Source organism: Trichomycterus rosablanca, chromosome 14 (assembly GCF_030014385.1).
Source record: "Trichomycterus rosablanca isolate fTriRos1 chromosome 14, fTriRos1.hap1, whole genome shotgun sequence".
In the NCBI taxonomy this organism is placed as follows: domain Eukaryota; kingdom Metazoa; phylum Chordata; class Actinopteri; order Siluriformes; family Trichomycteridae; genus Trichomycterus; species Trichomycterus rosablanca.
Window position 1 is genome coordinate 10,343,537 of NC_086001.1, and position 144,179 is coordinate 10,487,715.

Below are 144,179 nucleotides of genomic sequence, written 5' to 3' on the forward strand. Positions count from 1 at the left end.
TAACAGAGCAGTGCCTACAGTGTGAATAAAATTAGCATAATGATGAATACTATACAGCACACAATATCAATCACAGACTACAACATAACGTCTCATATTAATAGTCGTTACATATTTTTTAATATAATTTAAGGAAACTAAAGATTTTTTTCATATTTGCTTGTACAGTTTGTGTATTACTATTTTTTTTATTATTATTAATTTTTATATTTTTTTCCCTTGTTTTTCCCCCCAATTTTTTATCCCCCAGTCTTACTGAGGACGCCTCTCAACTGACTGTCAGTACAGACTGCATTTTTCACCTGCACAAGTCGAGTTCATACACTTGATGGGCACTGTGTATGGAGGGTCACACCCCCATCAGCATTATCAGTCAATCAGCCAGCAGGGGCCGCAGTCGCGAGGATCCGACTTTCTTACCCTCTAACCCTGAACAACAGCCAATTGTTGTTCATACAGCCGCCCAGCCTAGTCGGAAGGCAGAGCTGTGATTTGATACGATGTATTCTAAACTCCAACTCTGGTGAGCTGGCGTACTTTACCGCTGCGCCACCTGAGCGGCCCGGTTTGTGTATTATTTCATTATTCTTACCATATTATTTCATTATTCTAAACCAGCTGTACACATTTAGCAGTAACATTTAAATTCTTAATGTAAGTAAACACTTTGTTCAACCCTGCTTGCCACTATAACCTTATGTTTTTTCCTCAGAACATATTGTTCATCTGGTCAGTGCTGCCAAGAAACACAAAGCTTTTTTAGAGGGCTTTTTATGTTATCAGCACCAGCTTTAGTAAAGCTTTGTGGTGCCAGTTTTGTAGCTGCGGCTTCTAACAAGCCCATGGAGATGAAAAAGACTATGACAATCCAGACAAATGTCCCATTAGCACAAGGTGACAGTCTTCGTAAAGTCACTGTTTCATGTCTTTGTACCTAGGGTATGCAAAGATGTTTTAAAATTATACTCAACAGTATCACATGGTTTAATTCCAGTTTTAAAATATAGATTAGGGATATTCCGCTAGCACACCAGCACCGAGATTCTGAACTCCTCGGTTCGAAACTCGGCGTTGCCCTCGGTTGGCTGGGCGCCATCTAGCGGGCATAATTATCAGTGCATGCAGGGAGGGATGACCGGAATATGTGGGCGGGCTTCAAACTCTGTGTTTGGACCCTGATTGATGGATAGAGGCGCCTGTGCAGAATGCATGGGTGGAAAAGAATTCCGTTAAGGGCTGCTCGTGGGTCGGAGGAGGTGTGAGCAGCAATATACCCCACTCAACTGCGAAAAATCGGGGATCCCAAGCAGCGGAAGACAAATTGACTACACTAAATTGGGAGAAAAAATGCATAAAATATATATTAATAAAATATAAATATATAGATTTAGAAGAAATGTATAATTTATTTATTAGGATTTTAACGTACACACTGTGGTTACATTCATGACAGAAATGGTAGTTACTCATTACAATTTAGTGTCTCCAATTCACCTCACTTGCACGTCTTTGGACTGTGGGAGGAAACCGGAGCTCCTGGAGGAAGCAGACATGGGGGGAACATGCAAACTCCACACAGAATGGACCCGGTCCACCCCATCTTTGGATCAAACCCAGGACCTTCTTGCTCTGAGGCGACAGTGCTACCCACTGAGCCACCGTGCCGCTCCTGATTATTATACAATTAGACTATTAGATGCCTAATTCTACAAGGTTTAATAGACCGTCATAACCCTGACTAAGAAAAATGCTTTTTTTTTTCTTTCAGCTGCTCCTATATTTAGTGGTCACTTCAGCTGATCCGGTCCAGCGGTCTGTATTGTAATTCCATGCATTAGATATTTTTTTTAGATACACTGCCACCTTCATCACCAGATAAGAGGATCATCAGGTCTTGTTTCAGCTTCTTTATATTCTCCTGGTTTAAATGAATGATACATCGCACCTCGAATGGCCTCTTTCATTTCACCTCACAGCTGTGCAATCACGAGACACTGATCAGGTGTCAGGTTCATCAGGATGCTTTGTGGAGTGGATGCTCAAGAACAACTCTCTGAAGACTGAGACGAGCGAATGAACAAAAAAACAGACATATGACAATGCACGTGAGGTCAAGTGCAGCAGAATAACTAGTACGATGCTGTGACTCCCTGATGCCTTCTGATGGGTTTTTTTGAGGTTGATGAGTGGAGTGCAGCAGAAGCGTGAAGTGTGTACTAGGCTGGCTTTCTGAGAAGTAGGATCATGATTAGTGTTGCCTCATGTTCACACCACACAAGAGCAAAACCCTGCAGGGTTAGTGAAATTGGTTCTGGTAGGGCCATGATCTCTGAGATTAGACGTCTAGAGAGTATTTGGCTATAAACAGCACTAAAACAAGTGCAGCTGATGTAAATAATTTTACATAGATGTAAATGATGATAGAAAATTACAAGGCTTATGCTGTCACCCATCGTAACCCATTTCTCCGGAGTCATTTGAATTGTGACAGCAAGTCCACAATATTGTTTAAAGCTCTGAATCATCATGCTTGACTGTTCCTCTCCTCACTACCAAAGTAACTGATCTCTGAGATTAGACGTCTAGAGAGTATTTGGCTATAAACAGCACTAAAACAAGTGCAGCTGATGTAAATAATTTTACATAGATGTAAATGATGATAGAAAATTACAAGTTCTTAATAGGTTTTCTATTTAAACAAAGACAAAACATAAAACTTAGTATAAATATAAAGCAGGGGCACTTGAGTGGTGCAGTGGTAAATTACACTAGCCCACTACAGCTGGAATTCAGGGTTTGAATCTTAAACGGCGCTATCGGCTGGTCAGTCATTTACATACAGACATGATTGCTTATGTCTGAGTGGGTGTCCATTGATTTGGTGGTGTGCAAAGTTCCATAATGTCGTCTAACTTTGTGGCATGGCTTCCTAATTTCTCCTGAGTGATCATGGTGACTTCTTAGTGCCCAAAAAAATGAGGCTAGTTTGACTGCACTTGTTATAGCTCTACAAAACAGAACATAGATTTGAAGTCATTTCTAAGCAACCCAAAATTGTGTATATAAATAATAGTTTGTATGGATTAAGTACATGGAAAAATGGCATCTTTGCCTAGGTCTGAAACCAAACCAAACTGACATTTTATGCCGCGATAAAATTAGTAGCCTTGGGCTCCCATTGGCAAAGCAGGATATTTCACTAGCACACCAGCACTGGGATTCTGAACTCTTTGGTCTGCTGGTCACCACCCCAGCAGGTACAATTGGCAGTGCCTGCAGAAGACAAAAAGGGAAAAGACCAAACTAAAAAGTGGGTGGGGACTTTGATGCTGTGTAAGGACCCTGGTTAGTAGCCCGAGGCACCTGTACAGAAGTGGAGGAATGCGGAGATCAGTGCATGACTCTCCATGCGCAAGACTGGCCTCATGTCCAAATTCACCAAAGTATGGGCGAATAGGAAGGGGTCGAATATACCCTCCTAGGACGTGAACGCGGTCCCCAGCAGCAGAAGACTAATTGGCTAATAGTAAAAATTGTAGCCTTGAATATAACATGTTATTAATTAATATTTAATTACAATAGTTGTTTGATAGGTTGAATTTTGTACAATATCATGTGGTGGTATAGGCCTTGAGTTACCATGCTACACATCTAAAACCAGAGAGCCAGATAACATTAAATATATATTGGCAGAGTGATCAGAGAATCCAGGCAGCCCCCGGTCAAAAAGACAGTTGTGACCTTTTCCCTTTCAGTCTGGCTAAATGATAAATGAGCAGAATTGGTAAGGAGAACACGGGGAGTAAGAAACATACACACACATAGATGTGGTCATGTAATAATACATGGTTTGTTATTTATTTCATCATCAAGCATTTCATCCTAATTAATGAGTTTTTTTTTATTGATTGTTCATAGCATCCTTACATCGAAGTTAAATGAATCTAAATTGTGACACCATGCTCCTAATACAGTCTTGTGAAGCCTAGTTAGCATGCTCAAAACTTATCTTTGTCTCATTTGGTTTTATTCGGATTAACAATGGACTGACCTGCATTAACCTCTTAAATTCACAATGCCTATGGCAGGTCCAATATTACAAATATTGTAGGGTTGAGATGTAGTATTTCAGCTACTAAAACATATCAGTGTTTTCATATTTTATTATATTAAACATACAAATGAATTATTAAGTATTTATAGATGATTATACAAAGTGGATTTCGTTTGAATGGATATAGTTAATATTTTTACCCTTTAATCTTCACTTTTACTCATAATGATGAAAATAAAACATGTATTATTATTTTTTTTAATGTTCCATGTGAGTTAGGACTGGGATTGGGCTGGGCCAATTAAGGACATTCAGAGACTTGCTCTAAATAAATAATAAATAAGAGCAGTGTTGTTTTGGGTGTATGCTTCAGGTCATTGTTGCATTGCTTGTGCTCCTAACAATGTTTTTGTCAAGTGTTTATCTGTATTTCTCTGCATTAATCTCTACCTCAATTCATACCAGTCTTTCTGTTTCTTCCACTGAGAAGCACCTCCATAGCATAAAGCTGCCAATACCATGCTTCATCATAGGGATGGTATTAGCTAGGTAGTATAAACAGGTTCTCAGGTCACTGCACAGGCCATTTGTAGAGCATCCTTTGTGTTCTCTTGTACCTCCCGAGACCCTTCTTATCTGGATGCCCACTTTGGCCAGATGACCAACTCTAGGAAGATTCAAGGTTTCTTCCTATTTAAAATAACTGACGCCACTGTGGTCATGGTAAAACTCAACCATGTAATATGCAATTTGCTGTGAAATTCAAATTGTAAGGTTTGTGTTAAGTGATTTAACATTTTTCATTTACGTACCGTATGCAATATGAGGCGGTCCTAGCAATCATACAGCAATTAAGTTAGTGTAACAGACTTTTCTGTGGTGTAGTGAGCTGACAATGTCTGATTTATATGTTTACATATTGAGTGCTTTTTGTCGCAATGGGGATTCCATAATCAATGGAAAAGTGCGCTTCTCTACACACATGATCATCTCTGTGTAGTCTGTGCTGTGCCTCAAAAGAACAAGCCAGTAAAGTATTATGCTCCTGATAGTTTGTCTATGTACAGTTTATTTCTTCTTTATAAACTAAGCAAACTCTAAAGACGCTTGATTACATTAGCTATCGGTTAGACAAAATGTCCAAGATGTCGAAGTCTAAAGCACCTAAAACACGACTCGAGTTACCCATTATGTGGATACAGAAGGGGGGGGAGACCCTTTGTCCCTACAAAAAATCAGCACAGACAATCCCTTGGACTTCATGACTTGTTTTTTGTCCTGACATTGCTGTGTAAATCTTATATTACTGTTAAAACAATTAACTAGAAAATGTTTAATTTATTTTCATTAACCATTTAATCCTAGTCAGGGTTCCAGCAGGTCGGGTCCCAGTCCATCACAGGGCTTTGTCCATCTCCACCCCCTGACATAACAAATCATGTCTTTGTTAACCTCACGGACAATAGCACTGCAGAGATTAGACCTGGATCTCAGTGGCGGGCTAGCGTAATAGACCTGTATTAAGGGATTTTACAGGAGATTTTCAGGAAAGCGTTCTATCACCTGCAGCTTAAATGAAGTTGAATGATGAAACAAGACAGTAAATCCAATTACATGAGAAAATCAACAACATAATATTTTCAATAAAATGTACTTGAATCATATTTTTGTAAGCATTAAAGCTATTCTGCTCCAGACTTGATTTCCCCAGTCATGCTGTTAATTTCTGACTGCTAATGTCTCTATCTCTGCTCAGAGAACCCACGCAGTGTACCAAATGAATCCAGTAATGGACCTAAATCAAAGAAATTAAGTTCTCAAAAGCCAGACTGTGATGTCGGAGCAGAAGGGACTTAACGGAGGAACGACGAAGCCCTCTTTTACGCTTCCCTTACATTTAATCAATAAACCATTAAAGCTTTTGCGTCCAGGCCTAATAGAAAATCTGACAGAACTCCGGTCTCGTATGGTATGAGTCACTCCTTCAGACAAAAACAGTCTGTTCTGACATGGACCCAAGAAATATATTCAGGTAATTTTTACAACCAGAGGGCTTTAATTAAAGGGAATGGAATTATTCATGTTTCATTCATATTTCCAGTCATGCACTAAGCTGCAGTGTGCACTGCATTGATTAGCTCAGACTTAAAGTAGCACTTTTATTAGCACTGTTCGAACACTTACAAATGAGTTGTAGTTAAACATAAAACATAGACACCTGCTGAACCGAAAGTCACCTGGCAAAGACAAATGAATATTACATATTTGGGGGGGAGGGGGGTTGTACTTAACTATGTATTATTTGCAAGCAGTGACCCAAAGACATCACAGAAAACGTAGATCCTTCCGATTAATAATGTAAGTCCCAGAAACCAGACACCCATACCCCTTTTCCACCGACGCGGATCCGGCTCCGTTCCAGTTCGGCGTGTTTTCACCGAAAAAAAGAGGTTCCAGACAGCGAACTAGCGTTCTAATCTGGCACCGCAGAATACTCGGTTTTTCAGTGCGAACCGTGACGTCATTGGTGGGCATGTCAAAGTGTACTACAGTACAGCACATTATCTGAGCACAGTATCCGACCCTAAATTAAGAAACATCTTGAGGAGGTACAGACTGAGCGCACACGACCTGGCCATGGAGACGGGGCGACACACCCGGTCCTGGCTGCCCCGGGAGAAGAGGCTGTGCCAGCACTGCACTCTCAGTACAGTAGAGACGGAGCTGCACTTCCTCACCCAGTGTACCAAGTACCACCACATCCGGGCCCAATTCTTCCCTAAATTTAATAACATCATCCCCAACTTTACCTCCCTCCCAGACCCCGACAAACTGCCCCACCTACTGGGGGAGCACAGAGAGAGCTGAACACTAGCAGCACTCTATACACACACCTGCCACCAGGTGAGAGACCGCAGGTGATCATGTCTCATACACACGCACACGCACACACACACACACACAAACTGATCGTTATTACTACCTCATTACAGTAAATATTATAATTTTTATTGTTATTATTTTTATTAATATTTTATTATATTTTATATTTTTTGCACATGTAACTGTTCTGTATATATTTGTTCTTATTGATATTTTTTAAAATTTCTCTGTAACTTGCTTTGGCAATACGAATGTCCTTATTTGTCATGCCAATAAAGCTTCTTTTGAGTTTGAGTTTGAGTGTAGAGGTTTGGGTGCTTTCACGTGAGAATCTGCTAAACAGCTTTTTCGCCGCACTTTCATTTTTTAAAGTTCACCTGATTACATTTTGAGCCAGTGTGCCGCCGATATTCACTGATATTTTCAGAGATGAACTGTGTGATATGACGTGCTAAAAGTGACCCAGAGAGTACGAACAACGTTTCACGTGAAAAATAAAGCTTAACGTGGTTTGTTGTACTTAAACAATGAGCGATGAATTTGGGCAGTACAGAGCACTTATAACCAGTAATAACAGAGAGAAATTTAGTGTTTCTGTGTCATACGTTTAGTACATTTAACTATGTTATGCTTTTTTACGTTAAGCTTTGTTCGACTCTCCTGAGAAGCGGACTCAGAGCCCCGAGCTGCAGAACCACCACACGTGAAGTAAATATGACTAAACACAGATACATGTGGAGCTTTTAGAGTGGATTTGATGGTTATTTCACACTAATGGATGTTCGTGTCGTGGAATTTTAGTGATGTTTCATCGCTCAAGCCGAGCGCTAAGCAAATCGGCTATTTGCGTCAATTATCACTTGCAACTAGTCATGCAACTAGCAGAGGTGACTAGAGTCTACAAGGTAATTAAGTATATCCGAACTGGGACAATGCAAAAAGAATGTTAGCATTAACTTAAGAACTCTTAGATTTGGTTTAGACTGTGAACAAATTATTTCCTTATAATAAAACAGTTCAAAAGATAAATTTTTTAATTATTATTATTATTTTAAATCTATTTTTCCCCACTTTTTTCCCCCCACTTTTTCTCCCCTATTCTTGTCGTGTCCAATTACCCTGATTGCGTCCTCTATACTGGTTCGACCCTTCACCGCTGATTGAGGACGCCTCTCAACTGACTTGCGCTCCCTTCGGTACGCAATCAGTACAGACTGCATTTTTCACCTGCACGAGTCGAATTCATACACTAATGGACGCTGTGTACGGAGGGTCACACCCCCATCAGCATTATTCCTCAGCGCTGTGCAGGCGCCATCAGTCAGCCAGCAGGGGCCGCAGTCGTACCAGTTATGAGGACCCATGATCCGACTCTCCACCCTCTAACCCTGAACAACAGTCAATCGTTGTTCATGCTGCCACCCAACCCAGTCGGAGAGGTAGAGTCGAGATTCGATGCGATGCATTCAGAACCCCAACTCTGGTGCACTAGCGTACTTTACTGCTGCGCCACCTGAGCGGCTTATTATTATTATTATTATTATCTGGACAGTTTATAGTCTGAACAGCTCTGATCTTTGCTTGGAGAGACAAATCTTTACATCTGAAAATCTTCACAGTTCATTCATGTTTGTTCTGGCAAGTACTAGTCAGTGTTATATTGCCTGACTGTTGGATGCTTGGCTATTAATAATTGATTCAAGTAGCCAAAAGCTATCGCTTCTCCATTAATGGTAAAGTTATTGATCTTTCCTGTTGTCCAATTAATGTAATTAATAGAAATTCTAGTTGTGGTGGGTCCAGTGCCATCCGAGAACACTGCAGGGCAAAACACACACAAAAATACATACATTGCTAGGGGCAATTTAAATTCTCTATAACCTACATAGCTGAAGATAAGATTTAAAGCCAGGTCACCGGTTCTCTGCTGTTGTTTGGCAACCACATCTTTAAAAAATCATAGAAATTTGTATTAGAAGAAACATATGTGTTTATGAGAGGGACATGCCAACACACACAAAGTAACAACCACATGGATGGCAGGACCCAAGGTTTCCCAGCAGAACATTCTTCTTCCCATAGTGCATCCTGGTGCCATGTGTTTCCCAGGTAAGTGACATCCACGTGATGTTAAAGAAAACATGATTCATCAGATCAGGCCACCTCCTTCTTCCATTGCTCCGTGGTCCAGTTCTGATACTCACGTGACCATTGTTGGTGCTTTTAGCAGTGGACGGGGTCAGCATGGCACCCTGACTGGTCTGCGGCTATGCAGCCTCATACGCAACAAACTGTGATGCTTTGTGTATTCTGACACCTTTCTATCAGAACCAGCATTAACTTCTTCAGCAAACTGAGCTACAGTAGTTCGTCTGTTGGATCGGACCACACGGGCCAGCCTTCACTACCCAACGTGCATTAATGACCCTGTCGCCGGTTTACCACTGTTCCTTCCTTGGACCACTTTAGATAGATACTGACCACTGCAGACCGGGAACACCGCACAAGAGCTGCAGTTTTGGAGACGCTCTGACCATCTTTGCAGATAAAATGCCTAATACACCGATCAGGCATAACATTTCTACACTCACTGTCCATTTTATCAGCTCCACTTACCATATAGAAGCCCTTTGTAATTCTACTATTACTGATTGTAGTCCATCTATTTCTCTACATACTTTTTTAGCCTGCTTTCACCCTGTTTTTCAATGGTCAGGACCCCACAGAGCAGGTATTATTTAGGTGGTGGATCATTCTCAGCACTGCAGTAACACTGACATGGTGGTGGTGTGTTAGTGTGTGTTGTGCTGGTATGAGTGGATCAGACACAGCAGCGCTGCTGGAGTTTTTAAATACCGTGTCCAATACCGGTCCAGGACCTTAGTGGACCTTGAAAGACTTTAGTGGACCTTGGTAGACCTTGGTAGACCTTAGTGGACCATGGTAGACCTTAGTGGACCTTGGTAGACTTTAGTGGACCTTAGTGGACCTTGGTAGACCTTAGTGGACCTTGGTAGAATTTAGTGGACCTTGGTAGACCTTAGTGAACCTTGGTAGACCTTAGTGGACCTTGGAAGACCTTAGTGGACCTTGGTAGACCTTAGTGGACCTTGGTAGACTTAACTGGACCTTGGTAGACCTTAGTGGACCTTGGTAGACTTTAGTGGACCTTGGTAGACCTAAGTGGACCTTGGAAGACTTAACTGGACCTTGGTAGACCTTAGTAAACCTTAGTGGACCTTGGTAGACCTTAGTGGACCTTGGTAGACCTTAGTGGACCTTGGTAGACCTTGATAGACCTTAGTGGACCTTGGTAGACTTTAGTGGACCTTGGTAGACCTTGGTAGACCTTAGTGGACCTTGTTAGTGTGTGTTGTGCTGGTATGAGTGGATCAGACACAGCAGCGCTGCTGGAGTTTTTAAATACTGTGTCCACTACCGGTCCAGGACCTTAGTGGACCTTGGTAGGCTTTAGTGGACCTTGGTAGACCTTGGTAGACCTAAGTGGACCGTGGTAGACCTTAGTGGACCTTGGTAGACTTTAGTGGACCTTGGTAGACCTTGGTAGACCTTAGTGGACCTTGGTAGACCTTAGTGGACCTTGGTAGACGTTAGTGGACCTTGGTAGACCTTAGTGGACCTTGGAAGACCTTAGTGGACCTTGGTAGACTTTAGTGGACCTTGGTATACCTTAGTGAACCTTGGTAGACTTAACTGGACCTTGGTAGACCTTAGTGGACCTTGGAGGACTTAATTGGACCTTGGTAGACCTTAGAGTACCTTGGTAGACGTTAGTGGACCTTGGTAGACCTTAGTGGACCTTGGTAGACCTTGATAGACCTTAGTGGACCTTGGTAGACTTTAGTGGACCTTGGTAGACCTTGGTAGACCTTAGTGAACCTTGGTAGACCTTAGTGGACCTTGATAGACTTTAGTGGACCTTGGAAGACCTTAGTAGACCTTAGTGGACCTTGGTAGACTTTAGTTGACCTTGGTAGACCTTAGTGGACCTTGGTAGACTTAACTGGACCTTGGTAGACCTTAGTAGACCTTAGTGGACCTTGGTAGACCTTAGTGGACCTTGGTAGACCCTAGTGGACCTAAGTAGACCTTGGTAGACCTTAGTGGACCTTGGTAGACTTTAGTGGACCTTGGTAAACCTTAGTGGACCTTGGTAGACTTTAGTGGACCTTGGTAGACTTAACTTGACCTTGCTAGACCTTAGTGGACCTTAGTAGACTTTAGTGGACCTTGGTAGACATTAGTGGACCTTGGTAGACTTTAGTGGACCTTGGTAGACCTTAATAGACCTTAGTGGACCTTGGTAGACTTTAGTGGACCATGGTAGACCTTAGTGGACCTTGGTAGACCGTAGTGTACCCTGGTAGACCTTAATGGACCTTGGTAGACCTTAGTGGACCTTGGTAGACTTAACTGGACCTTGGTAAACCTTAGTGGACCTTGGTAGACTTTAGTGGACCTTGGTAGACCTTAGTGGACCTTGGTAGACTTAACTGGACCTTGGAAGACATTAGTAGACCTTAGTGGACCTTGGTAGACCTTAGTGTACCTTGGTAGACTTAACTGGACCTTGGTAGACCTTAGTAGACCTTTGTGGACCTTGGTAGACCTTGGTGGACCTTGGTACACCTTAGTGGACCTTGGTAGACCTTGATAGACCTTAGTGGACCTTGGTAGACTTCAGTGGACCTTGGTAGACCTTAGTGGACCTTGGTAGACCTTAGTGGACCTTGGTAGACTTAACTTGACCTTGGTAGACCTTAGTGGACCTTGGTAGACTTAAATGAATTTTGGTAGACCTTAGTGGACCTTGGTAGACCTTAGTGGACCTTGATAGACTTTAGTGGACCTTGGTAGACTTAACTTGACCTTGCTAGACCTTAGTGGACCTTAGTAGACTTTAATGGACCTTGGTAGACATTAGGGGACCTTGGTAGACTTTAGTGGACCTTGGTAGACCTTGTAAGACCTTAGTGGACCTTGGTAGACTTTAGTGGACCTTGGTAGACCTTGGTAGACCTTAGTGGACCTTGGTAGACCTTAGTGGACCTTGGTAGACTTAACTGGACCTTGGTAAACCTTAGTGGACCTTGGTAGACTTTAGTGGACCTTGGTAGACCTTAGTGGACCTTGGTAGACTTAACTGGACCTTGGTAGACATTAGTAGACCTTAGTGGACCTTGGTAGACCTTAGTGTACCTTAGTAGACTTAACTGGACCTTGGTAGACCTTAGTAGACCTTTGTGGACCTTGGTAGACCTTAGTGGACCTTGGTACACCTTAGTAGACCTTGGTAGACCTTGATAGACCTTAGTGGACCTTGGTAGACTTTAGTGGACCTTGGTAGACCTTGGTAGACCTTCGTGGACCTTGGTAGACTTTAGTGGACCTTGGTAGACTTAACTTGACCTTGGTAGACCTTAGTGGACCTTGTTAGACTTAACTGAATTTTGGTAGACCTTAGTGGACCTTGGTGGACTTTAGTGGACCTTGGTAGACCTTAGTGGACCTTGGTAGACCTTGATAGACCTTAGTGGACCTTGGTAGACTTTAGTGGACCTTGGTAGACCTTGGTAGACCTTAGTGGACCTTGTTAGTGTGTGTTGTGCTGGTATGAGTGGATCAGACACAGCAGCGCTGCTGGAGTTTTTAAATACCGTGTCCACTACCGGTCCAGGACTTTAGTGGACCTTGGTAGGCTTTAGTGGACCTTGGTAGACCTTGGTAGACCTAAGTGGACCGTGGTAGACCTTAGTGGACCTTGGTAGACTTTAGTGGACCTTGGTAGACCTTGGTAGACCTTAGTGGACCTTGGTAGACCTTAGTGGACCTTGGTAGACTTTAGTGGACCTTGGTAGACCTTAGTGGACCTTGGAAGACCTTAGTGGACCTTGGTAGACTTTAGTGGACCTTGGTATACCTTAGTGAACCTTGGTAGACTTAACTGGACCTTGGTAGACCTTAGTGGACCTTGGAGGACTTAATTGGACCTTGGTAGACCTTAGAGGACCTTGGTAGACGTTAGTGGACCTTGGTAGACCTTAGTGGACCTTGGTAGACCTTGATAGACCTTAGTGGACCTTGGTAGACTTTAGTGGACCTTGGTAGACCTTGGTAGACCTTAGTGAACCTTGGTAGACCTTAGTGGACCTTGATAGACTTTAGTGGACCTTGGAAGACCTTAGTAGACCTTAGTGGACCTTGGTAGACTTTAGTTGACCTTGGTAGACCTTAGTGGACCTTGGTAGACTTAACTGGACCTTGGTAGACCTTAGTAGACCTTAGTGGACCTTGGTAGACCTTAGTGGACCTTGGTAGACCCTAGTGGACCTAAGTAGACCTTGGTAGACCTTAGTGGACCTTGGTAGACCTTAGTGGACCTTGGTAGACTTTAGTGGACCTTGGTAGACCTTAGTGGACCTTGGTAGACTTTAGTGGACCTTGGTAGACTTAACTTGACCTTGCTAGACCTTAGTGGACCTTAGTAGACTTTAGTGGACCTTGGTAGACATTAGTGGACCTTGGTAGACTTTAGTGGACCTTGGTAGACCTTAATAGACCTTAGTGGACCTTGGTAGACTTTAGTGGACCATGGTAGACCTTAGTGGACCTTGGTAGACCGTAGTGTACCCTGGTAGACCTTAATGGACCTTGGTAGACCTTAGTGGACCTTGGTAGACTTAACTGGACCTTGGTAAACCTTAGTGGACCTTGGTAGACTTTAGTGGACCTTGGTAGACCTTACTGGACCTTGGTAGACTTAACTGGACCTTGGAAGACATTAGTAGACCTTAGTGGACCTTGGTAGACCTTAGTGTACCTTGGTAGACTTAACTGGACCTTGGTAGACCTTAGTAGACCTTTGTGGACCTTGGAAGACCTTAGTGGACCTTGGTACACCTTAGTGGACCTTGGTAGACCTTGATAGACCTTAGTGGACCTTGGTAGACTTCAGTGGACCTTGGTAGACCTTGGTAGACCTTAGTGGACCTTGGTAGACCTTAGTGGACCTTGGTAGACTTAACTTGACCTTGGTAGACCTTAGTGGACCTTGGTAGACTTAAATGAATTTTGGTAGACCTTAGTGGACCTTGGTAGACCTTAGTGGACCTTGGTAGACTTTAGTGGACCTTGGTAGACTTAACTTGACCTTGCTAGACCTTAGTGGACCTTAGTAGACTTTAGTGGACCTTGGTAGACATTAGTGGACCTTGGTAGACTTTAGTGGACCTTGGTAGACCTTGTAAGACCTTAGTGGACCTTGGTAGACTTTAGTGGACCTTGGTAGACCTTGGTAGACCTTAGTGGACCTTGGTAGACCTTAGTGGACCTTGGTAGACTTAACTGGACCTTGGTAAACCTTAGTGGACCTTGGTAGACTTTAGTGGACCTTGGTAGACCTTAGTGGACCTTGGTAGACTTAACTGGACCTTGGTAGACATTAGTAGACCTTAGTGGACCTTGGTAAACCTTAGTGTACCTTAGTAGACTTAACTGGACCTTGGTAGAACTTAGTAGACCTTTGTGGACCTTGGTAGACCTTAGTGGACCTTGGTACACCTTAGTAGACCTTGGTAGACCTTGATAGACCTTAGTGGACCTTGGTAGACTTTAGTGGACCTTGGTAGACTTAACTTGACCTTGGTAGACCTTAGTGGACCTTGGTAGACTTAACTGAATTTTGGTAGACCTTAGTGGACCTTGGTGGACTTTAGTGGACCTTGGTAGACCTTAGTGGACCTTGGTAGACTTTAGTGGACCTTGGTAGACTTAACTTGACCTTGCTAGACCTTAGTTAAGTCTACCAAGGTCCACTAAAGTCTACCAAGGTCCACTAAGGTCTACCAAGGTCTACCAAGGTCCGCTAAAGTCTACAAAGGTCCACAAAGGTCTAGCAAGGTCCACTAAGGTCTACTAAGGTCTACCAAGGTCCAGTTAAGTCTACCAAGGTCCACTAAGGTCTACCAAGGTCCACTAATGTCCACTAAGGTCTACCAAGGTCAACTAAAGTTTACCAAGGTCCACTAAAGTTTACCAAGGTCCACTAAGGTCTACTAAGGTCTACCAAGGTCCAGTTAAGTCTACCAAGGTCCACTAAGGTCTACCAAGGTCCAAAAAGGTCTACTAAGGTCTACAAAAATCCACTAAAGTTTACCAAGGTCCACTAAGGTCTACCAAGGTCCACTAAAGTCTACCAAGGTCCACTAAGGTCTACCAAGGTCCACTAAAGCTTACCAAGGTCCACTAAGGTCAACCAAGGTTCACTAAGGTCTACCAAGGTCTACCAAGCTCTACTAAGGTCTACCAGGGTCCAGTTAAGTCTACCAAGGTCCACTAAGGTCTAACAAGGTCCACTAAAGTCTACCAAGGTCCACTAAGGTATACCAAGGTCCACTAAGGTCCACTAAGGTCTACCAAGGTTTACTAAGGTCTACCAAGGTCTACCAATTCCCACTAAAGTATACCAAGGTCCACTAAGGTCTACCAAAGTCTACCAAGGTCCACTAAGGTCTACCAAGGTCCAGTTCAGTCTACCAAGGTCCACCAAGGTCTACCAAGGTCTGCCAAGGTCCACTAAGGTCTACTAAGGTCTACCAAGGTCCAGTTAAGTCTACCAAGGTCCACTAAGGTCTACCAACGTCCACTAAGGTCCACTAAGGTCTACCAAGGTCCACTAAAGTCTACCAAGGTCCACTAAGGTCTACCAAGGTCCAGTTAAGTCTACCAAGGTCCACTAAGGTCTACCAAGGTCCACTAAGGTCTACCAACATCCACTAAAGTCTACCAAGGTCCACCAAGGTCCACCAAGGTCTACCAAGGTCCACTAAGGTCTACCAAGGTCCACTAAAGTCTACCAAGGTCCACTAAAGTCTACCAAGGTCCACTAAGGTCTACCAAGGTTCAATATGGTCTACCAAGGTCTACCAAATTCCACTAAAGTCTACCAAGGTCCACTAAAGTCTACCAATGTCCAATAAGGTCTACAAAGGTCCACCAAAGTCTACCAATGTCCACTAAGGTCTACAAAGGTCCACTAAGGTCTACCAAGGTCCACTTAAGTCTACCAAGGTCCACTAAGGTCTACCAAGGTCCACTAAGGTCTATCAAGGTCCACTAAGGTTTATTAAGGTCTTCCAAGGTCCAGTTAAGTCTACCAAGGTCCACTAAGGTCTACCAAGGTCCACGAAGGTCTACTAAAGTCTACCAAGGTCCAGTTAAGTCTACCAAGGTCCAGTTAAGTCTACCAAGGTCCACTAAGGTCTACCAAGGTCTACTAAAGTCTACTAAGGTCTTCCAAGGTCCAGTTAAGTCTACCAAGGTCCACTAAGGTCTACCAAGGTCCACTAAGGTCTACTAAAGTCTACCAAGGTCCAGTTAAGTCTACCAAGGTCCAGTTAAGTCTACCACGGTCCACTACGGTCTACCAAGGTCTACTAAAGTCTACTAAGGTCTTCCAAGGTCCAGTTAAGTCTACCAAGGTCCACTAAGGTCTACCAAGGTCCACTAAGGTCTACCAAGGTCCACTAAGGTCTACCAAGGTCTACTAAGGTCTACCAAGATCCAGTTAAGTCTACCAAGGTCCACTAAGGTCTACCAAGGTCCAGTTAAGTCTACCAAGGTCCACTAAGGTCTACCAAGGTCCACTAAAGTTTACCAAGGTCCACTAAGGTCTACCAAGGTCCACTAAAGTCTACCAAGGTCCACTAAAGTCTACCAAGGTCCACTAAGGTCTACCAAGGTCCACTAAAGTCTACCAAGGTCCACTAAGGTCTACCAAGGTCTACCAAGCTCTACTAAGGTCTACCAGGGTCCAGTAAAGTCTACCAAGGTCCACTAAGGTCTAACAAGGTCCACTAAAGTCTACCAAGGTCCGCTAAGGTCTTCCAAGGTCCACTAAGGTCTACCAAGGTTTACTAAGGTCTACCAAGGTCCACTAAAGTCTACCAAGGTCCACTAAGGTCTACCAAAGTCTACCAAGGTCCACTAAGGTCTACCAAGGTCCACTAAGGTCTAAAGAGGTCTACCAAGGTCCACTAAAGTCTACCAAGGTCCACTAAGGTCTACCAAGGTCTACTAAGGTCCACTAAGGTCTACCAAGGTCCTCTAAGGTCTACTAAGGTCTACCAAGGTCCAGTTAAGTCTACCAAGGTCCACCAAGGTCTACCAAGGTCTGCCAAGGTCCACTAAGGTCTACCAAGGTCCACTAAGGTCTACCATGGTCCACTAAGGTCTACTTAGGTCTACCAAGGTCCAGTTAAATCTACCAAGGTCCACTAAGGTCTACCAACGTCCACTAAGGTCCACTAAGGTCTACCAAGGTCCACAAAGGTCTACCAAGGTTCAGTTAAGTCTACCAAGGTCAACTAAGGTCTACCAAGGTCCACTAAAGTCTACCAAGGTCCACTAAGGTCTACCAAGGTCCACTAAAGTCTACCAAGGTCCACTAAGGTCTACCAAGGTCTACTAAAGTCTACTAAGGTCTTCCAAGGTCCAGTTAAGTCTACCAAGGTCCACTAAGGTCTACCAAGGTCCACTAAGGTCAACCAAGGTCTACCAAGGTCCACTAAGGTCTTCCAAGGTCCAGTTAAGTCTACCAAGGTCCACTAAGGTCTACCAAGGTCCACTAAGGTCTACCAAGGTCCACTAAGGTCTACCAAGGTCCACTAATGTCTACCAAGGTCTACCAAGGTCCACCAAGGTCCACTAAGGTCTACCAAGGTCCACTAAAGTCTACTAAGGTCTACCAAGGTCCAGTTAAGTCTACCAAGGTCCACTAAGGTCTTCCAAGGTCCACTAAGGTCTACAAAGGTCCACTAAGGTCTATTAAGGTCTACCAAGGTCCAGTTAAGTTTAACAAGGTCCACTAAGGTCTACCAAGGTCCACTAAAGTCTACCAAGGTCCACTAAGGTCTACCAAGGTCCACTAAGGTCTACCAACGTCTACTAAGGTCTACCAAGGTCCACTAAGGTCTACCAAGGTCCACTAAGGTCTACTAAAGTCCACCAAGGTCCACTAAGGTCCACTAAGGTCTACCAAGGTCCAGTTAAGTCTACCAAGGTCCACTAAGGTCGACCAAGGTCCACTAAAGTCTACCAAGGTCCACTAAGGTCTACCAAGGTCCACTAAGGTCTCCCAAGGTCCCCTAAGGTCTCCCAAGGTCCACTAAGGTCTACCAAGGTCCACTAAGGTCTACCAAGGTCCAAAAATGTCTACCAAGGTCTACCAAGGTCCACTAAAGTCTACCAAGGTCTACCAAGGTCCACTAAGGTCTACCAAGGTCTACCAAGGTCCACTAAAGTCTACCAAGGTCCACTAAGGTCTACCAAGGTCCACGAAGGTCTACTAAAGTCTACCAAGGTCCAGTTAAGTCTACCAAGGTCCAGTTAAGTCTACCAAGGTCCACTAAGGTCTACCAAGGTCTACTAAAGTCTACTAAGGTCTTCCAAGGTCCAGTTAAGTCTACCAAGGTCCACTAAGGTCTACCAAGGTCCACTAAGGTCTACTAAAGTCTACCAAGGTCCAGTTAAGTCTACCAAGGTCCAGTTAAGTCTACCACGGTCCACTACGGTCTACCAAGGTCTACTAAAGTCTACTAAGGTCTTCCAAGGTCCAGTTAAGTCTACCAAGGTCCACTAAGGTCTACCAAGGTCCACTAAGGTCTACCAAGGTCCACTAAGGTCTACCAAGGTCTACTAAGGTCTACCAAGATCCAGTTAAGTCTACCAAGGTCCACTAAGGTCTACCAAGGTCCAGTTAAGTCTACCAAGGTCCACTAAGGTCTACCAAGGTCCACTAAAGTTTACCAAGGTCCACTAAGGTCTACCAAGGTCCACTAAAGTCTACCAAGGTCCACTAAAGTCTACCAAGGTCCACTAAAGTCTACCAAGGTCCACTAAGGTCTACCAAGGTCCACTAAAGTCTACCAAGGTCCACTAAGGTCTACCAAGGTCTACCAAGCTCTACTAAGGTCTATCAGGGTCCAGTAAAGTCTACCAAGGTCCACTAAGGTCTAACAAGGTCCACTAAAGTCTACCAAGGTCCGCTAAGGTCTTCCAAGGTCCACTAAGGTCTACCAAGGTTTACTAAGGTCTACCAAGGTCCACTAAAGTCTACCAAGGTCCACTAAGGTCTACCAAAGTCTACCAAGGTCCACTAAGGTCTACCAAGGTCCACTAAGGTCTAAAGAGGTCTACCAAGGTCCACTAAAGTCTACCAAGGTCCACTAAGGTCTACCAAGGTCTACTAAGGTCCACTAAGGTCTACCAAGGTCCTCTAAGGTCTACTAAGGTCTACCAAGGTCCAGTTAAGTCTACCAAGGTCCACCAAGGTTTACCAAGGTCTGCCAAGGTCCACTAAGGTCTACCAAGGTCCACTAAGGTCTACCATGGTCCACTAAGGTCTACTTAGGTCTACCAAGGTCCAGTTAAATCTACCAAGGTCCACTAAGGTCTACCAACGTCCACTAAGGTCCACTAAGGTCTACCAAGGTCCACAAAGGTCTACCAAGGTCCAGTTAAGTCTACCAAGGTCAACTAAGGTCTACCAAGGTCCACTAAAGTCTACCAAGGTCCACTAAGGTCTACCAAGGTCCACTAAAGTCTACCAAGGTCCACTAAGGTCTACCAAGGTCTACTAAAGTCTACTAAGGTCTTCCAAGGTCCAGTTAAGTCTACCAAGGTCCACTAAGGTCTACCAAGGTCCACTAAGGTCAACCAAGGTCTACCAAGGTCCACTAAGGTCTTCCAAGGTCCAGTTAAGTCTACCAAGGTCCACTAAGGTCTACCAAGGTCCACTAAGGTCTACCAAGGTCCACTAAGGTCTACCAAGGTCCACTAATGTCTACCAAGGTCTACCAAGGTCCACCAAGGTCCACTAAGGTCTACCAAGGTCCACTAAAGTCTACTAAGGTCTACCAAGGTCCAGTTAAGTCTACCAAGGTCCACTAAGGTCTTCCAAGGTCCACTAAGGTCTACCAAGGTCCACTAAGGTCTACAAAGGTCCACTAAGGTCTATTAAGGTCTACCAAGGTCCAGTTAAGTTTACCAAGGTCCACTAAGGTCTACCAAGGTCCACTAAAGTCTACCAAGGTCCACTAAGGTCTACCAAGGTCCACTAAGGTCTACCAACGTCTACTAAGGTCTACCAAGGTCCACTAAGGTCTACCAAGGTCCACTAAGGTCTACTAAAGTCCACCAAGGTCCACTAAGGTCCACTAAGGTCTACCAAGGTCCAGTTAAGTCTACCAAGGTCCACTAAGGTCGACCAAGGTCCACTAAAGTCTACCAAGGTCCACTAAGGTCTACCAAGGTCCACTAAGGTCTCCCAAGGTCCCCTAAGGTCTCCCAAGGTCCACTAAGGTCTACCAAGGTCCACTAAGGTCTACCAAGGTCCAAAAATGTCTACCAAGGTCTACCAAGGTCCACTAAAGTCTACCAAGGTCTACCAAGGTCCACTAAGGTCTACCAAGGTCTACCAAGGTCCACTAAAGTCTACCAAGGTCCACTAAGGTCTACCAAGGTCCACTAAGGTCTACTAAGGTCCACAAAGGTCTACCAAGGTCCACTAAAGTCTACCAAGGTCCACTAAGGTCTACCAAGGTCCACTAAGGTCTACCAAGGTCTACTAAGGTCTACCAAGGTCCAGTTAAGTCTACCAAGGTCCACTAAGGTCTACCAAGGTCCAATAAGGTCTACTAATGTCTAACAAGGTCCACTTAGGTCTACCAAGGTCCACTAAAGTCCACCAAGATCCACTAAGGTCTACCAAGGTCCACTAAGGTCTACCAAGGTCTACCAAGGTCCACTAAAGTCTACCAAGGTCCACTAAGGTCTTCCAAGGTCTAATAAGGTCCAGTAAGGTCTACCAATGTCCACTAAGGTCTACCAAGGTCCACTAAGGTCTACTAAGTTCTACCAAGGTCTACCAAGGTCTACCAAGGCCCACTAAGGTCTACCAAGGTCCACTAAAGTCTACCAAGGTCCACTAAGGTCTACCAAGGTCCACTAAGGTCTACCAAGGTCCACTAAGGTCTACCAAGGTCTACCAAGGTCCACTAAGGTCTACCAAGGTCCAGTTAAGTCTACCAAGGTCCACTAAGGTCTACCAAGGTCCACTAATGTCTACCAAGGTCCACTAATGTCTACCAAGGTCTACCAAGGTCCACTAAGGTCTACCAAGGTCCACTAAGGTCTACCAAGGTACAATAAGGTCTACCAAGGTCCACTAAAGTCTACCAAGGTCCACTAAGGTCTACCAAGGTCCACTAAGTTCTACTAAGGTCCACTAAGGTCTACCAAGGTCCACTAAAGTCTACCAAGGTCCACTAAGGTCTACCAAGGTCCACTAAGGTCTACCAAGGTCTAACAAGGTCTACTAAGGTCTACCAAGGTCCAGTTAAGTCTACCAAGGTCCACTTAGGTCTACTAAGGTCTTCCAATGTCCACTAAGGTCTACCAAGGTCCACTAAGGTCTACCAAGGTCTACCAAGGTCCACTAAAGTCTACCAATGTCTACTAAGGTCTACCAAGATCCACTAAGGTCTACCAAGGTCCACTCTATTAGACACTCCTACCTAGTTGGTCCACCTTGTAGATGTAAAGTCAGAGACGATCGCTCATCTATTGCTGCTGTTTGAGTTGGTCATCTTCTGGACCTTTATCAGTGGTCACAGGACGCTGTCCACAGGGCACTGTTGGCTGGATATTTTTGGTTGGTGGACTATTCTTAGTCCAGCAGTGACAGTGAGGTGTTTAAAAACTCCATGAGCATTGCTGTCTGATCCACTCATACCAGCAGAACACACACCAACACACCACCACCATGTCAGTGTCACTGCAGTGCTGAAAATAATCCACCTCCCAAATAATACCTGCTCTGTAGTGGTCCTGTGGGCGTCCTGACCATTGAAGAACAAGATGAAAGCAGGCTAACAAAGCATGCGGAGAAACAGATGGACTACAGTCAGTAATTGTAGAACTACAGAGTGCTTGTATTTATGTACTTATTTGTTTATTTTTACTGCAATGCCAAATGTATAACAATGCTGGTGAAAGGACTTTTATTTTGACAAGTAGACGAGCTTTGTGTTGAGTCTTCACGGTTGTGACAGTCTGGAGGTAAGTTGCACAGAAGTGTTTGTACTTGTATTTTAATATGTATTTTTATAGTAATTATGTATTTTTTAGTACTATCAAACTTTTAAATGTTCTTTTCTATATTGCTTAATTTTGTGGAGCTAAACGAATAGAGAGATTGTGTATTGAAATTGTGGATAAACTAAAATTGTAATTTTTGTAATATAAGTTTAAAGTCCTTACGCAGTGAATGTTTGTTTTAGTACATGTACATTATTATACAGATACAATCCTACACTGAATGAGTCACGTGACTAACCTTTAGCATGTAGCTGCCACCTGAACAAATCACACTAACGGACCCTTCCACCAAATTAAACTCGATTAAATTAAATTTATTAATCTAGTAACACATACTTCACTACTCACAATGTGAATTTGTTAATCTCAGGCAACTTTGTTACACTTTTTACAAGGTTTAAAAGTGGAATGGTTGTATATGAGTAACATGACTGAGTTTTTAACATGGAATTAGTAAATACATTAAATATAGCAGCATGCTAAAAATAGTTCATGCTAAAAACACGAGAACACTGGGCACAGTCTAGTCATTTATAAAAAAAATATTTTCAAAATTAACAAATAAAGACTAAAAACATGTAAATAAATCACAACTAGGAAAAATTGAGGTAACAGGAATGAAAAGCTTCTCGGTCAGAGTTACAATATTATCAAACATACAGAGGGAATAAAGAGAGAACTTACTTTTGATCTTCCCGTGACCTTCAGTAGATACACAATGACATTTCTGTTGAAAATGTGACTTATAAAATATTTAAAAATGTTAGTTATGTTAGGGTAACAGGGCTGAGTGAAAACCTGGGGACATGATTAAAACATGTATTTCTTATGAAAAATAATATTAAAAACAAGGAAATAAAAGGAAAAAGGATTTCTACAAGAATTTACTAATTAAATTCATTGTGAAGTGTAGTGTTAGAGAGTGAGGACATGAAAAAAATACTATTGTTTCAGTGTTATAGGGAGTTTTTATTTAAACGCTTTAAATTATATATCCTATTTTGTAATTAGATCAATGTGCAAAACACTTTGCTCAAGTACAAAATGCATTCTAAAGTTAATTTTCATATACATTTATACATATAATGTCCAGGGCACGGAAATGGCAATGATTCCACAGAATTGCCCTAATGCCAAAGGTATTCAGCTTAAGAGCTTGCCATGGGCCATGGGCAATTAATATAGAGTTTCTCATGAAAAAGGCTTTCCATTAGATTTTGGATTGTGCCTCTGGGAATTTCTACCCATTCAGTCAAAAGAGCTTTTGTGAGGTCAGAAATGATGATGAAATGAAGAGATGAATTAATGCCGGACGAGAACACCTAACTTTGTGCACGGGGGCACAGTGATATTTTGTTTTTTGCTCCTGTTAGCAATATGTGTGGATAAAACACTTAAACTTGAAGGTGTCCACATATTTTGACATGTAATGTAGGTACTGCCACTGTGCTCGCAGTGTCCTGGGCAGTTTAAAATTATAGTCTTATTTAATATTAAATTAAAATGCCTCAATTATGCACAGGAGTAAAATAAAAATATAATAATATAAACAACAACAATGATATAAATTACATGGGCTCAAGTCTAGTGCAGCCAGTCTGATTTAAAATTCCTGTTTGAATGATACCTAACTGCCACTTGTGACTTGTGGGAAATGTGAAGCAGAAATGCTTTCGCAACACATCTGGTGTTAATAATTAAAATGACCTCAATCACATTTTAAAATATTGACTGTGCAGCCGACATGTCCATTCAAATTACAGTGTACAATATTTAACTTGCCCTCTGTGAGCTTACTCAAAACCTATAATCATAAAGGCAGATTAAATAAGATATTTTTTTAAATCTGAACCACATTTGAATTTTAGACTTTGACTCAGTCTAAATGCACAAACCAGATTTGATTCATACTTTGTGCTTTGCTTTTTGATATTTATGGCGACAACAACAGCAATAAAGCAGCATATATTGCAAAGCATATCTGTATTTTTTGCAACTATATATGCTAGTAATGCTTTGGTTTATAACCAAAGCTATGGTTGATTGTGAAATAACTGTGTTGATAGCATGCTAACTGGCTCTTTTTTACTTCTCTGCACTCTTTAGCTCTGTTACCCCAGCAATGCTGGCAGGGCAAAACAAAGGCAAAAGTGCAGGGCAAAAGTGACTGTACAAATTAAAAAATGGGTCACTTGTAATTTAAAAATACACATAACCTTGCTTGACATTATGGTGGGCATGCAGATGTGTAGTTTCCTGCCCTCAGAAAACCCAGACTGGTGCATTTTTGAGTATATTCTGTATATTTAAGTAGACATGTTAAATCTGGTTGTTGCCCCTGTATTACTGAAAATAACCTGTGGATTATTGTATAATATCCAGTAATCTCAGACTTCCTGTTTACTTTGCAGGCCTGTATTGTAAAATCATGGGCAGATTGGATGGCAAAGTTGTAGTCTTGTCTGCGGCTGCCCAGGGAATCGGCAGAGCTGCTGCTTTGGTATGTATTTCACTTTTAATACACATGACCAACACTTTTTGAAAAACAGGGATGTTAATTTAAATAGTCTTCATGTACACAAAATAAATATATGAAAAGATTTCAATGTTTTTATACATAAAACTCAACCTATCATGTCTGTTTGTTTAAAATGTTTTAAAATATCCTCTGGCAGATGGAAATTGTTATTCCCTGTGTTAGCATGGCACAAAACTAGGTGTGAAACTGCTCAGAGCCCTGATGTCATCCCAATCTAACACCACACAGACTGTGAGGCTCAGGCTGCCAAGGCAGCAAAGGGGAGTGGACAAAGTTGTATTTTAGCATGGTTCAATAATCCTCCCACAGAAGCCTCCAACCATCACAGGGATAGTGGTAGCCTAGTGGGTAGAGCTTTGGGCGGTCAATCGGAAGATTTGACGGTTCGAATTCTGGCTCTGCTGTGCAGCCACTGTTGGATCCTTGAGCAAGACCCTTAACCCTGTCTGCTTTAGAGAAGGGAAGGGAGATACACAGTTTTGATGGACAGGTCTAGCAGCCAATGGAGATACTTGTTAAAGAGACTGCATGATTTTTCATCTTTTCATTGGTCTTTTTGATATTTGACCCACAATCAACACGTAAAAAAGTGAAAACCGCTAAAAGTGGAGATACGTGTTTTTCATCGGACAGCGCCGATATGTATATATGACCCATAAAGGCATTCTGTTCCATAAACCTTCAAAAATATGCATGTCCTGACCAGGTATCCACATACTTTTGGTCATCTCTTTTATGTAATGCAGTTTATAATGTAATGCAATTATACAACATGGCAATTATATAATAGGGCAAGGGTAGCTCATGGTTGCCACAGTTCGGCCGCTGCCATGCTTTGGATAAATGCTGCAAATGTAAATATTTCAAACCGTGATTTAAAGAATTACCATGTTATATAGCCAAGTAGGCACTAGCCATGGTTGGGCCCCTGAGAAAGACCCTTACCCTTCAATTGCTTGAATTGTGTTCAGTGATAATCGTAAGTCGCTTTGGATAAAAGCATCTGCTAAATGCTGCAAATGTAAATATTGCACACTGTGATTTTTAAACCAAGACAATTACAGTGTTATATACCTAAGTAGACACTAGCCAAAAGAATTAAGACACCCATCATGATCAGTCAGTTTCCATTACAGCTGTGTTAATGTGTTCAATAATAGAAGTGACAGAGCAGTGTTGCCACCGCCTCGGGCTCACCAGCAAACTGCATGAATCAGAAACCGTGTTAAAAGCACAAGCAACCCAAAAAATATAAAAAAATGCTTTTATTTCTGTGATACATGAATTAGTTTAGTGAAGAAAGCGTTCTGTGTCCCTCATTGGCTGGTGCATTCAGCAGCTACAATAGCTGGTGACATGCATTCCTCGAGGCAGTGTGTTTTTGTAGCATCACGGCTAACGCATAGCGGCATTGCCTTTGATTTATGTCTGTGATTTGTGTAACACGCGCTCAGAGGAAACAACACAAGAAAAATACACTGAATGGGCAAAAGCATTGGGACACCCCTTCTAACAGTTGAATTTATATGTTTCAGCCACAAATTGCTAACAGGTGTAATTCAGTTGCAGTGTAGGGCAGTTGTAGCCTACCGGTTAGGGCACTGGACTAGTAAGCAGAAGGTTGCTGGTTCAAACCCCACCACTGCCAGATTGCCACTGTTGGGCCCTTGAGCAAGGCCCTTAACCCTTCGTTACTTAGACTGTAAGTCGCTTTGGATAAAAGCATCTGCTAAATGCCGTAAATGTAATGAATCAGTTATATGAAGGAAATGATGCGCTTTGATCAGCTGATCAACTTTGCAGCAACGGTTTAGGGAAGGCCCTTTCCTCTTCCAGCATGACTGTGCTCCTGTGCACAAAGCAAGGACTAAGCTGGAAGCATATCATTTCCTTTATGTAACTAATTTATTTTACCTGCTATATTTATTTTCCCAGCACACTGGGTTAGCTTCGTTCTCCTCAGTCAGAGCGGGGATCGGCATTGGTGGAGAGGAAGCATGACGCAGTCAAGCAATTGGACGCGCAAAAAATGTAAATATAAATGTTATCGAGCCGCAAATGGGCCGTAGTTTGGACATTTCTGCACTACATGATCAAAAGTTTATAGACACTACTACTCATTCTACAGTTTTTGCCTTGTCAGAGGAGTAGTGGTGGTTATACAACTAATTTATTACAGCTGTTAGCAGTCTTGCTGAAACACATGAACTCAAAAACGAAAAGGGGTGTTTTAATACTTTTGTCCAAATAGTGTATCTTGTGAGGAGTATTTTGTGAGGAATATTAACATCTATAAACTAAAACAACTGGTTTCATCTTCCTTGCTTCGTTCCTGTTACTTCTTTTATTTTGACTCATTACTGGCCTCTCGTTACTCTTCAATACTTATGTGTAAGGCCATACCTAATTCACGGCTGTGAAAATAGCATCATGGACCATAAACTGAACCTTTTCTCGTGCAGTATGTAATTTGCTGTCAAATTCAAAATTTAAGGTTTGTGTTTAGCGATTTAATGTTTGTCATTCAAATAGCCTCACGTTTACTGGTTAATTTGCACAATCCTACGGCAATTTAGTTAGCAATCGGTTCATCAAAATGTCCAAGATGTCTAATGCAAGAAGTCTAATGTAGTTCAAAATACGACTCGGGTGAGTTTGGAACACTCCCAACCAATTCTGTGGAGGCAAAGGGGGGCTTGTCAAAACACGGACGAGAATTTTCGTATGAGACCACAGCTGGATTTAAATTGAACTATTAAGGTAGGCTGTGCTGTGTATTGCAGCTTCCATTTATTCTATCATTCAATTTATGAGTGTAATTTAATGACTGCCGTGAAATGTGGCACTTTTCTTTAGGGCCCTACTTATGTCCAATCTCCTCTCCTCTCATTTTCATTCACTGTTTCTTCATTTCTTCCCTCTGACTCTAGCTCACTGTGCTTTCTTATTAAAAATATGCACATAAGGATAATTGTGCCAGTTGTACATGAACTATAAACTCTCACTCCTTTTTCAAAATCATTTGGTGTCCACTGGACAAAATGATAACAACAAAAGGAAAAAAATATCACTTAACTAATAAACACTGGTGATTTTTAGGCCTTTGCTAAGGAAGGAGCTCAAGTCATTGCTACAGACGTCAATGGAGGGAAACTGAAAGAACTGGACGGCACTCCAGGTAATAACAATGCCATCTAGTGATTCCTTTGCAGGTAGTGATGTGGCTACAGAGCCAATCAGAATGTTCAAAGACCAGGGGTAAACAAATAGTCCACACAGTACTATAATTAAGCAATAGAACACGAGAGGGAGTGTGTTATCGCGAATAACATCATCGCCTTCGGCTCGTGCCTGCGACTGAATCACAGCCGTGAAGTTATTCGCGATAACACACGACCTCAAGTGTTCTATTGCTTTTATACAACAGTTTTTACAAAATAATGAAAGAAAATAAATCAAAGAAGCCCTGAATTTCATAATAAATATGCTTTAATATTGACAATACCTTCCACCAAAAAGTAGTTCCACAACGAATATAAAGTGTAACACTACAAAGCAGACATCCCAAGTTGCAAAAACTCATTTTAGGGAGGTAAGAACAAGAAGAAGAAGAAGGCAAGAACCTCCGAAGGGAAAAAAGAAATAAAAAACCTCTTGCACACACCAAAGGATATGGGTGATAACAGAACTCTTAGGAGCTGCTAACTGGGCTATTAAGCTAACTGTTCGCGTTACAAACACATTAAAGTTCCCTACATAGTGCACTAGATTGTGTATCAGATCGCGGATTTATGTTCCCTACATGGTGAACTAGATTGTGTATCAGATCGCGGATTTATGTTCCCTACACACTGCGCTAGATTGTATATCAGATAACGGATTTAAAACGCGATCGGGAAAAAGAGGCTGTGTCGCCTGCGTGCGCGTTTGTGTGCATGAAGCTTGTCGTTACTGGCAACGCGTCAGCGGAGTAATACAGTTGTGGTGTAAAAAGGCCGTGCTGTTATCTCAAATATCAGCACCTTTAGAACGCTTCTCAGCCAATCAGATTGTAAGGTCGGAATTAACTGTTGTATAACTCACTATATATTTCTTTTTTTAATTAATTTTTTTCCCCCAATTCCCCCTAATCTAGTTGCGTCGAATTACCCTGATTGCGTCCTCTATACTAATTCGACCCTTCACCGCTGACTGAGGACGCCTCCTAACTGACATACGCCCCCTCCATGTTCATACACCGACGGGCACTGTGTACGGAGGGCCACAGCATTATTCCTCAGCCCTGTGCAGGCGCCATCAGTCAGCCAGCAGGGGCCGCATTTGCACCAGTTATGAGGACCTATGATCCGACTTTTTACCCCTAACCCTGAACAACAGCCAATCGTTGTTCATGCAACCGCCCAGCCCAGTCGGAAGGCAGAGCTGAGATTCGATACGATGTATTCGAAACCCCAACTCTGATGCTCTAGCGTACTTCACCGCTGCGTCACCTGAGCAGCTATAATTCACTATATGACCAAAATTACAGCATCCGGACACTGAATTATAGAGTTCAGCTCTTTTAGCCACACCCATTGATAACAGGTGTATTAAGTTAATAATTTTTCGATTTTATTTTCATGTTTTTATCATAGCTTTAAACTTTTCAGGGTTGCAGTGGGTTTGTCACAACGCACTAGCTCACCCTTTTGACGTGGCACCAATCCATCGCAGGGCCTTAGCCTCTCTTCCCAACCCACACACAGCCAGTAATGTCTGTATGTAGATGCCTAAATGGCTGATAGCACCACTGGGGATTCGAACTCTGGATCCCAGCGATAGTCGGTTAGTGTAATTGATCACTGAGACAACTGAGTGCTTTTTTAATCAATGATATGCTGTCATTTTCATGACAAAAGTTTAATGAAGGTGCTTTCCTGTTCCAGGATGAGGTCTAAATAGACATGATTTGACATAAATAATAGAATAAGAAAAACATCATATTGACACTGTCCATCTTGTGGAAAATGTTGATATCAGATGTCATACAAGCTTGTGCTCAGCTTCCCACATATTTCTGGACATGTAGTTTACATTAAAACATTAATTGATTGATTGAATTGCTGAATAATCAAATGTTCCAAACTTGTTCTTTACTTCTACCCAGGGATCAAGACTAAAGTGGTGGATGTAACCAAAAAAGACCAAGTAGAAGCGCTGGCTAAGGAGTTTGACCACGTTGATGTCCTGTTCAATGTGGCGGGGTACTGACCTTTACTCATTTAATTTATACAACTGTCATGACAGCACTGGGATTTTAAAAAAGTCAGCGAATGTTCTTTTTCTGTTGTAACTGTATAATTAAAACTCACACTCCAAAAAGCTCAAATAATGTGGACACCCGACCATAACAGAACCATGCACTCTACTGAGGAGGCTGCTCAGAAGGAGTGTCCATTCAGCTAAAAGAGCATTTGCGAGGTCAGGCACTGATTTTGGACGAGAGGCATGGGCGGCTCGTTCCTTAGGGTGATCGGGCGATGCACCACCAAAGGGCGAAAGGGAAGAAATTTTTTTATCACATTCAACCAGTGTTAAACTAGCTGTGACTGTTCTGGACAGTCTGTCTTGCCTCTGAATATCGTAGTCTAATCAGCGCCAAGCTGTGTTCCGTACAGTACCGCCCCTTTTCAGTCTGATACCGCGATTTCAGTCTGATTGAAAATCGCCCGGATTGCTTTGAACTGAATTTTTTTCGAACTGCAGGCGCTACAATACAATCTGAATGGGTTCCAGGAGGGCACGCACTTACGTGCTTGCGTCACACGTAACCTGGTGTTTGGAGCAACTCCATCGTGTCATTAAGGAAATTGCCATTCAGTCTTTGTAGTAATCAGGGTAAATTAGCAACTAAAGAATTAGGGCCACCCAGACCAAATTTAAACATCAAGCAAGTATCTACAAAGGGGGGAAATCATATGGTGACTGGTGAGCAAGTTTCCAATTAATTTCAGCAGTATTTAATAGAGTTGAGTTCATTGCTCCCTGCTGGTCAGTGGTCACTGTGTCCATATAAAAAGGACTAGCATGATATCACCTGTTAAAATCAGCCCCAATACCTGGATAAAAGCATCTGCTAAATGCCACAAAATCTAAACGCAGTTGGCTGTGCCTGATGAAAGGAGGACCTCTATTGTCAGGTTGAGGCAATAGCAGTGAGGTATTTGCAGAGACCTTAGCATCTCTGTACATGAGACTGACACCAACAAGTAATAAAAAATATGGCAGGCAACTGCATACAACGTTTTACATGGCTTTGCACCGACAGATCCGACCCTTTATTTTTAGGTTTGTGCATCATGGGACGATTCTGGATTGTGAGGAGGCTGACTGGGACTTCACCATGAACCTGAATGTGCGCAGCATGTACCTCATGATCAAAGCCTTCCTACCCAAGGTGACACACAAACAGTTTAAACAGTCTCGTGTTTTTTATACTGATGAGCCAAACCTTTAGGACCACTCCCCAAAATGTGCATGACAATGTCTTGTAATGCCAGGGATGTATACAATTTTGGGCCAGTGGTAGTTATTTGTAGTCTGTGTTAAATGCAGCAGATATGATCATGAAGCAATAAGGGCCAAATCTTGTTGGTCAGACGACTGGGTTGAAAGGGCGCTGAGGTGGCGCCACGGTCTGTTATACTAGTCCACCGCCTGTGCGATCTGAGTTCGGATCTAAGTAGTGCTATCGGCCGACCAGACGTCTACATGATTGGCTATGTTTACAGGTGGGTGACCGAAGCCCTGCGATGAATTGGCACCCTGTCCAGGGTATTCCTACCTTGATCTCAGTGTTTCCCAGGTGAGCTGGACCTGCCGCCACCCTGACCAGGATAAAGCGGTTGATGTAAACGACTTGTCCGTCGTGTGGTCTGTGGTGCATGTGTGGATCGTTTACCCGGTGAAGAGATGGCGCTCTAGGACGATCCACCTTGTACTGTACACAAGTTGAAGGACCTGCTGGTAATGCCCTGGTACCAGACACCACAGGACTCCTTCAAATGCTTTGTGGAGTCCAAGTGTTGGCAGATCAGAGCTTCTCTGGCAGTATATTAGGCAGGTGTTCCTAATGTTTTGGCTCATCTGTGTATGGATTTCCCACATACACTACAGACGTGCATAGAAATTTGGAAAATGTCAGTGTGTTCCTTCACCTATTTAGGAATAACTCATGTATTATATTACCGTGTTATTGTTAGGACCTACAAATGAATGAAAACATCTTTTGTATTTATATTTGTTATTTTTTTCTTTATTCACACAGATGCTGGCTCGCAAATCTGGAAATATCATTAATATGTCATCTGTGGCATCAAGCATCAAAGGTATGAATGATCACATGATCTCATGTTTGTACACATTGACTGTTTAATAGCTAATGAATAGAGAATATTCATGGCTATTTGAAAAAAAAAAAAAAATCACAGGCAATTACATTAAAATCCTAACATTATTACCGATTAACCACCTCTTGGGTAGTTGAGGCATGTGATCTTTATTGATGGTTCGATCATCGTTCCAGGTGTCGTGAACAGATGTGTTTACAGCACATCTAAAGCTGCCGTGATTGGACTGACCAAGTCGGTGGCTGCAGATTTCCTTGAACAAGGCATCCGCTGCAACTGCATCTGTCCAGGTACAAGGCTGAATTTCATTTGTACATAGGAAAATTGATTATATCAAAAAACAATATGTGGGTCATTCCTACAATTCGGTGCCTTTTGTGTCCCCAGTACTGATCATTGTATTTATTAATTAAATTTTAAACAATACAATTTCTAAACATCTTACTGAAATAATTAACACTTTCAAATACTAAACACGATGTTTTCTACTCCCCCAAAATAAAATGACTGTATACATACTGTTTTTATCTCTTAGATACCAGAGGTTTTCCCATGTCCCCAGTGGTGTACATTCTGATTTAGTGATGGATACGTGAGGTTTAATCATGAAAATATCTCAGTTTTTCAATACTGTTTACAAGGTTTGCTTAAGTCCCTTTAAACCTCTTTACGAGTTTTATTTTATTGCTGATTATAAGGTTTTTTCACATGTCCCTCAGGTTGCCGTCCACCCTGTTATTTCTTACTACTGTCTCTTATAATGAAGAGCTGTTTTACATACTGACATTATTTCCTGGAGCTCACATGATCCTTTTGGAGGGAAAACTACTGTGGAAGATGAGCGGCTTATTAAACTCCTCATTTTAATGTTGTTTTTTCATTAAATCCTAAAAGTCTTATATGGTAAACCATAACATGTCCACCCTGTTATGGGATATATGAGAAAAAGCAAAACGATTTGGGGTCCAAAAGGCACCCAATCCCAGGAATGACCCATGTATAAGAAGGGCGGTTAAAGCTCAATAAACTTCCCCATTTTTTTCCTCACAGGAACTGTTGATACCCCATCACTAAGAGAAAGAATACAAGCCAGACCTGATCCTGAACAGGTACTTTCAGTAGAGTAATTATATGGGATTAGGATAGTATTTAGACCCCTTGAATTTGACACTTGATTGTGTTGTGGGCTTGATAGAATGGCCAGTTTTCCTCAGGACACTTTACAGACGTTCAACAGGTTTTAAATCTGAGCTTCGGCGGGGCCACTTCAGAACATTTAAAGACTTTTCCTGAAGCTACTCTAGTGTTGTTTTGACTGTATGGTTCCAGTCTAGGTTTCTGAGCACTCTGAACGTTTTTAGGGATGTTCCCACCAGTGTCCCTGTCCCTGCCACTGAGAATCACCCTGAGCATGATGCCTCCAACACCATGTTTACTGTAGGAACTGTGTTTGACAGGAGATGTGCCTGTCTTTGTCAGCCATGGTACTGTTTGTATTTGTCCTGTACAAGGCACTCAGCAGCCTTTTTCTTAACTTAAGAGTGCTGCAGAGATGTTTGCTTGTTTGGTTCTCCCATGACCAAACGGGGCTCTTTTAGGGGTCTTTTAGAGTCACCTTTACTTCCCTGACCAAGGACCTTTTCTCTAAAAACTTCTAGTAATGTTCAAGGTGTGCCCAGGCTGTGGTCTTGGGAAAACTGAAAGCCTTAGATATTGTTTTATCTTCATATTATTATCACACATTTGTTTATGAAGATCCAGAACTCTCTGGATCTAACAGTACATTGTCATTGTGTACATTTAAAAATATAGGTGTGCCTTTCCTGACTATGTCCAATCAATACAAATCGCATCAGGTGGACTTTAATTGAGCTCTAGAAATTAAAGCAAACAAGGTACACCTGGTCACAACTGAAAGTGCCACAGCAAAAGGACTCAGACTCATCTTTATTGTCCTTCAACCACGTACGTGATAGAACGAAATACAGTTACCCAGGCCTTGGTGTGTATGACATGAATAAAAAGTAATACAAAGGGTCTAAATACTGTGAATCTTTTTTTTTTTTTTTTAAACAGATTAATGCGCATTGCTAGTGTGTTTGTGGGCATTATTATGTAATTAATTTGTAATAGTTTAGTACAGTATGATGTTTTGTTTGTTTATTAGGATTTTAACGTCATGTTTTACACTTTGGTTACATTCATGACAGGAACGGTAGTTACTCATTACACAAGATTCATCAGTTCTCAAGGTTATATCGAACACAGTCATGGACAATTTAGTATCTCCAATTCACCTCACTTGCATGTCTTTGTACTGTGGGAGGAAACCCACGTGGACACGGGGAGAACATGCAAACTCCACACAGAAAGGACCCGGACCACCCCACCTTCTGGCTGTGAGGCGACAGTCCTACCTACTTAGCCACCGTGCCGCCCACAGTATGATGTAGACTGGGACACAGTCATTGATACTTGAAAGCTGACAATTTTATGTATACTTGGTTAAAAAAAACACATCATGCCAATTTGTTTTTGATGTATGCCAAGAACATCCATGCAAATGCAGCTCAAGGCTAAGATTTGTTTTTCCACAACATTCAGGGTGCAAGGTCAGCCATCTATTTTGATTTGAGAATCATATCATGTGATGTCCTCTGTTATCAGGCTTTTAAGGACTTCATGGCGAGGCAGAAGATAGGCAGGATGTGCACAGCGGATGAAGTGGCTCAACTGTGTGTCTATCTGGCCTCAGATGAGGTGAGCTTATTCCTGAACAATGAATCATGCGACAACTTTATGGCTAAAAAATGTTTGACACCCCTCCTAATTATTGAATTTCGGTGTTTAGCCACCCTGCTAAGGTGTATTATCTCAAAGGTGTTTTGAGGTCAGGGCTCTGTGCAGGCCATTAAAGTCATAGAACCATGCCTTTAGCACAGGCATGTTGGATTAAATAAGGACATTCCATAATGTGTTGCCCACCTCAATAATTAAATCAACACTCTGTCTGAAGCTACAAAGAGAAAGAAATAGGTGGACCAGTGACTGAGGTACCTTTGTTTTTGAAATGGAATGTTCAACAAGCTGATGGTCGCGTGTCCAAATACTGTTAACCATAAAGTTAGTTAGTGTTGCACTTTTACCTTTTTGTCTAATAATCTAAATAATATACTAAAGTGAGTGTTTTCTTTTTGCAGTCTTCATATGTAACAGGGGCTGAACACATTATTGATGGAGGATGGAGCCTCTAAATGTCGAGCACCGCAATGGACCGACACTGTCAAATTTTGAAAAGATATGGGTATCATTTCTGTAATTACACTGATTGTGCATTCGATTTCACACTGCACATAAATATGGTTCACAATCCATTGACAACATTTGATTTATTTTGTTTATATAAACTGATTGACCTTCAGTCTGAACAACAAAAATCACAATAAACGTTCCTTCATTTACTTCCAATTGAGATCCTGGTAAAGGATCTGTGTGTGTGGCAGAAAACAATCCACACAGGGCACCTATCTATTTCTATGTTTACTTACTTAAACCAACTGTTAAAAAAAACATTTGCCAGCCTACATTTTACATGTTTTTGTGAGGTGGGAGAAAACCAGAATACCCAGAGATATCCCTGCAGATGTGGAAAGATGAAGCTTGAACCTAAGTCCTTGAAACCCATTTTGCTGTGTTGCACTCTCTTTACCAACTGCACGAGTGGGTTACTACACATGGAGTTTTATTCTACAGCCTACTGGGTAGAGCTTTGGGCTATCAGTTGGAAGATTGGCAGTTCAAATCCAGGCTCTGCTATGCAGCCACTGTTGGGTCATTGAGCAAGGCCTTAACCCTGTCTGCTCCAGGGGCGCCGTACGATGGCTGACCCTGTGCTCTGACATAAATGTTATGTCTGTCTATGAATTTAATAATTCAACTTAGCAATTTAAAAATATATACTATAATTACGGATAAATAATCTGTCCATAGTCAGTTGAGCTTTACATTGCCATAGGTTTGGAGTCTGTCATGTATAAAAAAAGCACATGCTTTTTCTTTGTCCATGTGACCACCAAACTTCAGTTAAGCCTTAAGGTGCAGTGTTTTCAATCAGGGGGTTCAGTCTGGTGCAGCAACCTCTAAGACCATGGTACCGTAAAGCTTGCTTGACTCCGGACATTAAATTCATGCCAGACCTGTTTTTTTTTTATTGATTTGTACATTACCTCTGGCCATCTGGACAAACTTGCTTTTGGGTTTTCTTTCTAGCCTTGTTACTTATATATCTGTCATAGATATCTGTTGTTTGCCCCAGTCATGAGTGTTGTTTGAAGTATTAGGCTTTTCTTTTAAAAAGGAAAAAAAAGCCCAGGCCCCATAAACCACACATTAAATGCTTATCAGTAATCCAAACCAATGTCACTAGAAAATCATTCATCTAATTGAGTAGTTCACTAATTACTTCACTAATTATGTTTAACTAAGATTAAAGCATTAATATTGTTTTTGTTTGTAGTGTTAACTTTAAATGCATTACATACTGTATGTGATTTATATGACATAAGAACTCATCGTGTTCTTTATAAATCATGTTTAAATGTCATTATTGTTTGTAATTTTTTACATATGATGTTATATTCTAACATTTGCTGGCCTTCATTTGATTTTTTAAGTATCTTTTGTCATTATGACCAGGGGTTACAGCAGGCAATCATTTCTACCTCAGGTGGTAGTAGTAGTGATGTCGGATGTTTTTATTTGTTTTTATTTTTACTTTTTATTTATTTTTTTCACTCCTTATTTTCACTTCATGAATAATTTGTTTGCTACTCTTACATAAATACTGGACCAAACGTTCCCTGATCTCGATATCAGAGTGACCGGTCTTGTTCAGTGTGCTTAAACTGAATCACTTTACTAAGGAATCGATTCAATTTGGAGAATCGACACGCTTTGTGAACCATTTCCATAAGCTTCACACTCAAGCGAACATCGACACCGGCATAACGTGAGTAGCCAATGTGTCCTATATTTTACCAATAATTAACTCAGCTAAATGTAGTATTACAGAATACTGTAAATATTAGTTATTTTTCACAAGCTAGTCCGCTAACAGTGCTTATTTTTGCGATAGTAAGTGAGAGACTTGAATTGGGGGGTAAATACCAAATCCGTTCGTGCCTTCATATGTAAGCGCACTACAGCAGCTTCAAAATAGCGGTTTGTTTACGCGCTATCTAGTGCTTGAGGACTCCAATAGAGATTCGGCCATTGCTAGATAACGGTTTATTAACGGTGTTCTCGTATTTGAATAAGTCGATGTTAAATGTTTACTTAGGCCTGGCATAGAAACAGCACATATGGTGCTTTTCTATCCGCTCATGTACCATATGTCCTCTGTCAGTAAAACCCGAGTTAATTAGGGTGTAGTCCTGCTTAAAATCCGATTAACCATCTGAATTAAGATCATGTTTTCTTGTTAGCATGAGTTTGTTGTGATAACTAGCGCCAGTTTACCACAGCTTCATTTGTAGTGCAAAATATCGACACTTTTTACATTAGCAGGTTATTTACTTTCATGTTGGGGAGAGCAGTATATCACTATGAGTAGGGCATTTATAATATATAATAATAATGAACTAGTATATAATATAATGGACTGGGTCTGAGGTTTTGGTTCAGAACCAATTATATAATAACAAAACATAATTTATCCATTTCATTACACTTTACTGAAAATGTCCTCATACCACCTCTTTTTCTGCCATTTTTGCTTTAATGAAATTCAAACAATGAATAAAAACATCACTGTATATACAGTATTGATCAGGGTACAGTAATAGCACAACAAGATTAAGTTAGAACAGCCGTGTGAAGGTATCAATCCCTAGCCTAGCCAACTAGTTCACAGCTGATATATGACTAAAACTCAAGTAACTCCTTCACCATAACTATTATTATTTTGAAAGATATACCACCGGTACTTAGTCGCTAGTGTTAGCTGCTAAGCTAATTGGAGTGATTTATGTTTCTGTAAGCACTCTGTATTCATAACCATATTATATTAATATTGTAATACATACATTTTTGTAAGTAGCTGCTCTCAGTAGGATTGTAAATAAATTCAGATGTTTAAAGCGGTTAGATTTCTCCACCATGATGTATCACCACCAAGCGGTTGTGCTTGCCGGGTGAATAAATATGTACATTTTAAATAGAGACCGAATATGTTTGTCCTTGTTCATTTACATTTAAAAATAGATAAAAATCGGTTTACATTTATAAGCACAAAGTCAAAAAAGAGCACTTATTCATCAAAACACGAAATAAGAGCCTCACTACGCATGCTCCGATTGACGAAACTGACCTACGTACATCTGCGTAGGTTACGGAAAGTGCGTAAGGGGCGTTCGTACTTTTCGTGCGTATAATTTACACTATTATTTCTATAAAAAAATGCCCCTATTTCTGTATGTGATACCATGGGAAAAAATGAAAGAGAAAAAATATTAATTAGAGCCAAGATAAATTAACCAGGGAGATAAATATACACTTCTGCTAGCTTTAAAACTTGCATTATTTCTTTTTCTGAAAATATATAAGAATTACATATTGTATGTATTCATATGCTATTACGCCAGTGTAAATAGCTGTGAATGTCTGTGTGATTTCTGCGTGGTTGGTATGCACTTTTCTAGTAATACCATATGCGTCCGGCCAGGATTTTTAAATCACCAAAAATGTCCGGGATTCAGCTTTTCTAGTCTGCAATCGCTATTCTGTGTGTGTGTTTTTGCACTGGTATGTTTTTAGGTCTTTTTAGGAGTGCATCTGTTTTGTTCAGTCTGATTTTCACGTGCACGTACTAACACAGAGGCTCTCGTCAACAACGTGATGGCACTGCATTCTGTGGAAATTGCTCAGCAAGCACTAGAAGACACATCTTACTGCTGGGTTTCTACTGATGGGAGCAAGTAATTAAAGTAAATCAAATTAAAGTTAAAAACACTCCTAATAAGTCGGCTGATACGATTGTACAATACATCAAAGAAACTAAAAAAAATAAGGGATTTTTATTTATAGGTGACAGCTGTTTTTTTATTTGTTGTTATTATTGTTTTAGGCTTAACGCTGAATGTGAAGGAATAAGATTATCTGACCATAAAGGCCCTTGTTAAAGAGCAGCTGTACATTTATTAAAGTTCAGTAACACAGCTGGATGGTTATTGACTCATTTGTCAACTATTTAAACCTCTACCCCATACACATTGCCCCATACAAATATGGTCGCCCTAGTAATACCCTTTACTTAAGGACGAATACACTTACAGGCAACATTAGCCTTGCACCTACCACTTTTTTATTTCTCAGTCTAATTGCACAAACAGATCAGGCATATTTTCTCATTCAAGACCCATTTCATAATGCAAAAAAACCTTTAAGCATGAAAATGAACCATCGTCTCTACTAAAAGAACCAGTGTGTGTAAATCAGGACAGTAACCTAGTAGTTATGTTAAATTTTAAGATATGCACTTTATTTGTACTTGTAAACAGACACAGACACAGACAGAAAACTAAACTCTCTTTATGCAAAATAAGCAGCATGATCAATACAAACCTTTACCGCTACAAACGCAACCAACTTAGCTGATCAATGCTGTTAACAGATGATCATTTATCTAAATAACAGTCCCTGACATCCTTGCTGAGTTTGTCTCGGGGTGGAGTCCTCATTTCGCGTCTGATTCTCCAGCTTTTAATGCTACAAAAGAACAAACAATAAGTAATACACGTGTCGGTGCTGCTACTTTGACTGTTTTGCTAATAAAAACAATACAGCTACAGTGGCGCATCGGTGACGTCAGCACCAAACACACGTGACTGACAAAGACCTATCAGCAACTAGTAATAAACTACTGAATCACTAAACCCACTTAGGATGCACATCATTTATTTTACTGCATATTATAATAGTGCTTATTTATACGGTTCCATATGTCAAAATAATAATTTGTACTCATTATGTATGACAGGAAACTTGACCAAATGAAGCGTTTTCTGTCTGAATGTTTGTGGTGTTTCTGCGCCACCATGTGGATCTTTGCTGAAGTAACTTGTCCAGCTGCTGGCTTGGGTTAAACGCTCGTCCTCCGGTGAGGTTTACTATACAAACAGTGTAAATAAACATTAAACCATGTGGCTGCACCGCAACAACGTCTGTACAGGAGCTCAAATACTAATGAAAATAAACTTCAACACGTTTCCATGTTGTGTTTTGAGCACTGAGGCATATCGAGTGTTTCACTGTCAAGCTGAACAGTGAAGGTGAGCACAAGAAACCGAGTGCTTTTATACCAGCTGAACGTGTGTTTAATTATGGGATGGCTGATCGGACCGCAATGTGGTGCTGTATTTACATACTGCACATGCAGCAGTTCATCCGGGTACTTTTCGCTTATTGTTTAATTGAAGACTACTATTCGGACACACTCCTCGTATAGTATGGAAGTATGCGCTTTCGGACACAGCTATGGTCTCTAGGGAGAAACGTGCTGAATATAGCGAAGAAAAAGTAAAACTGAAGTATTGATACTACTGAGATTTGGATTGATCCGTCCACCCCTAGTAATAAGGTTAGAACAGCCGTGTGAATGTGTCCATACCTAGCTTAGCCAACTAGTTCACAGCTGATATACTGACTAAAACCCAAATAACTCCTACTATTGTTATTATGAAATATATACAATAAAGACTTGTGCACTGTGTGCAGTACAATAATTATACGAAATACATTACAACTGTGAGTTAATATCCAAGCTCAACACCACCGGTACTTGTTAGCTTAGTCGCTAGTGTTAGCTGCTAAGCTAACTGCAGTGATTCCTGTTTCTATAAGCGCTCTGTATTTATAACCCTATCATATTAATATTGTAATACATACATTTTTGTAAGTAGCTGCTCTCAGTAGTTTTGTAGATGAATTCAGATGTTTAAAGCGGTCTGGTTGCTTGTTTCTGGATGCTTTACTTTCTCGTCAATTCTGAGCTAAAATGTCACCATCATGGCGTATCCACGTAGTTGTGCTTGTTGGGTGAATAAATATGTAAATTTTAAACACAGACCGAATATATGTGTCCGTGTTCATTTAAAATAAGAAATAGATGCTAATCTGTTTACATTTATAAGCACAAAGTCAAAAGAAAAGAGCACTTAGTCATCAAAACACAGACGCGGAATGAGAGCCTCACTACGCATGCTCTGATTCACGAAGCTGACCTACGTACCTAGTGTGGTTCGTGAATTTTCGTAGGTTGCGTAAAGTGCGTAAGGTGCATTTGTACTTTATGTAGGTATAACTTACACTTATTTCCATACAATTGCTCCTATCTCTGTATGTGCAATGCAAAGCATTTAGAAATCTACAATCTGCTGTTAGCAATAAAAGAAAAATGAAAAAAAAAAAATTAATTAGATCCAACAGAAAGTTTAATCAGTGAGATTGAGATATGCTTCAAAACCATGGACTAACTATAAAGAACAACTCTTTTTTTTTTTTGTCTTTCCTGTATGTAGGCTAATGTTGTTTTCTCCCAGTAAGTGGGGCGGAACGAAGTGCAGGATGCATTTTCACTGCTAGTTACTGCTCTTTTCGGAGGATGAAGTGAGCTTGGTGTGCTATGGACAGTGTCTCATCTCAGCCGCAATCCCCCTGCGTGGAGGAAGAAGCTCCTGTGATGGGAAACCACACTGAGGTATTTAAACAAAGAATCTGTGCTTTTATCTTCATGCAGTGTGAATGCAAAATGCTTCAGGAACCACAAAGAATTCAGTATGTTTCATGGTGTACTGTTTCCAACATTAACAGCATGTCAATCCCATAAAGGTTTGTAATGTAAAATATATGTAAACTATAGAATTTACATTAACATTGGTCAGGATTAATTTTGTCATTGGTAGTAGGTCTTTTATGTTTTTTTATGTTATAATTCCTGCTGCTGTTAGACTGTATAACCAGCACTGCTCCAGACAGATCACACACACACTCTAAAACATTCATTATTCAGAACAATGTGCAACTTTTCCCACGTGTAATTATTACAATTTGCAATATGTGCAATATTTTTTCCCATGTGCAATTATTATTTGTAATTATTTGTAAATATTTAGTTTTTTTTCAGAGTTTCTCAGAGTTTTTTCTGACTTTTTATTGTTATTATTGTTATTACACTGTACTTTTTATTGTCTATTTTTTGTACTGAGTGCTTTACTGTCCCTTCGCTGCTGCAACACTGTGAATTTCCCCACTGTGGGACTAATAAAGGATTATCTTATCTTATCTTATCTTATAATCACTATATTCAAAAAGTCTTACTGTTGCTTTTACATTGTACTTACCCTTATCAAGTCCTAGTTTGGTAATGTGTATTTTGCTTCATGGGTGTGTAGGACAAATCTAGCAATACAAATAGAAGGTTCTATTGATAGAGCTTATATGTTAATAGCTTCTTGTAGTAGATGTTAGTCATTATTGTGAGTAAAGTTGTAAGGAATGTGTATGTAATGACAATTGTAGGATTTCAATGATTTCTGTGGGTTATTAATATTATGACAAAATCTGCTGAATTAAAAAGTATACATACATACAACAAAGAGTTTAAATGTGGTCATGATATATCATGTCTTAAATTTGTGACCTTATTTCTCATCAGCTGTTATAATTCAGTACAGCTGACAACATATCTGTGTCTATATAAATATGGTTGGTTTTGCCTCTATCAGATTAGGCAGGGAAAAAAACCTGTTTCCAGGAAAGATATCCAGCCTTGTACTGTAAAACAAGGTGTTTACTGTTTCTATAACCAAGGGGTTTATTATATAACAGCAAAATGTTAATCTTCTTGTTTTACTGTCTAAGCAACTGTTTCTTTAATCTGCTGTGTTTTTTAACTGTTTTACAGCATCAACCTGTTAATCAGGCACTCCAGGCTTTGTTAAGTGAGGAGGCAGATACAGCATTGTTCCAGCGACCTGTACTCTCGGTGGATGTGGCCACCAACACAGAGCGTCCACGCCAATGCTGTGGCTGGCTAAAGAGGCGGTGTCTGGGTCTGTGCCCGCCAAGAGGCCTGCTGGCATCTGTCATTACCAAAGGTAATATTAAATGTTTTTGCATGCACCTGAACAGTCTGAGATATAACTCATATAGAAATATTGTAATATTTTAGTTCAATTGTAAAAGGTTTTATATTATTATAATTATATAATAACAATTTATTATTATATATAATTATTAGAATATAATAATGATTATAACACAGCAAATAATATAAAAACACAACAAATAATAAAATAATAGTAAAAGAATTGGAATTATAAAATAGTCCAACTTCATAAAATAGTTTAAAAAATTTTTTTTAGAAACACAAAAAGTGTGGACCAGACAAAACAATTAATTTTAAATGTTAATGTGGCTGTAGAAGCAAAAACTAGTGTGTGAGAGAGACACTATATTATTGGTGCTCCATGTGAGGATACTAATTAAACTCTGCCGCTTACCTTGCTGCTCTACTACCTTGTGTTCAGATTTACCATTTCAGTGCTTGTTTTTTACCGCTTGTCGCTGCATTCAAAGTTCAGTCTAATTGAACTCTGACCCAGTTTGCCACTGACCTTTTCAGTGCCCCAATGAGAAGTGTTTATATGACATAGACAGAAGTGAAGCACAGAGATGGCGGAGAAAAACTTATTCCCACTGTTTTCAAAACCCTGAACTGTTTGATGCCGCTTTAAAGAAGCATGGCATTATGGGGAAAATAGTGCTGCGTGTCATGTAAAAGGTTTAAACGCTGTACCCAGCCATGTGGTGAACGAAGCACGAAACGCTAAACATGTACAAGTCGCCTAAGGTTTAGTTGATGAGTTGTTTAAGGGTTTTACAGATTTTATGAAACTATGTATGTAATTAAAGTTAAATGTTTGTGTTTTCCACAATGTGTGTGTGTGTGTGTGTTGCAGTATCCATGGCTGCAGTCTTGTTCGGCGTGGTTTGGTCCATCACTGAAAGGGAATGTCTTCCTGGAGGGAACCTTTTTGGCATCATCACAGTGTTTTTCTGTTCTGTCATTGGAGGAAAACTAGTGGGACTCATCCATCTGCGTAACCTTCCATCCATCCCACCTCTTCTTGGTACTAGGACTTGACAGCATTGCTTATTTTTAACATGACGCTAATTCTGGCACTTGCTTTTAATGTTCCTAAATCTTGGGACAAAATGTTGCACAATCATAAGATACTGCATGCATTGCAATAAAAGTGCAAATGAATCCAGGCAAAACAGCAGTCTTGCCAACAATTCTTTTTATGAAGAACTGTATGAATTACATTGTATTTGTTTTCTCTAGCCTCATGCTGACAATAATCTGTGAGAAAAGTGTAACTAATAGCCTAGGCTGACGTTGAATCTTCGCTGTTTTGTGTGTTTTAGGTATGCTGCTAGCAGGAGTCCTGCTGCGAAACATCCCTGTAGTGACAAATGCGGTCTACATTGATTTCAGATGGTCTGCCTCACTGAGGAACATCGCCTTGGCTGTTATTCTGGCCCGAGCTGGCTTGGGACTGGACGGTTCAGTATGTTTTACACTCTAACTGCACCGAGGCATCAGTCATGCTTTGTTTTTATAATGTGGGCTTTTATGATTGGGTCTGTCTGAAAACCTATTGAGCTGCCTTGTTGCCTACTGCCTACCTAGGTAGAGAGGATTCTAATAAGACATCAACTTATAAGGCAGATTACTTGGACGCACTACTTAGACAGCGATTACGGCGATTATGTCACCCCAGTTTCCCTAAGTTAAGAATTAGCCTCAGGCCATTTAAACCGATGGGCTGACAAGAGTCACTGACAAGACATGCAAGGTTTTTAAACAAAATGCTGCCCTGTTGCACCTTAAATGGCAAAAAGCTTATTTGAAATTAAAGCAACAATTTAAAGTATTCAACATCTGGATGTAAGCGCCATCCTGTGCTCTCCAGGCGCTGAAGAAGCTGAAAGTCGTATGTGTGCGGGTTGCAATGGGACCATGTCTAATTGAGACATCAACTGTTGCGCTGGTCTCCCACTTTCTTATGGGCCTTCCCTGGGTCTGGGGCTTCGTACTGGGGTAAGAACTCACTGTTATATTTGGAGTGTTATTAAAAAATATGTATTTACCTTTGAATTCCAGCTGTTTCAATTTAGGCATTACTATAAAGCAAAAATTCACATACGAACAAATGGATAGGAAGTCAGCTTCTGAAAAATTTGAATTTTGTTACTTATAATGAGTGGATTTATGTTGTCAGATTTGTCCTGAGTGCTGTTTCTCCGGCTGTGGTTGTTCCTTCCATGTTGCTGCTCCAAAATAGTGGTTACGGTGTGGAACAAGGCATTCCTACGCTCCTCATGGCTGCTGGCAGTTTTGACGACATCCTTGCCATAACGGGCTTTACCACTTGTCTTGGCATAGCCTTCGCCACAGGTAACTGTAACAAAAATGTACACAATAAAGCCATACATATTTAAGCCGTACATTTGTAATAAAGGCTATAAAGCCCAGTTGACCTTCCTCAGACACGGTTAATTCGGCATTTTTGATGCCTGGTTTGAGATCTCTGCGGTAGCGGGGTAGCACATTAGACAGCTGCATCATCTGTGCACTAATTGTCTTTTTAAAATACAGGTCTAAGTGGATTAAGTGGGCCAGTAACATTGCTTTTTGAACAGTTTTTTCATGTACTCATCTATAAATAAAAATCTGTGTGATCTGTTGTAGGCTCTACCTGGTTTAACATCCTCCGGGGACTTTTCGAAGTTTTAGGCGGCATGGCTGCTGGTGTGATACTTGGCTTCTTCCTTCGATATTTTCCCAGCCAAGACCAGGTAAACACACACTTTGGCCTATGTTGCTTTGAAAAAAGTAATTGCCCTAATTTTGATTGCTTATGTTTTTGCAATTTTGCCAGTTTGAGGACCTGGGTGAAAACAATACACCTTTTATAACACATTCTAGTTTTGTGAAAGGGACATTTTCACCCCGGTAGGGCTGGGCGATATGGATCAAAAATAATATCTCTATATATTTTAGCTGAATGGCGATATACGATATATATCTCGATATTTTTTCATCCCATAAGGTAATAACAACAAGACACTTCTGAGACAAAGCTACATGTTCCAAATACTAAATACCAAAAAATTTTACAGGCACTTTTATTAATATTCATGCTGGGGAAGCTTCACACAGGAACTATTTTTCCTTAAAAAAAAAAAAAAAGAACTATTCTACGAAAAAGTTTGTTGTTTTCTAACATCTCTCCTGTTGTGTAATGGGAATTACAAATATATTGTCTGGCCCTTGTTGAATGTTAAGTGTACTATAGGGCGCAGGGAGCGAGTGTGTAGGGAAGGTATCAGAATTTATCTGATCACGACCACGTACAACATCCAGAAATCACTCCCCATAATGTTTGATTTCTACAGATAGAGCAAATACATGCACATCACATATACAAACACACAAGTCAGAACAACCGGGGACGCACCGTTATTATTACTTTCTCAACACGTGCATACACTGTTTATATGTAAAGTAAACATGTGCATGTCAGCGCGTGCATGCGCTTGTGTTTGTTTATTTTCGTTTTCCAATATTGGTTTTTAAAATGAATAACGACTCGTTTTCTTGTTTTTCAACTTTAAGATTTGAAGTGAAAAACGAATGAAGGTACACGGAGCTGGAGCCTTTTGTCTGGACTTGTTTTCGGCGTTCTCTACAGAATACATTATTCTGCTGCTAATCTGACACTTTGAATCCGAACCATCTCCAAATAACTGAGCCATTGTTATTCTTTTTACTAAGCAGCTCCTCCACCGTCTCCATGCTATCATGGGAGTTTTACTTACAGAAATGTGTTCTGAGGGCAGAAAGAATTGGCGGTGGGGAGGGAGGGGCGAGTTGTGTTCAGTGAGGGAGAGAGGCGGGGCAGGTGAACATGTGCAGAGACAAACTGGGAGAAGAGAAAGACGAACTGTCGGATCTAACTGGAACGCAACTTCTATATCGATATATGTAGGGATGTCCCGATCCGATCTCACAGATCGGGATCGGAGCCGATCAAGGCATTTTTAACTGATCGGAAATCGGCTTTACTAATGCCGATCATAACCCGATCTTTTGTTTTACGTCAGCATGTCCGCTGTCCAACAGCGGTGTAATATTTGTAATGCGAGCGTTTCACGAGGCGGTAGGAGCAGAGCTGTGTTCATTACTGTAGAATTTTACTGTTTATATGGTGTGTGAGTCGAGGATCATTCCGGTTTACAAAACAACAACTTTTAATCCGAGTATGAAAACTTCAGGACCATAACATACAGCTTTTACGAGTTTACGTGTTACAAGACTGAACGACATCTCAGTATCAAGCTCTCTGATTGGCTTAGTTATGTAACTGAGCGTCGTAGTGATGCACTCGCTTAATAAAGAAATAAAATACACGGTATATTTACTAATTGTCGGGAGCAAAACATTTTATTAACTTATTCTGTTCCGAATAGTGGACAGCCAGAGCCGAGCACGCTATCCCATGCACTATGGAAGCCCCAAAGGGTCAAAACACACTCACTTTGCGTATACCCATCCATCAAACCATTCTCACAACACAAGCACTTTAAGAACTGGCTTTCCTTCATAACAAAAGAGAGCCTTTCCATTTTATTTTGGTATTCAGGTTTTACTGTAATGCTGTTAAGTAACTTATTTGTTTTTTTATATTCAAGTTAAGCTGCTACACCACTTGTGAGTGGAGATTTTTGTTCATTTTTTGTGTATCACTGCATTAAACAGAATTATGTTCTTTGAATATAAAGTTCAAAGTGAAACTGTAATTATCTCACTTCATTTTTACTACAATGCTGTACTAGGTTTGTTTACTTTTATTTTGTAAAAGGACATTAAGCAATAGCTTGGATGCAGGCAATTTTTTTCCTACAGCACTGCAGAGCTATTCAGTTGTTAAACATGTGCATTGTATTAATTTGAATACACAGTGCACACTTCAAGTACATTACAGTAAAACAGTATTATCTAGTTCTTATCTAGACAATATCTAGAAAATACAAGTATCGGTTTGAGAATCGGTATCGAATCGGGATCAAAATTAAAGATCGGGATCGGGAACAAAAAAACGTGATCGGGACATCCCTAGATATATGCGATATTGTCTTATCTTATATCGCATATGAAAATATATCGATATTTTACAAAATCTCGATATATCGCCCAGCCCTACACCCTGGTGTCTGAGTTAACCAATTAACTTGATGTAACTGGCAATGTTTATTAAGCCTGTATACCACACATCAATTATGTAATAAAAGTCATGGTTGTAATGGAACACCATACCTCGACTGAGGAAAATTCCCATTTAGCTGAGAAAAAGGTTTATGAAGTCAAATATAAATCTCCAGGACTAGACTGAATCACAGTAAGAGAACAATACTTAGAATAGAAGAATACTTCTAACAAAAATTCATCTAACCAGGAATGGAAAAGACTGGGCATATGATATTTATAAGGTTGTATGATTTTTTGCAAGAAGGAAGACACTCAACCAGTACTGGTCTGAGCACTAATGCGTTTTGCATAGACAGACAGATAAAAACCGGACCATTTTGGTGTCATTACATATTGTCAAATAATGTAAAAAATAAATGCTTCATTTCAAAGTTAGAACACTATACTGCCATGCAGCCAAACCCATTGCAAAACCCTTAACCCATACAATGGCTGACCCTGCACTCTGATCCCAGCTTTCAAACAAGCTGGGAAATGCGGGAAAAGAATTTCATTGTACTGTAGATGTGAATATGTATATATTACAAATAAAGGCATTCCATCTGACCTAGGTTAAGTAATGAGCTAAACAACCTGTTTTTGAGGGAATAATAAATAACACTCGTCTCTGAGCTAGCTGAAGATCGGGTGTAATTGGGTCATTCAAAGGAACAAGAATAATGTACACGTCCGAATGCTTAGGAATAAGCGTATTACAGTCTACAATGAGGTGAAGACTGGATCGTTTTTGCAGTCATTGCTGCTAATGGTGCTGACAAACAACATGCAATAATGCAGGCAACCCGAGTTTTCACAGAGCTGTAGAAGAGGCTAGATTTTTACACTGTGTGCGTTCATTCTGTGAGAATGGTGTCCGTGTTTTGTGTGTTTTTGTGATGCAGAAAGAGCTGGAGCTGAAGCGTTCATTCTTGCTGCTGGGTCTCTGCGTGTTTGCTGTGTTTGCCAGTAATGTAGCTGGATTCCCTGGATCAGGAGGACTCTGTACACTTGTTCTAGCCTTCCTTGCCGGCACCGGTTGGGCCAATAACAAGGTCAGATTTTCTTTGTATTTAACTGTTTATATATTCCATATTCTCTCAGACTCTTTTTTTTGTCTCAGTGTTTTTTTTATTTAGACCATATTTCCTTCCTACCTATTATGTTCTGATTTTAATCTGGTTTTTAATCTGTGTTCAGACTCCTGTAGAAGAGATAGTGGATAAAGTATGGGGCATTTTACAGCCTCTCCTGTTTGGGCTTATTGGAACTGAGATCTCCATTGCTGCTCTGGACCCCGGTAGAGTGGGTGAGTAAGACACGTTAAATCCATCTACACACAGATAACACTAAAATAAACCTTTAGTTCATACTCATTTATAAATAATACATAGGTTTTGCTGCCTACTGCCTACCAACGCAGCTGCTTAAGTAGAGATGATTCTAATAAGACATCAAACTTATAAGGCAGATTATTTGGACACACTACTGCTATGTCACCGCAGTTTCGCTTATTAAGCCAACACGTTTAGCCTCAGGCCATTCAAACCAATGGGCTGGGTGACACAAACCACTAGCATGCCAGCCAACATCTCCCTCTGTGTAGTGAAAACAGTTAGAGTGTCACTGACAAGCCCGAATTTGCAAATAAATGACACTTGTGCACCTTTATACAAATTCAAAATCAGTGCGATCATTTCTGAATTCCCAGCGGTGCTATTGGCCATTCAGGTGTCTATGTACAGTCATGATTGGCTATGTCTGAGGGGTTTGGGATGGCCAAGGCCCTGTGACGGATTGGCATCCCGTCATGACAGTCATGCATATTATATCAAAACAATAACCCCACCCTAATTTTCCAGGCATTAAAGTTTGCATATGTATGTCCTCAGGTCTGGGTTTGGCAGCGCTTGGCATTGCCCTTACTGTGCGAATCTCCTTTACTTTTCTCATGGTGCTCTGCGCTGGCTTTAATTTTCAAGAGAAGCTTTTCATTGCTCTAGCCTGGATGCCTAAAGCAACAGTTCAGGTAAACTTTCACTTTAAGCACTACTAGACCAAAGGGGGTGCATTTAATTATGCCTTATATTGGCATTAGGGCTGGGCGATATGGATCAAAAATTATATCTCGATATATTTGAGCTGAATAGCGATATACGATATATATCTCGATATTTTTTCATCCCATAAGGTAATAACAACAAGACACTTCTGAGACAAAGCTACATGTTCCAAATACTAAATACCAAACATTTTTACAGGCACTTTTATTAATATTCATGCTGGGGAAGCTTCACACAGGAACTATTTTTCCTTAAAAAAAGAGCTATTCTAAGAAAAAGTTTGTTGTTTTCTAACATCTCGCCTGTTGTGTAATGTGAATTACAAATATATTGTCTGGCCCTTTAAGAATGTTAAGTGTACTATAGGGCGCAGGGAGCGAGTGTGTAGGGAAGGTATCAGAATTTATCTGATCACGACCACATACAACATCCAGTACAGAAATCACTCCCCATAATGTTTGATTTCTACAGATAGAGCAAATACATGCACATCACATATAATAATAATAATAATAAGTTCAACTTATATAGCGCCTTTCACCAAGCTCAAGGTCGCCGTACAGTAATAAAAAGTGAAAACAAACGACAACACGCAAAACAAGACAAAACAAAACAAAAACAGACCGACAGTGTGTAAGGATAGGTTAGAGATATAAGTTCAAGAAGTAGAATGAAAACGTTGTGAGAAGAGATGGGTTTTTAGAGACACCTTGAAAGCAGAAAGAGAAGAAATAGAGCGAAGAGGCAAGGGCAGAGAGTTCCAGAGTGTTGGGGCGGCAACGCTGAAGGATCTGCCGCCCATAGTGGACATCCTAAATCTAGGAATAGGGAGTTGATTTGTGTCTGACGACCTTAGTTTGCGTGATGGTGTGTGACGTGTGAGGAGTTTAGTAAGATAGGCGGGAGCGAGACCATGAAGTGCTTTAAAAGTCAAGACCAGAATTTTATATTTAATGCGCATGGAAATTCAGAGTCAGAGTCAGAGAGGTTTTATTGTCATTTCAGCTACATACAAGTACATATTGAAACGAAACAGCGTTCCTCTAGGATCACGGTGTAACACGGTACAAAAAGTGCAAGACAATACAAAACAGTGTAAATACAACAATAAATACAAAAAATCCTATAATAAATAACTACAAAAGATATTCCTTATTATCCCTAATCTAAACAAGTAATTAGAAGACAGGACTAAAGACAAGTGTTAGTACATGATGGTGAATAGATGGTACAATGGTTCATGAGGTAGTGACATGTTGTACATTAGCAGCGTAAAATTGGCAATGCAGATAAGGTGCCTAAAAAGTAAATAAGGTGCAAAATACAAGTAAGGTGCAGAAATTATTGTGCATTTCCAGGAGGTGTGCAAAAATACAAGTAACATAGTCAAAAATGCAAGTAACATAGTCAATACAGATCAGTGTGTGGCAGCAGAAAATTTCCGGAGGAAATTGTTACAGTACTGAGTTTAGGAGTCTGATTGCCTGAGGGATAAAACTGTTACACAGTCTGGTTGTGTTAGTCCGGATGCTGCGGTATCGTCTCCCAGACGGGAGCAGAGTAAAAAGTCCATGTGATGGATGTGTTGGATCGTCCACAATGCTGAGAGCTTTGCGGATGCAGCGGGTGTTAAAAATGTCCGTGAGAGATGGAAGAGCGACCCCGATGATCTTTTCAGCTGTCCTCACTACTCGCTGGAGAGTCTTGCGGTCCGACGCAGTACAATTTCCGAACCAGACAGTGATGCAGCCGCTCAGGATGCTCTCGATTGTTCCTCTGTAGAACGTGGTGAGAATGGGGGGTGGCAGATGAGCTTTCCTCAGTCTTCTCAAAAAGTAGAGACGCTGCTGGGCTTTCTTGGTGATGGAACTGGTGTTGAGGGTCCAGGTGAGATTCTCCTCCAGATGAACACCGAGAAATTTGGTGCTCTTGACGATCTCAACAGATGAGCCGTCGATGTGCAGTGGGGAGTGGTCCCTTAGTGTCTTTCTAAAGTCAATGACCATCTCTTTGGTTTTATCCACATTCAGAGACAGGTTGTTGACTTGGCACCAGTCCGTTAGATGTTGTACCTCCTCTCTGTACGCTGACTCATCGTTGTTGCTGATGAGTCCCACCACAGTTGTGTCGTCTGCAAACTTAACGATGGAATTCGTGCTGTGCATTGCTGTACAGTCGTGCGTAAGCAGAGTAAATTGGCAGCCAATGTAGTTCTTCCAAAACAGGGGTGATGTGGTCAAACTTTCGGGTAAATGTCAGGACCCGAGCAGCTGCATTTTGTATAGTTTGCAGGGGACGGAGGGTTTTGGCGGGAAGTCCGTGCAATAAGGAATTGCAGTAGTCCAAACGGCTGGTGACAAAAGCGTGTATCAGTGTTTCCGCCACCTCAAATGAAAGATAGGGACGGAGACGAGTAATATTGCGAAGCTGAAGAAAGGCTGATTTGGATAGTGATTTCACATGAGGACCGAATGAAAGCAGAGGGTCAAACAGAACACCAAGATTGCGTACACAGCTGGAAGGTGTGATGGAAACATTCCCAATGAGGAGGGGAGAGTTTGTGAAAGAGGAAAGTGACGTTTTAGTGCCCACGTAAAGAAGCTCAGTCTTAAGGGGATTAAGCAGCAAGAAATTTGAATGCAGCCAGGATTGAAGTTCCTGGATACACAAGGTGAGCGAGGCGGGAGGAAAAGAGATGGATGGTTTGAAGGCAAGGTAGAGTTGGGTATCATCTACGTAGCAGTGAAAGTTAAGACCGTGTCTGCGTATGATGGAACCAAGTGGAAATAATGAAAAGAAGCCCAGTACAGAGCCTTGCGGTACGCCTTGTTTCACCAAAGCAGTGTCGGAAACATGATTACCCAAGCGAATGAAGAAATGCCTGTCAGATAGATAGGATTTGAACCAGGAGAGTACAATGCCAGAAATCCCAATATCAGACAGACGAGTCAGAAGGATGTTGTGGTTAACCGTATCGTATACAAACACAAGTCAGAACAACCGGGGACGCACCGTTATTATTTCTTTCTCAACACGTGCATACACTGTTTATATATAAAGTAAATACATGCATGTCAGCGCGTGCATGCGCTTGTGTTTGTTTATTTTCATTTTCCAATATTGGTTTTTAAAATGAATAACAACTCGTTTTCTTGTTTTTCAACTTTGGGATTTGAAGTGAAAATGAATGACCGAAGGTACACGGAGCTGGAGCCTTTTGTCTGAACTTGTTTTCGGCGTTCTCTACAGAATACATTATTCTGCTGCTCATCTGATACTTTGAATCCGAACCCTCTCCAAATAACTGAGCCATTATTATTCTTTTTACTAAGCAGCTCCTCCACCGTCTCCATGCTATCATGGGAGTTTTACTTACAGAAATGTGTTCTGAGGGCAGAAAGAATTGGCGGTGGGGAGGGAGGGGCGAGTTGTGTTCAGTGAGGGAGAGGGGCGGGGCAGGTGAACATGTGCAGAGACAAACTGGGAGAAGAGAAAGACGAACTGTCGGATCTAACTGGAACGCAACATCTATATCGATATATGCGATATTGTCTTATCTTATATTTTATAAAATCTTGATATATCGCCCAGCCCTAATTGGCATAATGTATTTCAATGACTCTAGTCTTACAGCACTTGGGTGGCACAATGGACTACCAGCCGGTCAGGGCGTCTACACAGGCATGAGACATGTCTGAGGGGGTGGCCAGAGCCCTGCGATGGGTTGGCGCCCTGTCAATGATATTCCTGCTTTGTGCTTAGTGTTTTTCGCTGGAAACTGAACCGTTGCCACTCTGACTAGAAAAAAAGCAGTTAATAAAAAAATCAATGAGAACATTTTTTAGCATGTTGTAGCGTAACCGAGTACACACTTGTATAACCGGTTATGTGGCTGTGTTCAGAATGAACCAGTCACATTAAGTCTAATATTAAATAGTAGTCAGTACACCTGGCATCAATTAAAGTGACTCTGATTAACCCCATGTAAAGTTTAGCTCTTCTAGCATGATTTTCCTGACATTTACTTGTAGTTACATTTTACACCAAAAGCCACGGTCCTCAAAAAGCTTACAAAGTATCATTGTTGAAATGTATCAGTCAGGAGAGGGGTACAAAAAATCCCCACATCAACAAGAAGATTAAATCCAGCTGAATCCAATTGAAAATCTGCGGGGTGACCGGAAGGGGGCTGGACACAGATGCCCTTGCAGTCTGCACAGCTAAATACACCAACCAAACTTTTTCAATTTTTATTTCTTTTGAATTTCTATTTCATTCATTTTTCCCCTTTTCGCCCAAACTAGTCAAATTTGCACTTTTGCAAGGACAAGTGGGCAAAGATTGCCAAGTCAAGGTGCTTTAACAATGTATTAGTTTAAGGGTGTGCATATTTATGAAGCCATGTTATTGTAACTTTTTATTTAGATTAGGGTGAAACAGAGAGAAAAAATTTAATATTCAATAATAATTAGTGAACCATGCATAAGATATAAGCAAAAGCTTAAATGTGATTGGATGACTGAGGTATTTTCTTTCTAAAGATAAGGAAGGATTAATAAAAAATAAAAATGTACAAGAAAAAAAATAATAATAACGTTGTAGCATAAATGTGTACACCCTTTGATAATTGGGCATGAGGCTGTGTTTGGAATGAACCAATCACATCAAGTCTGGTATTAAATAGTAGTCAGTGCGCCTTGCATCAATTGAAGTGACTCTGATTTAACCCCTAAGTTCTAGCATGATTCTAGCAAAAGCCACAGTCCGCAAAAAGCTTACAAAGTAGCACTGTTAAAAGGTATCAGTCAGGAGAAGGGTACAAAAATCCCCACATCAAGAAGATTACGTCCAGCTGAATCCAACTGAAAATCTGTGGGGTGACCTGAAGAGGGCTGGGCACAGGAGATCCCCTTGCAATCTAATTAGTTTAAGTACACAAACAAAACTTGTATCATTATGTTTTATATTTCTTTTACATTTAAATGTTATTAATATTCCCCCTTGTCACCCAAACTAGTAAGATTTGGAGCACTTTTGCAGGGACACGTGGGCAAAACTGTACCATAGATAGAATTCAGTCATCAAAAGGTGCTTTAACAATGTATTAGTTTAAGGGTGTGCATATTAATGAATCCACATTATTATAAGTTTTTTTGTATTAGTTATTTTTTTAAAGTTTGTTATCCATTGAATTGTACAGATTATAGGTCACATTAAAGGTGGAGAGTGCTCTGAAATGGTCTCATGTTTTTACATCACAAACACCTGGCATTGGCTGATCAGATCATTTTGGAGAAGCCAAAATAATTCAAGATTCCTGACTCGGACAATTTGTTCAAAGTTTGTTCAAAATGTGTTTACTCTTATAATTGGGGATGTGGCTGTGTTCAGAATAAATCAATCACATTAAGTCTGATATTAAATAGTAGTCAGTACACCTGCCTTCAATTAAAGTGACTCTGATTAACTCCATATAAAGGTCAGCTTTTCTAGCATGAATTTTTAGACATTTACTTGTAGTTACATCTTACAGCAAAAGCCACGGTCCTCAAAAAGCTTAAAAAGTATCATTGTTGAAATGTATCAGTCAGGAGAGCGGTACAAAAAAATCCCCACAACAAGAAGAAGATTACATTCAGCTGAATCCAATTGAAAATCTGTGGGGTGACCTGAAGGGGGCTGGGCAGAGATGCCCTTGCAGTCTGCACAGCTTAAAGCACACAAAAGTATCCTAACCAAACCTAAAGTACACAAACCAAACTTTTAAAAATGTTAACATTTGTATTTCATTTGAATTTCTATTTTATTCATTTTCCCCTTTTTATCCAAATTAGCCAGATTTGGAGCCAAGTCAAGCTGTGCCATGCAGACTCCTACCCAAAAAACTGAATTATGTCATGAAATCAAAAGATGCTTTTACAATGTATTAGTTTTAGAGTGTTTATATTTATAGGTGGAGAGTGTTCTGAAATTATTCATCTTCACCTGGCATTGGCTGATCACGGTGAACACAAAACAATTTAAGATTCCTCACTTACAGACAATTTGCTCAAAGTTTGGGAATTTTTTTCATACGCAAACGCTTCAATGTGATTGGCTGACTGAGGTCTTCTTTTTTTTATGCAGGCGGCGATCGGCTCCACAGCTCTGGACATGGCGCGTGTTAAACAGGACAAGGAGCTGCAAAGTTTCGGCATGGACGTGCTCAGCGTTGCTGTGCTGTCCATCCTGATCACTGCTCCATTAGGAGCGTTGCTCATCGGCCTGTGTGGCCCACGCCTGCTGCGCAGACCCAAGAACCCGGACTGGGGTGAGACACCAGTTCAGAATTTCAGAGGAAAAAGTTCAGAATTTTACTGTCAATTTTATATTAGGGTAAAGTATATAGCCAAACCAAATGTTTGTGGACACCTGACACCCAAACATCCTGTTCCAGTACCAGACACCAGTAGTGACGTATCATAGAGTTGTTATTATATGCCGACGTTGCTTATAAGTCAGATTGTAAATGAAAGTAACTGCTGCAGCTGAAGATTGTACCTCTTTTCTGGGAGGTTGTGTGCCCTGTTTGTTTACGGCTGAGCTGTTGTCGCTCCAAGTTGCTACTAATTCACAGATGCAGCAATATATTCAACATGCATTTGGCCAACACTTTTATCCAAAACATCTTGCAATTAGAACAGGATTCAATATAAGCAAGTAAAGGTTAAGGTGTTTGCTCAAGTGCCCAACAGTGGCAGCTTGGCGCTTTGACCCTTGACCCTTCTACTGCTAATATGCATTTATTGAAATAGGATTGTATGATAAATGTGATGCACTTTTTAGTAACAGAGTGCTTTAAAAAGCTGAACCACTAGACAGTGTGTCTACTACTTTTAGTCATGTAGTGTAAGGTGGCTTTTCACAACATTATAGAATTTGCATGAGAGGAAGAGCGTTTGTTTATCGTTTGTTCTCATACACACACAATAGTACAATTAAGCTCTTTTTGGACGATGACCTTGTGTTCTGTTATGGGGTTGAGCAGCCAAATTGAAAGCTCTGCTGTCTCTTATACAGTACATACGTTTGGGTTTACATTGAACAATAAGCTAATAGTCTTGGCACATAATTCAATTCAAGATTTGTCACATACACAGTTACACATATGGACAATAGTATTCAGACACCTGACCATGACCATGTTGGACATTTGGACTATTTGAAAACAAATAGTATTAAAATAGAGTGATCTATGTGATCTTTTCAGCTATAACAACAACCTGTCCTTTGAGAAGGCTTCTCATGAGACTTTGAACTAAGTTTGTAGGAATTTGTGCCCATCCAGTCAAATGGCATTTATATGGTTGTGCGCTGATGTTGGTCTAGAAAGCCGTAATTAATGTTCCAGTTCATTCCAAAGCCGGTCATTGGGGCTGAGGTCAGGGCTCTGTGCAGGCCACTGGAGTTACTTTAAACCATTCAAAACAAATATACTGCTTTGTTGTGCTTTGGCTGGATTGTAACACACTTCGTTCTTATTGATCACAGCTGTAAGTCACGGCGAGCTGTCAGCACCAGATGCACGGGTGACATACGAGAGCGCAATATGAAGCAAATGGAACCTCCTGGGATGGATTTACCAGAAGATTAAAAGTGACATCAGAGCTTGGACTGACTCTGCTGCACGTGTGTTTTTTTCAAATGTGTATCACGGGGTATTTATGATGCTGGTGATCTCCATCTACATGCTGCTATAGAACGCTTCTTTTCAACTGGTAGAGGCGGGTCGTGTTCGAAGAGCGACATACTGCCATTCGCGATCAACCATACGACTAGGAATCCGATGAGGAATCTGTGCTCGACCATTGTTTCTCCCACTTGCAGACACACAGCCAATCGTGTGTCCACGTAGGCGCGCGGCTTGTCGATATCACAGCCGAGATTTGAACTCAGATCTCAGCGATAGTGAGCAAGCGCCCTAGTGTTTATTATTGACATTTTTTTACAAGATTTGTGATTAATGTTCAACATTTAGAAATGATTGTTTACCTTTTTTAACTTTTTAGTTGTCATGTTGACTGATTTTTATTTTCTATTTATTTATTTTGATACCACATTACACATCTAATGTTGCTAACATTTAATGAACAACTTTCTCGCCCAAAATCATGTGAATAAAGTTGTATTCAGACGTTTACATTCACTTGTCTGGGACGTTTTATTGACGTCTTTGGATTTGAATGATTTTTGCAACTGTTATTTTTCTATGACTGAATAACTGTAACACATATTTGTCAAAAAAAGAACAACGTACAGGTTGTGAAATAAATGTACTGTAGATAAACAACATTATTTATTTGATGCTGTATAAAGTTTTCTGACATCATTAAACTTTGTGGCACGGCCTAAACTGTAGCTCAGATTCATAGGTGTAGACTAACTGCTCTCGTTGAAAAATATATGAAATGGCATATTTATGAAACAAAAACTACAATAATTTCTATGTTTGTCTATCAGTCTGTTTCTCTATTTGTCTATCTATATATCTGTTTGTCCATCTGTCTGGGTATATATCTATCTATCATCTATCTATCTATCATCTATCTATCATCTATCTATCTATCATCTATCTATCATCTATCTATCTATCATCTATCTTCTATCTATCTATCTATCTTCTATCTATCTTACTAAGGTTGGAAAAAAAAACCACAATCACCTGACAGACTGGAAATATTCGGATTCTCCATATGTTAAATGCTGTCGGATTGTAAGTGACACTGTTCACAGCCAAGCGAGTTTTACATTGCAATGGATTTCACTGCAATCTGCTGCTCAAAAATCATGCTCAAGATGATCAAATGGAAAAACAAACAAAAAAACTGCCATAGCAGGGGCTTATTGACTTCTAGCACGCATGCTCATGTAAAGCTTGCTTGACTGTGGACAGTGTCACCCATATCTGACAGCATTTAGTATAAGGAGAATCTGAATACATCCAGTCTGTCAGGTGATTGTGGGTTTTCTTTCCAACCTTGGTAAGATAGATCGACAGACAGATGTCTTGTGTAATTATGAAATCATTGTCTTATATGTATACTAAAATGTTGTGCCTGCTTTGCTCCTTGTTTGCTGTAAAACATGCAGAAACTTAGTATTTCCAAAATCCAAGATGATCTTAAAGCATGTATTTACAGAAAAAAATTCATCATTCTATTACGCTAGCCCACCACAGCTGAGCTCCAGGTTCGAATCTGGCTGCCGGCGTCTAGACAGACTGGACTGGTTATGTATGAGGGGGTGGCTGAAGCCCCGCAGTGGATTTGCACCCTGTCCAGGGCGTTGCTACCTTGCACAGAGTGGAACCAGACCTGAAGTGGTCCTGACGTGGTAACGTTTACAGACTCTAAATTTAATTGGCTATTTTTTTTCTTATCAGCTTTTCTCAGGTCATGATGTTTTTGTAATGCTACTGCACCAGCTGCTTAATAAAAGCTTTCCTCATGTATTTATTTCACTTATATTTCAGAGTCAATCGTTGGGGCACGACGACATCGGGGAGAGCAAAACCAGGTATGAACTGATACCAAACCTCCTGCCTGGCAGAATGTTAGAATTCAAAGATAAATCATTTCCCCAGCTGTAACGGTAGGACATTTGAATGTGAAATGTTTTTGGTTAGCATTGCTGGTACTGCTGATTGGTACTAGTTTATTAGATATAACCTTAAACATATAACCTCTTGGCCAATTTACATTTACTTACTAAAGCCTGTTGGTTGCTATCCACAATTTACCAGCCCCCCCCCCGTCTCTTCTGTCAGTAAGACCAGGAATGAGTAGATGTTTGCGTGATTAGGCATTTTTAATAACAGAAGTAAAATTAATGCATCAACTGCACTGTGTAATTGTTCATGTCTAGTCTAGTACTTAATCTGTCAGTTTCTGGCCACATGACCCTATTGGCTGGATATTTTTGGTCGGCAGCTTATTCTCAACCCACCAGGGACCTTTAGGTCTTTAACACCCTGCAGTTATGTTTGATACACTAAGACCATCTAAATACAAACTGTCTGTTCAGTCTTATACAAACTTCATTGATAATTGTTTTTTTATTGGTGGAGAGGGTCAAGGAAAGCTAACAAACATAGCAACAGATTGGCTCCATTCAGTGATTGTATACATACAAAGCTCAGCTGTATGGAAGAGGTGCCAAGAGGTACAAATGAGGTACAAGATATGTGTGATTAATAGTGTGATGAAAAGATTGTGCGCTCACGTGGCGCACATGATTGTGCTAGCCCGCTATCGCTGCGATCTAGGGTTCAAATCCCCACCCGTGTTATCAGCCTGGCTGGCGTCCACATACAGACACAATTGACTATGTCTGGTAATCCTGTCCAGGGTGGGTTTCCACATTGCGCCCAGTGATTTTAAGGAAACTGGACACACCAGGACCCTGATCAGGATAAAATAGTGGTAAAACATGAAAATGGAATAAAGTAATAGTATTTTTTATTGTTGTGTTTTTAGAATCTTTCAGCTTCAGTGTGATTGTATAGACATTAGTGTGTAACTATAGATGGCATTGTTTTACTTTTTAGCATAGTTGGTAGTATAGTTGGGTTTTGGACATCCCCTCTAACTTTCAGACAGAGCCAATCATGTCTGTGCAGACGCCCGGCCAACTGATAAATTCAGGTCAGAATCTCAGCAGTGGTGAGCTAGCGTAATGGCTACAATGCCACCCGTGTACATAAAGTTTCTTTCTTTTTTATCAACTTTCTTAAAATGCTGCCTAATTGATTTATAATATGATTATTAAAATATGATTTATAATATCTATAATATCTATATCTATAATATGATCTATAATAGCTGAGCTCAGTAAATACAAGGGGTATCCACATACTTCTGGCCATATTGTGCATCTGTTGTGCAAGTTTCTACATGAAATTAGGAACAATAAAATAAACACTCCAAACAAGACAAACCAGTCATCAGTGTAAAACAAAACAAGGATCCTAAATGTTTTAGGCGAACTAAAATGCTTTTTTCACAAGAAAAAAAGAGAACATACTGAATTATGTTCAAAGAGGACGTGGACTGTAAATGTCAAATTGAAATGCTTCTCAGTAATAGTGGCACTGATGTTGTAAAGAGATGCAAGCAATCCCGTCATATTTGAAAGCACAGAATGCAAATTGTAGTCAAATCTTCAGTGTGCGGACAGTCATATGTTTAGTTAGAACACTAACTAAACCTTTTGTAGTGCCTTTATTTTGTATATAGACAATACATAGTTGAAAAGTGAACCTATTTGAATCACCAGTCTCACTAATGTGCTGAGAAATGTCCATCACACGAATAATATCTGGTCAGTGAGCAGGCACGATGGGGTGATTTGTGGTCTGCCAGAGTGAAAGTGAAAGTTTACATGACAGTAGTGAGGTCTACTTTGGTGGAAGCTACGAGGAGGCTCAAGCTGACCTGCAGCCTCCTTGACCAGGGCAAAGGGGATTTAAAAAGTATAGACATTTAAATTGACATTTTCAGCAATTGACGGGCGCTTTTATCCGAAGCGACGTAGAGTACTGCGACAGCATACAATCTAAGCAATTGAGGGTCTTGCTCAGGGGCCCAAAAGTGGCAACCTGGCAGTGGCGGGGCTTGAACTGGCAACCTTTTAATTACAAATCCAGTACCTTAACCACTAGGCTACAGCATCTTATGTCTCTTTAAAGACATTTAAATAGTCTAAAAAAGAAAAACACGGAGAAGATGTACAAAGAAAATATTTGGTTTGTTTATTGGTCTTAACATAGAGGTGAGCGATACGGGGGGCAAGATGAAACAGTTTTACCCAGTTCTTACACAGTGTAAGATTGAAAACTAGCTGTTAAATAGATTAAAGGATGTGGTAAGTTTAAACTATCACAGTTTCTGCCTCTACGATTGGTGTGATTGGCTGCTGAAACCAAAGATAGTGAGAAAAGATGTATGAGAAAAAGAGTTCAAAAATTAACTTAACGAAACAGCATTGATAGAACTATTTTCAGATATTTGTCAATAAATCTAAACATTTTACTAAATATTGCCTTCAATTATTTTTAGAATTGCTACTAGAACTATTTCCAAAAACACAGAAATTGTGCTGAGAAACTGCATTTTTTTACAATTTTTTTCCCCCCTTTTCTCCCACTTTAGTGCATCCGATTTCTGCCCGTCAATCATCCTCTCACTAATGCTGGTCCCTGCTCCTGATTGGGGAGGACGAGGCTGCTCCACGCCCCCCTCCGACACGTGCACAGCAATCGAACATCTTATCACCTACACATGACGAGTGCAGTGCAGTACAGCGCTGTGTACGGAGAGCCACACCCTCTACCGCACTCCTTCCCCATCTCCGTGCAGGCACCACCAACCGGCCAGCAGAGGTCGTAATCGCACTAGTCTGAGAGAGAGTCCACATCCGGCTTAATCCCGCCCCTATCTGAACAACAGGCCAATCGTTGTTCATGTGGCCGCTCAGAGCGGAGATTCCATGCGATGTATTCGAGATCTCAGCTCTGGTGAACAGCGTGTGTTTTTACCGCCGCGCCACCCGAGCGGCGTGAACAGAATTTTGAAGGTTCAGAACCACTGCTTTAAACACGTATGGAAATGTTCAGAAATGAAGAAACGAGGCTGTTTGGAAATGTGGATTTTCAAAAGCAGTACTGATAAAACTACATTCTGAGTGATCAATCTGTAAAAAAAAAAACAAATATTTCATAATAATCTCAGGACAGCTTTAGATAACATCAGTGAAACATCATTAATAAACATTTCGAAAAATAAGATACTCATCTCTCAAAATCTAAACAAAACAATCTAAGCTAACATTGTGGTCCAGTTATAGTTCACTTCAGAACCTACATCAGCCATCCTAACTAAAAACACAACTAATCACAACCGAAATAAAAATGACTCAGACAATCCGAAAGGTTAAATTTATCTTTTTGAACCAGCAATGAATAAACGTGAGAAAAGAACAACTGGCTTCAAGAGCATGTAAGACCACATGCTGCACTCTTCTCTCACGACGAACACCAGATTATAGAATCTTCTTCTTCAGGATCAGTGGCCCCACATTGTCCCCGGTCAGCTCATTGTGCTTTATGTGTGATTTATCACAAACAGGAAACTGCAACAAGAAGAAAATGCTGTATTAAGAACCAACATTGAGGGTGCAACCATTTTAAAGGCTTTTCTGGAAGGTCAAAAGAGGAAGCTGGGACCCAACAGGCTGTAAAGCAATATGCAAAGCATCGCCACCGCCACTGCATTAATAAGCTGATTCCAGGCAAATGAAACTTCCCCTCTTAAAAGGACACAATTTCCTTATAAAATAACATCAAGCAGACATCCATGTAGTCTTGTGGGACCAGACCTTTACTCTGAGATCAATGTTACAATATCATTCAAAGCAGCTGTGTTCCAAACCTATACTGCTGTACATATACACCGATCAGCCATAACATTAAAACCACCTCCTTGTTTCTACATGCTTTGTTAGCCCCCTGTCATGCTGTTCTTCAATGGTCAGGACTCTCCCAGGACCACTACAGAGCAGGTATTATTTAGGTGGTGGATCATTCTCAGCACTGCAGTGACACTGACATGGTGGTGGTGTGTTAGTGTGTGTTGTGCTGGTATGAGTGGATCAGACACAGCAGCGCTGCTGGAGTTTTTAAATACCGTGTCCACTCACTGTCCACTCTATTAGACACTCCTACCTAGTTGGTCCACCTTGTAGATGTAAAGTCAGAGACGATCGCTCATCTATTGCTGCTGTTTGAGTTGGTCACAGGGTGCTGTTGGCTAGATATAATTTTTGGTTGGTGGACTATTCTCAGTCCAGCAGTGACAGTGAGGTGTTTAAAAACTCCAGCAGCACTGCTGTGTCTGATCCACTCATACCAGCACAACACACACTAACACACCACCACCATGTCAGTGTCACTGCAGTGCTGAGAATGATCCACCACATAAATAATACCTGCTCTGTAGTGGTCCTGGGAGAGTCCTGATCATTAAAGAACAGCATGAAAGAGGGCTAACAAAGCATGTAGAGAAACAGATGGACTACAGTCAGTAATTGTAGAACTACAAAGTGCTTCTATATGGTAAGTGGAGCTGATAAAATGGACAGTGAGTGTAGAAATGTTTTAATGTTATGGCTGATCGGTGTAAAAGTGCATGCAGTCTAACATACAGGTTTAATTCCCTCATGCTCGTTTCCGTACCGTTTTAGACCTCCAACACCGGCAGTAGCAGACGTTTGTACTTTTGAGGTCTTCGATGTCGATCTCGTTCACTACTTTGGGGTTCTCTTTCTGAATCTTTAGGTTTATCAGACAGTCTCTTTGTTTTTTCTTCTTGGGCAGGAAGGGCCGGATGGTCAGGTATCCGAGCAGAGCCAGGATCCCGAGCAGAGGGAGCAGGCGGAGCCACTCTGAAACTGGGGGAAAGAAAACAAGCAAAAAATGAACATGACACGGTCAAGCTTAATTTTGCAGCTACGGTAACCATGGTGCAGAATGTCTATTTTATTCATTCATGATTATTATTTGGCTTAGTTGTCAAATTGTTCACCTATATTTTAACAATACAAACTAATGCCAATCTATGCATTTTCCCCCACCTATTCTGGCTCTTATGTACTCACAAGATAACTACACATTCAATAAATTACACACGACACCATGGAAGAAACAGTATCATTTGTGTGTCACGATGCTGCTATTAACCTGTTATTACCTTTCCCCAGGTGTATTTACATTTATGACAGAAGACGATTTGAGCAATTGAGGGTTAAGGGCCTTGCTCAGGGGCCCGACAGTGGCAACTTGGCAGTAGCAGGGCTTCAACTGGCAATCTTCTGATTACTAGTCCAGTGCCTTAACCACTGAGCTACCACTGCCCACTGTGTAGTTTTGTTGGCGCATAGTTTTGAACTGGATTAAGCATCTTGCTTCATACAAAAAATATCTATGTTACTATCAAAACCTCTACATAGTATTAAGTGACAGTTTTGCATTGTGTTTACATTCATGTGAATTTGCTCTAGATGTGAAGGTGCTGACAGAGAACTTACTACATATTAGAATGTAAAAGACTTTGACGCAGGATACTAAAATAACCCCCTCGCACCAGTGACCTCCTACCTGCTCGATTCCAAGAGTGAATTTAGAGGAATAAGATTTCTGACAGTAATCTCCAGGTCACATGCTGAAGGACGTAGAAACCAGAACTTAATTAGCGTTTTAATATGCTCCCCTGCTTTATTAAGACACATTTCTTGATGTTTGTTTGTTTATTAGGATTTTAACATCATGTTTTACACTTTTGGTTACATTCATGACAGGAACGGTAGTTATTCATTACACAAGGTTTATCAGTTCACAAGGTTATATCAAGCACAGTGTTGGCCAATTTAGTATCTTCAATTCACCTCACTTGCATGTCTTCGGACTGTGGGAGGAAACCGGAGCACCCGGAGTAAACCCACGCAGACACGGGGAGAACATGCAAACTCCACACAGAAAGGACCCGGACCTTCTTGCTGTGAGGCGACAGTGCTACCCACTAAGCCACCGTGCCGCCCGCACATTTCTTGAACAGGCCTGCTCTGTGCTGTTTATGATAAATGATTTGCCTTAATTTGACTATTTTACACTGTTTACACTTTGACTTGCTGTTGCATAAACACACAGGCTTCTCTAATGCCGTTACACTATTTGCCTTTTGGTGGCTGAATGAATAAAGAGTGGTATGAAAGAAAAATGTAGGAATTTTGAAACTAAACCTTGTATGTATCTGCGACAGATTTAAAAATATTGCCAAAAGGTTTGTGAACTAGTTTCAAAATAACAGCCCTACAATAATATGTAAATCTGGAGAAAAGGGTATCTAAATTGGATAGGTAAAAACAAGCACTTTTTGGAATTCGGTTGGTCAACAACAGGGTTGATAAATTGATACAGGTTTCTTTTACATTTACATTTTCAGCATTTAGCAGACGCTCTTATCCAGAGCGACTTACAGAAGTGCTTCCATAGTGAACATTTCATTCCTTAAGTTTAGATAGACAACAGTCGAAGAACACAACTTTGCTAAAACCTTAGATTGGAATAAAGTGTTAGTAAATAAGTACAAATCAGCCTAAGTGTTTAGTGAAAAGGTGTGTTTTTAATTGTTTTTTAAAGACAGCAAGAGACTCAGCTGTTCGGACAGACAGAGGAAGTTCGTTCCACCATTTGGGCGCTAGAACAGAGAAGAGCCTTGATGCTTGTCTTCCTTTAGTCCTGGATGGAGGCTCAAGTCGAGCTAGACTAGAGGCTCGGAGGTTGCGTGGTACAGAGCGGGGTTTGATTAGACCCCGAAGGTAGCTTGGGGCTGGTCCATTTTTGGCTTTGTAGGCAAGCGTCAGTGTTTTAAACTGAATGCGTGCAGCTACAGGAAGCCAGTGAAGAGAACGCAGCAGTGGGGTGATGTGGCAGTGATTAGGTTGGTTAAAGACCAGACGGGCAGCTGCATTTTGAATGAGCTGTAAGGGTTTAATAGTGGCCATGGGAGCTCCTGCCAGGAGGGAGTTGCAGTAGTCCAACCGAGAGATTACAAGTGATTGCACCAGAAGTGCAATCTTTTTATTATGTCCTTTACTTTTTATTAAGTATTATGATACTTTTTATTATGTCCATCTGCTTCTGACTACTTTAAAGGTAAAATATTAAAGTCTATATTTTACTGAGCCATTCCTTCAAGCCTTTTTAGGTCTAGTGAGGATTACAATCCAGATTTCCATTTAGTCATCTGTATGCACACTCTCACGTTATACTTTCTGAAAATTAAGGCTTTGCTGCATGGAACAGCCCGAGGGACGGGTGCAACCTGCATTCTCCAACGTTGGCTTGACCAAAATTCTTTCCATTTGTTGGACTGTCAGAGTGGCATGATCCATCCAAACACACTGACACACTGCTCTGGTGTGGCTGTGATTGGTCATATTAGTCACACCACCTGACATTTAGGGAATGGTTATAGGGATCATTTGCATATTGTAGCATCAAAAATACATCCAAAATATTGATACTTTTTGCAGCACTGCAGCAAATAGGGTTTGCCAATATGGATAGCAATAAGTAGACGCACGTTCTGATTAGTTAATTGGCTATTCTGGTTGCACCCATTCTAAACAGGTGCATGCAATCAAGCATAAGTAACAAATCACATGGACAAACGCTGACAGTAGTAAGCTTAGTGCTTTTGAATGTAATCTTTGCCGCTCATTCCAAAATTCACATCAAATTTCTACAAGGCTACGGTCGTTTATGTTAACTGTAATTACGGTAATGTGAACTGGAGTAACGTTGATCTAGGAAAAACAAGCAAAAACTGTTTAGCTATGAGGCTATAGGTGCCTCTGGGATTAATATTAGCTCAAAAACCGTTTAATCAGAAGCTTAATGATCTGGGTCTCCCTGACCGAGCAGCTACACACAAGTGATCGGAGTGGTGTAAAGCACTCTGTCAACGGTCTCCGAAGCCATCAAAGCACATCTGATGAAACGTTATGTGTTTGTTAGATGCTTGTTTTTTTCCCCAAACACAGCACCGACTGTAAAATGAGGTGGTGACATGGTGATCTGGGGCTGTTTTAAGGGTTCCCATAGTTACAGTGAAGGAAATTCTTAATAATACAACAACATTTTGCATAATTGTGTACTTCCAGTTCGTTAGGAGGTACACAGGCATAGAACAACTCGACTGTCCTCCCCTTTAACCCATCTAATGGTCAGCACCGTGGCTTAGTGGGTGGCACTGTCGCCTCACAGCAAGAAGGTCCCGGGTTCGATCCCCAGGTGAAGCTCTAGGTCCTTTCTGTGTGGAGTTTGCATGTTCTCCCTGTGTCTGTGTGGGTTTCCTCCAGGAGCTCCAGTTTCCTCCCACAGTCCAAAAACATGCAAGTGAGGTGAATTGCAGATACAAAATTATCCATGACTGTGTTTGAAACTAAACTTGTTAACTGATAAATCTTGTGTAACAGGTTGCTAGCTACCTGTCCTGTCATGAATGTAACCAAAGTGTGTAAAACATGACGTTAAAATCCTAATAAACAAACAACCCATCTTACACCTTTGGGATAAATTAGACAAGCCAACTGCAAGTTAGTAACAATAATTATATATTTATATAAATGTACATATTCTGTCTAATATTGCACTGTTTCACTTTATATATTGTTAATTATTGTTTTGTAGCTTTGACAATAATGTACCTTTTTAAACTTGAATTTGCACTGTGCAACTAATATCACCAATTAAACAATAAAAAAATAATTTACCTATAGGCACCCTTATTGCTTTTCACATAATGGGCAAAATCCGATCTTGAATTAGCCTACAGCCTATGAACTAAATCATAATCGTTGTACAGTATCCCTTATTTTACATTTACAAAGGGAAACTATGCTGATTGGTCACTGACTTGGCAGTTTTGTGAATTTGTGAATCTGTTCAGTACAAATGAAATGTAAATATGTAAATACAGTGGGGGGTAAAAATCTGAGATCACTAGTACAAATGCATCATATAATCAGTATAATAATTTAAAGATAGAAGTTTAATTAAGAGTAAAATTAAAGAAATGTATTGGTAAAAAACACTGATGTATATACAACCCCAAATCAGAAAAAGTTGGGACAGTATGGAAAATGCAAATAAAATAAAATGCAGTGTTCCTTACATTTACATTGAGATATTTCATGTTTTATCTGCTCAACTTCATTTCATTTGTTAATATACCTCCATTACTGCATTTCAAGCCTGCAACACTTTCCAAAAAAAGTTGGGACAGGGGCAATTTAGGGCTAGTAATGAGGTGAAAAAACTAAATGGCTGTGGGAGGAAACCGGAGCACCCAGAGTAAACCCACACGGACAAGGGGAGAACATGCAAACTACACAGAAAGGACCCGGACCTCCCCACCTGGGGATCGAACCCAGGACCTTCTTGCAAGTATTTTATTTAATTGTTTTTTTATTTATTTAACATTTAAAGAAACAGTATACATAACAATATGTAACAGTAATGATGTGATTCCAAACAGGTGATTGTAATCATGGTTTGGTACAAAAGCAGCATCCGTACCTAGAAAAACTCTTGCATCTAAATGAAATGAATCCCAGCAGTCATGGTCAAAAATTAGGTGCTCTATTAGATGTCCACTAACTTTTTATTAGTTCGTATATTTAATAAAATGATTAAATAATAGTAATAATACAATGTTTTCCTACTTAAAGGGGAAATTATTAAACGTTACTGAAGATATGTAACTCAACAATAACTTTAAATCTTCTTTGTTTACAGTGACTGCATACTACCGTACTAAATAGTATGCCACTCCAGAACGAGCAGTTTGTGTACTTACTGTACTACTCAGTAAGGTAGTACGCTGATTAGAACGCAACCACAGTGAGCTAAAGGATGAGCAAGAAATGAGAAAATAATCCACAACGATGCACAGAATTTACCTGTCAGCCTCGCAAAGCCTCCAATAGTCTCTGGGAGCGGTAATTTCTTTAGATAGGCTGGAAGTTGAATTTTAATGATCTTTGAAAGCGTCTCCAACACCATCTTGAATGACTTCTGTCTCCAAGTTTTGAATTCACACCTCTGGACGTTCAGCGCGACTTCCTACGTAGGTTTTACACGGCGGGTTTGTTACGTATCCTGTACCACACAGAGAGGAGAGAGCAGCGCAGGCAGCTGTCGAGCATTAGCGCAAACACGCTCCACAGCGTAAACACAAGAACCAATCAGCGTCCACAGAGTTGGTGGATTATGATTGGCTCACACTTCTCGGCACGCCACGCCTGTTAGCAGAAGGGGCGGGACTTGCGACTTAACCCCTAACTAGTGTACTAGATGGAAGAGTACTAGATCCTTTAGGCCAGACGAGTTGAATTAGGACGATACCCTTTTAAGTATTTTATTTAATTGTTTATTTATTTATTTAACATTTAAAGAAACAGTATACATAACAATATGTAACAGTTAAATAATTGTTCTGTGCAATATCTCTACATTGCTTCTGGCACCAGACACTTTACTATACTATTCTAATGGACACTTTGTTTTTTTATTATTGTTATTTTTTATTTTAGTACATTTTTTTGATTTTTTTTCTTAAGTGTTGTACTTTTTATATAATTTTCTTAATTAGACATAAGTTGTTAAGTCTAGTTTATTTGAACTTTTATATAATTTACTTTATTTAGGCATTTACAGGCTTGCTTCAAACAGCTTCTCATTGTACTTGCACAGTGACAATAAATATATCTTATCTTACTTTATCTTATATTATCTTATCATGGTGTATACGAACATTGTACCAAAATATAATTTAACATTAAGATAATAAACAATATATGCACAATAACAAAAATAAAAAGGTTTGTTTGTTTATTAGGATTTTAACGTCATGTTTTACACTTTGGTTACATTCATGCACATATCAAACACAGTGATGGACAATTTAGTATCTCCAATTCACCTCACTTGCATGGCTTTTGGCTGTGGGAGGAAACCGGAGCACCCAGAGTAAACCCACACGGACAAGGGGAGAACATGCAAACTCTACACAGAAAGGACCCGGACCGCCCCACCTGGGGATCGAACCCAGGACCTTCTTGCAAGTATTTTATTTAATTGTTTTTTTATTTATTTAACATTTAAAGAAACAGTATACATAACAAAATGTAACAGTTAAATAACTGTTCTGTGCAATATCTCTACATTGCTTCTGGCACCAGACACTTTACTATACTATTCTAATGGACACTTTATTATTATTTTTTATTTATTATTATTTTTTCTTTATTTTGGCAGATTTTATAACTTAAGTGTTATACTTTTTTTATGTAGTTTCCTTAATTAAGCATTAGTGCTTAAGTCTAGTTTGTTTTATTTATGCACCTACAGGCTTGCTTTAAACAACATCTCATTGTACTTGTACAGTGACAATAAAGATATCCTATTTTATCTTATATGATCTTATCTTAGTATACATGCTGTATACAAACATATTACCAAAAATGTTGTTTAACATTAAGATTATAACACTGTGCACAACAACAAAAGAAGCAAAGAAACCAAGCCAGAGGGAGTGCAAATCATTTAAGAAACCTTATTCCAAGTAACATAACATATACAATAAAATAATGAAAAAGAGAGACCATATGAATTCTCTCTAGAACATGTCTTATTTTTTATATAAATCTAAATTGCTTTAAGACAGTTAACAATTTACATATTTTCTTGTTCAAAGATGGGATCAAAGTATTTAGTCTGCAAATTATTTTTGTTTTATGAATATAATATTTAGCTACCATTATAATTAAGTTAATAATTATTTATATATATATATATATATAGTGTAAGTTTACATTTTCTATCTGTTGTTTAATATTGCACTGTTTCACTTTATATATTGTTAATTATTGTTTGTAGCTGCTTTGACAATAATGTACCTTCAACATTCATGCAAATATTTTTAAACTTAAACTTTCAATAAATAAAATAAAATAAATGAAAGCATTTTTTTCTTTTATTATTGTCATATTATTATTGTGGTTATTGTTTCTGTTGTTGCTGTTGTTTTACTACATTACCCAGCAATCCTTGCGTTGTTGGGTCTATTTTAGATGGCCGGGTCCAAATGACTTACGCCTGGGTCAAATTTTTTTTAACAATTTACATTAGTTTGTTACTAGAACGTATGAAAACAAACAAAAGCGCAATCTATTAAGTATGTTCCTTTTGTTATTTGGAAATAACACTAACGTGTTTCCGCCCACACGTTCCGCAGAATTAATTATTGTAGGTTTGTCATAATGTCATAAGAGTGCTGGGTACTCCTAAAATTAATAAAATATTTAAATACCTGTGTTTTGGTTTACCGGGTTGTCTTTTTAGTATTTACATTTTTAATTACTATCCATGATCTTAGGTGTGTGTAATAGAGTGGATGAATCAGGCAGTAAGCAGGACAGCTCAGTGTGTGACCGAGGTTTTGTAGCTGCTGCTGCTGCTGCTGCTGTTGCTGTTCGTGTCATTGCTGGTTGACCGAAATGTCTCACTGCAGATTGTTTACCCGCCTGCTCTGTAAGTCACAACATTTACACAGTTTATCTGTGCTGATTAAAGTCATACATGTTATTTCAGTTTAGAACGCTGTCATGTTTAAATTCCACAGTATTAGTCTGTTTTGCTAGCTTTAGCTCTTCTAACATTGCCAGTTAGCTGCTAACGGCTAAGGCCATGGTGAACTGTTGAACTTTAACCTCCCCTGTCTCTATACATTTAACTTCGGTCTTTGCCGTGTTACATTGTCATTGCTGTATCTCAGATATATGTTCATTAAATGTGTATAGTTCAGAACTACTTTAATTTTACATTAGTTAACGATTTAGAACAACCGTAATGCATGTTAGCTGGGTGAGTGTTAAAAAGCTGCATGTGTGAGGTGTAGTGCACTGGATAGGGTGCAGAGTACAATTAATATGTAATGCACAATATAGGGAGGTCATTGCTATTCAGGACTGAATCCTGTCTGATACATTTATTGTGAACTTAAGGATTTTAATCCACGTAGAATTGCTCATTGAAATGAAACAAGCGGCAGCAGCTTAGTTGATTCTTATAAGTGGATAGTGGTAGCTTAGTGGTTAAGGTACTGGACTTGCCACTGTTGGGCCCTTCAGCAAGGCCCTTAACCCTCAATTGCCTCTCGAATTTCCCCCATGGGGATCAATAAAGGAATCTTATCTTATATCAAACATTAAAATGGGGCATTTCAGTGACTTGGTGGCAACAAATAACCAACAGTCTATAGAGTGTGCGCAAAATGATGTGGGGAAAAAAACATCCAGTGAGTGGCAGTTCTGTCCACTGAATCCTCAGATTCCTCATCTTGTCTAACCGGAATATTGGCTTTGCTGTTGTAGCCCATCAATCTTAAATCTGGGCATGTTGCATGTTTTAAGAAGTTTGGCCATTTTCTGATATTTCATCAGCAAGGGGTTTCAGCTCACAGAACTGCCACTTACTTGTTCACAAGCAGTTGTTGGGATATTTACCCAGCCCAGTGAATATATTGTAATTTTGTTACACTGAAATAACATTAAACTCTAGTAATACACATTCTTTTTGTGAGTTTTTAAAAATGCGCTTTTGAGTTCTTTTTTGTGAGTTTTTAAAAGTTTAAGAGTTCTTTTTTAAGTGTATATATATACAAAATAAAGTCTCGTATCATGTCCTGAACTTTAAGTATGGCCTCATAATTGTTTGTCGGTGGCTGTAATTGTTTACGGCTGCCCAGGCCGTTTACTTAGCTTCTTGTGGCTTATTAAAGCATAGAAACATATTTTCTGAAATAATATGAATATAGTTTAATTAAAGTAATATAAGCTTATGCTGATTGTAAAATGTTCCCAGTATACTAGTCTATGATCTGCAAACAAAAGCATGAACTCAAGAATTAAGAACATACAAGATCTTTTTTTTTTTTTTTTTTGATTGATTGATTGATTGATTGATTGATTGATTGATTGATTGATTGATTGATTGATAACTTTATTAATCCCATAGGGAAAGTCAGTTATTACAGCAGCTCAAGTACAAAGTATTAAAGTACACAAGTGATTTTGTACACACTATGTAATTGAATAAATAGAATAAAAAATTTAGTATGTCATGTAAAAAAAATAAGAACTATCCTAACAGTAAATATTTTAGATGAGATATGTAATATGTGATATACTAAACTGTTGTAAGTGTTAAATAATAACCGATATGTAGTATAGTCTTTATAAACAGAGTGCTAGAAATTACAATCAAGTATGTGGACTGGAATGAGCCACTGTGGTAACCCCTGGCTTTTTCCAGTGTTGTGCAACTGCAGACTACAGTTATCAGAAACTTCTACTACTGACTGACTTCTCTTTTTTCCTTTCTGCCAGTGAGCCCACCAAACGTTTTATAGTCCTCTAATCTTTTTTGTGTTTTTTCCTCAGTTTTGTATCAGTATTAAGAAACTGATGAACAGACTGCATGTAGTAATTAGATGAACTTAAACACAGTAAGTAAGAGAACATTAGTGTAGCTATTATAAGATGAAAAGCAGAGTTTAACTTTATGCCTTTATTTGTCATATATACATATACAGGTGTACAGCACAAGAAGATTCTTTCTTTGCATCTTCCAGCGTGTTTTTTGAAAGTTGGGGTCAGAGTGCAGGGTCAGCCGTTGTACGATGCATCTGGAGCAGAGGCGGTTAAGGGCCTTGCTCAAGCGCCAAACAGTGGCTGCATGGCAGAGCTGGTATTCGAACTCACAACCATTCAGTCATTCAGTTGATAGTCCAAAGCCCTACCCACTAGACTAACACAGTCCCAATTTTTTTTATAGTGGGGCACGATGTATAACGTGGATCAAATAATGTTGATATTTTCCAGAGTTAATATGCAATAAGTCTCCATTCTGACACACAGCTTCTGTCTGTTATGCACAAGAGTTTTGTTGTTCATTATTTAAATTATATAGATGTATGAAAACCTGTAGATGGCTGTTCACAGAGCTGGCTCATGTGCACTGAGGGTGGGTCAGGGTGTGTTTTAAATCAGCGTTCTTATTATACAGTCTGTAACTTAATTGGGATCAAGCGTCAGCTTTTGGTAATGAATTTAAAGGCCACAGCATTACTCGAACAATGACTTCTTTTGTTATGGGTTAACCAGTTAATCATTGACGGCCCTAAATGTTTGTGTATTCATTTAATGTCTACCCCAGCAACTCCCGTTTTGGCTTATCCTTACCATTCACCTGCAGGTAAAAAAGACATGTCATGCGTATTGTGTTCATTAGGCTCATTCTTGTCACCAGTATGCCAGTTTGATTGTTCCATTCGTCGTCTGGTTTCATTTACTGTGGAAAATTGAGAGGCCTCTGTACGTTACGTCCCTTCGTTGATGTCAGTTATGTGTGGTTTGGGGTGAGTTTTTCTCCATGAACACATGATGGTGCTCTTACTCCATGTGTAGCTTCACATAGGCTCAGATTTGATGAGCTACAAAGCAACTGGAAGATGAAAGGTTAAATTCCATTATAGGGATGCATTATCACGAGGAATTCCACCTTTGTACCTTTTTTGTGATTGGTTGTCAGATAACACTGATTTATCCTGCTGTAAATCTTCATAGTTGGATATAAGTGCACACTAGGGGTTCATTTATTTATTCATTCAGTTTAAGTAATTGCTTCATTCTGGTTGGGGTCATGCTGTATCCAGAGCCTATTCTGGAAACACTGGGATTAAGGATGGAACAGACCTGGTCTAAAATGGAGTGTGATTAGCTGAGTAAAGGCATGTTGCCCTTTGATAGACATTTGACTCCAAGCTTGAATTCATAGGGTGCCTTTTTTTGGGAGGGGTTGGCAGGAGGGAGGTGTGAAACCATTACTGGCACCACAGCCAGCCTGAGCTTGTGTTTTACTTGAAGCAGACACTGCAGTGTTGTACCTCTGATACGTATTGAAGACCAACCATTGTGTAACCAAATTTTAAAAGCAGCCTTCGTCTTGTTGACATGAGGCTATAGCCACATAAGTATTGATGCTATATCGCTAGATGTCTGAAACTAAAGAAATAATGTTAAATTAATGTAAATGCAATCAGAGTACTTGTGTTCTTGCTTTATTCGTTTTGCAAATTAGATTCAATTGTAACCTAGTCTTCGGCATGCGTCTGCAGAGACGTGATTGGCTGTTTAAGCACAGAAGAACCTCGATTTAATGAACTTAAAGGGGGGTTGTACTGGTCCGTAAAATGCAATTGTCCGAAACGGCAAGGTTTTTTCCCATTTGGTGGGAAAATAAATGAAAACACGGCAATAATTTCCACAAAATTGCTTAACATGCACATATGATACAGTAAAATAGACAACATAATTAATTGAATGTGCTAATGTGTATGTACCACTCCTTTCTTATCTGAATTTTGAAGTGACAGTGTGCCAGTTGTGTCCGGTATGGTAGATTGTGTTGATAAGATGTTCAGTATATGGGGAGTAGAAGAGTTCAACAGTCAAACAGCTTCTACCTGGATGCAGTCAGATTGTTGAACACTTCTACTCCCCATATACTGAACATCTTATCAACACAATCTACCATACTGGACACAACTGGCACACTGTCACTTTGACAATCTTGGGATTGTTGCTGCTAGTTTTTGCTGCTACACCTTTGCAATCATGCACTTTAGTAAACATAAGCTGCTGCAGTTGTTGTGCAATACTTGTAAACTTTGTACTTGTACTCTTTTTAGTTTCTCAGTTTGTTCTAAATTTGTATTACTTATCTTAGTTTATTCTATATTATTCTATATTTTATTCTATTTTATTTTCTTCTATTTTCTTCATGTCACACACACCGAGACCTGGGATATTTCCTGGGGTATTTCGTTCTATCGTGTACGTGGTTGAATGACAATAAAGCAGAGTCTGAGTCTACACTAATTTCACTGCATAATTTTTTAGTTCTTACTTAGACCTACGTATATCACTCGATGTCTTTTTCTTCACACCATATTCCTCAAATGTGTGAGTCAGACAAACACTGGGTGTGTTCGAAAAGCTAGTGTGCTGTCTACATACAGCATTTTAGGTCATCCTGTGCGCGCTCCCGAGAATGAGGCTGTTCGAAATCCTAGATGCCTTAAAATCCACACTACTGAGGCATCTTATTATTTCAATGTTATTTTGACTCAAGAACGAGTGAGCATGCGACGCTGCCTTAGTGATCAAGACAATCCCAGCATTCATGGCTGACGGGGCGGAGAAACGAACGGAGTTATTTTCAAACCTAAATAAAATATTACTGATTTTTAACTTGTATAAACTTGTACCGAGTGTTTTTATTTGCAAGTTCCGGCTTGTCAGGAAGTTTAACCGTTATCGGTACATGAAGGGAGATGTTATTGACGTTAGCGTGCTATGCTACCTCAGTTTATTGGTTTTAATGGCGAGATGCTAAATGATAAACGCGAAATGCTAAACCCGATGGAATCGCTATCTAAGTAGTGCGTTCGAATAACCTGCCTTTTAAGTCACTAACTTATTAGAATCCTCTCTACTAAGTCAGCTGCCTATGTAGACAGTAAGACAGCAAAGCAGCTCCCTAGGTTTTCGAACACACCCACTGTTGCTTTTCAGCAATACCTGGATGCACCCTCTTTTGCTTACCAGTTCTTTTGTCTTTCGAAGCCATAACATAACTAAGCTCTAGTACTTAAGTCAAGCATAAAACACAGAGAAAAAGGCGAGAACAAAGTGAGACTCCCGACAAAATAAAGCCTATCACTCATGTACAACAAGAGTTGTGCGCCGGCTAGTGGACAATTACTGAACTACTGATTTTGATATGCTTCTCGAGGGAATTTTTAACAATTGGACTAGGCATTCAGTTTTCCACATTTTTTTCTGTTAAATAGAGGTCCGATAAATCGAGGCTCTTCTGTATTTTAATTTTACTATTTTAAACTTTATTGAATATAAAATTTGCCTTAATGTTTTTAAAAAATGTACAAATTCTCACTGTTATTACACTGTTATTGGCTGTTTACATTTATTTTTTTCTCTCATCCCTTGTGTTTGCAGTGCAGCAGGCTGGGGTGAGGCATTGCTACACCGGAACCAGAAAGCACCTCTACATCAACAAAGACTCTAAGGTCATATGTCAAGGCTTCACAGGAAAACAGGTTTGTGATCCCAGTGTCCATTATTCCCTTTCATTATTACATCATCAAACAAACTGAGACATTAAGGTCAATAATTGGGCACTACTAGTCTACACTGTGTATCCTCGAAGAAACAATGCCTGGTACAAATGAATCACTTTCTTCTGGTCAGGGTTGCTTTGGGTTCCACCAGTAAACACTGGGTGAAAGAATCAAAGAGTTCGAATTAGTCTCAGTGCATTGACACATTTTCCGAGTTATCTGTCTCATTGTGGGGAGCTTTAAACATCCCCAGCAGTACGAATACCACAGTTCAAGGGTTATTGACCACTCGATAAAATCATAAATTAGGAACCAGTATTGAGCCACTGATTAACAGACTGCATGTAGTGATTAGATGAACATCAGAATGTAAACTTTATACAGAGTCAGTAGCAAACAGTTCATTACAAGCGCTAACTAAATAGGCTGAGCATAATTAAAAGAGGAGGTGCTTGTCACAGCAGGAAATTACACTAGCCCACTATAGCTGGGATCCAGGGTTTGAATCCCCAGCGGTGCTATCGACCAGTTGGGCGTTTACATGCAGCAGACATGATTGGCTGAGGCCCCGGGATGGATTGGTGTCCTGTTTGGCGCATGTTACCGCAGCAATCTAAGCAAGTTAAGGGCCTTGCTTAAGGGCCCAACAATGGCAACCTGGTAGAGGTGGGGCTTGAACCGGCAACCTTCTGATTACTAGTCCTGTACTTTAACCACTAGGGTACAGCTGCCAGTTGTAAAACATTAAAAAATAAAAATGAATATAGATACAGGTCCTATTTGACTTTCCTGGACAAGGTCACTTCAGGTTCCACCAGAAAACACTGGGCGAAAGATACGAATGCCCTTGGACAGGGTGCCAGTCCACGCCCAACCCTCTCAGACATAGCTAAGACCCAGTAGCACAGCTGAGATGCGATCTCTGAACTTGCCGCCACCCAGACACTAGATTTCATTTCCTGCGCCGTCATTCATAGCAGGCGGTCTGCTTTTCTCCATTAAGCACCCTATTGTTTCAGATAAAAATAGAAGACTCATTTAAATCCCACCTAGATGAAAATGAAAGGGGGAAAAAAACCACTACGCCGGCCACACACTTGTCTTTGATTAAAGTCCGCGCCCTCCCCATCTCCTCAATCTCATCTCAACGACTCCTTTACATAATAAAGGAATGATTATTAGATGAACTTCTAATGAGCACTCATAATAATTAGAAGGCAGATGAGCAACGGCTTGAGTTTCACCGCGCCGCTTCGACTTTGCTCGCCGCCCCGATAAGCAAACCATACTTCAAATTCATGGCCCCATCATTAACACGTGCAGCGTGCAGGAAAAATGGCCGAGCTAGCAACTTGTGGAAATGAGGGGGGATGAAAAAGTGATGAGGGAAGCTTCCCAGACGCTGACCTTTTCTTTTCTGTTGGATTTTGCCCTTGTGAGGATGGGTAATTAGAGCTGTTGCTTTAAGAACACTAGCTATCAGTTTATGTGATGTGTTAAAGGTGTCTTATGCTTTGAAATCAACTTGGAATCATCCACATGGGTACTGAGGGACGTTGGGGGACGTTTCTAGCAGTCTCACTGATGACCTGCCACCGTACATTACAGTTCAGACAGCAGTTTATCTTATTAAGCCTTGTAAGGTCAGCAGTAACGGGGGTCAAAGTTACATTCGGTTGATCTTTGAGCAAAGCTGCGAGGTCTAAAATCCAAGTAATGAGAGCCACCCGGGTAAAGCCACCTCCTTCACTCTATCTACAAAGAAAAATGAAAGGCTTTGTCATAGCTAAGCAAAATTTAAATAAAAAAAGCCTGGCAATCGGGCAGCACCGCACAAAATTACGCTAACCCACTACTACTAGGACCCAGGGTTCGAGGTAGTATCGGTAATTCGGGCGTCTACCTGCAGACATGAATGTCATCTAATAAAAAGTGATTTGGTAAAACTGACACATTGCCTAATTAAGGGTTGATTTAGCAAACCCTGATGTTCAGGATCAAAGTACAGTTAATAACACGATACCGAAACGGCTCGGCTCTGTGTCAAGGTTTTGCGACTTTTGATTTGCTGAAGCGGAAAACTTGCTGCGTTTGCTTCCCTTCCCAAGGCCACTACAGCACGAGGAACTGATGGTCTGTGACTGTACTAAATATTCCACTCCCACCTTTAATGCACACCTTCATCTGTCCTCTGTTTCTGTTCGCAGGGAACCTTCCACAGTCAGCAGGCTCTGGATTATGGCTCCAGGTTAGTAGGTGGTGTTTCCCCTGGTAAAGGAGGGAAAACCCATCTAGGTTTGCCAGTCTTCAACTCGGTCAAGGAGGTAAATGTTGACTGTTATTTACACCACATACATTTATAGAAGTCAAAAGTTCACATATATTTGTATGTTCGTTGCTACAGTCTTGGGATTTTAGGCGAGTGAGCTTTACATTTTCATTGCTGTCATCAACTGTAGTCAACGTTTAAGTTGCTGATTTTGGAACAAAGCCTTTTTTTGATTGACCTTGTAAACACAGAGTGTGTGTGCTTGACTGGCCTACCTGCAGTCCAGATTAGTCTTCTATTGGAAATGTATGGTGCATTATGAAGAGGGGAATCGGACAATGGTGACCACAGACTGTTGAGCATCTGAAGTATTCTATCAGGCCAAAATGCAATTATTAGTATTCTCAGTTCCCAAATGATTAAACAGTATAGATAGATAGTCTGTATACTTAGTAATATATACGTAGTAATAATAATAATAATGATAGGGATGGGAATAGTTAGGTATGTATAATAATAATAATAATAATAATGATAGGGATGGGAATAGTTAGGTATGTATAATAATAATAATAATAATAATAATAATAATAGGGATGGGAATAGTTAGGTATGTATAATAATAATAATAATAATAATAATAATAATAGGGATGGGAATAGTTAGTTATGTATAATAATATTAAAAATAATAATATTAAAAATAATAACAATAAGGATAAAAATAGTTAGGTATGGATAATAATAATAATATTAATAATAATAATAATAAGGATAAGAATAGTTAGGCATGTATAATAATAATAATATAAAAAATCATAATAATAATAATAATGATGAGAATAGTTAGGTATGTATAATAATAATAATAATAATATTATTAATAATAATAATAATAATAAGGATAAGAATAGTTAGGTAGGTATGATAATAATAATATTAATAATAATAATAATAAGAATAGTTAGGTATGTATGATAATAATAATATTAAAAATCATAATAATAATAATGATAAGAATATTTAGGTATGTATAAAAATAATAATTGGAAAAAAATAAAGGATGGGAATAGCTAAGTATGTATACTAATAATAATAATAAGGATGGGAATAGCTAAGTATGTATACTAATAATAATAATAAGGATGGGAATAGCTAAGTATGTATACTAATAATAATAATAAGGATGGGAATAGCTAAGTATGTATACTAATAATAATAATAAGGATGGGAATAGTTAAGTATGTATACTAATAATAATAATAAGGATGGGAATAGCTAAGTATGTATACTAATAATAATAATAAGGATGGGAATAGCTAAGTATGTATACTAATAATAATAATAAGGATGGGAATAGCTAAGTATGTATACTAATAATAATAATAAGGATGAGAATAGCTAAGTATGTATACTAATAATAATAATAAGGATGGGAATAGTTAAGTATGTATACTAATAATAATAATAAGGATGGGAATAGTTAAGTATGTATACTACTACTAATAATAATATATGTAAAGTAAATAACTGTACATAAAGTCTTACTGGGTATATAATTGTGCAGATATGTATGAGGTAGACAGTTAAATGATTTAATTAGTTTAATTATTATTATTATTATTAAGGTTCAGTGTGTAGTCCAGGGTGTTAGTGGTGAAAGGATGTTGTAACACAGTAGTGAAATGGCTCTGTCCCAAATATTTATGGAAAATGCATGTATGAAATTGTAATGTTGGTAGATAGGCTAAAAAAATGAAGAAATCACAGATGTTTTTCATTGCATTTTACAAAATGATCCAACTTTTCCTGATACAGGGTTTTGACTGACAAGGACTTAAAATGCTGTGCCACAAAATTAATAAATATAGATTATTAAATTCATAGTTATATGAGTTATAACACCTTTGATTTGAACTGTAATTTTAATAGGGTTATGCATACATGCAATTCAGAAATAAACACTGTAACTACCAATAATAAGAATCTAGCACGCCAGATTAGCATAGAAATGACTAAGTACAGTATTAAAATGTGTGTGAACATTTTTGCTGGCATAGAGTAGCACCTAATTTAAATCAGAGTAGCATTAACATTAGCAGGATAATGGTAAGAATTTGCTTAAGCTATTCCTGTCTTGCATGATGTTTGTTCTTTGTCGTTTTCTTCAAGGCCAAAGAGGGCACGGGAGCAGATGCCACCGTAATCTACGTGCCTCCTCCATTTGCAGCAGCGGCCATCATAGAGGCCATCGATGCCGAGATTCCGCTGGCAGTGTGTATCACAGAGGGCATCCCTCAGCAAGACATGGTGCGCGTAAAGCACAGGCTCCTCCGCCAAAACGTCACCCGTCTGATCGGCCCCAACTGCCCTGGAGTCATAAACGTAAGTGCTACAGTGCCAATTGATGGATGGAGTATTATTCTATTGTTCAAGTTCGTTTATTTAAAGGATTATAATAGATTTAAGTGCTTAGAAATGTATAATTATTTTTGATAATGAAGTTACAATTATTCATCTAAATTCTGCAGCAAATGGTTCAGTTGTGTCCATGGTGTAATCAATGCAACACCCATTTAAATTTAATTATATTATTAGAGCTTTCATCATAAATTAGTTCATCTTGGCAACGATCAAAAACCCATTGAATACTTTCCTAAATTTAGCAATTTGAGTCCCCCCCAGCCCCTGCCCCCCCTTGCTTGCTCATTAAGTCAAAATAAAGAACTGTTTCAAATATGCCAACATCAAAAAGTTTGGTGGCTCGGTAGGTAGCACTTTTGCCTCACAGCAATAAGGTCCTGGGTTCGATTCCCAGGTGGAGCTGTCCGGGTCCTTTCTGTGTGGAGTTTGCATGTTCTCCCCGTGTCTGCGTGGGTTTCCTCTAGGAGCTCCTGTTTCCTCCCACAGTACAAAGACGTGCAAGTGAGGTGAATTGGAGACACTAAATTGTCCATGACTGTGTTTGACGTTAAACTTGAACTGAAACTTGAACTTGTTCTGGAATGTATGTAATGTGTCCTGGGAAGTGTGTAAAACATGATGTTAAAATCCTAATAAAGAAATAAATAAGGCAGGCGCCAGAGTAATTGGTGGCGGAATACATGTGACTAGCATGTTTCTCTATCTGTGTAGGATTCTGCCGCTGGCTGTAAAGAAGAACTCCAACTTCACTGCTTATATTTACACAATATTATTCATTTCTGTAACCTTTCTTTCAGCCTGGCGAGTGCAAAATCGGAATCATGCCTGGGCACATTCACAAGAAAGGACGAGTTGGTAAGCATTACACCATGTAAGATCCTGATCTGCCCTTCTATGCTCTTCTCGTGCCAGTTCTCTTTTTTTTAATGCCAGCTGTGTTTTTTTCCCTCTCGCCTGGCTGACCCAGGATGATTCGTTGCAAGTCTCTTAAATGGGATTGTCTAAGGGTGTCCGCTATGTGCCTTGATGTCTGATGTGTCAAAAATAGAGAGCGAGGGAGATGGTGGGCGCCATCTGCTCTCAAAGACATCAGAGCGTTTTTATGGTCTCTCTTTGTAGAATCAGTCTCTGTGCTGGGGTTGAGAAGTCATTGGACCTTGAACTCGTAGTCCTCTGATGTTTTTCTGTTTCCCAACAGTAGAGACAGAGAGCAAAGAGAACTCTGAATCAGTGTGTAACCAGACTGTTCACCGACTGTCAAACAGCATGACCGTGTAGAGATTGAGCACGAACTGTACTGTGTTTATATATATATATCTATTAAGCTGGTTGTCTTTCTCGCTTTGCTTGTCCAAAAAATCAGCATAACAATCTGGTTCATGAATGTCATCTGCATTTTTCTCCTTTTGTGAAATCTGATAAAAGAATAGAGTTGAATGCCTTTATTTGTCATAAACAGGTGTACAGTATAACGAAATTCCTTTTGTGCAGATTAATTACCATTACCAAATAACATCTGGTCAGTGGGGGCCTCTTGATCGAGTCAGTAATAAAATACTTAGTTATTGGGATGTTATACGGCGGGATGGCCGAGGCTTGGTGTTAAGTCCAGGGTGTTGCTGAATTACACCCAGTGAGATAGATGGATAGAAATATGGGTGGATATGGTATAGAGGGATGAATATGGGTGGATATGGGTATGGATAGATGGATGGATGGATGAATATATGTGTGGATATGGATGGATGGATGGATTAATATGAATGGATATGGGTAAATATATAGATAGATGAATATGGGTGGATATGGGGATGGATGGATGGATGGATAGAAATAAATAAAGCATGGAAATATGTGTGGATATTGGTGGATGGAGCAATATGAGTGGATATATGGATGGGTGGATATAGGTATGGATGGATATATGGATGGATGGATATATGGATGGATGAATATGGGTGAATATTGGTACGGATAGACAGGCAGATAGATACTTTATTTATCCCAAAGGAAATTAAGGCCTTAGTAGCTAGTTTCATACATCAAAAGTAATAGTACCTGCATAATAACACCACCACACTACAACACCAGTGCCTGTGGGTACATATGGAGATGTATTTTGGTATAAATTGTATAGTTGGTATAGATTATAAAGTCATGTACAGTCCAAAGATAAATATTTGTGGATAAATAAATGTGGATATGTGGATAAATAAATATTGGTGGATATGGATGGACGTTGCAACACTTGTGTTTGGTATTATCATGAATAACATTGTGTTAAATGTTCAATGTTTTTTTCTGTTAATCCTTACCAGGCATCGTCTCACGATCAGGGACCCTGACGTACGAAGCCGTGCACCAGACCACACAAGTTGGACTGGGCCAGTCGCTCTGTGTCGGTATGCAGTTCTCACTCTTCCAGTAGATCTTGTTATTAGCATTTTGTACACAAGGTATTTTGTAAAACAATCTGTTTGCTATTAGGCATCGGTGGAGACCCGTTTAATGGCACCAACTTCATCGACTGCCTCGAGGTGTTCCTTCAGGACCCGAAAACGGAGGGCATCATTCTGATCGGAGAGATCGGAGGCAACGCAGAGGAGAACGCAGCCGAGTTCCTGAAAGAACACAACTCTGTGAGTACTCATGCTACTATCAAATTCTCTCCTGTGTACATCTTTTAGTTGCTTCAGTTGTAATCAATTGAAATACATTTTGCGGCCGTTCAGATATCTCAGACCTCATACTACATTCATACTATTCATTAGATTTTCTTTACTTTTAATAGTCAGACAACCTTGTTTGATAAACGGCAACAGCATCTCTCCCATCATTTAAATTTTTTTCTGGCTACTGGGAGCATTTTTTTCAGATCACAAATGCTTTTGGGTTCAGCTTTTCTTTTGCTCTGCTATCCCTGTAAAAAGTAAACATATAGGTTTTATTCCTGCTGCCCTAAATCATTTTTTATTTTGTTTAATCACATTCAAATCAAACAGATTAGCCAAAACATTAGGACCAGTAATGTCAGTCAGGGCTCTATTGAATATTAGACTGATGGTAGTTGCTAGAAGTTCACGTGTTTAATGCTGTGAATTTGTCAAGGGCCAAATGTGTACGACGACAGAAACCGTCACTGGGTGGCTGGGCAACCAAGACATTAATACCAAAGGACACTTAGGGTATGGTGTCTGGTAAAACTAACAAAAGGCCTACTGTGCCTCCAATTGCAGATTATTTTAATCATGGTGATTATGTACATGTGTCACAACAGATAGTGTGTCAAACCCTTCTGTTAATGGACCTGCATAGGCTCACTGGCATTGGAACTGGACATCAGAGGAATGGAACAAGGTCGACTGATCCGTCCTGTTTTCTCTAGGATTATATGGACAGCCGGTCACATGTAGAGTTAAGCCACAGACAAGATGGTACCAGGATGACCTATAAGACGTGTTCAGTGTGGTCGGCATTGCAGTTTATCCGCACCAAATGTATACAATAGGGATCCCCTCCCAAACTGATTCACTGGCTTTTATTTATCTCTCTGCAGTAAGTGTGCTAAAACATTAGAAGTTGAAGAATTAGAAGGAGTTGCTGTATATTGTGCTGAAATCTGGCGCTTGGAAGTTCTAATAGTCACGGCTGTTTTATATCAGACACATCCTATTAATTACGAGTCTATTAAATGCTGCTAAGCCAATCTCTTTTTTTGTCATTGGCTGTTTCCATTATTTTGTCCAACACATCTATTCATCAATTCGATCAAGCAGCGGATGCCTGTGATGCTGCGCCATAACCCGACTCATTGAAATTCAGCCACACACGTATGCAGCATGTTTAACAAATGCATGAATTTCAATTAGATTTCCCAGCAGAGACCGCGCATTCAGTAATGAGTACTGAGCTAAGCGCTCATAATGCCAGAGTAGAGCTTTTCAGCAAACTGCACTGATCAGTGCTTGTAGTTAAAAATCAGTTAGTATCGACTCCGGCCCTGCGATGATGGCTGGATCCAGTCCAGCTGCGCTATGGAATCGAGTGCGCTATCAAACACTCCCGCGTCATACGTCTCTGGTTATTTGGTTAGCTGAGGATTTTTGGCATGTCGGGGCCATTTCTGAAAATAAAATTCCAATTCCAGCTGATTGCAAGCAGTATTTTTGATAGGCTATAACATTGAGCAATATTTTATTTAAAGCTTTAAGAGTTTCTTTCAAAAGATCTCTTTGAGGAAAGTTCTTTTCTTTTTTCAATTGCCTGATCTGTGCTGATTTCTGTAAAACCATGTGTTTATGAAGAGCATATTTATAGCTGACTGATTCGGTCTTGTCAAAAGTCCTACCAGTATCGGACGCTTGGTTGGTGCTACTGTGGAGTGTTCGAACTTGCGAGTTTGATTCTCAGCAGACCCAGTGCTTTTGTGGACACATACAATCCTTACCGGGCTTTTACATAATGCATAAGGCCGTGTTTGAGGAAGGGAAGGTCGGATAGGGTTTCTTCTCGCTGCTGCGATCTGCAATCCAGGACTGGTCCAAGTGTGCGTGAGGAGGGAAGGTCTCATAGAACTAGGGCTGGGTGGTATGAGCAAACATTTGTATCACAGTATTTTTTCTTAGGGCTTCACTATATATAAAGGTATGTTTTATTTTTTGTATGACTGGGACCTATTGTGGCTTATTCTACTGTCATAAGATGAAAGATAAATGATGAGTGTTGCACAATTGGGGAAGTAATAACCTGGTCGTTCAGTATATTCAGGTAGTCAGCTGACCTCATTCCTTGGGCTTATAACGTTGCTGAACCTAGACCTGACCGACTGCAGCAACCCCTGATCATAGCACTTGCCCCCACAGGCTTGTACGGTAGGCACTAGGCATGATGGGTGCATCACTTCAGCCGCCTCTTCTTACCCTGATGCGCCCATCACTCTGGAACAGGGTAAGTCTGGACTCATCAGACCACATGACCTTCTTCCATTGCTCCAGAGTCCAATCTTTATGCTCCCTAGCAAATTGAAGCCGTTTTTGCCGGTTAGCCTCACTGACAAGTGGTTTTCTTAAGGCTACACAGCTGTTTAGTCCCAATCCCTTGAGTTCCCTTCACATTGTGTGTGTGGAGATGCTCTTACTGTCACTATTAAACATCCCTGAGTGCCACTGTAGTTTTTCTACCATTTGATTTCACCAAACGTTTAAGTGATCGCCGATCACGATCATTCAAGATTTTTTTCTGACCACATTCCTTCCTGGAAGATGATGTTTCCCCCCCACTGTCCCTCCACTTTTTAATAATGCGTTGGACAGTTCTTAACCTGATTTTAGTAGTTTTAGCTTCTCCTTAGATGTTTTCTCTGCTCGATTCATGCCAATAATTTGACCCTTCTGAAACAGATGAACATCTTTTCCACGCCCACAGGATGTGTCTTTCCACATGGTTGTTTAACAAATGAGAAGCTACTCACTGCATCAGTTAGGGTTAAATAACTTGTTGCCAGCTGAAACATAATCACCCATGCAGTAATTATCCAATGGGAGGCTCTTACCTATTTGGTTAATTAAATCCAGGCAGTGTATAACGATGTTTGCAATCTCCCAGTCACCACTGATGATGTGCACAGTTATACCTCTATACTGAGGTATTACTCCACTGTACAACTTCTGGCCTGTTGTCGTACAAAAGTGGACAACTTTACATATCTCCACTCTCTGTATAGTTAATTAGAAGAGCTAAAATAAGAACAGTTAAAATTAGAACCTGAAAATGACTAGATTGGGGAAAATTAGGAAGGAAATCCTAAAACCCATTATATTATTCACTCTGATTTCCTTGAAAGAACGGCTGTGTGGGTGTAAAAAGTACATGTCATTCTGTGTCGATAAGTCTGACTCAGGTAATCACCTCGTCCCTGACAGAAAATCGATTCAGACGGCAATATTCATGAAGCCATTCAGGTATAATATATTTGCCCTTTCTTCCACCGACACCTTAACTGTCGTCCCACTAAAGAAGAAAAGTTCAGATGACTCTACTCGGTTCCCTATCGCACCCACATCTCATTAACTTAATGAGGTCATTTTTAGTGGTCACCTACAAGTCTGCCTCGTCCAGAAACAAAGTGGTAGGGGTGAAGAGCGATCGCCGGTCATGCAACATTATATGTATTGGATTCGTTCCCGTGGCATATATCTGCAGGCTTTGACGTTCCCTCGTTAACGTTAACGATTTCACCTCAGAGAACAAAGCCATCGGAATGTAATTCTCACAGGTTCTTAGTAGTTGTAATGAAAAGTTGAAATGAAAAATGATAACGACCGGCCAAGTAAATTTAAGAAGTTGTAGAGTTATGAGTGCTGACGTTGGCATGCGGATCCCTGGTAAGGACATGGGGCCGTTTTAGCTGATCTACTCTTTTTAACCCGGGTGTAATACAAAAAGTACTTGCATGTTACATCACTCATACATTTCAGAGCTTTTTATTAGGTACACCTATCTGATGTGTACATTCATTGATTGTTTTATAAGGTACATGTTCAATTCAGATGAATTACTGTAGCCAACATTTTCAGTTGAAATGGACATCCATGGCATCAAAATTGATGTGATCTTATTTGGGTCTTTATTCGACCGTTTTCAGCACAGTAATGACACTGTAATAACAGAGTAGTGTGTGATTTTGGTACAAGTGTATCAGGTAACACAGTATTGTTTTGTCCTGGATAGGAAAGTCTCTCTCTCTCTCTCTCTCTCTCTCTCTCTCTCTCTCTCTCTCTCTCTCTCTCACCCTTAATATGTTTAACGTTTGACGTATAACGTTTTTCATTCGTGTAGCATTGAAGTGCCTTACATTTACTAGTTAATTTGCACTATGAGGCGGTCCTAGTGTAGCCAAGCATCTTTCGAGTTTGCTGAGTTTATTAAGTAAGAAATAATCTGTATATAGATAAACTATCTGGAGCAGAATACGGTACTGGCACACTTTTTCATTGATTATGGAATCCCCAAAGGGACAGAAAGCACTATACATAAGATAGTATAACAATACATAAACACATACAACAAACATTGTCAGCACAACCTTCTAGCACTGGGTTTTGCAGGTTATAATATGCAATTGACACACTTCTTGTCACGTACACTATGTACACATCCAGTTACGTTCTATTGTAGCAGTATTCTTGGAATATTGGAATATGACTACTGGCAATCATGCCCCACATATCTACACGTTCTAACTAGTAATTGTATTAATACCTCTAGTATTTCTAATGTATAGATTCATATATATATATTAAAACCAGCATTAATACCAGTGGTTTTAACAGCATTGCTGTGTCTGATCCACTCTAGTATAATAATAAACTATGGAGTTGTGCACTGTTTCTCTTCCACATCTTGTGCAGATGAAGCTTGATGCTGGTCTCTCAGCTGCACTTAGCGCTTTCCTCTTCTGCCGTTTTACCTTTGTCTGTTGAGCTAGTTTCTAAACTGCTTCCTTCCGTGTTGTGTCTACTCTCTAAAGCGTAGCTGGAGTATCCTCTCCAGTGCACAAAGCCTGGGTATTAAGATATGAGAGACAAACTGTTACCCATGCAGTAGGTCCCCCCTCTCCACGGCACTGAAATGGTCCACTGGAAAGGCAGTGCCAGTACACGTGGTTCCAGAGCCGTCGCAGGCGTTGCCAGAACGTTGTTGTAACAACCTCGAACTGCCTTAGGGACCCCAGCTTCGGATTTTCCCTCGAGGTTTACTCCTGAAGCCTTTCCTGAAGATGGGTATAGCCGCAATGCAGCGGAGGGAGTACAACACACACTAACACACCACCACCATGTCAGTGTCACTGCAGTGCTGAGAATAATCAACCACTCAAGTAATACCTGCTCTGTGGTAGTCCTGTGGGGGCCTGACCATTGAAGAACAGGTTGAAAGCAGGCTAAAAAGGTATGTAGAGAAATAGATGGACTACAGTCAGTAATTGTGGAACTACAAAGTGCTCCTATATGGTAAGTGGAGCTGATAAAATGGACAGTGAGTGTAGAAACAAGGAGGTGGTTTTAATGTTATGGCTGATCGGTGTATGCATGTGCAAAGTTCACTGAGTTCAAAATATCAACAGAAAAATTCATTATGAAGCGACATAACGATTTCCTTTACCACAAAAAATCAGTCTGTCTGCTTCTTCTCACCACCCGTTCCCTTCGATCCTTCACCCTCCCAGGAGCCCACATTAAACCTCTTGTAATTCATTTTAGAAACAAGGCTCAGCAGAGTGGAGTGACTTTAAACAACGCTAGCTGCTTAAAAAAGAAAGAAGAACAGAAGAGTGACGTTTTGTTCAGACGTCCCCCCCTAGCCCTGGGTGCCGGAGCGCCATAATTGCTTCTAAGGTTGCTATCTTAATCTTCGGCTGATGAATGCTTCAACGTGAGTGAAGTACTCTGGTGGTTGAAGAGAGGATGAAGAACACCTCGTCTCGGCGATGTATAATTACAGCAGTTCGGCTCAGCTGCCGAGCTGAACAAAAGCCCGGGATTGTAATGCTAATTTAATTCCCTTTATGGACTGAGAAATCACAGTTGGCGGGGATTGGCTAATTAATTCTCAACCTGTTTAGGCTGAGCTGGCAGGCAGTGAGAATGATGCATTTTTCCGAGGTGATCCTAGGATGGAATGAGGTGAGGAAAGATGGCAATTATTTTAGGACGTGATTTTGATCAAATTTCCTGTTAAAGGCCCAGTCAGAACTGAAAGTGTGCTGATCGCTTATTGTGGTTCAGTTAGCGATTTGGCCGTCACTTAGAAATTACTTTAGTTTTACAAGTCTGTTAAATAAAATTTAAAGACATTTTAATAAACTTTAATACATTTTGCTGGTGATCTGCTAACAGCCCAAGTAAAAAAAGTCATAACCATTACATTTATTGACACATTCAGAGTCATCTGGACTCAGGATTGATCGAGTCATCATTGCGGTGGGCCCAGTGTCCCTGTGATCACTGGGCACAATGCAGGAACAACCCAGATCGGACGCCTGTCCATCATAGCCAATCCAGTCACAGCTCGGTCGTGTCCATTTTGCAGTCAGTTTCTAGTGTGACTGTTATTTTAACAAACGGTACCTTATCCAGAGCAGCGCTAAGCCCTCGTTTGTTCGTCAGTGTTCCCTGGGAATAAAATAGGAGCCATTAGACATAAGCTGCGAAAAAAATACATGTTTCCAACCAGAAAAATGTACCAGAAGCACATGGACAGACCAGTAGCTAATCAGCCTGGATGTAACAAAAAATAATAAATAAAAAAATCTTTGTTTTTATTTAACTAATGCAAGCTATTGGAATGATGCAGGAGTCCATGGTGTCCTTTCATATAGGCTTTTTAATAGGACCCAGTAAGGATTTAGACTAGAGGAAAAGCAATTTACCTCATACAGTAATCCATCAAGGTTTTTCTGAAGATGCACCAGGGTTAGATTGCAGCTCAAGGTTTTTGAGAGGTATTATGTTCAATAGGCTCTTGCAGGAATAATGAAGTAATGTGTTCTCCAGTCAGAAGGGAACGAACGCTGCTACTGAGCAGATTGCATTATGCTTACTCCACTTCCTTTAGCTTTTATTCGCTGTTAATAGCTCAAGGATAGTTTTGATCCGTATGCTATACAGGTTTCTGTAAACTGCCGACTCTAAGGCTGCATTCAGCGGTGCGAAAAACGTCATCAAAGTGACTGAATGAATACGCATTTGTGTGGAATAACTATCAAATCCAGTCTGAAAGCATCTTTTACATTTGTATTAACCGTATTTTCTTCAATGTTTCACTTTTAAACTTGTGTTATAGCTCAGAGTGCTGAGAAATTGTAGATATATATATGGGTGACTTGACTGACGCACACTCCCTCCGATGCGTGCGCAGTCTACCGATCCCTTCTTATACACCCACACATCAGTGGATTTCCACGTGAGGCCGGCTTTGCGCGCAGAGAGCCACGCCCTGACCTCTGCGCTCCTCCACTACTGTGCAAGCACCCTGGGCAACCAGGTTCCTTTCGCAGCCCCACCCCTCTGTCAAATTCGGTAAGTTTTTGCCCTAGCAGACTGGAATCATACCCTTGTCTGCTGCAGGCATTAGCCAGTTATGCCTGCTAGAGGGTGCCCAGCCGACCGGTAGCAGAGCCAAAACTCGAACGTGGGAGTTCAGAATCTCGGCGCTGGTGGTTTAATGTATTAAATGAACGACATAGGAACACTAAACCTCTCTTTATTATTACTGGTCATAAGTAGACTCCATACTCTCCACTAATAGAATTTCTCGCTTGTTCTTTTAGTACAGTTAGTCACGTTAAGCTTTATTTACATTAAGCCTTGTTCGTACTGCCCGAGTTGCTTTTACTACATCATATCGAACAGTTCATCTCATTGAAGGTGCTTTGAAAAGGTCAGCAGCAAACTAGGTCAAAGTTACATCAGGTGAACTTTGAGCAGCACCACCACACTCATATGAATGCGCCCTTACTTTTTCTAGAGCTCTTTAATTGTGCACACTTGTTCCTTTGTTAATGTAAATATACCTTTTATTAATAACCTAACTCTGTGTGTGTGTATATAGGGTCCTAAAGCCAAACCTGTGGTGTCGTTCATTGCCGGGCTCACGGCTCCCCCGGGCAGGAGGATGGGTCACGCTGGTGCCATCATCGCAGGTGGAAAAGGTGGAGCTAAGGAGAAAATCGCAGCCCTTCAGTCAGCTGGAGTGGTGGTCAGCATGTCGCCTGCACAACTGGGCAGCACCATATACAAGGTAAGACCCTCATATATACACGGGTACTGACAAATTGTCTATCATTTAATCTTTGAGAACCCAGGCTGTCTCTGTTGTAGTATGCATCACCAGTGATCTTGGTTTGCATTATCTTCTCTGTAATGCAGTCCACGTGCAAGCTGGTGTCATTTATCAAACTGTAAAAGCTGTGACTATTCAATCAGTGCTTTCTACATGGCCAGGTTGAGTAAAAAAAAAAAAAAAGGTAGTCGAAGTTCCTGTTCCTTCATTAAAGAAAAAAACCCATTTCACAGCCACACAGCTAATTCTCTTTATCCCAGCTTATCATAGCTAACAAATTAACCAGACAGATAAAAAAGTGAAAGTCCATATTAAACCCATTCATCATTTTCTCCTTTGGTTATGAGTGGCCGCGGCCGGCTCGATAGCGTTTCGCTCAATTTCTCAGCTTCTCGTCCGCCGACTAATCTGTAAACGTTGCGCGTGATGATGAAAACCGTTTGCCAGTTATTCATTTAGCAGCATGTTGTGTTCATACATCTCTCTTAATCTCATTGGGGCGGTTCAATCTTGGCAGCTTACCCACACACGAGCAGCAGAAAATGATTTGCGGACGCGTAAATTAGCTGTATACGCGTGGTCATCCTTCTGCTGAGGTTTCCTGAACTAGAAGGCAGAATTTTCAAGTGATTAAGCTTTGTGGATGGCTGTGCCTGATGATATAGATCGTTTTTTTCCGGGGGAAATTGATCATCAGTGCACGACACGTTTTTTCCCATTTAATAATAGACAGACTTATTGAGTTCAACAAAAAACATGGGAAATCGGACATGTTGGGCATTTCAGCTACACAATAATAAGCAATTTACCGTCTATATTTAATGTTGACCTTGTTTTTATAGATCTCACAGGGGCCAAAAAGCATTTTTTTTTATTATCTGTCAGTATTAGGTGTGGGTGAAAGACCTCAATAAATCTTAACGTAACAATCAGGAGGGGTGACTACATACTTTTGGCCATATGGATTATTTTTAAAGATTGATATTTTTTTTATAGTCATATGAAATTATTGTTTACAAAGACCCTGATGCTGAAATTCCACCCATTTCTAGGCTAGGCTAGCTATCAGTAAATATAGGCCTTTGACTATCAGTCAGTCAGTTAACCAGACCTTACCCTTGTGCTGACATTACAAGACATTACAATTTTGTGTTTAAAATCAAATAACATAAATCATTTGATACTGTCGCCCAGGTGGAGTAGCAGTAAATGATGCTACCCCACTACCCCTGGAATCCAGGGTTTGAATCCTTGGCAGTGCTGCCGGCTGATCGGGCATCTACACGCAGACATGATTGGTTGTGTTTCAGAATGGGATGGCTGAGGTCGCTGCGTTTCACCTAGACCAGGATGAAACGGTGGTGAAACATGAAAATGACAGGATGATTATGCTTCTGACTTTGTGGCAACTGTTTCATTGAGGCTCTTTGCTGTTTCAGTGTGACTGTGTTTTGTGCACAAAGCGAGGTTCGTAAAGACATGCTTTGATGAAATTGGTGGGATTGATATTAAGGATGTCGACTATTTTGCTTTAAAATCACAAATGGCGAAGTGGTTTTGCGTCAGTGTGAAGTCAGGCAGCACGTTAAACTCTGCACATGTGGCACTCTGTTTAAGGTTATGGATTATGGATATTTTGCATCATGTTCCTGTATAGGTAGAACTTTACTATCTTACGAGGGTTCTTCAAAAAAGTTTCTGCACTTTTTTAAAAACAAATGACATCACTTTTCTACACAATCACTTTATGATGATAAATGTTTTTGGTTGAGGGAGTAGCTACTGATGCATCACTGATCATCATCACATGAAAATCTTCTTCCCTTTAAAGCTTCTTTGAGTGTCCAAACTAGGGATGCATCAATACCATTTTTTTCCAACCGAATACGAGTACAAGTACATGTATTTTTGTACTTGCCGATACCAATACCTATTTAGAATACCGTTTTTTTTTTAAACAAAAACACACGTGAGAAGTGACGAGAAGTTTAATGATACCACGTCCAAAAATGCACGTCAACAAGTAGCGAGAGATCAAAGTGTTTGTGCGCTGACGTGATGAAATCAAGGAGGAAAAATAAATGAATCTGAGTGGATTTGGCAACACGAATAGCATGGATTGTTCTGTAGTGAGTTGGAGGTTAATAAATATTTTTGCAATGTTGCTGTTTTGTTGTTATGTTTTGTAGAGAACGATCAGGTCAGAAATACTGTAAAACGTGTGTGTGTGCGCCGGTGTATTCTGATATAAACTATATAATCCCCCTGTCCCACCTGTTTACACTCCTCTCCTGCGTTTCCCCTCACACCGTATCCTGCGTTCTCATTGGCTGTTCGACATGTCACTCATTCCCAGTCGCACATCTCGGATCAGATATCTGACGTGCTAGAAATCCCGATCCGGTCGACGAGCGCTCGGCGAGCCGGTCGGATCGAGTTGTTGGGTAGTTCACACTTAGCGATCGAGAGCCGAGTTTTGATCGCCGAGCGAACGCCGAGTTGCTCCCGAGCCGGCAAATCTAGCGCCGACCAGTCGCCGAGCGAAAATCAGGGCAAAAATCGTGTAGTGTGAACCAGGCATAACGCAGCAACGTGCACTAGGCACACGGTATCGGATGTTTAGTATCGGAGCCTCGTTTGCGAGTACGAGTACAAGTTATGAGCGCGGTATCGGTACTCATGCATCTCTGGTCCAAACAGGTGGAAATCAGATGGCGCTAAATCCGGACTATAAGCTCTCTCTCTGTCTCTCAGACACGATCAAAAACTACTTTTCCCGCCCTCACCTTTTCCAACCTAAATATTAAAGTGAGGAAACTTTTTGAATATCCCTCGTATAGTGGCAACACTAATGTTATCAGGAAAAGCTGTAAACCTAATAAAGAAACAAACTGCATCTGTTAGTTAGAATTAGTATGTTTAGTTATGTTAAAATTATTGTTAACATTAATGCCACGGCATGTCTGACTTGTGGACATCAAGTTGACATCAAGGCTTTGTGCAGACACCTATACCTATACGATGATTGTGCCGTTTTAATGGAATGCGCACAAATTCTCACAGACGCATTACAAAATGATGGGGAATACTTTTCCAGAAAAGTGGAGAGGATGCTGTTTTAGTTGCAGTGGGCCAACCCCATATCAATGTCCATGGTTTTGGAATAGGAAGTTCCACAGGGGACGGTGGGTAGCACTGTCGCCTCACAGCAAGAAGGTCCTGGGTTTGATTCTCAAGTGGAGCAGTCCAGGGCATTTTGATGTCGAAAGTCGTGCAGTCATATTAACTGGATATACTAAAATCCCCTCAAGTGTGTGTGTTTGCCCTTGTGATGGACTGGCGATCTGTTCAGGGTGTTCCCCGCCATTCGCCCAGTGAATCACACCCACCACGACCCTAAATAGAATAAAGCAGTGGTGAAACAGTTTGCAGAAAACAAATCTCCCGCAGTTCCTTCAGTAGCACCTAGATGGCACTAAAACCCCAAACAATTCTGTTCACGTGCTCAGTGCATCTTTAAGTGCGTAGTGCTCTTTGGTTCTGATAAATGGCGTTTGTAGAAGGGAATATTCCACCGAAATGCACAATTCAGTCCAATCCAGTTGGGAGAAAATGTGTTTTCCAAAGCGCCTCGGCTCGCCCCGCCCCGCAGCTGTTACTTTTACTAAATTGACTATGTAAATAACTGCAGCGCAGTGTAATGGTCTCCAGTCATCGTGCTCAGGAATCTTCTGGATTAATAAGTGTCCTCTCCTGCAGTTCTCATCCTCGCCCCAGTGCTGACAGATTCATACAGGATGTGCTAGATAATAGAGCCGTTTTAACATACGACAGGATGTCTTAATAAATGCTTCTTCATCTGGGGAAATTGTATTGCTGTGCTCATGCAGCGTTCACTGCCGCTGTAGTTTTGAATGAAATTGTTTTTGGGAACCAAGACTGTAGCCATGAATTAAATATTGTGGGACGATGCTTTCATTCTAAAACATTCCCGCCATATCAGCAACTGATGGAAACACTGACTTCTTCTTCTTCCTCGGCCTTTGTCCCGTTCGGTTGCGGGGTCGGCTCTCGGCGGATCGTGATCCGCATTGATTTGGCACAATTTTTACGCCGGATGCGCTTCCTGACACAACCCTCTCTATTTTATCCGGGCTCGGGACCGGCACTACAATGCACTGGTTTGTGCATCTAGTGGCTAGGTACCTATAGTGCCTCAAGTCAGTGTCTCCAGTTAGCCTGGTGGCATGTTTTTGGACTGTGGGAGGAAACCAGAGCACCCGGAGGAAACCCACGCGGACACGAGGAGAACATGCAAACTCCGCACAGAAAGGACCCGGACCGCTCCACCTGGGGATCGAACCCAGGACCTTCTTGCTGTGAGGTGACAGTGCTACCCACTTAGCCACCGTGCCACCCGATGGAAACACTGACTGGTTCTAACATTACAAAGCTAGGAAGAGGAATATGTTTATTTTTACATCACTATAAATAGGTGGACATTTGAGCATATGTAAATATTGAGGGGACGTGCCCCACACCCCCCAGTTACAGTGGCCATTTTTTTATCTGCCTACCCGGCACAATGCCTAGACGAACTTGTATTTGTCCTGAGATAAATACTTTTTTTTTTTTTTACTATTTTTTTATAACTTTTTACACTATCAACATGCAATAATAATAATAATAAAATACTTTGCAGCTCTGCGTTATAGCACTGCACTAGGGCTGAAACGATTCCTCGAGAAATCGTGAAAAAATTTTTTGCATCGTTTATTCCATACAACTATATACAGCTCACGGTGTTTCACGCTGTGGGCAGGTGACGTGAACTTAAACAGTACTTAACAGGACTTAATCTGGGTACTTTTCACGTACAGTTCGATGAATACGTAGTGGACATGCTCGCTGCTCCTGCGTACTGTTCAGTATGAAAGTAGTGATTTGAAACGAAGCCGAGATTTGATAGCGCGGAGGGCAAAATGGAGAGAGAGAGAGAGAGAAAGTAAGCAATAAGGGGCAAACAGAGGAGACTGAACAGAGAAAACAGAAAGTTTGAGATCATTTTAAGCTGGAAAAAACGAAAACTCAGTACAACATCCACACCATCAGAGCGGCGTGTTGATACGCTGACACTTCTTCATTGCAACCACCACAGGCTTTTTAGAGGGCTTAGGCAAACACACATGTACACGCACACAAACGCCAAATCTACCTCATCTAGGAGATACAATCCTGACAGAATTTTTTTGCCTCCTAAAAATGTCTCCCAACAAAACATTAAAGGTTTATGTTATGCGTGAGCTGTAGCTGAAACTTTTAGTTCTGAAAGTTGCACAAATTACAAGCAATGTTTATGTATTATTATTTATTATATATATAATATATATAACTCATATAACTATTTCTCTTTAAACTGTCCTGTATGCAAGGAATAAAAATGTGCAGTTTGCTTTAAGAGACATATGTCTTATTTAATCTTATACATATTTATTTTTGCTCTTTATTAAAGCAAAAGTATTTCTTATCCGATTACTCGATTAGTCGCTGGAATAATCGATAATAATAATATAATAATAATCGATAGCTGCAGCCCTACACTGCACAGACTAGTAAAACGAATTAATACCAAACATGCCACGGCTGATGAATTAACTAGCTTTTTTTTTATTTTGCTGGTGGCTGTTTCTAGATCTAATCACATGTTCTTTTCTTTTGCAGGAATTCGAGAAGAGAAAGCTGTTGTAAGGTGGACGGATCAGAGATGGACCAACTCCGTCCGGCCCCGATTCGTCTTAATGATGAGCAGTGTGTTCTTAGTCATGCCTTCGAGTTCATGTTTCATTCTGTTGAAGAAATGAACCCAGTGTCAATCACAGTCCTTATATCACATGAACAAGAAAATATCTAAAGTTTTATTCCTGCTGCATTTAGCAGCAGAATGTGTAAATGTCATAGATCAGAGCAGGGTCAGCAGAGTGCATCAGTGATGTGTAGTATTTCCATCACCCTGTTAGCTTACACTTGCCAATCGATGCAGATACGCATCTTAAATATAATTTCTTTCCTCATCCGTGTCACGAGTGTGGTTTATTTTTTTCCCTAATGATTTGATATGCCAAAAACTGTCCAGCACCTATTTAAGTGCCAGTTATACTAATTTAGATCAAAAATATCAACCCTGCCATGTTGGAATGAACTCCACACTGGCACGTTGTCACGTTTGATAACTCGCATTTGCTTCTGAAAGAATTTAATTTATAATTCGTGCTTATCATTAACACCTAGAAGTGGGCGGAAGGATTCCAGCAGGCAGCAAATACTGCACATTTACAAACGAACCAGTTGAACTGTACTGAAAAAAATGAGCTTTTTGGACTTCTAACACATCTCAGTATCATTAACTCAACCTAATTCTCTGGGGTTCATTTGATACTTTGTATTTTCAGTTTGCTAACTTCTAAGCATCGTTATTGTTAATTTGTTTATTAGGATTTTAACGTCATGTTTAAACTTTGGTTACATTCATGACAGGAACGGTAGTCACTCATTACACAAGATTCACCAGTTCACAAGGTTATATCGAACACAGTCGTGGACAATTTAGTGTCTCCAATTCACTGCACTTGCACGTCTTTGGACTGTGGGAGGAAACCGGAGCACTCGGAAGAAACCCACACGGACGTGGGGAGAACATGCAAACTCAACACAGAAAGGACCCGGACCGCCCCACCTGGGGATCGAACCCAGGGCCTTCTTGCTGTGAGGCAACAGTGCTACCAACTGAGTCACCGTGCCGCCCTCTAAGCATCGTTAAAACGACTGATGTGCCACTGCAGTCTGAAATATAAGCACGCAAACAGGGTTTGTAAACACAATAAGTCTGCATGATACAGTATCATATAAAATCTTTAATGTTTTTCCAATTAAAAGTAAGCATATGTTCTACGAAATATGAACAAGAAGAAATATTACTAAAATTTTACGTGTGCCATCATTTATGCACATGCCATAGTCCTGTAATTACAAAAGTTTTACTGTTATTATTATTACTTTTTAATTTTGAGCATTTAGAAGGTGCAGCAGTTTAATACGATAGTCCAGGTTCCTCGAGTATATTATCCAACTGGTTTACCCTTAGGTAGCACAGAGCTAAAATATGCTATCCCACTACTGCTGAGATCCATGGTTCGGATCCCAGCTATGCTATCGACCGATTGGGTATTTGTGCGGACATGATTGTGTAATGTGGTCAATCTGGGTTCTGCCATCCATGTCTATGTTACTTTGACATGTATCACCTACCTAAGCATTGTTGCAGACCATGTTCACCCTTTCATGGAAATGGTATTCCCTCTTTAAGCAGGATGATGCGCCCTGCCAAAAAGCAAAAATGCTTCAGGAATGATTTGAGGAGCGCCACAATGAGTTTGAGGTGTTGACTTGGCCTCTAAACCCCTTAGATCTCAATCCGATGGAGCGTCTGTGGGATGTGCTGGACAAACAAGTCAGATCCTTGGAGGCCCCACCTCACAACTTACAGGAGTTAAAGGATCTGCTGCTAACATCTTGGTGCCAGATACCACAGCACACCTTCAGGGGTTTTTGCAGCAAAAGGGGGACCAACACAATAGTAAAAGGGTGGTCATAATGTTATGCCTAATTGGTGTGTGTATATATAGCACTGATTTTAGATATTTTTGTCGCTATTACTTTGTAGTTCACCACACTATCACTTTTTTAACATGACATTCATCTATTGTCTGCTTTACCACCGCTTTATCCTATTCAGGGTCACGGTGGGTACAATTCTCTGGGCAAAAGGTAGGAAACACCCTTGACAGGTCATCAGTACATCACAAGGCAACACACACATACTCAAACCTAGGGTACTTTTAGTATCTTTAATTAACCTGACTGCATGGTTTTGTACTGGGAGGAAACCCATTCAGACACAGGGAGAACATGCAAACTTTATACAGATAGGACCCGGACTGTTCCACCTGTGAGTTGAACCCAGGACCTTCTTGCTGTGAGGTGAGTGCTACCCTACATCTAAAATGAATACATGTGAAAAAACGAAGCATTATTTTTCTTATTTAACAACAGTTAAGCCAACCATGATAGCACTGGCTAATTTACAGGGCCATGTATAGACAACATAACTATTTAAAATAAACAGAATGATTAAAGTGGTAATTCACATGTAAAAACTTAGGAGCAAAAGCTGGCAAAAGAAAGGGCTTCCAATGGTTTCCACAATGTTGAAAGCATATAATTAATTTATACACCTGTTAGAAATGGGTGTGGCTGAAACACCTGAACTCACTAACTAGGAAGGGTGTCCACATACCTTAGTAGTTTGAAGATTTCTAGTAAAGAGTAGAGCCTTTCAAAAACAAAATAATAAGATATTTTTTAGTTATTCAAACCATAAAACTCCCAAAGTGATAAATTTATAAAAGGCACAAAACAAAACACAGCAAATACTCAGTCGTACTCAGAAGAACCTCGGCTTTCACACAGCTAAAAATAAACATCAGCAAATGAAGGATTTGCATGAAGGATGCTGCTGTTATGTGGTCCAAACTGGTGTCTGCTACATGCTACATTTAGGAGAGGTAAGTGAATGACAAATGTGAATACATGATACAGTCTCATTCAGATGTGTGGACAGCTTTGGTAAAACTGTTTTGTTGATTTTCTGAGTGTAAAGAAGTTAACACTTGTTTAATGCACATTTTTCTGATCGTTTTAAATTAGTAATATATTTAATACAGAAAAATAATTTGTTTCCAAATGTCAGTTTTAATTTTGTTGTATGCAAAGATTTTTTTAGAACAATAAAACATGAAAATTGCAGTTCAAATGTTTGCAAAAGACTGAATTTGCAAAAATGAATGTTTCATATTTTATTGAGTTTTATGGAAAATTATTTATGAAATGTAATGAAAATGAATAAAAATAAAATGTGACATGCAAATAAATATAGATCTTTTATTTTTGCAAATTCAGTCTTTCGCAAACATTTGAACTGCAATTTTTATGTTTTATTGTTGTAAGTAAAAAAAAACTATTGGTGGGGGTGCATTATTTGAGATGTTATGCAACTAGAATAGAATAGAATCTTTATTGTCACTATGCACTGGTACTATAAATTGTTTTGCATCTCTTTAATAGAGGTGGTAGCAGCAGTATAGAAAAAATAGCAGCAGCAAAAATCACAAAAAATGATTTAGTAAATTTAGTAGCACAGTGGCTCGGTGGGTAGCACTGTCGCCTCACAGCAAAAAGGTCCTAGGTTCAATCCCCAGGCGATTAATTAGAGACACTGAATTGCCCTATAGGTGAATGTGTGTGTGTCTGCTCTGCAATGGACTGGCTCCCCATCTAGGGTGTTACTGTGTGCCTTGCGCCTATTAAAAAGCTGGGATAGGCTCCAGCACCCCTCACGACCCTAACTGGATAAGCGGTTAAGAAAGTGAGTGAGTGAGTGTTAATTAGTAAATTTAGAATTCAGTAAATATTATAAAAAATATTGAATATTTAAAATGTCATTACATTAATACATTTTATACTACTAAAATAGAATTTTGTAGATATTATTAAAATATTGTATATTTATAACGTCATTACATTAATACATTTTAATACTACTAAAATAGATTTTAATAAATATTATTAAAAATATTGAATATTTAAAATGTCATTACATTAATACATTTTAATACTACTAAAATAGAATTTAGTAAATATAAAAATATTGAAGATTTTAAAATGTCAGTACATTAATGCATTTTAATAACACTAAAATAGAATTAGGGGTGGCACGGTGGCTCGGTGGGTAGCACTGTCACTCACAGCAAGAAGGTCCTGGGTTCGATCCCCAGACGGGGCGGTCCGGGTCCTTTCTGTGCGGAGTTTGCATGTCTGCGTGGGTTTCCTCCGGGAGCTCCGGTTTTCTTTCCACAGTCCAAAAACATGCAGTCAGGTTAACTGGAGACACTGAATTGCCCTACAGGTGAATGGGTGTGTGTATTTGTGTATGTGTGTCTGTCCTGCGATGGACTGGCTCCCTGTCTAGGGTGTTACTGTGTGCCTTGCCCCTATTGAAAAGCTGGGATAGGCTCCAGCACCCCCCTGCGACCCTAACTCATTAAAAAAATGAGTGAGTAAAATAGAATTTAGTAAATATTATTAATAGTATTGAATATTTTAAAATGTCATTACATTAATACATTTTAATACTACTTATAATTCTACTATCGCTGCTACTACTACAAGTACTGGTACAAAAAATAAATATTACTGTCAACCATTGGTGCTATAAAGGGAGAATATCAACAGGGGTGCTGTGACCATGAAAAGTTTGGGAAATAAAGCTTTTGGAGAGACATTTAGGAGGACCTGCCACTGCTGAGACATCGGTTACATTACACCATCGTATCAAAAGCACCCCAATGACAGCTGTAATGACAGTTTTGTGTCTTGCCCTCATATTCACAGTACTGACTAACAGTAATGTGTCAAAGCAATAGGACCACCCCACAAAATGTGTCTTGTGTACGTCTTGCTGCGTCAGAGCTGTTTTGACAGCATGTTAGATGGTAGGCACTAATGCTTCAGACCATCAATGTATTCTGTCATCATATCCCACCTGCAGAAGCACATTATATATATATTTTTCAGTGTCTAGTTTGCATTAGATACCCTTGCTAGTTTTTCCCATCGTGCAAATGTTGGGTTTACTGCGAAAACACTGAAGTGTAGCAAAGTCAGGTCAAGTCAAATGTATTTGTATAGGTGCCGCCCAGGTGGCGCAGTGGTAAAAACACATGCTGTAACCAGAGCTGGGATCTTGAATACATCATATTCAACCTCAGCTCTGCCTGCCGGCTGAGGCTGAGCGGCCACATGAACAACGATTGGCCGGTTGTTGAGATGGGTGGGACTAAATCGGATAGGGTCTCTCTCATGACTGGTGCAATTACGACCTCTGCTGGCTGATTGATGGCGCCTGCACAGAGATGAGAAAAGAGTGCTCTTAGGGTGTGTCTCTACGTACACAACGCTAAGCTGCACTGCACTCGTCAAAGTGTAGGTGATAAGATGCATACTGCATACGGCATGCTGCCCACGTGTCGTAGGGGGCGTGGGTTAGCTTCGTTCTCCTCAGTCAGAGCAGGGATCGGCATTGGTGGAGAGGAAGCATGACGCAATCGGGCAATTGGACGCGCTACAAAGGGAGAAAAGAGGGGAGAAAATGCATAAAGAAAATATATATTTTTTAAAATTATTTGTATAGCGCTTTTTACAGTAGACACTGTCTCAAAGCAACTTTACAGAATCCAGGACCAACAGACCCAAACCCCTTTTGAGCAAGCCGAGGGCAACAGTGCCAAGGAAAAACTTTATAGGAAGGAACTTTAAGAGGAACCAGACTCAGCAGGGACCTCCATCCTCCTTGGGTGGCCTGGAAAATGATTTAAATGAATTAGACTTACACAAATCATACACGCACAAAATTAGATTGGTTCTTTATTATTCAGTCCAGTCTGTGATAAAGTCAGTAGTGAGTGCTTGACATTTTCTGTGCAGGTTTGTCACCTTTACAAGGTACAACTGTAAATCTGGCCTTAATATACTTATTAAGGCCAGATTTACAGTTGTACCTTGTAACTTGACGTCCCCTAAACTCCCCTTGACTGCTTTTCTACTTTGTTTCAGAGATTTTATATTATATTTGTGTTATTTTTAGTGTATAAGTGTCAAAAACAACCCCTTATTTTACATAAGCCTAAAATATATGCAGTTCCAAGGGAGCATAGAACACATTAGCAGGTTTCCCCTACATCCTTATGGGAAAAATACCTTAAACTAGATGCCTTTTAAACTTGACGCCACTCCCAAAATTACTTGATGTCGAGTTTCAAGGTACCACTGTATACTGTTCTATTCAAGTGGTCACTGTATATAAGATTACTCAAAAATATCATGTCTAGCCGCTCAGGTGGCGCAGCGGTAAAGTACGCTAGCGCACCAGAGTTGGGGTTTCAAATACATCGTATCGAATCTCGTCAGCTCTGCCTTTCCGACTGGGCTAGGCGGCAGCATGAACAACGATTGGCTGTTGTTCAGGGTTAGAGGGTAAAAAAGTCAGATCATGGGTCCTCATAACTGGGCGTATGTCAGTTGAGAGGTGTCCTCAGTCAGCGGTGAAGGGTCAAATCAGTATAGAGGACGCAATCAAGGTAATTGGACAAAAAAAAAAAATAAGATTCCCCATTTTTGTGAGGTCACCTCTAGTTCTAGTTTGGTTCTAGAAAGTTTGACTTATTTGTTGACTTTTAAGTTTTTTTTTACCACCATCACTCACTGTTACTCTCAATTCCTACCAATCTGGAGTCTCTTATTGAAAGTGGCTGCTCGATGTGGCGTCTGTTCGAGTCTTTTTAGAAGCCTCCACTCTCTCTGATACGCGCTTATTAATTCTGACACACCACATAAGGCTAAATTGAGTCTTTCTGCCTAATGATGTGCGTTCCCTGAGGAATAAAAGTGCAGGTTTTTCTCTCAGTACATTTCATAAACCCAGTTATTATGATGTCACATGTCAAAGAAAGATGTAGAGCCTGAAAATGGAGGAAATCAAGTTTTGTAAAGTAAGATAATCAGGCATGTTCGGTTTTACCGTTAGCTCTAGGTTCTGAAAGACAGGAAAGGTTTGATTGAGGAAAATTGCTATAGTAATTTGAGAGGTGGTAATTGGATATGAGTGTGGGTATTGTGGGCATGAAAAAGAATTCTTCCCTTTTTTTATTTGAACAAACTTTATGGATCTACTAAAAAACTCAAAAAACTCCTTGTTTCTACACTCACTGTCCATTTTATCAGCTCCACTTACCATACAGAAGCACTTTGTAATTCTACAATTACTGACTGTAGTCCATCTGTTTCTCTACATACATTCTTTTTAGCCTGCTTTCACCCTGTTCTTCAATGGTCAGGACCCCCACAGGACCACCACAGAGCAGGTATTATTTAGGTGGTGGATCATTCTCAGCACTGCAGTGACACTGACGTGGTGGTGGTGTGTTTGTGTGTGTTGTGCTGGTATGAGTGGATCAGACACAGCAGCGCTGCTGGAGTTTTTAAACACCGTGTCCACTCACTGTCCACTCTATTAGACACTCCTCCCTAGTTGGTCCACCTTGTAGATGTAAAGTCAGAGATGATCGCTCATCTATTGCTGCTGTTTGAGTTGCTCATCTTCTAGACCAGGGGTATTCAACTAAAATTTAAAGAGGTCCAGTTAGAGAAAATTTCTTAAAGCAAAGGTCCGGAATGTTTAACTATATATATATATATTGATATTTTCAGCATTTAGCAGACGCTTTTATCCAAAGCGACTTACACAATGAGCTGAACACAATGAGTAATTGAGGGTTAATGGCCTTGCTCAAGGACCCGACAGTGGCAACTTGGTTGTGGGGGGGCTTGAACCGGCAACCTTCCTTTTACTAGTCCAGTACCTTAACCACTGAGCTATCACTAGTAGTTGTATCAACATCTGCATGTAATCAATAACTGACTGTCAAATCTAATGTCTGTTTGTTTATTAAGATTTTAACGTCATGTTTTACACTTTAGTTACATTCATGACAGGAACGGTAGTTACTCGTTACACAAGATTCATCAGTTCACAAGGTTATATTGAACACAGTCATGGATAATTTAGTATCTCCAATTCACCTCACTTGCACGTCTTTGGACTGTGGGAGGAAACCGGAGCACCCGAAGTAAACCCATGCGGACACAGGGAGAACATTCAAACTCCACACAGAGAGGACCCGGACCGCCCCGCCTTATCAAACCTTTCTCTTATCAAATTAAGAGAAAATAAAAATAAATTGTGCTCCAGTGGGAAGTAAGAACAGAAATGATTCTCTCCATCACGGATTAAATGCTGTAATTTAGCTGTACACGTTTCTTTTTTGGAGAGCGCCATTTGTCTCCTGTCTCACTCGTCTTTTTCTCAACTTTCTCCTGCACAGTCGTCTGTATCTCTCCCTTCGTTTTCTCTACGTTTGCTATCTTTCTTTTTCTTTCCACCGTCTTTTCACATGTAACTCGCCTCTAACTCTCTCCTCTGTCTGCACTGTAGAGTCGCAGTGTTACCGGCTGGAATGCACAGACTTGATTGGCTGAGTGGTGTGTTTGGATTGGATTGGTCTGTGCGTTTTCTCATCCGCTAAACCGCTACGGTAAAGACTACAAAAGCTGCGCCGGTTAAAATAGAAGCACTCCGTCAGGTTTCAAATCATAACTTTCTGTTTTGGCTGTAGGTCCGGGTCCGTATGGGACAGCTTCTGGGTCCGGACCCGGACCGTGGTCCGCCTGTTAGTGACCTCTGTTCTAGACCTTCATCAGCGGTCATAGGACGCTGCCCACAGGGCGCTGTTGGCTGGATATTTTTGATTTGTAGACTATTCTCAGTCCAGCAGTGACAGTGAGGTGTTTAAAAACTCTATCAGCGCTGCTGTGTCTTATCCACTCATACCAGCACAACACACACTAACACACCACCACCATGTCAGTGTCACTGCAGTGCTGAGAATGATCCACCACCTAAATAATACCTGCTCTGTGGTGGTCCTGGGAGAGTCCTGATCATTGAAGAACAGCATGAAAGGGGGCTAACAAAGCATGAAGAGAAACAGATGGACTACAGTCAGTAATTGTAGAACTACAAAGTGCTTCTATATGGTAAGTGGAGCTGATAAAATGGACAGTGAGTGTTTCAAGGAGGTGGATTTAATGTTACGGCTGATCTGTGTATTAAGAGACACACCCTGATCAACACTCTTCCCCCGTCTCTGTGCAGAGGTCAGCCAGCAGAGGTCGTAGTTGCATCAGTTATGAGAGAGTCCCTATCCGGCTTAACCCACTCCTATATGAACAACTGGCCAATCATTGTTTATGTGGTTGCTCAGCCCAGCCGGCAGGCAGAGCTGAGACTCAATACGATGTATTCGAGATCCCAGCTCTGGTGTGCTAGCGTGTGTTTTTACTGCTGCGCCAATGTCATTAATGTCATTTGTTAATATACCTCCATTCCTGCATTTCAGGCCTATATATTAACAAATGAAATGAAGTCGAGCAGATGAAACATGAAATATCTCAGGTTCATACTGTCTGCAATAAAAAAAAAGTCAAAGTAAATGTAAGGAACACTGCATTTTTATTTATTTTGCATTTTCCTTGCACAGTCTTTACTGTGAAATTTTCCTTAAAAAGCTTGTAGGTTCACATTAAAATAATAATAATAAAGAGCCAGTCAGTTATGGACGTCACCTATTCTTAGTCCTCTTCTTTCCACACATCTCTGTGTTATCTCTCTGTTCCTGGCAGCTGCCACTGCCAATGACTGTCTAATCAGTCTTGAGTGAATTACCATAATTAAGCTTGCCGGTGGAATGTAAAGCTTTATTTGTTTTCCAACTCACCGCTTTCCATTCTCTCCGACTGGTTGAAGTTCATCAGCGTGAAACACTGGTCAAAAGAACATGGAAATGAAGCTAGCATTATTCTGCCTTTGTGCAGCCCCATCATTAACTTCATAAGTTTTAGAAAAGATTTGAGTTTGCATTTTTTCATATAATTACAGAAATATTACAGAGGGTTTGTAGAAAACTGGAATAAACTGTCAGCCAGAACTTCTACAAGAAAAAATAAATAATCCAGACTGACATTTCTTACCAAGAGTCCCAGTTCTCTGGCCATCTGTTGCCTGTATGAAGCCAGTAGAGCATCCAAGGCAACCAGCGTTTGAGTTGTATGTGCAGTTAATTTATGAAGTCTTAACACTGATCAACCCGAAAATACATACAAAAGATTTCAAAAGTGTAATTTATTTTATAACTAAATCATAACTAATGCCTGGACCACTACAATTATTCTAAAATAGCTTATTATTCTAAAATCATAATATATATATATATATATATATATATATATATATATATATATATATACAGTGTATCACAAAAGTGAGTACACCCCTCACATTTCTGCAGATATTTAAGTATATCTTTTCATGGGACAACACTGACAAAATGACACTTTGACACAATGAAAAGTAGTCTGTGTGCAGCTTATATAACAGTGTAAATTTATTCTTCTCTCAAAATAACTCAATATACAGCCATTAATGTCTAAACCACCGGCAACAAAAGTGAGTACACCCCTAAGAGACTACACCCCTAAATGTCCAAATTGAGCACTGCTTGTCATTTTCCCTCCAAAATGTCATGTGATTTGTTAGTGTTACTAGGTCTCAGGTGTGCATAGGGAGCAGGTGTGTTCAATTTAGTAGTACAGCTCTCACACTCTCTCATACTGGTCACTGAAAGTTCCAACATGGCACCTCATGGCAAAGAACTCTCTGAGGATCTTAAAAGACGAATTGTTGCGCTACAAGAAGATGGCCAAGGCTACAAGAAGATTGCCAACACCCTGAAACTGAGCTGCAGCACAGTGGCCAAGATCATCCAGCGTTTTAAAAGAGCAGGGTCCACTCAGAACAGACCTCGCGTTGGTCGTCCAAAGAAGCTGAGTGCACGTGCTCAGCGTCACATCCAACTGCTGTCTTTGAAAGATAGGCGCAGGAGTGCTGTCAGCATTGCTGCAGAGATTGAAAAGGTGGGGGGTCAGCCTGTCAGTGCTCAGACCATACGCCGCACACTACATCAAATTGGTCTGCATGGCTGTCACCCCAGAAGGAAGCCTCTTCTGAAGTCTCTACACAAGAAAGCCCGCAAACAGTTTGCTGAAGACATGTCAACAAAGGACATGGATTACTGGAACCATGTCCTATGGTCTGATGAGACCAAGATTAATTTGTTTGGTTCAGATGGTCTCAAGCATGTGTGGCGGCAATCAGGTGAGGAGTACAAAGATAAGTGTGTCATGCCTACAGTCAAGCATGGTGGTGGGAATGCCATGGTCTGGGGCTGCATGGGTGCAGCAGGTGTTGGGGAGTTACATTTCATTGAGGGACACATGAACTCCAATATGTACTGTGAAATACTGAAGCAGAGCATGATCCCCTCCCTCCGGAAACTGGGTCGCAGGGCAGTGTTCCAGCATGATAATGACCCCAAACACACCTCTAAGACGACCACTGCTTTATTGAAGAGGCTGAGGGTAAAGGTGATGGACTGGCCAAGCATGTCTCCAGACCTAAACCCAATAGAACATCTTTGGGGCATCCTCAAGCGGAAGGTGGAGGAGTGCAAAGTCTCGAATATCCGCCAGCTCCGTGATGTCGTCATGGAGGAGTGGAAAGCATTCCAGTGGCAACCTGTGAAGCTCTGGTAAACTCCATGCCCAGGAGAGTTAAGGCAGTTCTGGGAAATAATGGTGGCCACACAAAATATTGACACTTCAGGAACTTTCACTAAGGGGTGTACTCACTTTTGTTGCCGGTGGTTTAGACATTAATGGCTGTATATTGAGTTATTTTGAGGGAAGAATAAATGTACACTGTTATATAAGCTGCACACAGACTACTTTTCATTGTGTCAAAGTGTCATTTTGTCAGTGTTGTCCCATGAAAAGATATACTTAAATATCTGCAGAAATGTGAGGGGTGTACTCACTTTTGTGATACACTGTATATATATATATACAGTATATACTTTAATATATATGTATAATGCCGGACTATGTGTGGGTGTGTGGCTCTTCATACGCTGTGTAAGGACCCTGATTGGCGGAAGAGACGCCTGTGCCGAGTGCAGGGGCGAGAAGAAGAGGGCTGTACAATGACGTGCTCTCCTTGGATGGAATCTGGTATCCCTCAGCAGCGGAAGACAAAAATTGAGTGCGCTAAATCGGGAGGAAAATGCATTAAAAAATAAATAACATAAAAATGATTTAATTTTTGTATTTATTAAATAATTAAAAATATTACATTTATTGTTTATTAAATAATTAATTGTATAAATAATAAATAATTATTATAATCATTTTTTTTTGTTTTACTGGGAAGGGCACCTGTGCAATTTGCACCTCCAGTCTCATCATTTGATGGTCTGCAATTAACTTTAGTGGACCATTATCTAGCTGTGGGGCACTAGAATGACCATCACTTGTCACCCCACCAGCAAAATCCTTGTTTTACTTAAAAAACACAACACTAAAACACTACTCTAAAATCTGTTAAGGGTGCCTGTATGGTAGGTGCCCTGATAAAATCAAGGGTGAATTTGTATGACTAGATAAAATTATATTTAAAAACGTATACTGTCATTCCGAATTCACTCTCAGCAGGTAATCAAATATTCCTCTGTTAACATATAAGGATATTTTAGGGCAATAGCAAGTATATAAAGAAGTCTGGCCATATTTTTAAAACCACATTGGTTTCCAATGTATATTCTTTATAATAAGTCACATTATTGATCAGGAGTCTTCAACCTGGAGGACCAACAGTCGTTCTGGGTGGGGGTGGGGGGTATGATGGGTTATTAGACATGTAACTACAAGCACAGAAATAAATGTTGTATTTTTTCAGACATCATGTTTCCTTTACCGTGCTAATTTACATTTTGCACAAACACTCCCTTTGAATCTCTTTGAACTTGGGCTAACCTTGTGGCCACTGCACCCCACGCGCACCCACACACAGAGATCACAGTTCATTAAGAAAACACAGCACTCGTCACAAGCTCAAATGATATCAGTAGATATGAAGGTTAAACCTGTTGATGAGGACACAACTCAATTTGGAGTGATGTTCTATGTTTATGTTAAAATTATGTAATATAGTCTTTTATACATAGTTTTCTTCAGTTGACAAATGTCTGCCGCTATTAAACATTAAACTTGGGAATGAATATGGCGCTCAGGTGGCACAGCGGTAAAACACACTCATCAGTTCGAAACTCAGCTCTGCCATTTGGCAGGCTGGGCACCTACACGAACAACGATTGGCTGTTGTTTTAGGGGGGTGCAGGACGGGACCTGATGCAATTACGACCTCTGCTGGCTGATTGATGTCGCCTGCACAGAGTCGAGGGATAACGAGGATCAGGGTGTGGCTCTCTGTACACAAAGCTGATCCACATATGAATCCGCCTCGTTAAGGTGAAAAAATGCAGCCGGTACTGCACACGTGTCAGCGGGGGCGTGTGCCAGTGTGTCAGTCTCGGCTCTCCTCAACCAGGGTGGGAGCAACATCAGTGGAGAGGAAGCATAATGCAATCGGGTAACTGGAAAAACACACTTTGAGCTGTCTGGAGTTCAATATGAGCACAATACATTAGGATAGAATTGTATATTACTGCATGGTCTTTACTTACCAATGGCTGCTGATGTGGGCATCAAGTTGGGATAGTGGCTTTCTAAAGGTGCCATAAAACAATTGGCATTTCCAGTACCCCAATGGCTTTGGAAGCCTGTTTAGTAGGTAGGAAAAAGTACTTCTTTACTATGTGTCGTTAATAGACGATAATTATATATTATAGAAAAATAATAATTTTTCATGGCATCCTTCTAGACTCATGGTGCCCTCACAATGACTGGACCTTTGCAGCATCCAACCCATTTACCACCAATCAATTTGAAAGATCTTCCAGCTCACAATCACCTCAGATTCACTAAAATAAAGAAAAAATATGCAAGAATGCAGAAATGAGTCTTCAGCCTGACATCGTACATAAAGTGAAAAACTTTTGGCTCTGGCTTTAAGAGAGTTGCACCGTTGGCCTGATTCCCTCGCCATTTTTATTTCATAGCCCCTGGAATTAATGAGACAGGCTAACTCTGAGACAGGCGCTAATACAAAGTGAGTGCCCCTGGCTTCTTTCCAACCACTGTTATGATAGGCTGTGATATATCTGCTCTGATTTTAGACTTTGGCTGGATGCGCCCAAGCACCGTTGGCTGCTCCGAGTACTTCTTCAGTGATTACACCGTGGCCTGCTTCGACTGCCAGGAAACATCAAAAAGGTATTGAAGCAGCCAAGCGCATCACATGCTGTTATAGAGAGGCGAACTCTAGCACCATCAATTGCTAATGCAATTTAACCTGGGCTAATTTCATCAAGCAGGGAAAATGCCTGGCTGCAATGCAATGTAACACTAAGGGTGATTATGTCTAGCCGTCATAAGCAGTTTTCAGTAAGTACAGTAAGACTATTTAAATCATTCTACCTCAGGAAGACTTTCCATCTGGCTCTCTGACTCAAACTTTCTTTCCTCCTTCTTGCCTTTCCTTGATCGTCTTCCTCTGGAGGAAGGGCACTGGAGTTCCTTCCCACAAACCATCATGTCTGTATGGACTGTATGGACTGCACATTTATACACAGTGGAACAGTTATACTTACAGTCAAGCCAGAAAGTCTGCACACCACTTTTACCTTCTCCACATTTTATTACATTACAGACTCATTCTATAATAGATTGAGTTCTTTTGTTGTCACAAAATTCTACACAAAACAGCCACAATGACGAAGTGAAAGCAGGTTTTCAGACACCTGTGCTAATTTATTACAAATCAAAATGTAAAATATCATATGTACACAAGTGTGCACACCCTTTGATATGACACGCAAAAGTGAGCTGAGGTGCATTTTTTTTACTGATACTGCTTGAGATGTTAGGTCAGGTCGAGTTTTGAGGTAAGGTCGAATTTTCATGTAAGGTCAAGTTTCAAGGTAAGGTCGAGTTTTAAGGAGAAGTTGAGTTTTGCGGTGAAGTCGAGTTTCAAGGTCAGGTCGAGCTTTGAGGTAAGGTTGAATTTTTAAGGTCAGGACAAGTTTTGAGGTGAGGTAAAATGTTCATGCAAGGTCAAGTTTTGAGGAGAAGTTGAGTTTTGCGATTAAGTCGAGTTTCAAGGTCAGGTCAAGTTATGAGGTAAGGTCGAGTTTGGAGGAGAAGTCTAATTTTAAGGTCAGGTCGAGTTGAGGTCAGGTTGAGTTTCAAGGTGAGGTCGAGTTTTAGGGTAAGGTCGAGTTTTAAGGTCAAGTCGAGTTTAAGGGTAAGGTCGAGTTTTGAAGTAAGATCGAAAATCAAGGTCAGGTCGAGTTTCGATGCAAGGTCGAGTTTCGATGCAAGGTCGAGTTTTAGGGTAAGGTCGAGTTTTAAGGTCAAGTCGAGTTTAAGGGTAAGGTCGAGTTTTGAAGTAAGATCGAAAATCAAGGTCAGGTCGAGTTTCGATGCAAGGTCGAGTTTTGAGGTAAGGTCAAGTTTCAAGGTAAGGTCGAGTTTTAGGTAAGGTCGAGTTTAAAGGTAAGGTCGAGTTTCAAATTAAGGTCGAATTCAAGGGTAAGGTCGAGTTTTAAGGTAAGGTCGAGTTTTGAGGTAAGGTCGAGTTTTAAGTTTAAGATCGAGTTTTGACGTTAAGTCGAGTTTTAAAATAAAGTCGAGTTTTAAGGTAAGGTCGAGTTTTGAGGTAAGGTCGAGTTTTAAATTTAAGATCGAGTTTTGACGTTAAGTCGAGTTTTAAAATAAAGTCGAGTTTTAAGGTAAGGTCGAGTTTAGGGTAAGGTCGAGTTTTAAGTTTAAGGTCGAGTTTTAAGGTAAGGTCGAGTTTTAAGGTAAGGTCGAGTTTTGAGGTAAGGTCGAGTTTTGAGGTAAGGTCGAGTTTTAAGGTAAGGTCGAGTTTTAAGGTAAGGTCGAGTTTTGAGGTAAGGTCGAGTTTTAAGGTTATGTCGAGTTTTGAGGTAAGTTCGAGTTTTAAGGTTATGTCGAGTTTTGAGGTAATGTCGAGTTTTAAGGTAAGGCCGAGTTTTGAGGTAAGGTCGAGTTTTAATGTAAGGTCGAGTTTTAAGGTAAGGTCGAGTTTTGAGGTAAGGTCGAGTTTTAAGGTAAATTCGAGTTTTAATGTAAGGTCGAGTTTTGAGGTAATGTCGAGTTTCGAGGTAAGGTCGAGTTTTGAGGTTATGTCGAGTTTTAAGGTAAGGTCGAGTTTTGAGGTAAGGTCGAGTTTTAAGGTAAGGTCGAGTTTTAATGTAAGGTCGAGTTTTAAGGTAAGGTCGAGTTTTGAGGTAAGGTCGAGTTTTAATGTAAGGTCGAGTTTTAAGGTAAGGTCGAGTTTTAAGGTAATGTCGAGTTTCGAGGTAAGGTCGAGTTTTGAGGTAATGTCGAGTTTTGAGGTAAGGTCAAGTTTTTAGTTTAAGGTCGAGTTTAAAGTTCAAGGTCGAGTTTCAAAGTAAGGTCGAGTTTTAAGGTAAGGTCGAGTTTTGAGGTAATGTCGAGTTTCGAGGTTATGTCGAGTTTTTAGTTTAAGGTCGAGTTTCAAAGTAAGGTCGAGTTTTAAGGTAAATTCGAGTTTTAAAGTAAGGTCGAGTTTTAAGGTAAGGTCGAGTTTTAATGTAAGGTTGAGTTTTGAGGTAAGGTCGAGTTTAAAGTTCAAGGTCGAGTTTCAAAGTAAGGTCGAGTTTTAAGGTAAGGTCGAGTTTTAAGGTAATGTCGAGTTTTGAGGTAATGTCGAGTTTTGAGGTAAGGTCGAGTTTTGAGGTGATGTCGAGTTTTAAGTTTAAGGTCGAGTTTTAGGGTAAGGTCGAGTTTCAAAGTAAGGTCGAGTTTTAAGGTAAGGTCGAGTTTTGAGGTAATGTCGAGTTTTGAGGTAATGTCGAGTTACTCGACATAAGGTCGAGTTTTAAGGTAAGGTCGAGTTTTAAGGTAAGGTCGAGTTTTAAGGTAAGGTCGAGTTTTAAGGTAAATTCGAGTTTTAATGTAAGGTCGAGTTTTGAGGTAATGTCGAGTTTCGAGGTAAGGTCGAGTTTTGAGGTTATGTCGAGTTTTGAGGTAAGGTCGAGTTTTAAGTTTAAGGTCGAGTTTTAGGGTATGGTCGAGTTTTAAGGTTATGTCGAGTTTTGAGGTAAGGTCGAGTTTTAAGTTTAAGGTCGAGTTTTAGGGTAAGGTCGAGTTTTAAGGTAAGGTCGAGTTTTAAGGTAAGGTCGAGTTTTAAGGTAAGGTCGAGTTTTAAGGTAAGGTCGAGTTTTAATGTAAAATTGAGTTTTGAGGTTATGTCAAGTTTTGAGGTAAGGTCGAGTTTAAAGTTCAAGGTCGAGTTTCAAAGTAAGGTCGAGTTTTAAGGTAAATTCGAGTTTTAATGTAAGGTCGAGTTTTGAGGTAATGTCGAGTTTCGAGGTAAGGTCGAGTTTTGAGGTTATGTCGAGTTTTGAGGTAAGGTCGAGTTTTAAGGTAATGTCGAGTTTTGAGGTAATGTCGAGTTTTAAGGTAAGGTCGAGTTTTAAGGTAAGGTCGAGTTTTGAGGTAATGTCGAGTTTTGAGGTAATGTCGAGTTTTGAGGTATGGTCAAGTTTTTAGTTTAAGGTCGAGTTTCAAAGTAAGGTCGAGTTTTAAGGTAAGGTCGAGTTTTAAAGTAAGGTCGAGTTTTAAGTTAAGGTCGAGTTTTGAGGTAATGTCGAGTTTCGAGGTAAGGTCGAGTTTTGCGGTTATGTCGAGTTTTGAGGTAAGGTCGAGTTTTAAGTTTAAGGTCGAGTTTTAGGGTAAGGTCGAGTTTTAAGGTAAGGTCGAGTTTTAAGGTAAGGTCGAGTTTTAAGGTAGGGTCGAGTTTTAAGTTTAAGGTCGAGTTTTGAGGTAAGGTCGAGTTTTGAGGTAAGGTCGAGTTTTAAGGTAAGGTCGAGTTTAAGGGAAACGGTGAACACAGATGGTTATAGTACTGTCTGAATGCAAACTTCTGATCATAGGTCACAGAGCAATATAATACAAAGAGTGTAGAGAGGAGCATATGTGATGACACAGAAGCAGATTCCCTTCTAAATTAAATTATACAACAGTTAGTTCCGACCGTACAATCTGATTGGTTGAGAAGCGTTCTAACCGTGCTGATATTCGTGACAACAGCACGGGCTTTTCACACCACAATGGTATTACTCCGCTGACGCGTTGCCAGTAACGACAACTGTTGTAATATGCTTAGGTACCAAACTTTAGATTCTTAAAAGCCATATTGCAGTGCAATTCTGTCTCTATCAGAGATGTTCACAAGTCACAAAATATGAGTCTGAGTCAAGTCACGAGTCTTTAGGCTATAGTCCGAGTCAAGTCACGAGTCTTTAGGCTAGAGTCTGAGTCAAGTCACGAGTCAATATAATAAACACAAAACATACTGTATATATATATATATAATTGTCACACGTAACTAATGTTGCTGACTTTTGTTGTATACAAGTCATTTTTTGCGAGTCACGAGTTGAGTCCGAGTCATTTGAAACGAGTCCGAGTGGAGTCTGATGTCGCTGTGTGTGCAACTTGCGTGCGACTCTGGTCTCTGTAAGCTGCCCCTCAAAATGAACAATAAAAGAACTTAAACTTAAGAAATGAAACTTTTTTCCTAAAGGTGAATGGGTGTGTGTGTATGTGTGTCTGCCCTGCGATGGACTGGTGCCCTGTCCAGGGTGTTACTGTGTGCCTTGCGCCCATTGAAAAGCTGGGATGGGCTCCAGCACCCCCGCGACCCTAACTGGATAAACAGTTAAGAAAGTGAGTAAGAGAGAGTGAGTGTATTTACTAGCTGGTTTATGTGCACATTCCATGACCACCTTTCCGGGAGCACATGCTTGAAGTGTTTGTTTTCAGTGTCAAGCCAACACCCCCTCATTGGGATTAGTCCACTGCTAAATATCCACAGTTCAGGAGAGGCTATTTTGTGGTTCATGGTTTTGTGGATATTCATGAGTAGTTTGGTTATCATGTTCTTAATTCTTGTCTTGCATTTTGGTTTATGTGTCTAGTTATAATTCTTGTTTACTTACGCTGTAGTGTTTTATGTTGTCTAGTTCATGTGATGTCAGCTTAGCTTAGGGTTTAGGTTCATGCTGAAGACACAATTAAAACAATAGTTTAAACTAAGGAAAATCAAAGAAAGCAAATTAACTGACCCAAGAATGGAAAAGTTTGTCACACCACAAATCTTAAACCAGTAAACAAGCAAAATCTTAAAAGGAAAGATTTTAGAATTTGACCGACTTATGTGTTGAGTCCTTTGGAAGGTGTTTCAGGCCCTATTGTACCTTTTTTGCTTTCTATTTCTCACGGGTAACCACACAACGTTTCACTTTAATACTCCATTATTCAATTTTGACTCCTGTAAAGAGATTTTTTATGCTACAACAGTGTATATCTTACAAAATATTATATTTATTTTTACTATATTATGCTTATGTGCAAGGCTCATGCAGACAGACTGTGTCCCAAATTGCTTTCAGTGTTTTCCATAATGTATAATAAGCCATTCTTGAGACCACATTTTTGATGATGCTATATTTGTCCTTTATTTAAGAGAGAGCACACACCAGACGAGAAAAAATCGAGAAAAAAAATAAAGACTAATGAAAATATGCTAAATAAAGGTATAATAAGTAATTTAGAACACCTGTGAAGTCTGAATGTCAGGGCACAACGTCCTCTCAGATTTAATTTCTTTGAGCTGTTGTCAACCACAGACTTTAAAAAACGATTTCAGAAGTAAATTAAAATAATGGTGCACTTGCTGTCTATGTATTTATTAGTGTGATTGCTGTAGGCAAGCACACTATTGTTATCCAAAAGTCATATTATTATTAGTGTGATTGCAGAATGCAAGCACACTATTGTTATTGTTATTTTCGTTTTCAATATATTATTATTATTCTGCCCGTTTTTTGTCCGTGCTTCTTCTCCCGCAGTTTTCGAGATATCGACCCCGTTCCAGCGCCAAATCGTCCGGCCCATACGGGAATAGAGCGCTTGTATACAACTTTTTGATCGAACCAACACTGTGGGCACAGTGCCCGTTTTAAGGTGCCCGTTTTTCCCCATTGACTCCCATTCATTTTGAAATGAATTTCGAGCTATCAACGCCGTTCCAACCCTTGATCGACCGGGTCATTAATTAGCGCCCAAATCCAAAAAATCATCCGGATACGCCCATCCGTGTGGCATTTATGCCCGTTTTTGCCCGAATTTTTGGACAAAAATCTTGACACCTTTGGCTTTCCACAGAACGTCAACGTGATGACGTAGACGGCATCTTCAGGCCGTTCTGAGAATAGAAAATGGCGGCCGCCAAAAAATCTGACTTATTTTGGTCTGTAACTAAAGTATTAGTGATTTTTAAGATGAAAACGCTGCACAGAATGAAATTATAGTGCAGTTAGACTTTGCAGTGAGCGTCATATCGTTCGCGCTGCAACAGAAACAAAGATATTTATATCCGTTAGCTTCAAGGCTAACGGATGCATTGAAATCAATGGGAATTGCTAAATGCTAAAAGAGGGACCGAAGTCTGAGTGCACTATGCCTGAAAGCTGTAAATGAGACACAGCCGATCATAGATTGCGCAATACCATGGCCCCTGCAGTGATAATCACATGTAAATGAATGAGTACTGATTTGTAAGCAGTACAAACGTGCAGAAATGCATTTTTTTACAGGTTTGGCTTTTCAAACACACCCAGAGTGAACTTGTGCTCACACCACAGCTTGTGCACAGATACAGTGGCCTGTCTGGGAGAAAGTATTCACACCCCACGCACCGCACCACTTCTAAACGCATGCGCGCCCCCGACCTGCGCACGCCCGCCGACCGGCACACGGCAATCACACTCGCATTTTCTCCGGAAATGCACTCTCTAGTTATTATTATTATTCCACCCGTTTTTTGTCTCCCTATCTTCGTCCGCAGTTTTCGAGATATCGACCCCGTTCCAGCGCCAAATCGTCCGGCCCATACGGGAATCAACTGCTTGTATACAGGTTTTCGATCTGCCCGCCCCTTCACCCGCCACGCCCGTTTTTCCGGAAATTTTGTCCCATAGACTTCAATTTATTTTTGAAAAAATTTTGAGATATCGACGCCGTTCCAACTCTATATCGTCCGGCACGTTATTGAAATAACTTCTTGTTTTTTGCTTTTCGATCCGCCACGCCCTCTTTTTTACCGTTTTTTGGTCCTATTGACTTCCATTCATTTTTTCTGAATGGTTGTTGAATGGTCATTTCTACAACCTTTATTTAACCTATAAGAGCCCCATTCACTTCCATTCATTTTTTGAAAGTTTGAGATATCGACGCCGTTCCAACTCTAAATCGTAAAGCTCACTGATGTAACCCCGACTCAGATACAGCATGGGGATTCGAACCCACACCCACCTGCCACGCCCGGTTTTTGGTCCCATTCACTTCCATTCATTTTTTGAAAGTTCGAGATATCGACGCCGTTCCAACTCTAAATCGTAAAGCTCACTGATGTAACCCCGACTCAGATACAGCATGGGGATTCGAACCCACACCCACCTGCCACGCCCGGTTTTTTTCCCCATTCACTTCCATTCATTTTTTGAAAGTTCGAGATATCAACGCCGTTCCAACTCTATATCGTAAAGCTCACTGATGTAACCCCGACTCAGGTACAGCATGGGGATTCGAACCCACACCCACCTGCCACGCCCGGTTTTTGGTCCCATTCACTTCCATTCATTTTTTGAAAGTTCGAGATATCAACGCCGTTCCAACTCTATATCGTAAAGCTCACTGATGTTACCCCGACTCAGGTACAGCATGGGGATTCGAACCCACGCCCACCTGCCACGCCCGGTTTTTGTCCCGATTCACTTCCATTCATTTTTTGAAAGTTCGAGATATCAACGCCGTTCCAACTCTATATCGTAAAGCTCACTGATGTTACCCCGACTCAGATACAGCATGGGGATTCGAACCCACACCCACCTGCCACGCCCGGTTTTCGGCCCTATTCACTTCCATTCAATTTTTGAAAGTTTGAGATATCAACGCCGTTCCAACTCTATATCGTAAAGCTCACTGATGTTACCCCGACTCAGGTACAGCATGGGGATTCGAAACCACGCCCACCTGCCACGCCCGGTTTTTGTCCCCATTCCCTTCTATTCATTTTTTGAAAGTTTGAGATATCAACGCCGTTCCAACTCTAAATCGTAAAGCCCCCTGATGTAACCCCGACTCAGATACAGCATGGGGATTCGAAACCACACCCACCTGCCACGCCCGGTTTTTGGTCCCATTCACTTCCATTCATTTTTTGAAAGTTCGAGATATCAACGCCGTTCCAACTCTAAATCGTAAAGCCCACTGATGTAACCCCGACTCATGTACAGCATGGGGATTCGAACCCACGCCCACCTGCCACGCCCGGTTTTTGTCCCCATTCACTTGCATTCATTTTTTGAAAGTTCGAGATATCGACGCCGTTCCAACTCTATATCGTAAAGCCCACTGATGTTACCCCGACTTGGGTACAGCATGGGGATTCGAACCCACGCCCACCTGCCACGCCCGGTTTTCAGCCCCATTCACTTCCATTCATTTTTTGAAAGTTCGAGATATTAACGCCGTTCCAACTCTATATCATAAACCTCACTGATGTAACCCCGACTCAGATACAGCATGGGGATTCGAACCCACGCCCACCTGCCACACCCGGTTTTTGTCCCCATTCACTTCCATTCATTTTTTGAAAGTTTGAGATATAAACGCCGTTTCAACTATAAATCGTAAAGCCCACTGATGTAACCCCGACTCAGATACAGCATGGGGATTCGAACCCATGCCCAGCTGCCACGCCCGGTTTTCGGCTCCATTCACTTCCATTCATTTTTTGAAAGTTCGAGATATCAACGCCGTTCCAACTCTAAATCGTAAAGCCCACTGATGTAACCCCGACTTGGGTACAGCCTGGGGATTCGAACCCACACCCACCTGCCACGCCCGGTTTTTGGTCCCATTCACTTCCATTCATTTTTTGAAAGTTCGAGATATCAACGCCGTTCCAACTCTAAATTGTAAAGCCCCCTGATGTAACCCCGACTCAGGTACAGCATGGGGATTCGAACCCACACCCACCTGCCACGCCCGGTTTTTGGTCCCATTCACTTCCATTCATTTTTTGAAAGTTTGAGATATCGACGCCGTTCCAACTCTAAATCGTAAAGCCCACTGATGTAACCCCGACTCAGGTACAGCATGGGGATTCGAAACCACGCCCACATGCCACGCCCGGTTTTTGGTCCCATTCACTTCCATTCATTTTTTGAAAGTTCGAGATATCAACGCCGTTCCAACTCTAAATCGTAAAGCCCACTGATGTAACCCCGACTTGGGTACAGCCTGGGGATTCGAACCCACACCCACCTGCCACGCCCGGTTTTTGGTCCCATTCACTTCCATTCATTTTTTGAAAGTTTGAGATATCAACGCCGTTCCAATTCTAAATCGTAAAGCCCACTGATGACACCCCGAGTTGGATAAAGCATTAGGATACGCGCCCGCCCGACCGGCACACGGCAATCACACTCGCATTTTCTCCGGAAATGCACATCTCTAGTTATTATTTATGTCAGCAGTGACCCCTGTTCCTGGCAATGCCTTTTCTTGTTTACTGTCATGGCCAAAAATATTGGCACTCCTGCATATCTTGTAGACAATGTACCACTTACAAAATGTACCCAGAAAAATTGTTGTAATTACAAATGCTTTAGTATTCCCATGCTTATTTCTTTTGTTTCCTTTGGAACAACACAAAATAGAATTTAAAGGATTGTAAAATCGTAAGAAAACATGGATTTTAATAATGTGATGCTTTTTTAATTTATACCTTATAACTCACCTCTAATAAAACAGGTGCTGATAATATAGAAATCACACTTGCAGCCAGTAAAAATGTAGGAAAACAACTCAATTGTTGTGTCTGTACGTACCACACTGAGAGAAAAGAAAATCTCAGAAATCTTATTGTTCCTTTGTCCAGTGTGTGCAATGGCCTTAAGACCTTTACAACCCATGGTACTGTATCTGAGCTCCCTATATATGGATATGAGAGAATGTCAATGAACCTCCTAACAGATTCAGATTCAGAAATTTAGACACAAGGTACAACAGTATCAGCTTGTGCTATCTGTTGTCACCTGAATGAAATGGGATATTATGGTAGGAGACCCAGGAGGACCACATTGCTGACCCAGAGACATAAAAAAGAACTTTTTTTTTGTAAAGCACATCATTGTACAAGTTATAGAAAATTAAACAAGGCCTTCAAAAATAAAAGAACATAGTCAAACATGGTGGCGGCTCACTGATGTTTTGGGGTTGCTTTGCTACTTCCAGTGCTGGATGCTTTGAGACAAAAGCTTTTTGTCCTTTAAGACAAAACACTGGAGAGTTTTTAAGTGGCAAAATAAGAGTCTAGATCAGAGAAGGCACCCTTTAACTTTGAGAGACCTGGGGCCATCGGCAAAGGAAGAGTGGTTCAAAATTCCAGTAGACAAATGTAAGAAACAAAGATTGGTCTCAGTTATTGTTTCTAAAGGGTGTGCTACCAAATATTACATATACAATCCCTACATATACTGTCCCTTATTCACATGGGCTCAAATGAGTCTCCAGCATACGTCAGTTATAATTACTAATACGAATCCAGGAGGCCATGCTACAAGATTAAATGACATTACAGAACTATTTACACCAGTAATGTAAGTAGGTGTAAGAAATAGTTAAATAGTTAAATATGTATCCCCATAAAATCGGCCGGATCTTGCTTCAGTTCAGTTTAAATATTGAGCCGCTAAAATGTTAAATACAAAACAATAAAACACTAAAACGATAAACCGATTTCGAGGTGTATTATTAAATCTTACATCATTCTTATTGGAGGCACCATTAATGCATCAATATCTGTACTTGTCAAAACATGTAACCAGACGGCTTGACATTACTTAATTTATTTATCCTTTGTTTCTCAATTTTACTTTTTAGACACCTTTTAGGAATCCCATTCAGTGATGAATTAAAATATTATCTGGCTATTTTTTATTATTATTTTTTAATTTTGGTTACTAATTGTATTAGAAAACAGAAATGTGAAATTAAAGTCAACAATGCATATTTATGATACGTCATGATGCATATATAAGGCCAAAATGCCAAATGCAAATTTAAGTTAAAGACATGCCAACATCTACTGGCTCCTGACCAACACCTAAACTTTCCTGCTTCCTAATTTAAATTTATACTGACCAAAGGAAACACAAGCCAGGGTCAGATTTATACTCATGATCAACTTTAGTAAGAATAACCCAACAGAAAATTCAGTATGCTGTAATCATATTTTTATTGAAGCCAAAATGGCATCGCTGCACCATCACATTCCTATTTGTGCCAATTGGGATCATTTTGGAGCATTACCATGTGAAATTATTCAGAGCAAAGAGCATCCGGTGGCACTAGAGGAGTAAAGGCCAATTCATCACGCCATGGCAGGAAGGGGAACTACATTAATTCCACTAGTCTGTTGCCAAGTCTGAATAGGTACATAAATATTTGTAGATTGCTCTTGTGACATTTGGTGCTTCTAAAATGCAGAATGCAGGATTTATATCTTTTAATGGATTCTGAAGCTGTTTGGGTACAATCCAAAGCACCGGCTTAGATTTTTGAAGGATCCTTCTTTCCTGTGGGCGTGGCGCTAAACTGAATCGGAGAAATGCCTATGCTATGATAATTTATTATGGATCAATTTTGTGTGGACCTTAGGACCTGCAGATTTTTATATTTATTTGATTGGAACCTTTATATGCAGAGGTCCACTAATACTGGCACCCTTTGTTCAAATATTCTTCATTTAAACATTGTATATACACTTTCATTTTCAACTTAGGCTTATATCTCTTAAAGATTTTGAAAGAGATACACACTTTATGTTGGTGTTAGACATTGACACTTACAGCTTACTAGTCCAGAATGCTGCACACATTTGGGAGCATATTTACCTAGAACTTGCTTCTCTTCATTGGCTCTCTGTACATTTTAGGATACATTTTAAGATTCTTCTGTTTGCTTATTAAGCAGTGAATGGGTTAGCTCCAGTGTAACCATCAGACCTATTACAACCTTACATCCCATCGAGGTGACCTAGATTTGCGGACCAGTTACTTATGGATGGATGGATGATGGATGGATAGATAGATAAATGATGAATGGATAGATGGATGATTTGATTTATTTTGATTTATCCCAAAGTCTGGAATGATTTGCCATGTTGTATGTTAGGCTGGCCCCATTGTACTATACATTTTCAATAAGAGACAGATCTAGACTGCAAGCAGGCCAGTCAAGCTTACATGTTCTTAGTCTACAAAGCCACACTACAAAGTCCTGGCATTGTCTTGCTGAAATCATGGACTTCTCAGGAAAAGATGTCGCCTTGATAGCAAAATCCTAATATACGACTCTGAGTCAATGGTACATTCACACATGTGCAAGTCGCCCATGCTATGGCCACTATTCAACCCTCATACCATGACAGATGTTGGCTTTTGCACCTTTATTGATAACAGCCTGGATGGTCTGTTTCATCTTTGGCACAGAGAACTTCCGTCTGTACTGTGGACTCATGTGACCACAACCCATGTTTCCACTGTCTTCCGGACCATCTGAGACGAGCTCAACTTCCTGAAAAAAGGAAGAAAAATGTATAATCATAAAGGACTACACACAATGTGAAATTACAGCCAAACTGCCTTAGTCAGGGCATCATTAAAATGTAAATCAACAAACTAGAAGGGTAACTGGTTAGGATTGGAACTGTAAACCTAACAGGCAATTTAATTTGCAGTGATGTTCATGGATACTAAATGGAGGAGCAGAGGGTCACGGGTCTGATAAGACTGAGGAAAAATTTTCTGTTCAGTGTTTGCGGCATAAATCAAAAAAGGCTCATGAACCAGGCAACACCATTGGTGTTGTAAAATATTGCTGTAATAGGATTATATTGTAAAGATATTTCAGCAGCAGGGACTGGCAATCTGTACAGGATTGATATAGAAATAAATGGTGAACTATATAAAGCAACCCCCCTACATTTAAAGATGAAACTATGAAGATCAGTCTGGCAAATATATAAACTCTGCATTTTTAGCAAACCTAGTTTATAATTTGGTGTCTAAGTGCTCGCTGGGGGATCTTCAATTAGCCAGCTCCAAACGGGCGAGAGGGAAGGAGACAAGTGCTCAGCGCTAATGTGGAATTAATGCCAGTAATGACGTGCTTGCTGTGCCTGTTGGTTTTTACGTACCTAAATAGGTTTAGCCCGGAGGCGTTTGGGCAGAGTGTTAATGCATCAGAACTGTCATAATAACTTCATTACACGTTTTTTAATACGTAATTATAGCACTCACTCTGTCATCCAGAAGGAAATAGATGACCATCTTTACATAGCAGGTAACTGATGTGTAAATCTGTAAATGCCTCATGGGCATCTGTGTGCTGATTGATGTCATGTGAATATTACACCCACCAGTAGATCATTTGGTGGCACAGCTTCGGATCACGGAGTGCATCTTATTTGTGGACAAATGGCACAGTGTCCAGTCATCTCTCTCTCTCTCTCTCTCTCTCGCTGTGCCCGCACCTTCGTTGTCCTTTCCGAGGCAATTAATCAGCACGACCCGAGAAGTCCTAATCACAAATTCATGCTCTGCCTTTGGTTTATGTCTCCTCTGGTATTTGTAAGGTCTGAAAAAAGGCTGTGCCATCTATCACTGGTGCGACTTTCAGGGCAATCTCTGAAAGTGTCTTTTAATCAATGCAAGGGAGTGAGCTAAAAAATGAAACATGGTCAAAAATCGAGGAGGCTGAGAGAACTGGCTATGATTCAGCAGGACAGGGTGGAAAAGGAGCAGAAATTGGGTTCTTCGTTTCGTTCCCAGAGGCTTAATGGCCGTCCCGGCTTCCTTTCCAGCTTGACAAGGACATGTCATGATTTACTTACTGTGTAATCAGCGATGTAATCTTTTAGAAGCCACCAGACTGACTATCTGTTCTCGTGGTATTTGTTCGGATCGTCTCCAAGCTCCCGCCAGCCAATGAGCTCTGAAAAAAAGTGTTATTTAGGCCAAAATATTTCCATATAACGCCTCCCACTGCTACCCCAACCCAAGCTGCTGTGTGTCAGTCGCGCAAGTGTAGTTAGACGTCCCCGTCCCAAATGAAATTGTTTGTTTTTGTTCTATTTACTCAACAGCTAGACAGCATGAGATAGAAGAAGTTTGCTGTAATGAGTCACTGTTTTGCTCAATGACAGACCAACTTTTTGTAGCTTCTTGTTTTACCAAAAAGTACAAGAATAACTTCATGCTGTAGTTTCTGGCTTTCAAAAGTGAAGGATTAGCACAGCAGGGATCTGGGTACTTACTTTATATTGAACGTTTTTAAACAGACATTTGAATAGAACAGAAAAGTCAGACTACGAATTCATTATTTATTTAATCAAGACTCATAGAAAATGTTATATAATTCAGGCATACATTATTTAAACCTACGGCACATTAATTCTTTAACTGTTTAAAATCCTTAGCTGAAACATTTTAAATAGTTGTAGCCTAGTGGTTGAGGTACTGGACTAGTAACCAGAAGGTCGTTGGTTCAAGCCCCACAGGTTGCTGCTGTTGGGCCCTTAAACAAGGCCCCTAACCCTCAGTTGCTCAGACTGTATACTGTAACTGTAATGTAAGTCACTTTGGATAAAGGCGTCTGCTAAATGCCGAAAATGTAAATGTAAATAGCTTCAGTGCTTTCATTCATTCATTTATAACCCATTCATCCACACACACACACACACAAAGATTTTTTTCTTTTGGCTGCTCCCATATTTAGGAGTCAACACAGCGGGTTCACGTACCAGACTTGGGACAGTTTTTAAGCCGAATGCCCTTCCTGTTCAACCCTAGGACATTATCCAATCATGTCTGTACAAACGCCCGACTAGCCAATAGCACCTCTGACATTTAAGTCCCAGACCCCTGGATCTCAGTGATAGTGAGCTAGCGTAGTTTACTGTGTGCCACTTGAGTGTCACACCCCCACAATGAAAATAAGGATTTAAAATTCTAAACATTTCTGATAGAGCGGCACGGTGGGTAGCACTGTCGCCTCACGGCAAGAAGGTCCTGGGTTCGATCCCCAGGCAGGGAGGTCCGGGTCCTTTCTGCGTGGCGTTTGCATGTTCTCCCCGTGTCTGTGTGGGTTTCCTCCAGGAGCTCCGGTTTCTTCTCACAGTCCAAAAACATGCAGTCAGGTTAAGTGGAGACTCTGAATTGCTCTATAGGTGAATGTGTGTGTGTATGTGTGTCTGCCCTGCTATGGACTGGCGCCCTGTCCAGGGTGTTACTGTGTGCCTTGCGCCCACTGAAAAGCTGAGATAGGCTCCAACACCCCCCGTGACCCTAATTGGATAAGTGGTTAAGAAAGTGAGTGAGTAAACATTTCTGCCTTGTTAGATTTTTACTTTGTTAGTTGATTGATGCAGTAAATGAACAAATAAAATACATTATGTAATATTTTAGAGTAGCAGGATATTTTGTTAATACTGCCATGTTACAATTATTTAACCCCTGCACAATATTGCTGATATTAACCCCTACAGCTAGTCTGTGTGACCTAATGATGGGTTACAACATGACAGGTTAAACCATTGGGGCTCAATAATGACCCTTCATTTTCTTTATCTGTGATGTGTTATACAAACACCACCCAGATATTCTGTGTTTAAGTGTTTAAGGTTTGTTGTAACTATGGTGAAAACTTAGGAACTGCCACAAAAGCTGAGAAGCCAGACTCCACTCCTCCAGGTCAACTGGAATACACCAGATGGAATTCTGAAAGGCCTGTAAAGTTGTGATACAGTTTTATGGAGTAACAAATCAAGTGTTTGGCTGTGTTTGGTTTATTACCAGAATAATACTGAAGAAAAATGGTCAAGCATGAAGGTGGGTCAGTGATGATGTTCTTCTGCAGGAACTAACAATCCTGACTATGTGACTGGCATCATCATCGAACCTCAGTGATAACTGGACATTCCAGCAAGGCAATGATCCCAAGCACACTGAGTGCAGGATGGGAATGTCACCAGGACAGGGCGCCAGTTTATCAAACTCCCAGTTTACCTTCTGCATCCAGACAAAATATTCCAAACCTCACATAGACCAACTCATGTGAGATATTTGAACCCAGGTCCCTAGGAACCTGGTTCCTGAAGATGAAATGAGTAAATGAATGCACACACACAACCTCACTCTTACACATTCAGGAGTAAGGCACTTTTGCTTCTTAACCGATGTAATAATCACATTCTTTATGGTGAAACACATGCAGGTTGCTTTTGAAAAGCATGCTATCTCTCATTGTGAGTGCCCTTCAAAGTGCCCTCTAGCCTGAAGGCTGGACTTTCAATTAAAAAAAGGCTGAGAAGGATTACTCCTGTTTTTTTGTTTTTTTTTGACTCAGGCTCCAGACTGATCTGTAAGCGCTTGCGACAGACTTTAATCATTCCTTCTCTCATTTTTTTTGACTGGACGCTTCATCACATGGCTCCATTTAAAATTCTGAAATCAAGAGGAATGACATAGTTTCTTCTTTCCAGCATGTGTCTGAACTGATCATTTTTGTGCTGTCTTTTCATAGTCATGACTCTCCCCAAACATGTGACCCCTAAGGCCTTTCTCCGTCAGACTTACATTCTGTTTAAAAAAGAAATTAAAGTTATAGTTCAGTGAAATGGAACCAATCAGTGTTGTCGGACTTCCGAGGGCTGATTGGTTCGGTTAGGTTAGTTTAATATTCCACGTTTGATATTCGGCAGAGATAGAAAGAACACACAATACCTTCTCATTTTACAATTTCATCAGTTTAATAGGCAGATATAATGGGCAGCACACTACAATTACAGTTTTATGCAAAAACTAATTTTCTGTGTATTTTTTTTTTAAATCCCAACAAAACGGCCATTTAAGCTCCCACCGTAACCAACGAGTTAGGGACCATCGTAAAACTAACGGAATAAACTTAGCAACACAGTGTGTAACACCAAAAGCGATTCATAAATCAATTTATAGCTCGTATGATTTTATTTATAGGTGTCAAACCAACATCTATCTATCTATCTATCTATCTATCTATCTATCTATCTATCTATCTATCTATCTATCTATCTATCTATCTATCTATCTATCTATCTATCTATCAGTCTGTCTGTCTGTCTATCTATCTATCTATCTATCTATCTATCTATCTATCTATCTATCTATCCATCCATCCATCCATCCATCCATCCATCCATCCATCCATCCATCCATCCATCCATCCATCCATCCATCCATCCATCCATCCATCCATCCATCCATCCATCCATTTATCCATCCATCCATCCATCCATCCATCCATCCATCCACCCACCCACCCACCCACACACACACACACACACACACACATTAATGTCCTTTTGTTTTATAATGCAGTTACATGTATCTAAATGCATCTATTAATGTCATGATTTGATTTATTGGAGTCAAGCCGACTTATGTACACAGACATCACTGAACCTCACCTACTATGTACTATGTACACTGTACTATGTCTAGAACCGCCACTGCCAAGCGTGTCCCTTATATGTCCAGTCAATTCATGTTGCAACAGATGGGCTGATAGATGCATATAAGGGATATCTAAGGCAAATTTGATGCACCTAGCCTTAATTTTGAGTATAACAGCAAAGTGTCTGTTGTACAAAATGTGTTTAAACTTGGTCAATATGGGTGTTTAAATGTAGATTCGTTTAAAATCAAATCCACAGCAGAATAAATTGTGCAAAAAAGTGATCTGAATACTTTAAAAATCAACTGTAAATTTGATTGAGATTTTATCTGCTCTGTATATAAAACAAAAAATGGGTAAACATGTTTTAGCAAGACAACCTCCCTCCCAGTTTAACCTCTTAGACAAAAGGAAATATCTGTTTTTTCAAGACGTTTTTTATGCTGTGGACTATACATGTTTTGTCGGTAATCCTGACCAGATTGTTAGTCATTGTTTAAAGTGTCCCAATATAATAATGCGTCTACTACTATATGCCTGCCGATGTTTTTGTTATTTTGACCACATCATTTATTTGTACTCATCAATTTTTGTTAGTGGCTTTTTAGCCACAGTTTTGTACTACCTTGGTCAAGCATTCTGCACTTGCAGGTAAGGGGCTTCACCTCATGCTCCAGTTGTATAGACTGGTTTAAAGTTTTTCTCTTCACTATTCTAAAGTAAAAACTGGGTACTGGGTAACTAAATTTATTACATAAAAGAAATCAAGGCATAGAATGGCAGGATGCCAAATCGAGAGAGTATAATTGAGAAGAAAACAATTTATTTAGCTGGTTTAAAGCTTTGTGGTGCATTTAATTATCCCTCAATGAATAATTCCCAGGTTTGTTGCTGTTCCATTGTGCCAGAAATGTAATTCTTAAACACATCTCCCTTTACTAAACCTAATACATTAAACCTCTTTGTGCTTTGCTATGGACCTGCATTATTTTCTCCACTCCTCAGTTCATTCTGAGCCAACCATTAAATTTAACAGCTATAATCCTTTAGAGAATGCCTAGGCACCTCCGCATAGCAACTATGATTGACGTGTGCAGAAATCCAATCAAATGTAGCAGGTTACTGTGATTGGCAGCTCTCTCAGTTTCAGAATCAGTCTGGCTTTATTTCTGCATGCTGTAGCCGGGAGATTAAAGATGCAGTTGGCTGAGAATCACCGCTTGATTACTCAGGAAATCAGCTTGCATATCATAAAATCTGCCCCTCGCTCACTCGCTGTCCTTTATCTTGAAACGAAAGAGGCAGACGGAGCTTTTTAAAAGCACTCCAAGCTGGTTCTGTAGTTAACAGATAAAGCAAGTGCTCAGGCAGGGTTTTATGGAGCTGTACACTGTTGTAAAGCTCAGTCATATGTAGCGCTAAAATCGTGAAAACTGTATATAGCAAGCTTTATATACTCCATGTACTCCGTACTGAGCAGCTGTACGAATCGTAGCATAATTTCAGCATTAAACAAGAATGCTCTGGTTAAGAAATCATGCATCAGTTCATTAAAGCTCTGACATTGGGGCTTGGGGATGTATAAAAATAAGCTATACAAAATAAACTATATGCATTCAGGGACTTTTGGGAAAAGCCTCTTACTGTTCTAGCCTAACACTGCCCCTGTGCTTAAAGCATAGTCCATAGCAATCTGAATTGATGAGTTTGGTGTGAAGGAACACCAGTGGTCTGCACAGAGCCCTGACTTAAACTATATTTAACATATTTGGGATGTTATTCATTCTATAAGTCTTTCTAATACAATGAATGTTATACACAGATCAGCCATAACATTAAAACCACCTCCTTGTTTCTACACTGTCCATTTATCAGCTCCACTTACCATATAGAAGCACTTTGTAGTTTTACAATTACTGACTGTAGTCCATCTATTTCTCTACATACTTTTTAGCCTGCTTTTACCCTGTTCTTCAATGGTCAGGACCCCCACAGGACCACTACAGAGCAGGTATTATTTAAGTGGTGGATCATTCTCAGCACTGCAGTGACACTGACATGGTGGTGGTGTGTTAGCGTGTGTTGTGCTGGTATGAGAGGATAAGACACAGCAGGGCTGCTGGAGTTTTTAAATACCGTGTCCACTCACTGTCCACTCTATTAGACACTCCTACCTAGTTTGTCCACCTTGTAGATGTAAAGTCAGAGACGATCGCTCATCTATTGCTGCTGTTTAAGTTGGTCATCTTCTAGACCTTCATCAGAGGTCACAGGACGCTGCCCACGGGGCACTGTTGGCTGGATATTTTTGGTTGGTGGACTATTCTCAAAACTATTTAAAAACTCCATCAGTGCTGCTGTGTCTGATCCACTCATACCAGCACAACACACACTAACACACTACCACCATGTCAGTGTCACTGCAGTGCTGAGAATGATCCACCACCCAAGTAATACCTACTCTGTGGTGGTCCTGTGAGAGTCCTGACCATTGAAGAACAGCATGAAAGGGGCGAACAAAGCATGCAGAGAAACAGATGGACTACAGTCAGTAATTTTAGAACTACAAAGTGCTCCAATATGGTAAGTGGAGCTGATCAAATGGACAGTGGGTGTAGAAACAAGGAGGTGCTTTGAGCCCTACCATCACCAAGTTGCCACTGTTGGCTCCTGAGCAAGGCCCTTAACCCCCAATAGCTTAAATTGTACTCTGTGTTAATTGTAAGTCACGTTGGATTAAAATGTCCGCTAAATGCCGTGAATGTTAATTTCATGGCAGTCTTTGGCTTTCAAAGATATTTGTAACAGAATGATAGGCTAGATTAAAATTTAAGGTTAAGATTTAAGGTGCAGATTTTGAAGCAGGGCATTTATTGCATAGCAGGATGTAATGATGCACCAACTAAAGTGGTCTCAAACTTGAGGAACAATGTCACACATCAATGTCAATGGTCAACAAAGTCAAAATTACTAGTGGAAAACTCTGGAATCAAGATGATACATACATTTATGAGATGTCACACATGGGAAACAAACCTTTTACTCTGTTACAAATGTAAATTATGTACACACTGAAATCAACTAAACACAAGGCAGTACTTTATTTAGTGGAAAATTTAGGCAGGTTATGGTGGCTATCACAATAATAGAAGTTCCAGCTAAACAAATAAATGGGCATTGTAGATTTCCTTGGAAAACCTGGGAATGATGCAGTAACACACTCTGGACAAGATTCCAATTCATTGCAGGGCCTTGGCCATTCTTTTTCAGACCTAGCAAATCATGACTGTATGTGGACGCGCGACCAGCCGATAACACAGCTGGGCATTTGAACCCTGGATCCCAGTGGGCTAGTGTACGGCTCCTGAGCACTTCAAGCAGCTTTATTATTATTATTCTTAATAAAAATTCTATGTGTAGTGCATTTATTTTCCAACAAGCTTCTGAATTTAGTGAAGTTCTCTTTACTAATTAACCATCTGGTATGGGCAAGCTTCACTAAGCACTGGCATACGCCAAGTTTTTTAAGCACCGGGCTATGGGCCACATGCAGAGTGTGTATCAAGACACTCCTTATCTAAATTGAAGTAAAGACAGTAAAGGCCCATTGTGTTAAAAAGGTGAAGTATAAATAATGATTTATTTAGGAATTTTAAGAGAGTGCAGACGTGATTGCTCACTGATAAGTAATCCACATGCAAAATATTGTGTGCAAGTACAACCCTGAACACTTTATTTTCTGAAGGCAATGATAATGCTGAAACAATATTAGAAATGGTGGTGGAATTCAGTACATGAATTGCTAAAACCTTCCAAATGTTAAGAAATACCTGGAAACAACTTTTTTAGGGGGGTTTAATTGGTGAGCTATGGAGAACTGTAGTAATTAAAAGGTGGGCCTGGCTGTATAAAAGGTTAAGAAATGTAGTCTAAGCTAATGCCTTATTAAGCCTCATTATTACTTCATCCGTCCACCAGACCACCAGAGATTTTTATTCTGAATTCTAATCACATATTGGTTTCTATCCTTCTGCATCGCTCATCGAGAAGGACCTGTTTTTGCCTTGATTTGCATCTTTGTATTACCCTAGACTTTAATAAATATTATACTATTAAAGTACTTAATGATTGACATTTGTTATTAATAGGTCTATTTTTGGTAGTTTTTGAATGGATTTTCTTACCAACCTTAATAATAATAATAATACATTTTATTTATATAGCGCTTTTCAAGATACTCAAATAATCAAAACAAATACGTACATACACCATACAAATCATAGTACAAAATCAAAATAGTACATCAACATCAAGAATAATTAAGATAAAAACAAAGAGAGCAGCATAAGACAGTTCATTAAAAATTAGCTAAATTATGAGAGAGAACAACAAATATAGAACAATTTCTTAAAATTAGACAGAAACAGGACAGATTTACATGCAATCAGGAAACTGAAAACTTTACAAGTTTTAGGATCTAGGACTTCACATTTCTGTCGTGATCTAAGTATAAAAACTATTAAAAAGAATAGCAAAAATAAAAGCATTTATTTTGTGTTGTTACAAGTTAAATGCCACTCTGAATAGATGAGTTTTGAGAAGTGACTTGAATTTGGACAGGTCAGGACAATCTCGTAGGTGTTTGGGGAGAGCATTCCATAAAGATGGAGCAGCTATGGAAAAGGCCCTGTCACCCCAGGTCCGGTGCTTGGTCCTAGAGGGTATGGACAGTAGGTTAGCCTCAGAAGAGCGAAGGCTACGGGAGGGAATGTGCTGATGGAGCAGGTCGGTGAGGTAGGATGGGGCCTGATTATGGAGAGCTTTGTGAGTGAATAGAAGAATTTTGAATTGAATGCGTTGAGCAACGGGAAGCCAATGAAGTTTTTGTAGAACAGGTGTAATATGATCACGGGAGCGAGTATGAGTAAGGAGGCGAGCAGCTGAATTCTGGATATACTGAAGTTTTTTTAGGATTTTGTTAGATGTACCATAAAGGATGCTATTGCAATAATCAATTCTGGATGTAATAAAAGCATGAATCAAGGTTTCGGCGGCAGAAAAGGAGAGTGATGGACGTAGACGTGCTATGTTTTTTAGATGAAAGAAAGCAGTTTTGGTGATGTGATTTACATGGCGGTCAAAAGAGAGGTTGCTATCAAAAATTACACCAAGATTTCGGATGTTAGAAGACGGAGACAAAGTGTCATTATCAATGGTAATTTGAAAATTTTTTGTGGTTTTTGCCAGGGTTGTAGGACCTACGATGATCATATCTGATTTTTCACAGTTTAATTTGAGGAAATTAGCTTTCATCCACAATTTCATTTCAGTGATGCAATTTGTCAGAGTGGAGTGAAGTTCAGTATTAATGGATTTGGAGGAGATGTAAAGCTGAATATCATCAGCATAGCAGTGGAAATGTAAACCATGCCGACGTATGATGTCACCAAGGGGGAGCATATAAAGAATACCTCAGAAAACCTTGACTAAGAGATTACTGTTCCATGTACTTTATTCATAGGACATCCGATTCCTCAGATTATCTTGGGAACAAAATTTGTATATGATTTGAGGTGTGAAGGCCAGCATCTCAGAATTCATGACACATTGAACCTTGTGGCATACAGGCTACAACAGCAAAATACTTGACTTGGTTTCATTCCTATCAGGTAAGAACTGCAGTCTGAGGATACAGTGGGCACAGGCTTACTGAAATTAAACAGTTGAAAATCTTCAAAATTGTTGCCTGATCTGATGAATCTTGATTTCTGTTGTGTTATGCAGACAGTGGGTTAAGATTTCAGCACAAACAGTTCCATGTACCCTTGTTTTCAGGCTAGTAATTAAATGCTTTGATTATGTATTGAATTGCTGTTATTACACTGATCAGCCATAACATTAAAACCACCTCCTTGTTTCTACACTCACTGTCCATTTTATCAGCTCCACTTACCATATAGAAGCACTTTGTAGTTCTACAATTACTGACTGTAGTCCATCTATTTCTCTTTTTATTTTAGCCTGCTTTCGCCCTGTTCTTCAATGGTCAGGACCCCCACAGGACCACCATATTATTTAGGTGATGGATCATTCTCAGCACTGCAGTGACAATGACATGGTGGTGGTGTGTTAGTGTTTTGCTGGTATGAGTGGATCAGACACAGCGGCGCTGCTGAAGTTTTTAAATACCGTGTTCACTCACCGTCCACTCTATTAGACACTCCTACCTAACTGGTCCGCCTCGTAGATGTAAATTCAGAGACGATCGCTCATCTATTTCTGCTGTTTGAATTATACCTACTCTGTGGTGGTCCTGTGGGTGTCCTGACCATTAAAGAACAGGGTGAAAGGGGGCTAACAAAGCATGCATGATACATGCATGCATGACTACAAAGTGCTCCTACATGATAAGTGGAGCTGATAAAATGGACAGTGAGTGTAGAAACAAAGTGGTTTTAATGTTATGGCTGATCGGTGTATATTGCAATGTATGTGATTTCTATGACTTTATAGTCATGTTTTACACTTTGGTTCCATCCATTCAACAGATGATTAATCAGTTTACTTTCTGTGTTAGATACCGTCATTGATCTCCTGGAGGAAATCCACACAGACACGGAGAGAACGTAATGTTCATATAAAACCAATAAAATAGGAAATAAAAAATATATTAAAATATGAGCAAGTACATTGTTCCCTTTACAGCTCAATGATGTGACCATGGCGAGGCCTCTGAGAGACATTTGGTGTACTAATGTAAGCATTGTTTGACCTTGTTTTCTTTATTTTACTAGCAATTCACTGATGCTAACATTGTCCCAGATGCACAGTGGAACGTCCTTGTGCTCTTTTGCAAATGCAATTTTGGTTCAGTTATTTCTTGCATAAACAGATAGGTTTTTTGATGTTACCCTTTAGAACTCTTTTGTTACCATTCTTTAGCACTGCTTGTTGTACTCTTGGTGTGATCTTCAATCATGCTTGAATTTCCAGCTATTTCAATTGGAATTCTGGCAGAATGTGTTTAGTATTATTTTGATGCTCATATCCAAAGCGACTTAGAGTACTGTGACAGTGGCCTATTTTTATTATTATTTAAGGGGAGTCTGTGTGGCCCAAAGTATGTGTGGCCTATTTTTATTATTATTTAAGGGGAGTCTGTGTGGCTCCAGGGTCTGTGTGGCCTATTTTTATTATTATTTACTGAGAGTCTGTGTGGCTCTGGATCTGTGTGGCCCTCATTTTACTATATTTTTTTTTAGTTTTTCATGTTCTACATCTCAGGAATGTTTTAATGCTTTTAATTTGTCCTTATGTAAAGCACTTTAAATTAACACTGTGTGTGAAAGGTGCTATACAAATAAACTTGCCTTGCCTATAAGGTTTAAGCAGTGAAGGGTTAATGGCCTTGCTCAAGGACCCAACAGTGACAACCTGGCAGTAATGGGGCTTGAACCAGCGACCAGTACCTTAACCGCTTGGTTACAACTGCCACAAACTTCCTTGCAGCCATATAGCATATTCAATCAATTCAACACTATTAGGCACAAAATCCAGTCACAAACTAGCGATCAGAGATTACAGCCCTATGCCGTTTCATTACCCAGTTATAGTGTATTCTGGCACCAAACCAGTCACCAGCACATAATTGACTTAAATCTCCCTAATTAGATTAGCATATAGACACCTAGCCTGATTTAGCATGACCATACACCTGCTCAGATTCTGAACCTCACCTATGGCTGCAACATTAACTTTAAATGAATGCTTATTTTAAATCAGGCCAGTGGCCAGCAAGAGAGCATGACCCGTGGATGAGGAAGCATTTAATATGCAACACTCCTGGTTAACCTTGCGCTAAATGATAAGGACTCAACGCTCTAGGGAGGCAAGGACGATTGCTGTGGCAGATGTCTTTATCTCTGACTTTCTCACCTTTCTCATTATCTTCTCTTTTTTATTTTTTAGTCAGCTAGCACATCTGCTAATGTTGCTATTTTACCTTGTCTTGTGGGGACATATTAAAGTCTGGAAGATCTGTCTGGGGATTTTGGTTTAAAGGTGGTTGAAACTCTTTTGAAGGCAGATTAACTGTCTCAGATTACACATTACGGTATTAAATAGTATGCCTGATAAGTGCACTTTGAATAGTTTAAAATCTGATAATGTCAGTTAAGTTTGAAGTGGTTTCTTGCAAGTGATTATATAAACGTCAGACTGTGCTGTAGCATTAGAAGAAATACCTGTGCTGGATGTAAAAATGTAGCATTGGAGCCAAATGGTGGCTTTACCCAGGATAAATATCCACAATATCTAGAGATATAGGCCTTACTGTAAGAACAACTTGAACTGTGAACTTATTTTAAATACTTATTGCTTTAGCTTAATCAGATAAAAAAGCCCTATTTTAACTCACTATTTACAGGCCCTTGTGTCTTTATTCATTTTACTTAAGAATTTGCTTATTTTCTTTCCAATTTAATATGTACCTACATCTTTTAAATGTGCAGTTATTAGTAATACCAATCCTTTATTTCCCCAAGTGTGTTGGAAACTGAATTTAGCACAGTTAAAGCAAAATCTCTCAGTGACTAACCCTAGATGATATATTATCTATCATTAGAAGAATGGCAGCTGCCCTCATAACACTGGAGTACAGCATTATATAGTAACATATTGTATTTACAATTACACCTGTGCACGTAGATGTTATCAAAAACAGGTGTTAGCAGTTTCAAAAGTATTGCATTGGATGCCCAGATGGCACAGCCGGATATTCTGTTAGCACTGTGCTGGGATTCTGAGCTCCCGAGTTGGGTAGAAAAAGACCGGACTAAAAAGGGGGTGGGGTCTTCAACGCTATATAAGGACCCTGGTTAGTAGCCTGAGAAGTGGAGAGACTCGAAGTGCTGGGATTCTGAGTTCCCAAGTTGTGTGGGAAAAGACCGGACTAAAAATGAGTAGGGTCTTTGATGCTGTATAAGGACCCTGGTTAGTTGCCTGAGAAGTGGAGGGACATGGAGATTAGTGCGTGACTCTCCATGCACAAGACTGGCCACCAAATATGGGCAAATAAGAAGGGGTCGCTGAACTGTGCACACATCAGAGGGAGCATGTGTATGGCAAATATATCCCTTCTCGGATGCTATGGGGGTCCCCAGCAGCGGAAGACTAATTGGCTATGCTAAATTTATAGAACAAGGTTTGGACTGGCTTGCCAGTGGTTACAAAATGACTTGTTGGTATAAGTGAGTGATACTGATTTGTGATGTTCCCTTGCACTCAATGTTTCCAGCAAACAGATTAGGACAGCCCAGTAACTGGGTTCAAACCGCTCACTCTCTCTTTGGTGTCTCTACTGGCACTCTGGTTTACCCCACTTTCTAAAAACATCTAGGAGTGGGATTGGCTATGTTAAATTGTCCTTAAGTGTAAGACAAATAGAAGAATACAGTAGGTATGTATTAGTGACCTGTCCAGGGTGTATTCATGCCTTAACGTGCTGGATCCACTGAGTCAATGTCAGAATAAAGTGTTTAGTAAAAGTAAATAAATAAATGGCTGAATGCATTTGTTTTTTTTCCTGATTAAGGTATTTGTGTTTTCTACATCCAGCCACTCCGAAATCACCTCTCATTTCCTGCACAGCATCAGATTTTAAATCTGACCTGGCACTCCAAAAATCCCTTTAGCTATCGAGTAGCCTGAGAAGTAAAACAAAGGGGAAAAAAAAGTAAAAAAAAGTTCAGTCGGGTAGAAGCAAATGGATAAACCCGGCGCTCACCTGGAATATCCACTGTTTTATTTATGAAGGCCGTTCCTGATGGAGACAAATTACCTTTTAACAACACGAAATAGAATTTTGTTTACACAGCTACGCTTCCTCTTTGCTCCTTTAAATGAGATTTCTCCAAGCCTCCATTTATATTCCCAAGCATTATCATCTCAATCTCTCAGAGCCTATCGCTTTTTAAGTAAGAATAGAATGAAGGGGGGGGGGGGGGGGGGGGGGATGCTTATAGCCATTAGAGACGGCCACACTTATTTAAAACAAGCATCTTATCAGTGTTTACGGTCATGCTGACTCATGCTGAGGGGGACAGTAAGATTTTTTTAAATGCTAGACAAAAGCTAGAAGAGTAGCAGTAGCTTCCACAAACACAGTCCCAGAAGAGTAAAAGCTGTTATAGCTGCAAGAGGGGCGCTCCACGTAATTCCCATTATTTTGAGTGAGATGCCCAACAAGCTAATACACTTTTGGTTATATAGTGTACCTACTGCAAGTACTGACACTATACTGACAAAAAAGACCTCCCTCCCTCAGGCACAGCCAATTGTGCCTGTTGGATGCCCAGCCAGGTTGATAGCAGCTGAGATTAGAACTTGGGAGCTCAAGATCACAGCAATAACTGTAATAATCTTATTTTATTTTAATTAACCACTTTTTCTTGGTCAGGGTTGCCGTGACACTAGACAAAGGAGTGAATACCCTGGATTTGAACCTATTTGAGTGAGATGCCCAATAAGCTAACAGACCTTTGGCTATATAGTGTACCTACTGCAAGTACTGACACTGTACTGACAAAGAAATAAGACTTCCCTCCCTCAGGCACAGCCAATTGTGCCTGTTGGATGTCCGGCCAGGTTGATAGCACTGCTGAGATTAGAACTTGGAAGCTGAAGATCACATCAATAACTATAATAATTTTATTTTAATCAACCACTTTATTTAGGTCAGGGTTACCCTGACAATGGACAAAGGTGTAATTACTAGAGACTACTGAGATTCGAATCTAGATCTCAGTGATTGTGGGCTAGCATAATAGACCATAATAGTAAAAATAATAAAAATAATAAGGTGCAGTAATGTACAATAGAGCGAGAACACATTCAATACAATCCAATCTTTAATAACTTTACCAAAAGAGTAAAAGCTGTTATAGCTGCTCCACTTAATTCCCATTATTTTTGAGTGAGACGCCCAACAAGCTAATATACTTTTGGTTATATAGGGTGTGTTCGAAAACCTAGTGAGCTGCCTTGCTGTCTTACTGTCTACATAGGCAGCTGCCTCAGTAGAGAGGATTCTAATAAGTCATTGACTTATAAGGCAGGTTATTCGAACGCGCTACTTAGACAGCGATAACATCGGGTTTAGCATTTAGCATCTTGCCATTAAAACCAATGGATTGAGGTAGCACAGCACGCTAACATGTCATGTACCGATAGCGGTTACATTTCCTGACAAGCCCGAACTTGCAAATAAAAACACTCGGTACAAGTTTATACATGTTAAAAATCAGTAATATTTCATTTACGTTTGAAAATAACTGGTATTGCCTTGATCACTAAGGCAGCGTCGGATGCTCACTTGTTCTTGAGTCAAAATAACATTGAAATGTTAAGATACCTCAGTAGTGAGGATATTAAGGCATGTAGGATTTCGAACAGCCTCCTTCTCGGGAGCGTGCACAGGATGACGTAAAATGCTGTCTATGTAGAAAGCTCCCTAGCTTTTCGAACACACCCATAGTGTACCTACTGTAAGTACTGACACTGTACTGACAAAGAAAAAAGACCTGCCTCCCTCCCTCCCTCAGGCACAGCCAACTGTGCCTGTTAGATGCCCGACCAGGTTGATAACATGGCTAAGATTAGAACTTGGGAGCTGAAGATTACAGAAATAACTAAAATAATTGTATTTTATTTTAATGAACAGCTTTATCTTGGTCAGGGTTACCATGACACTAGACAAAGGTGTGAATACCCTGGACCACTGAGATTCAAACCTATTTGAGTAAGATGCCCAACAAGCTAATAGACCTTTGGTTATATAGTGTACCTACTGTAAGTGCTGACACTGTACTGACAAAGAAAAAAGACCTGCCTCCCTCCCTCCCTCCCTCCCTCAGGCACAGCCAACTGTGCCTGTTGGATGCCCGACCAGGTTGATAACATGGCTAAGATTAGAACTTGGGAGCTGAAGATCACAGCAATAACTATAATAATTTCATTCTATTTTAATCAACCACTTTATCCGAGTCAGGGTTGCCATGACACTGGACAAAAGCAGGAATACCCTGGACCACTGAGATTCAAACCTATTTGAGTAGAATGCCCAACAAGCTAATAGATCTTTGGCTATATAGTGTACCTACTGTAAGAACTGACACTGTACTGGCAAAGAAATAAGACCTCCCTCCCTCAGGCACAGCCAATCGTGCCTGTTGGTGCCGGCCAGGTGAAAAGCATGGCTAAGATTAGAACTTGGGAGCTGAAGATTACAGAAATAACTAAAATAATTGTATTTTATTTTAGTCAACCACTTTATCCTGGTCAGGGTTACCATGACACTAGACAAAGGTGTGAATTCCTGGGACCACTGAGATTTGAACCTATTTGAGTGAGATGTCTAACAAGCTAATAGACTTTTGGTTATATAGTGTACCTACTGCAAGTACTAATACTGTACTGACAAAGAAAAAGGACCTCCCTCCCTCAGGCACAGCCAGTTGTGACCACTGAGATTTGAACCTAGATCTGATGGTGGTTTGTAAAGCACAGTGTATGTAGTGGATGAGATAGCAGTTCCATCACAGGTTCCAGGGTGTCCAGTTCACACGACAGCACAAAACTGACCTTTCTAATAAGTATGCTTTTTTTTTTAAGGTAAATGAAACATTGATTTAAAAATGTATAAATTATTTTAGCACTATAAAGTATTGTCTCATAAAGGTCCTGGTCTCAGAATTTAATTCCACTCAGTCAGTTTCAGAGTGCAAAGTTAAAGAATCCATAAACTCTTGGGAGATTTAAGCTGAGAATAGCTTAAAAAGCCAGGAGAGCCTCTCAGCACAGGCCTGACCCGAATGTTTGAAGTCGTCTTTATGAGTTTGGAC

At 40.3% G+C, this 144,179-nt stretch overlaps 4 protein-coding genes and 1 long non-coding RNA gene across 6 annotated transcripts; 3 read left to right on the top strand and 2 right to left on the bottom strand.

The window, feature by feature from the left end:
• The first annotated feature begins 22,043 nt into the window (after window positions 1–22,043).
• bdh2 (3-hydroxybutyrate dehydrogenase, type 2) lies at window positions 22,044–36,644 on the top strand. Its single transcript, XM_063008321.1, has 10 exons — window positions 22,044–22,075; window positions 24,526–24,614; window positions 27,753–27,831; window positions 29,800–29,896; window positions 30,981–31,089; window positions 31,960–32,020; window positions 32,218–32,331; window positions 33,092–33,150; window positions 34,709–34,801; window positions 35,242–36,644. Exons 2-10 carry the CDS (start codon window positions 24,543–24,545, stop codon window positions 35,293–35,295), a joined length of 738 nt encoding a protein of 245 aa, XP_062864391.1. The 5' UTR covers window positions 22,044–22,075; window positions 24,526–24,542; the 3' UTR covers window positions 35,296–36,644.
• Window positions 36,645–37,033: 389 nt separating this feature from the next.
• On the top strand, window positions 37,034–58,856 carry si:dkey-162b23.4 (sodium/hydrogen exchanger 9B2). 2 transcript variants are annotated; one of them, XM_063008299.1, is made up of 13 exons: window positions 37,034–37,049; window positions 41,617–41,795; window positions 43,002–43,194; window positions 44,059–44,229; window positions 44,528–44,670; window positions 45,076–45,203; window positions 45,385–45,560; window positions 45,855–45,961; window positions 49,316–49,465; window positions 49,611–49,719; window positions 50,303–50,439; window positions 56,600–56,783; window positions 58,004–58,856. In XM_063008299.1, exons 2-13 carry the CDS (start codon window positions 41,721–41,723, stop codon window positions 58,063–58,065), a joined length of 1,635 nt encoding a protein of 544 aa, XP_062864369.1. In that variant the 5' UTR covers window positions 37,034–37,049; window positions 41,617–41,720; the 3' UTR covers window positions 58,066–58,856. The 2 variants fall into 2 exon arrangements, with proteins under 2 accessions (XP_062864369.1, XP_062864368.1); XM_063008298.1 differs by lacking the exon at window positions 37,034–37,049 and adding an exon at window positions 38,871–39,015.
• LOC134326930 (uncharacterized) lies at window positions 39,613–41,207 on the bottom strand. Its single transcript, XR_010014645.1, has 2 exons — window positions 40,985–41,207; window positions 39,613–39,805 (listed from the first exon to the last, which is right to left on the bottom strand). It is a non-coding gene; the product is annotated as an uncharacterized LOC134326930 (long non-coding RNA).
• A 3,382-nt stretch (window positions 58,857–62,238) lies between the features above and the next one.
• On the bottom strand, window positions 62,239–70,172 carry cisd2 (CDGSH iron sulfur domain 2). The gene is made up of 3 exons (XM_063008592.1): window positions 70,031–70,172; window positions 64,743–64,957; window positions 62,239–63,640 (listed from the first exon to the last, which is right to left on the bottom strand). The coding sequence occupies exons 1-3, from the start codon at window positions 70,131–70,133 to the stop codon at window positions 63,551–63,553; spliced, it is 408 nt and encodes a 135-aa protein (XP_062864662.1). The 5' UTR covers window positions 70,134–70,172; the 3' UTR covers window positions 62,239–63,550.
• Window positions 70,173–72,569: 2,397 nt separating this feature from the next.
• On the top strand, window positions 72,570–99,935 carry suclg1 (succinate-CoA ligase GDP/ADP-forming subunit alph). Its single transcript, XM_063008481.1, has 9 exons — window positions 72,570–72,662; window positions 78,212–78,312; window positions 80,541–80,657; window positions 82,774–82,986; window positions 83,823–83,880; window positions 85,344–85,427; window positions 85,513–85,664; window positions 93,634–93,822; window positions 99,586–99,935. Exons 1-9 carry the CDS (start codon window positions 72,629–72,631, stop codon window positions 99,610–99,612), a joined length of 975 nt encoding a protein of 324 aa, XP_062864551.1. The 5' UTR covers window positions 72,570–72,628; the 3' UTR covers window positions 99,613–99,935.
• The last annotated feature ends 44,244 nt before the right edge of the window (window positions 99,936–144,179 follow it).

Bases quoted from the DNA above. Each gene is read 5' to 3' on its own strand.
- cisd2 (XM_063008592.1), bottom strand. From the start codon at position 70,133: ATGGTGTTGGAGACGCTTTCAAAGATCATTAAAATTCAACTTCCAGCC. The intron at 64,958-70,030 runs GTAAATTCTGTG...TCTTTCCCCCAG, and splicing joins AGGCTTTGCGAGGCTGACAG to TTTCAGAGTGGCTCCGCCTG. The intron at 63,641-64,742 runs GTACGGAAACGA...TTCTTGTTGCAG, and splicing joins GGTGTTGGAGGTCTAAAACG to TTTCCTGTTTGTGATAAATC.
- si:dkey-162b23.4 (XM_063008299.1), top strand. From the start codon at position 41,721: ATGGACAGTGTCTCATCTCAGCCGCAATCCCCCTGCGTGGAGGAAGAA. The intron at 45,561-45,854 runs GTAACTGTAACA...GATCTGTTGTAG, and splicing joins TGGCATAGCCTTCGCCACAG to GCTCTACCTGGTTTAACATC. The intron at 45,962-49,315 runs GTAAACACACAC...TTTGTGATGCAG, and splicing joins ATTTTCCCAGCCAAGACCAG to AAAGAGCTGGAGCTGAAGCG.
- bdh2 (XM_063008321.1), top strand. From the start codon at position 24,543: ATGGGCAGATTGGATGGCAAAGTTGTAGTCTTGTCTGCGGCTGCCCAG. The intron at 24,615-27,752 runs GTATGTATTTCA...GGTGATTTTTAG, and splicing joins TCGGCAGAGCTGCTGCTTTG to GCCTTTGCTAAGGAAGGAGC. The intron at 34,802-35,241 runs GTGAGCTTATTC...TTCTTTTTGCAG, and splicing joins TCTATCTGGCCTCAGATGAG to TCTTCATATGTAACAGGGGC.
- suclg1 (XM_063008481.1), top strand. From the start codon at position 72,629: ATGTCTCACTGCAGATTGTTTACCCGCCTGCTCT. The intron at 72,663-78,211 runs GTAAGTCACAAC...TTGTGTTTGCAG, and splicing joins ATTGTTTACCCGCCTGCTCT to TGCAGCAGGCTGGGGTGAGG. The intron at 83,881-85,343 runs GTAAGCATTACA...AATCCTTACCAG, and splicing joins TCACAAGAAAGGACGAGTTG to GCATCGTCTCACGATCAGGG.